This window comes from Pipistrellus hanaki, assembly GCF_964339955.1.
Source record: "Pipistrellus hanaki genome assembly, chromosome: 1".
Lineage (NCBI taxonomy): Eukaryota > Metazoa > Chordata > Mammalia > Chiroptera > Vespertilionidae > Pipistrellus > Pipistrellus hanaki.
Genome location: NC_140503.1, coordinates 186605661 through 186749839, shown reverse-complemented (window position 1 = coordinate 186749839; position 144179 = coordinate 186605661). Strand labels below are relative to the sequence as shown.

General features: G+C 40.3%; 2 protein-coding genes and 1 long non-coding RNA gene across 5 annotated transcripts; 2 read left to right on the top strand and 1 right to left on the bottom strand.

Annotated features, from left to right (window-relative positions):
* Positions 1–45884: 45884 nt before the first annotated feature.
* TMEM33 (transmembrane protein 33) lies at positions 45885–64284 on the top strand. 2 transcript variants are annotated; one of them, XM_084901292.1, is made up of 9 exons: positions 45885–46020; positions 46205–46278; positions 50643–50737; positions 51397–51584; positions 52284–52351; positions 53830–53963; positions 55707–55790; positions 58258–58378; positions 59236–64284. In XM_084901292.1, exons 2-9 carry the CDS (start codon positions 46234–46236, stop codon positions 59239–59241), a joined length of 741 nt encoding a protein of 246 aa, XP_084757418.1. In that variant the 5' UTR covers positions 45885–46020; positions 46205–46233; the 3' UTR covers positions 59242–64284. The 2 variants fall into 2 exon arrangements, with proteins under 2 accessions (XP_084757418.1, XP_084757417.1); XM_084901291.1 differs by having other exon boundaries at positions 45891–46020; positions 58258–64284.
* An 11384-nt stretch (positions 64285–75668) lies between these two features.
* Positions 75669–77982, bottom strand: LOC311631231. Its single transcript, XR_014796521.1, has 3 exons — positions 77947–77982; positions 77171–77334; positions 75669–75758 (listed from the first exon to the last, which is right to left on the bottom strand). It is a non-coding gene; the product is annotated as an uncharacterized lncRNA (long non-coding RNA).
* A 109-nt stretch (positions 77983–78091) lies between these two features.
* Positions 78092–133869, top strand: SLC30A9 (solute carrier family 30 member 9). Of its 2 annotated transcripts, none has more exons than XM_084900954.1 (18): positions 78092–78339; positions 89499–89666; positions 100036–100080; positions 102591–102690; positions 104409–104501; positions 104907–104989; positions 105694–105752; positions 106511–106578; positions 108090–108192; positions 113585–113640; positions 115303–115438; positions 119057–119096; positions 120106–120177; positions 120695–120802; positions 123538–123703; positions 129025–129154; positions 131199–131312; positions 132867–133869. In XM_084900954.1, exons 1-18 carry the CDS (start codon positions 78228–78230, stop codon positions 132909–132911), a joined length of 1698 nt encoding a protein of 565 aa, XP_084757080.1. In that variant the 5' UTR covers positions 78092–78227; the 3' UTR covers positions 132912–133869. The 2 variants fall into 2 exon arrangements, with proteins under 2 accessions (XP_084757080.1, XP_084757079.1); XM_084900953.1 differs by having other exon boundaries at positions 100033–100080.
* Positions 133870–144179: the final 10310 nt, after the last annotated feature.

Below are 144179 nucleotides of genomic sequence, written 5' to 3'. Positions count from 1 at the left end.
ACCCTCCCCACTTCCTCTGCAGCCCTCCTCTGCTCTCTGTGGCTGGTGGCTGAGTGCATGAACTGATTAGGTAACAACAGAGCACCTTCCCTCCCTGTTTCCTCTCAATGCATTTGGGCCACAGCTTTTGAAGGAGCCCAGCCCTGCCCCTGTCCTGCCTTTATCACGGGCTGTATGGGGCTTTATCTGCAAACGCCTGGGCTTTGCCCCTGGCGTCATCAATCATTTGGACCAGTTCACATCCCCTTCACGGTGTTCCGCCTCATTAAACCCATCAAGGGCGCTGCAGAGGCAGCGGGGCCAGGGGATGCCTCAGCACTGCTTCCCACTGCCCCATCTCAGGGAGGGGAAAGGGCCCACAGACCTTGGGGCGGGGTGCACGGGCCCACTTCCGCGGCCATCAGATCCTCCGGCTTCACCTCTTTGGCCGCTCAGGGAACTTTCCTATCGCTGCCCGTGGGAAATGAAACGATCAGCCCAGGATGACAAGCTTGCATTGCTCGGTCTTCTTCAGGAACTCATTTATTTGCTGGTGGAAATGGAGCCCACAGCTTCACAGAAAGTGGAGTGAGATGCAAAAGCTAGTTTGTGTTGGTTTTTTAAATATATTTTTATTCTCTTCAGAGAGGAAGGGAGACACAGAAACATCAATGATGAGAGAGAATCATGGAACCACTGTCTCCTGCACGCCCCCTATTGGGGACCCAGCATGCACCCGGGGCCTGTGCCCTTGAATGGAATTCAACCGGAGACCCTTCAGTGGGCAGACACGCTCTATCCACTGAGCAAAACCGGCTAGAGCGCAAATGCTGGTTTTAAGGAAAGTCTGGAGGACCTAAAGTCAGGAAAGAAGCCTGACACTGAAGTTAAGGCCTTCAGAGGCAAAATGAGTCATGAATTGCCATGCAGGTAATCCAACCAACACCCACTCCTATATTCAGGGAAAGGAGGCTTCTACAATTTTCCAAAGTCCTAATGACTCCGATTTCTATTCTTAGGTTTTCATAATGATCACTTTATTTTTATGTATAAACACAGTAAGGGACTTGGGGGTGGCACACGTGACTTCAAAACAGCCTTTGGGGGAAGTGCAACAGAGAGTTTTTTTTCAATGTCATTTCAAAAGTGAAAAAGCCAACGCTGAGAGATTGAATCTCACCAAGATCACCAGCCGTTTCCTGACAGAACTCTGCTGACATGGCGAAGAGGAGCACAGGGAGGATCTATTTGTGTATGTTTTTGTCACAGTGTCTGTGGTTGACATCGGACACCTACATACAGATGTACTTCCATGAAGGTCTTTCCCAGCCTTCCTGGAGAAAAAGGGGAGGAATTAAAAAGAAAAGAAAAAAGAAAAAGAAAAAAAAGACTTTCCTCCGGTAACATCAGTCTCTTAGGACCAACTGGGAATGGAGAAGGATACACATTTAACTTATAGGAGAGAAGTTTTGGGGGCAGTGGACAGAGGCGGGATGGGAGGAGGGAAGCCATCACTTTAGAATGGCCTCTTGGTTAGATTCCAGTCTACATTACAGAGAACTGCCAAGTTGTCCAACTTCATTGTCTTACAGCCCCAGAACAATAATAGCCTCTGGACCACCTCATGGTCCGGGCCAGGCAACTGCATGCCCTGTGCTGTTACCTGTAAACCTTGTTGGGAATCTACGGTGGGGGAGTGCCAGCTTCTGGTCAGCGCTGGCCCCTCCCACCAGCATGCCACCACCAGGTACCAGTCAGCTTCAGCTCCCAGGCCGCCTGTCCCTGGGCGACCTCTGCAGGAATCCTGGATTAGGGATGGGATCAGAAACCCGAAACCACTGTGGCCGCCAGCGGGTTCCCTGGGGCCTGGCCTGGGCCTGCCTTTCCAGCCCTCACCAGGGCTTTTGCAGGGGATGGAGATGGCCGGGTGTGGTGGGGGCTAATTTGCATCTGCAACAAACACGCACTGGGCAGTGTTTTGTTAATACTCATAAAAACCGGGCTGTTACAAAACAGAGAAAGTGCTAAATGTCAGAAAACTAGGGCACGGTTTTTAAAAAGGCAACGCACCGCGAGTCCACGTCTGTACTTTAACTTTTTTAATAACGATTTTTTTTTTATCCTGGGCTGGAAGCTCGCACCGAATCCTGGAGGAATTGCTAAATCAGATTAAGGTTATATTTTGCAACAGACTGGATGGAGCAATAAAGGAGAGCGCGCGGAAATGGGACTTCACCCATCAATTAGATCTCTATTAGCAGCCCGTGCTGGCTTCACCGCAGGAAACGGCGCGTCCCAGCCCAAGCCGGGCCTTTTGGGGGGAGGCGGGTCCCCCACTCCCACCATCCCCCAGCTCTCACCTCCCCTCTCCCCGAGAGTTAAACTCAGACCCACAAGTCGGAGCCAAACAAATCCCTTAGCTTGGGAGAGCGTTTTTGTTTTGCTTTGCTTTTTATTTTCTCCCCGGCCTTGTGCTGGAGCCCGCCCGGCGCCACCTGCCTCCCAGCCACCAGCGCCGCTCACCCCGGGCCGCCCGCCCGGCGGCTGCACAGGTTGCGCGGGCACCTGCGCTGTCTGCGGGGCCGCTCGAACCCGGGACCCCGGACCACGGTGCGGGGACCGGGGCGCTGGGCCTTATTCATATGAAAAGTGATTAACACGACAATGGGCAGGGATATGAATGGCGAGATCACTCATCTGCTGTGATAGATCATACTCGCCCCTTGGGGGGCGGGGGCAGCGTGCAAATTCCCCCAGGACCCTGGGGAGTCCGAGGGGATCTTGGGGTGACCTGGAAGGAGACCCTCCTGCGGGGCCCACCCGGATCTCGCTTTGTCTGGGATGAGGCTGCAGGTGTTGGCTCCCTCATTGGAATCCAAGATGTGCACGGTCCCTGCCCGGACACCAGAGCGGGGGAAACGGGGGAGGGGTGCCTGCACCCGTATTCCTGGGCCTCCGGGTGCTCACCTTCGTCCCCCTCCCCTCGCCCCTACCACCACCACTCCAGAGGCGGGCTGGAGCCCGGGCTCTGATGGGGAATACAGGAGAGATGGCTACCCCAGCTTGGCGCGCAGGCCAGCGGAGAGGGCACGATCCCCCGAACCCACTCCCTCCCGGCCTCCGGCCAAGGAACCAGCCCTTGACCCCCGATCCTCCGGCCCCCAGCAGAACAGAAACCTCCCCGGGGCCCCAGAAAGCCCTCATCTATCATCCTCCTGGGGGCCCGAGTGACAACGCTCCTTGTCCTCGCCCGGCTGTGCATCGGGGCTCCCCTCCCCCCACTTCTGCTTCCTTGTCCTCCCGGGACCCCTCCCGCCCCACACCCTCGCCATCCATCCGGAGACAAGGTGCCAGGCCCGGGAATGGGCGAGCGGGATGGGATAAAGGAGGCCCTGTGGCCATTGCCGCCGCCGCCGCCCCCATTCAGGGCCCGAATTCAAATGGATATTTCCCCCCCTCGGCCCAGCTGAGCGGCGCTCAATGCCTCAGAGGTGCAGAGCTGCCTGCGTGGACATGCTCCGCGGCTGATATTATAATTTTCATAATGCGCCTTTATGTCGCTCCAGACACCTCCGGTGGGCAGCCCGCAGAGCCGCTGAAAGGGGCTTTGAGAGGCCGGGGGCGCGGCTGCGGCGGGCGGCGCGCCCCCCGCGGGCCTGAGTGGCACCGCGTGCCCCGGCCGGGGCGCGGCTCATCAGCATGCACCCGAGTGTGCCCGCCGCCCCCGACGCCCGCGGGCCTCCCCGCGCCCTCCGGGTCTCTGCCATCCCAGCCTGGCCCCCCCGCCCAGACCCCAACGCCAGGGCAGCCGGTCTGCGGCCACCTGGCCCGGAGAAGGTCAAGGTGTGGCGGTGGGGTGTGAGCGGAGCCCGGGGCAGTCAGGGCAGGACAGTCTGGGGGCCTGGTGCAGGCTGCTTTCCCAGGGAAGCAGGGGTTGCTGGGGAAGGCGGGGGTGGGTGGGGGAGGGGGTTGAATGGAAGCCTCTTCACTGGAACCGGTGAGATGTTCTATTTGATGCTAAGCACTCAGCAAGTATGCACCATGGGGCCCTGGTGAGCCACCCGAGGAGGAAGCTGAAAGGTGAAGTGGTGTGTCCAAGGTCGCAGCAGCAGCGCTGGTGAAGTGGGAGGCCCCCATGCCAACCAGAGTCCTTGCTTTGAACTGAGTTAAGGGCTACTTTCCTGATGGTTGCTGTGTGCTAGGCTACAGCAGTCAGTCCACACGCAAACCCACTTGCCAGATCGGCAACAGGCAATACAGATCAATTACAGATTAATCAAAACTCCTGGTTCTCACCTGTACTCATTAGAAATCATTATTGGATAATAGCTGATTATTTCCTTTTTGCTCTTCTTTTCAGACTCACCTAGACATCTGCATTAAACACTGAGGGCCTCTGAGAATCTAAGCCAGACAAATGTTTTACCTGAGTCACTAATAAACACATTAAAAGTTAGTAAATTTTATCATGGCAAAACTATTTTAAAAAATGGAAGAAAAAAGAGTAAAAATGAAGGCAAAATTAAATAAATAAATAAATAAATAAATAACCAACACAACCCTAGATTCTAAAAGAACTTTCCAATAAATTCACCATTGGTATTGGCCCTGGGTGGAGAATTTAAAAATATAACTGTAACAACCTTAATATATATATTACAGGAGACCCCATCATAGCAGACTTGGGGCTATCGTTCTTACTTCCACCAAATTTGAGAACTGTTCACAAGAAATAGCAGGTAAAAGTTGCAAGACTGTATGCCCAGGACCAGAGACACAAAAAGGTTCTCAACGGCTCTGTAAAGAAGGGAGTCTACTACTAAGGTCACCAAAGACCAACTTAATTCATTTTAAAAGGTCCAACCTAAATGTTGGACAATGAGAGGGATAGCAATCAGTATATGTCCCCACTCCCCACCACCACCACCGCTAATTCATATTTGTTCAAAAGGCAGACATGGCTAGGGAAATGAATATAGTTACAAACCCTGAATTCCTAAAACTTGCTTTAAATAGGAGCAAGATCAACAAGGCATTCACAGCTAGATCTACCTGCTATAAGAATGTCTGTCCCAAAAGCAATGCCCCATAAGCTCTCAGGGTCATATCATAGCCCAATTGTCCATCTGCTTTTTCTTGGAATGGTTAGAGGGATATGGCATTGTCGATGCCTACCATGCACTGGGGGACAAAAATTAGCCCCATGTGTCCATCTGCAATAAGACCACAAGGTCAGTCAAGAATCAATGCCAGATTGGGTTTTTATTTATCTACACAAAGGCCTTTAGGACTTAATCCAAACTCGAAAAACACATTTTTATGACCTAGAAACTAAGCAATAGGCCTGAGTTGTTATGATGTCTCATTTCCTTCCTTAAACTAGTCTCCTTGTTCTTGTTTACGAATCTACTGGTATAGCCCTGCCTATCCAATGGCATGATCCCAAATTACAGCCAAAAATCTGTTCTTCTTCCTGATTTGTTGCACTGCAATGAAAGATAACTACATCTGAAATTGGGAGACAGCAGCTGCTCATACATTTCTTCATTAAATAAACACCAGGGTACCTGCTGATTGAAACCATTTTGGGGTTTTGATGTGAATGGCTCTTTAAAACCCTTCCCATATGTTAGCCTCTATTAAATTCAACAACTTTGCTCTAGCTGCCTTTAAATCAGGTTATTTAGGCCTTCTTAAAATTTGAAAATGTTCTCAAGTAAAATTGTGTTGCATGCTTGCAAAGAAGTGATAAAGTGCCACTTTAACAGTTCTTCTCAATAATATATATGGTAGCTGGGTTCAGAAGGTCAAATCACTCAGAAAATTCATGACACCCACCTAGATGGTTTTTATTTAAATTACCCAACTAAATGAGAAGAGGAGATAGATTTGGTTTAAATTGTTTACTTGGTATTGCCTTTGTAAATCCCCCAAAATTCTTAGTAAACCACATCATTTTCAGATGTTGTAAGATTTAACAATAACTATCAGAATAATTACCCTCATAGAGGAGGTGGTGATAGCAAGTTAATGAATGTCATTATTGAAAATAAGAAAAGTGTCATCCCTCCTTCTTGCACATGTTAACAACAGCTTTAAGAGAATTTTGAAAAGCATAATTGATAATTGTCAAATTATAGCTTTCTGTCAAATAGTGAATTTAAAATGTTGTATTGGGGAAAGAAATAAATTCTATATGGATTGCTGAGGATGTAGTGGTAGTTATCTAGAGAAGTGACAGGTGAATGAATTATACAACAAATTTGAGACTTATCTGCCTGCAAACTGTCTAATCATAGCTTAAAATCCCTTCTTTTTCACTCACCTGGGAGTATTTCTCTTCTTTATATATACAGGCACAACCCTTTTTACTTTCCTTATTTTTCTTTTTTACCCTGTATGAAGAATTTTTATATACTTCATTTATTGCAAGTAGGGAAACAGAAATGGGACCACTGAAGAAACTATCCAGGTAATTCTCAAGAACAGAAATCTTCAGTGAAAGGAGATTTTCTGTAGCCCAGCTCTTCAAATGGGCTGTTGGCGTTGATTTAACCATACTTTGATGGTGAAACTTCCAGAATGTGCCAGAAGACACAGCAAAGTAATTTTGATTCATGATGACGCACCATCACATACTTCAAAACCAGTTAAAGACACATTAAAAGATCTTGCCTGGGAAGTATTAACCCACCTGCTGTATTCACCAGACCCTTGCTCCTTCAGATTACCACTTGTTTCGATCAATGGCACACGCCCTTTCTGAGCAGCACTTTAAAACATACGAAGAAGTGAAAACTGGGTATCTGAATGGTTTGCCTCAAAACAAGAAAAGTTCTATTGGGATGGTATCCACAAATTACCTGGAAGATGGGGGAAATGTGTAGCTAGCGATGGACATTACTTTGAATAAGGCAACTTTTGATGTTTCTCTTGAAATTATCGTGTTTTCGTTGGATCACAAAATCCACATCATTAACTGCTTAATAATTAATCCAGATTATTAACCGGTTAACAACTAATCCACGTTATTAACCAGTAGCCACATTAGTAACCAGTTAATAATTAACCGCTGCTGGCTTGGCTCAGTGGTTGAAGGTCCATCTATGAACCAGGAGGTCATGGTTGGGTTCCCAGTCAGGGCACATGCCCAGTAGGGGACATGCAGGAGGTGGCTGACTGAAGATTCTCTCTCATCATTGATGTTTCTCTCTCCCTCTCTTCCTCTCTGAAATCAATAAAAACATATATTTTTAAAGATGATTAAAGATGATAGATTTTATGTTACATGCATTTTACCACAATTAAGAATATTTAGAATGGGGTGGCTTGAAACGGCACCATCCCCTCTCTCACTGTTCAGTGTGGTTTTTTAATAGCCATGAAGCCCTTTGTATCACGTTGCAGTTGAAAGGGAATCCCAGCCGAAACCCATTTGGCTCAGTGGATAGAACGTCAGCCTGTGGACTGAAGGGTCCCAGGTTCAATTCCGGTCAAGGGCATGTACCTTGGTTGCGGGCACATCCCTGGTGGGGGGTGTGCAGGAGGCAGCTGGTCGATGTCTCTCTCTCATCGATGTTTCTAGCTCTCTATCCCTCTCCCTTCCTCTCTGTAAAAAATCAATAAAATATATTTAAAAAGAAAGAAAGAAAGAAAGAAAGAAAGAAAGAAAGAAAGAAAGGGAAGGGAATCCCAGCTCCTAAAGCAGGAGAGAGCAAGCTGACGTAGGGGGTGGGACCCCAGGCCACCCTGCCCAGCCCATGCACCTCACCAGCACTGCCCTAGGAGACATGTAAGGAATTTTTAAATTTTATATGGTAAGAGTGTGTCCAAAAATTGCAAATTATTTTAGTTAATAAAGAGTGCTTAAATAACTGTAGCCACAGCTATGTGCTTCATTCAAAACTAATAAAGCCAGTAAGTTAATAACAGTAATTAACTCCCACTGTACCGGTCTCCCTTCCATGGATGCTGTGTAGCATGCATTTGAGATTTAGCTAACAAGTATAGAACAGCAAAGCACGGCAGGGAGATGATGCTCACGTGATGGATATAGGAAAATATTCTTAGGTCAAGAAATATAAATGGATTTTCTGCGTCACTGTGGATGCCCTCACAGAATCTCTGAGCTCATGAGAACACACCAGACAATTAGCTCATGAACAGCCAAGCATGGCCAACATGGCTGCTCCTCAGAGCTATCCAAAGGAAAGCATTTTGAGGGGAAAGATCAAGAGGATTTCAAAGAAAGGGGAATTAAACTGAGGTGAGCAATAAATAGGGAGTGGCATGGAATCATCCTGAATAAACAGATTGCCTTTTTTAATAACAAAGAGGGGAAAAATATAAAATGTTGTTTATATTAAAAATATAAAATGCACTTAAAAACTATATCGGCTATCATCTTGAAAGGTCTCTAGAGGGAATGAGTTAAATACCTCGGGGGAGTGCTCTTTCTGCTATTTCTTTTAGGGTTTCCTTTCATTCACTTTATACAAAGGACCATTTGTCAAATTCAAGAATAGGAAGGACACACTGCCAGTGGATGCTTGTTGTTGTTGAGGCGTTAGGAAAACAGCTGACATCCCAGCAAGGTGTCCAAATAGTGTCTAAAGTGCCTCAGGAGCAACCATTGAGCAAATGGAATTTTCACACCAACTCCTAAGCTTCGGCAACCAGTCTATTGGTGAAGAATTCTCTAGATCAGACCCATAGCCTATTGATTTGAGCAATAAAAGTGGGGGGGACGGGGACTTTTCTTGTGTGTTTTGGGGAAACACACACAGACACACACACACACAGTAAGGGAGGGGGCACACCCAAGGCAACACACTTAACAACTCAGTAGGGAAAAGGTCAGGCTGCTGCTGCCCAGGATGTGAAGGCACCTCCTATAAGCCATGGGAAAACGTGTATAAATCGTTTGGATGCACTGCATTCAGAGCCCATGGAAGTGAATTACAAAACTGCACTTTGGCATTGTGGGCCTGAAAGGATATCTATTTATCATCTTATAAGACAGCTCGAGTGATCTTTATCTGCTTTGGCCACTTTCTGACCCAAATTCAGGGTTTTTATGGAAAATTGCAGTCAGTTTGATTGATGAAATCCAAAGATGTCTAACACGGCACCAAAGATCTCCAACTGTGCAGACTCCAACCGAGGCCCTTCAATGTTGGCATTGTTCCTGAAGGAATCAAAAAAAAAAAAAAAAAGAAAGAAAGAAAGAAAGAAAAAAGAAGAAGTTGAGAAAAACAGGCAAAAAAAGTTCGGGGGATTTCTGCTTTAAAACTTGAAATTTCCATGAAGATCCCCCGAAAGCCATTATCCCTGTTCACACGTGCGAACCGGACGGACATCAAAGTATTTCCCACACTTCGCCACAAAACCGGGGTCCTGGCGAACCAGCCAACCTTCTTTGTCACCCGCTGAAAGGCTGTATCTGCGGAGGGAGCAGGTCTCAGAAAGGGAAGCCAGAGGGCCGGCGCTCCTGCGGGGGCGCAGGAAGGAGCAATGGGTTTACACAGCCGCCCCGCCAAGGGCCTTGGGGGGGCTTTACAGTACCCTAAGGCAGTGTTTCCCAACCTTTTGACATATGTGTACCCCTTCTATAATTTTCCTAATGCTGAGTACCCCTCGTACTCATGAGAACATAGAATTAGGCTCAGCTAAGCACGGTGCAGTGCATATCCCCACCGAACTCCGGTGCAACGCGTACCCCCACCAAACTCTTCCGGTACCCCTGGGGGGACGCATACCACACTTTGGGAAACACTGCCTAAGGAGACGCCCAGGAAAGCATCCGGGCATTTTCCAGGGCAGGGTAACCAAAGCGCACACCCCTCTCCCTTCTCGGCGCCCCCTGCTGCAGGCGCCACTGTTAATCCAGAGCCAGACTAAGGCTGGGGCACCCGGCTGGCCGCCGAGGCCCACGGACACAGCAGACAGCCTGATAGTCCGGTTTGGGAGTGGGCGATGCATGCAAGTGGGATATTGTCACCTGCCTAATTGTCCTAATTGGCCTCCTCCCCTCCCCCCTTGGCAATAATGGCTGGAGCCGGCCTCCTCCTCCTCCTCGGTCACCAGGCCCCAGAGCTGATGAATGAAGCCCCTCGTAGGGGAAAATCTTGGGAGCTGTCTCCTGTCGGATTACCCAAGGGGGCTGGCTATAAATCTTCCTTCATTTTAACCACATTTACCCTCATCCTCCTCGGGGCTAGGGGAGGCTGCGTTAAGATTGCACTGATGTGCCAACGCTCCGGACCAGCTGCTCCTAACTACAGACAGGTCCTTGTCAATTAAGGCTTTGAGAAGCAGGTCCTCCGGGCCCCGGGGGCACTGGAGCAGCCAGCAGCGTGCAGCCCCCACAATTAGTATCCATTTGGAAGGGACCTTCAGGGCACAAATGCACAGGCAAAGGAAGAATCAAAACACCAGGCAACTTCAATTCTGGAAATTGGTCGTGCAAAGTGTTGTGAAGCTGAACAGACGGCCCCCAAGAAGGGAGCTAAGATTTCTGGTGCAAGATGGGCCTCTCCTGCCTCCTCCCCCCCCCCCCCCCATTCCCAACATTTCCCCTTTGTCTCATCTACAGCCAGGCAGCGGACTGAGTTTGTGGATGAGCTTGGGGGGGGGGGGGGGAAGAGAAAAGATAAATGAATACATTCATTTGCCTGCTTCAAGCTGAAGTTGTCTTTTGGCGTCTTTTGTGGTCACCTCAAGCAGCTGGTCAATCCTGCCCGCACCCTGGCCTTTGGCCCGGGGAAGGCCGGACAAGGCGGGCGCTCCAAGGAGAAGAGCTGGGATGTAGCAGGTCAGCGAGGCCAAGCTGCCGGTGGGCCAGGCAGAACATTAGCCGCTCCGCGAAACAAAACCCAAATGGCTCCTGGGGCCTGGGGCGCCAGGAGGGAAGGTGTTTGTTTAAGTGATTAGGAGCAGTTGGTCGTTAGGGGCGGAGAAAAGGGCAGCGCCTGTGACACCAGGGCAACTTAGCTGGACAGCGCGGGTGGACATGCAGAGGACATCGCTGTTTAAAAGACCGTGTGACCCCACCAAGTTCAAGAACAGAGCAAACAGCCCAGGCCATTAGGGACAGCCGTCAAATGGATGACAACTAAACTAAGAGGGGCATTGAGAGAGAGAGAGAAAAAAAATGTTTCAATATGAAATATGGAAAAGTATCGGGGACCAGGGGCAGGGGGTCAATGAAAGTCAACAAGAGTTTAGGTCTAAGGAGAGAAAGAGTTTGATATCAAAAATGCATAAATCTGCTCATGAGCCAGCCCCATCAGAGAGATAAAAGAACCGGTTCAGTCAACATTCTGTGATAATGGCATCATAATAGATGGCATCGAGTTGTGAACATTTAACACAAAAGTTAAGAGAATGAAAGGAGAAGACAGCTCCCTTAATTGAGAACCTGCTGGAAGGTTTCCACATGCCACAAGGGATGAATGTGTTGCTAACTAGCTGCTTTATCAACATGCTGACCATCGGGGAAAGGTGGGCCTGCTCCTTTTAGGGGTCCCCCCCCCAAGGTTTTCTTCTCAGAGTTAAAGTCCTTTCTCTCAGCAGCCCTAGAGATGTCCTACTTCCCATTTCAGCAAAGAGATGACGTTTCTTTTAAAATTTACTTCCCCTCTCTGAGTGAGCTAACCAAGTTCTTAGCAAGGAGCATATTATGAAGGGGAAAAAAATCGGTGTTTGGGCTTTGTTTTATTTTTTTCCTGCTAAGAATAAAAACATGTATTCCTTCAGAAGGGAGGGTCAGTTAAAAAGCTTCAAAAGAATTTCTCACTTCCTCACTTTTTTTTCAATCAATAATAAATCTTACTTTCAAGGAAACTTCCAGCAGCAGAGTCCTTCAAATTCAGCGAAGCTTGCTGAAGCAAGTGTTTCTGTCCTATGCACTGGATCTCAGGGACGTTGCCTCCGCAGGAAAAGGACCTTCTCTTCCATAGTCACAGGTTTGTGCTAAAAATCAAGAAGAGACCATCCTATCCTAACAACTACACAGCAAGTGGTGAGTCATTCCAGTTGACAGACAGTGGCTGCCCAAGACTCAGCATGCTCCCAGCCTGCAGGGCCAGAAGACAGAGTCCGCCCTCCAGCCAGCCATCCTGGATGGAGTGCCTTCTACACAGTGGAGCCATGGCTCCCTGGTCTATGTCTTTCAACACTGCGATGCTTGTTAGTTTTCAAAACACATGTACATGCATTATTAGAGCGGATCCTTCCAACTACTTTGTCTAGTGAATAGAGCAGACATTATGATTCCCACGGTATAGGTGAGGAAACAGACTTAGATTAAATAAGTCAGTTCATTTTACGCAGACAGGGACAGCCAGACTCCTCCTCTGGTGTGTGTTCCGCCCCTTCCCTGTACTTGGTCCTTCACAATTTAGAATGCAAAACTTCAGAGGTCCGGTGAGAAACACTCTTTTCCTGCAGCCTATACAGCCTATTCAAATCTGGCTGTGAATATTAATTATGTGCTTTAGAACACCTGAAGGATTTAGGGGACTTTCAGAACATGTGCCCAGACACCTTCATTTCACACATGAGAAAACGGAGGCTTGGGGATAGTCAGTATCCAGTGTAGGTCTCAGAATCAGAAAGTGGCAAATCTAGTGTCAACCTGAGCACTAAGTTACACTACCCTGATTTTCCTCCCCAGGACACTGCAAGTTCCTTAGGTCCCTCTTTTTTTTTTTTTTTTTTCCTTTCTCTTGTGTCTCATTTGGATCCATCTCTTCAGAAGGCATTTGTGGAAGTAATTGAAGAATGACTAATAGCTATTAAGTGAATAGATAGGCTAGGAACCCTAATCAAAGAGATACTAATTTGGGTCTACCTCCAGTGACATTGACAGTGACAATGTAAAAACCATACTCCAGATATTTAGACATTTAAACAATCCTTTTTAAAGACTATATATATACATATATGAAGACTCTCTCTCTCTCTCTCTCTCTGCATATATATATATATATATATATATATATTTAAAAAACTGGCTCACACACATATCTGTATATATATATATATATATATATATTTAAAAAACTGGCTCCAAAGTTTTGGAATCAAGATATTACTGTGTGTTGTTTTGTAATAACAGCTGCTAAGTCAATGTCTTGTTCCTGCAATTGCCACTCCTCGTTGCTCTTGAGTTCGAGGAGCCAAGGCCATGGGATCCAAGCTCAACAGAGTTCACTCTGGCAAAGTCCAATCTCAGCTGCTCAGGGATCCTCTGCAGGTGGGGTCATCGGTAAAGGTCAGGAGGCCACACCGGATGGTGAGTGGATGAGACCTGCTTACACCTTCAAGCTCAGAGGTCACTCCCGCCATTAGACCTCTAAGAACCCTCCCACCTGTCAAGTTCTGAGATGCTGTCCTGATCCTCTGACTCACCGTCAGCTGGGCCTAACCAGGCCAGAGATGACTCTCAGTTAGGACCACATGGCACCCGCCCCTCACCCCCACCCACAGGAAGCCTGGGAGAGCTAGGCTGGCTCTGGCATCAGCAGGCCAGCTCCTCCTGGGGATCTACACTGGTCACAGGCCTGGCAAGACGTTTCCCTGATCTTCAGAATCATTCTCCTCCCCTCCCCTCCCCTCCCCACCCTCGGCTCCTTGTTGTCTTGGCGCCTGCCAGGGCAGCCCCGTGGCGCCAGCACAGGCACTTCCGGTGGACCTGCCCCCCACCCTTGGTACATCATCAGGTCAATGGCAGCGCAGGCTGGGCGCCTGGCTGCTCTGGCCCGAAGGCCTGGACCCCTGGCTGAGTCCTCAGACAGCTCCGGACCAAGCAGGGGGTCGGCACCCTAAGGGCTGCTTTCCCCTCTGCCCCCTCCGAGGAGCTGCCTGGAGCTCCAGGTGCATTTAAGTCATCTTGCAAAGCGAGGGCTACTACCCAGCTATGCTCCAGACATACACAGGCAGGGAGGAGCCAGCCTTCGCAGAACGTTTTGTCTTGCAAGAAGGTTAACTCCAAGACCCAACAGAACCGAGCGAGCTAGCTAGCGGTAGGCAAGGCAGGAGGCTGGAAGTGGCCGTTTTTAACGCATTCTTCCAAAGAAAGATGTAATTAGGCTAAACGCAGCAAAGGTTTTTCGCGGGTTCAGGAGGTCAAGCAGATGTAGACAAGCGCGAGGGAGTTATTTATGTCAAGTCGGGTTATTGTGACGGCGGGAGAGCAATGGCCATAGCGGCTCAGGCAGCCAGGGTGGCGGGCAGCGTGTCCATCCTGGCGGGACAGTAATTGCCCCCGGGTCTGACAAGATGCAAGAGGGTGGGGGGAGGACAGGACTCAGGGGCGCCTCCATCCATCTCCATCCAGTTAGCAAAGCGCCCCCCAACCGGGCGGGAGGCCGGGCTTGGTTGAGCCTTAGCTCTGAATAATAGGAACAATTGTCTCCGAGCCTGGCACCGCCTGGCACTGCTCTGGGTCCGCTGCCCCATCTCCTCTCCCTGGGCCCAGCTGTCCCCCACCTTGGCGATGGGTCGGGTGGGAGGTCAACTGGAGTCAGGTGCACCCTGAGCACAGAGCTGGGTGCAGCCAGGGTGCCTGGGGGAGAACTCCCACTCCCTCCACTCCACCTCCTTCTGCCACGAACCGGCTTCCTCCACCCACCTGCCGGGCTAACGGGCAGGCCGGGCCCCTCTCTTCCCACCCGAGGCCCCTTCGGCCCTGCCTCTAGAATTTTCCATCAGCGCCAAGAGTCTCCTCCAGGGACAATGGAATAGCTCCAAGTCCTCATCTGCCTGACACTGGCCATCCATCTCCTCCCGGGGGAGTGGGGAGCGAGGCCGGCCTCCCGCTGCAGGCCTCTCCCTCCCTCCCCAGCGCCTTCTATTTCGGGACCGGCCTCCCCACAATGGCGTCCTTATGAGCCATAATGGCGATGTTTATGAAGGCCGCCATCCCGGGGTATGAAGACAATTTTATGCCTAATTAGAAAATGATGTAACCCGAGAGAGAAGACAAAGAGGAGCTGTCCCCCCTCCCGCGCCTCTCTCTTCAATCACACCCCAAATTTCCCCGGGCCAGTGTCTTGGCGAGGGCTCCAGGCTCCTGGCCTCTGTTTTGACAGCAGCTCGGCTCCCCACGCTGCTCCACGGCCTGCAGATCCCGGGCTGGGGTGAAGGCTGGGGGCGGGGGGGGGGGGGGGGGTGCAGAGGCGGGCGCAGACGCCTAAAGAGATTTGGACGCTCGCTCCTGCACTTTCCCTTCTCCCCACGCGCCCCCATCCGAGGGGACGTCACCCCTGGGAAGACTCCAATAAATGCAAACCCGGCGCCACTCGATTCCGGGGATAATTTTTAATATATATGCAATAAATGTTCACTTTGTTAGATTGAATGACAGACAATAATATCGGCAAATCTTCATATCCATCCATTACCGGCAAACGAGCCGCACAAAGGACAGATTTGCTTTTGATTAATTTATTTGCAGACTCGGGTTGATAAAGCAATAACTATTTGGTTAAACTTGACATTTGGGTCTTCGGGGGGTTATCAGACAAATCCCTACCGTTCGGGAGAGATAATAAAGCTGTTTAAAGGGGGATTAATTATTAATTGGCTGCAATTAATTTCTCCCCCCCCCCCTCTTTCCTGGCTGCTGCCACAATGCGCATCCTTCGCCCACAAACAAAGGACACGGGTTTGCCCCACCACCACCCACACTGATTTGGGGCAAAGAGGGGCTCCCCAAAACCCCAAGCAGAGCTGTGGCCTTTTGCATCCGAGTTAAACCTCTTGTGCAGACTATTTTAATGAACCACCGTGTCTTGCGAAATCTGTTCGTTTGTCTGGCCACGAACTCTGTCTCGAATCGCTTTTCTGGAATCCGGGGTCCTATTGAACTTCCTTTTGAGGATCGTGGCTCCTAACCGGATTCCTCCGTTAGATATTTTCAGGGGTAGCAACACAACTCATAACCGTTATTCTATCCAGGCCTACTGCCCGCCCCCCACCCCCATTTGTCTCCCAGTGGCGGCGGCTTGAGGGTTGAGCTGGACGCGGGGCGTGGGAGAATGGAGAGACCGACCGAGCTGCTCACTGCGCGGGGAGGATTCCTTCACCGGGCGCCCCTGGTGCTGAAACCCTTCCTGTGGCCTCAGAGCCTGGACCTCGTCTCTGGAGGCCACCGGGTGCAGGTGCGGGGAGGCCAAGGCCAGACCCCATCCCGCGCCCAGGCCGCAGGGTGCGCTCAGGCCAGCGCGCCGGGTCCGGCCGGGTCAGAGGCTGGCTGCAGCATGCTTGGCCCGGGGAGCGCGGCTCACCTTCGTGCCCCCGCGTGCCCTTCCTTCCTAATAACCTGTCACAGTCGTACAGGACAGGTGCGGAGACAAAAGCCGCGCCCCGGCTGTGCCGTGACCTCTCTGGCATCTAACTTCTCTGCCCACGTCCGTGCCCTTCTCCGGAGCGCGCGCTGGGGCAGGGCCGGGCAGGGCGGGTGGCTCTGTGGCAGCCGGTCCCCTGAGTCTGTACCGCTAACCCGTAGGTCCCTGGCTCCGAGGACGGTCTTTGACCCTACATCGGCCTTTACTTCCCTCCTGGCTCTGAGCAAAGAACAAGCTCGGGCCCGGAAGGAAGGGATTCCCGCGCGCAAGGAACCGGAGCAGGAGAGGTGGTTATAGGAGCGAAGGAGCGCTCTCCAAACCGTGGCTTGGTTTGCCCATCCATCCTGTGCGTTCTTGGCGGGCAGAGAAGCCAAGGAAACAACACCACGGGGCCTGGTTGGAGCAAAGATCATCTTTGGAGCCTGTGGGACGGGGGACATGGACGGGGATAGCGGGGTCGGGGGTTCACACAGCCGGCCTGATGGAGAGCCTGGGCCTGGCGCTTCGCCCTGCATCCCCTTCTTTCCCTTTGTGTACATTTTACGTTGGGGGGAAAAAAAAAATGGGATTAGCCAAAACCGGTTTGGCTCAGTGGATAGAGCATCAGCCTGCGGACTGAAAGGTCCCAGGTTCGATTCCGGTCAAGGGCATGTACCTTGGTTGTGGGCACATCCCCAGTGGGGGGTGTGCAGGAGGCAGCTGATTGATGATTCTCTCTCGTTGATGTTTCTAACTCTATCCCTCTCTCTTCCTCTGTGTAAAAAAATCAATCAATAAAAAATTATTTAAAAAGTATCCTGTAAATATAAATAAAAATAAAAAAAACTGGATTACCCATAAAAAGGTAACCTTTCCTGGGGAAACCGCCACGGCGGCGCGGGGACTGGCAAGGTCCGGCCTCGGCCCGCAACAGCGCCGAGGAAGTTGTCACTCGGCTTTGAAAGCCCAAGAAAACGCATTCATGAGATTGTTTCTTTGTTTTTCCCTTTCTCTCCCCCCCCCCCCTTCCGCATTCTTTTACTTATTTGCTTTCGGGGGGGATGGGGGTGCTTTTCAGCTGTGTTGCGGCCAAGGAAAAAAAAAAAACGGGTTCTTTTCTCCCGCGTTTGGATCCGTGGTCCTCGTTGGGGCGCCTTTTGATGTCCCCATTTAGCGCCTTTGACGGGTCGGCTGAATGGGGCCGCCCGCCTTTGTCCCCTGCCACCAGTCCCTTCAGAGAAAACGCTCTCCAGCGCCCGGTGCCCGCTGACGGATCCGTTTTCTAACGGCGCGGGGACTGGCAGCGCCGGGGGCCGCGTCTCCTTAGTAATCGCGCGGGCCGGGCCGGCGAGGGGTCGGGGCAGGGGTCGCGCTCGCCGGCCCGGGGTTCGGGCGCGGAGGGCGGGAGGGGGAAGGAGCCCACACTTTTGTCTCCCGCGCCTCCCGGCTTCTGAGCCTCCCGGGGCTCCAGGGCGCTTCTCCGCGGAGTCCGCCTCCCCGGCGCAGCAGCCGGGCTGCCCTTGCAACCTCCGCACTCGTACCCGTTCCGTTTCCCCGCTCCCAAACCAATGCATCCTTCAAGGCGGGCGGGGTGCAGAGATGCAAGAGCTACGGGCTCCCCGGAGACCCCCCGCGGTGCCCGGCGCCACCGTTCCCCCCCCCCCAACCCTGGGCACCCCGCTTGGATGGTTTTCCTTTTTATAGACCCCAGGGCGGCCAGAATGTTCCAGAACTGTCCCACCGCGCTCCCGCCCCTCCGGGGCTTCCAGGCCGAGCCCGGAGCCGCCAGGATGCAGGCGGGCCGCAGGGCAGCGGGCGCTTGGCTGGGGCCTCGCCAGCCCGCTCTCCTCTCCCTCCTCTGCCCTCGGTTTCCCCGTTCGTCGGCTGGTTACCCCGCCCCCATCCCCAGCAGGAACTGATTTCGCTTATTGGCGTGCTGGGCAGGGGTGCAGGGTGCACCCCGAGTGGACCTGGCCCGAGGCCCTGCCTGCAATCCTCGCCTGGGCCCCGAGCCAGCCTGCAACCCTGTCCTCCCCCTGCAAGGCGGGAGCCCCCGAACCCGATCGGCCGGAGAGCGATCCCGCCTGAAAACCCAAACCAAAAAAAAAAAGCCCAAGGCCTTTCGTAGGGAACCTGCCTGGGAGGTGCCCGGCCTGAGGCGCCCCCCTGCTCGGTTGGGGCTCGAACCCTCGAACCCGGAGCTGCCGCCCCGGCTACTTACATTGGAGCACGGTGCGCGCATTCCGGGCGGCTCTGACCTGCCTCCGCCGCCGCTCTCGATTATTTCATACATTTCTCGGAGATGCACTTATAAACAAGTGGAAATGTTGCACCCTACCGCACCATTTTATACATGATGAGCCGTCAGTAATAGGATTATTAAACAAAAACCGTCTCAGGCGCTGGCGTTAACCTTTTTTTAAAACGGCTAATTAGGTTTTGCACAGAAAAAATTAGATTTCACATTGCTTACATTGCCTACATTTTCAGTGGATGCTCCGGTAATTTCGGGTAGGCCGGGCTTGCCGCCATACAAAGAGATAATAAAAAAAATTAACTATTTTAACATATATTACAGATCCCTATATCGAAATAAGGCAAAGGATATTTTCATGATCAAATATCATATACATAAAACTAATTATCTTGTTTCGGCTGCCTCCATCAATTACTCGGGAGGAAGGGGGTGCAGAGCGCCCTCTGGTGGAACGAATCGGGAGCAGCAGGCTCGGCGCTTGCCCTTCTGATGAAATGGGAAAGGGCACCATCTCTCGCCCTCCTCTTCTTTCTCCTCCTCTTGACTTTTAGGGAGTTTCGATGGCTCCTGTTTATTTCCTGCTCCAGACTTACAAAGAGGAGGAGCTCGTGGCAGCCGCAAGCATCTAGATAGAATAAGGTGCCTACTCAAATGGAATGCTTCCCTGTGGGCGATTTGGGGGATAACATGAAAAGTCAGGTTTCAAGCCACTGGAACCAGCCCGGATTGGGGTCCAAAGAAAAGTACCCATCGCCGAGTTTATGAGGGCATTCTATTTGCACAGACTTCAGTGCAGCACCGAATGTGTTTAAGCACACACACACATCCGGTAGGCTTGATATAATGGTGACATCCCCACCTTGTCTCCGGATTAATATAAAGGAAACCCCAATATGGGATTGAGACCTTTGCTGGGCACAGAAGAATGGAGTCACATTTTCCAATTAGTGCTGCTTAGAGCAAAATTCAGTAGCTCGCTCCTGCTCTCCTCCTGGAGGTGAACTGCGCGTGCTGTGGAGGCCAGATGTTCCCCGGGAATCTGGACTCCTGCTTGCTTTAGGGCCAGAGTCCTTGCCTGTCAGAAGGGTTGGCGGTGCAGAATGGTGTCCGCTCATCAGAAGCAAACAGCTGTGGGGAGAGGGAGGAACAGCAATGAAGGAAGAGACTATTTATAAAGTTAACTTTTTAAAGGGACAAAACAGAGAGTAAGAGACCCAAAAGAGACTGGGATGGCAAAATACATACATACATACTATATATATTATTGATATTTTACAGAGAGGAAGGGAGAGGGATAGAGAGTTAGAAACATTGATCAGCTGCCTCCTGCACACCCCCTACTGAGGATGTGCCCGCAACCAAGATACATGCCCCTGACCAGAATCGAACCTGGGACTCTTCAGTCTGCAGGCCGATGCTCTATCCACTGAGCCAAACCGGTTAGGGCTCAAAATATTTTTTTAAAGAAGAGGCAAGCAAAGCTACCTGTGATAAAGGTTAGTTGACTAGATCACGGACACCTGTCCTGTGTTTGTATCTAACACTGCTTCTGTTACAAAGCACAGCAGCGGGACGAAGGACACGTTCAGGCCTTGTATTCAATTGACCCAGTTTCATTATTGTCATTTATCATTCTTGAAATCCTTCAAGTCTTACAACTAAGCACTAAAAACAAACAAACAGCCCTGAAATGCTTTATTAGTTTGACTCGTCCCAAGGCTACATAGCAGATGAAAGTGAGAGACCATGGAATCCATGAAATATTCGAGTTTCCTCCTGGCTGGTCCACATGGTTACAGAAGTTCACAGGGACTGGTGAGGTGGCTTTGGCGATACTTTGGTTTTCACGAGCTTAACTGTAAACCTCCACAAGAAACAGTATTTAGCAGCCGCCAGCAAATCCTTCAGGGAGTTGGGTTTGCTGGTCAGTCTTATTTTTTCAGGAAGGTCCGGCCTCAGCGACAGGCGCACTCTATAAAACAGGTGTGACTGGCCTACTCTTTTTAAATAAATAAATGACATTAAAGAGGCTGGCAGTTCTGGGAGGCAGGGTTTCATGAGCTAACCACACCCCCCTGGGGGGGGGATTCGGCTGTGTGTGTAGTATGTAGTCTCACCCTAGGGGTGTGATTCCGCAGTGGTAACCACACCCACCCGTCATGCTTTATTTCTCAGCTAATAAATCACTACAAATGATGTGCTCTGCACGGCGACAGCCCTCGGACCTCTCCAGGCACACGCACACAGCCCCCTCCGGAGACACCAGCAGGGAGAAGCCAGGCTCGCCAGGTCTCTATTTGCCATCTCGCCCTTTTAAAGCAAGAGTGTGTTTTAGGGATTTTCCTCTTCTTCTATTATTCGGGCTCTTTTAAAAGGTGGCTAATGAAGTGAGATTTTATTCTTTCATTTTATTTGTATTTATTTTATCCCCCCGCCCTACGCTCTCTTCAACTTCCCCCTCCCCTGAAATCACCATACTGTTGTCCATATCCCTGTGTTCTTTCTCTCCCCCCCCCCTTTTTTTGCTCAGTCCCTCCTTCCCCCGCCACCTTCATCCCCTGCCAGCACCAGAGCTGTCTGCCAGCTCCCTAGGTCTATGGATCTGTCTCTGTTTTGCCTGTTAGTTCAGTTGGTTCGTTGAATCCCACATATGAGCGAGATCACATGGCACTTGTCTTTTTCTGACTGGCTTCTTTCACTTAGCATGATGTCCTCCAGGTCCATCCCTGCTGTCGCAAAGGGTAAAATTTTCTTTCTTCTTTTTTAATATATTTTATTAATTTTTTACAGAGAGGAAGGGAGAGGGATAGAGAGTTAGAAACATCAATGAGAGAGAAACATCTACCAGCTGCCTCTTGCACACCCCCTACTGGGTATGTGCCCGCAACCAAGGTACATGCCTTTGACCAGAATCAACCTGGGACCCTTCAGTCTGCAGGCCTATGCTCTATCCACTGAGCCAAACCAGCCAGGGCGGCGGCTGCTTCTTCTTCTTCTTCTTCTTCTTCTTCTTCTTCTTCTTCTTCATCTTCTTCTTCTTCTTCTTCTTATTCATGGGCGAGTTGTATTCCATTGTGTGAATGTAGTACCACAGCTGCTCTACCCACTCATCTGACTGCTGGACACGTGAACTGCTTCCAAATCTTGGCTCACGTAAATAACACTGTATTATTCGACCATTTAAATCAGTCATTGACACTTTTTTGGGGGCCACTTGAGATCCTATTAGCTCAGGAAACCCCTTTGATTGCTCCGGAAGAGCACCCAATCGGGGTTCCTATCAGAATGAAGTAAGAGATTTCCCTCAGAATTCCGGTGATTTGCGATCCTGGGTGAGCAGGCCAGGCTTTGTGTCCTTGCTCTCATTCAAGGCTCTGCTCAGATCTGCGCTCTGCTTCCAGAGGTCTCTCAGCACAATCGGTGTCACTCCCATTGTACGCGCACCCCTCCAGCCTCGTCCCTCTCCCTCTCCGCGGTCCATCTTCCTCAGCAAAGCTTTCTTTCGCTTTAGCTTCACCTAGTCTCATTGACAGGATCCATTGTTGTCTGCCTCACACTTTTGTGCCTCTTGTCTCTCCCCCCACCCCACCGCCTCCCGAAGTGGGGAATGCTGTGCCCATCTTCTTTTCTTTCTTTCTTTCTTTCTTTTTCTTTCTTTCTTTCTTTTTTTTTTCTCTTTCTTTCTTTCTTTCTTTCTTTCTTTCTTTCTTTCTTTCTTTCTTTCTTTCTTTCAAGATTTCTGGGCTGATTCTATACAGGGCAGCCTTCTACATGAAAGGCAATGGTTAACCCAAAACAGAGAAACTTACATGCTGGAGCTGGTTGTCAACCAGAAAAAGGGGGCCCCTCCCTCCGCGGTCGGGCAAGGGTCAAGAAAACAAACACGAGTTTACAGAGTGGCGCTCTCTTCTTGGGGTTTTGCAAAGCTCAAGAAAGAAATACAGTTAAACAGGAGCAGAACGTGTCCTCTACCTACTTGAGACAAATGTGAGAACTTGCTACCAAATCTGGAGGAATTCCATTGGGGAAAGAGATTCCGCCTCCAATGGAAGCCCTGAGGGGAGGCGATAGTCATGCAGGCATCAGGGGCCAGGACAGCTGGGAGACTTGCCTGTGATAGCCACAGTGGCCTTGGCCATTGACCTGGGCTTCCTCGTACGGGATCTCCAGGCAGTGGTTCCGACCCCACTACCCACGAGCCACAGGGCCTGTTGTGTTTGGGTGGGAGGGATGAGGAGAGGGTTTGGCGAATGATCCCTGGAAGATATTGAAAAGGGGCCTCCACTGTGTATTGATTAGCTAGAGAATCTGATCTCCACTTCTCAGAGTGCTTCCCATTAGGGACACATCACTTTCTCACAGGTGAATCTGGAGCTCAGGGGATATCCGTTAGCTTGGCTAGTACTGTAAAATGTTTGGTTAATGGGTTCTACTTTATTCTAATTTAGATGTATTCTCTGTTCCATATTACACTCTTGCTAAGTACAAAAAAATTTACCAGCCCGTTCTCGGCCTCAGAGGCACACATCTCTGTCCAACAGTGATTATCCTCAAGGAAGGCTTACCTGGGAGCTGCCTGCCAGGCTGATTAATTCCACTCCTCAGCTTCCACAGATACAGTGCAGTCAAGCTGTGTGTCTCTGTAGGGACCAGCTATTCTTCGATATCTAGTCTAGGGGGTGCCTTACGCTGCCATCTTTCTCCCCGTGTCTGGAAAAGTGAACCATTACATGCACATGGATTCTGTCTCTCTAGCTTGACTCCTCCTCAACTTGTCTCCTCAACTTTACATTTTCTTGTTAATCCACCTCTTTGACCTCCTCCATCTTTTTTTCATTTTTTGTAGCTTGTGCCCGGTTGAAACTGTGGCCTCCCTTCTGTAGACTGCGAGGATGGACACGTGGCAGCAGAAAGAGCACTGTATCTGGAGTCGGAGGAACTGGCTTTGGGTTCCAGCTTCGCACATTCCCACCGAGGATGGAGTAGAAGAGGAATAACTCTCTTACAGAGCATTCTCCTTTAATTAGACTGGTATGGAATCTGAGCCTTAGTACTTTCTACAACTCACCAGGGAATTCTTATGCAAATGAAAGGTTAAGAACTTTTGCTCACACCTTAAACTTACACTACATTATATGTTGATGATATCTCAATGGAGCTGGAGAAAAAGAAAAAACTCTCCATACTCTTGGACAGAGATGTGGGCCTCTGAGGCTGAGAATGGTTTGGTAAACCTTTCTGTACTTCATAAGAGTGTAATATGGAACAGGGGATCCATCTAAGTTAGAATATCTAGTAGAATCCACTAACCAAAACATTTTACCAATAAAATTAATGGATTTGACTTTCCCTTTAGCTCAAATGCATTGGCACAGCACTTAGGGTTCATGAATTTCAAGGCCAGAAGGCTGGGAAAGCCAATGGTGGGGCATCTGACTTGGACTCTCTCTTTGTTCTATGCTTTAATGGGGGAAAACCACTACGATATGTTCATGTCCATTGTGAATAGTGTCTAGGAACATTCACTGAAAGGGAAGAGCATGCATGAGCCCAAGTTCAGCCTCTGGGACCTTGGACACACCACTTATTTCTCCTGGACCCCAGTTTTTCAAAATCTGGCCATATGGAGATGGCAATCCCTGGTGCACAGGATTGTCATTAGATGGAATTGTAACAACAGCTGCGACTTGTTGCACCTCTGATGCTCAGGCACCCTCCACGGGCTTCATGGGAATGATCTCTTTGCCCTCTTGCAAGATCCCATCTGAGGAAGGTCTATGGGGAGGCAGGGCATTGAAAAGTGCCTTGTGATTGGGAACACTTTGTGAATATATAATATGATCATGCTCCACATGGTAGAAAAACATACAGATCTGACTTGACTCTTTTTAATGCCTTCAATTGTAGCCCTTCATAGTTTCCCAAAATTCTCTTACATTCCTATGCCCAAGTCTAACTGAAAAATAAAGACACTAGGATTTCCATTTGGCTCGTTCAACACTGAGATCAATGCTATTTCCACTATACTTGACTGGTTCCTGGTTCATTGCAAACTGTAGTATCTTTGAACCCAACTGTCCCTTAGTTTCTTGCTATACAAATGGTGATCCTTCAAGTTGCAGCATTGGCTTCACCAAAATCCAGAGAAGGTTTAAAGTTTAAAATGTTTAGTTTCACCCTAGCCAATTTGGCTCAGTGGATAGAGCATCAGCCTGCGGACTGAATGGTCCCAAGTTCACTTCCCATCAAGGGCACATGCCTATGTTGCAGGCTTGATCCCCAATAGGGGGTGTGCAGGAGGCAATCAATCAATAATTCTCTCTCATCATTGATGTTTCTCTCTCTCCCTTTTTCTTCCTCTCTGGAATCAATAAACATACGTGTGTGTGTGTGTGTGTGTGTGTGTGTGTGTGTGTGTTGTTGTTTTTTAAAGATTAAATAAAATGTTTAGTTTCACTCTGACATTAAGTATGGCTTTTATTTTATGGTAGTGAGGCACATCTATCTCAGGCCTAAATGTCAATTCTGGGCAAATAGAATATAGTCATTTCTTTGGATGCGAAGTCCTTCAGGTTTGTCAAAATGTGTACCAGTTAAGGATGGATGTCCTAACTGAGATGCCCATCATTGCTCTGCTTTTACAGATATTGTTTTTCTCACCACATTTTGGGGGAGGTAGGAGACATAAAATCGTCCCTTGGTGAGCATGTCTCTACTATAAGCCTGGATTGTCCTTCTAGCTGTCACTAGTTCTTTTCCATTTAAATCCTATTTATTACAGTGAATGTAGCCTTGGTCAATTTCACGTCCCAGAGTACACCTTGGCCCCTCATTCATCCACCTGGTTTTGGGACTGGGTTGCATTTCAGTACCACCTCTTGTTTTCTCCTGACACTTGACCGTCTATCTGCCAGGGAATATGAACAGAGACCAGTTCTGCTATGTGCTTGTAGCTCTAGTAAAAGGTTTATGGAAATAGGCACTAATTTTAAATGTTGTTTTTTTAAAAAAATTATGGATTTTATTTATTGTCATTTCTGTCCTTGGTTTTAATGAGTGGACTGCCCCCTGGTGGACAAGAACTGTAAGCTCACATGAAAACTACTATTTTTGCTACTTGAGCTAATAATCTGAATTATTTCCTTTCAGTTAATATAGATTCTAGTCACCTGAGCAGTAAGAATTGAATCGATAATATCCCAAACTCAATAAAACACAGAAATCTAATATTCCTTCAGATAGTCTTTGAACATCCTGTAGCACAAGGGCAGGGTCTTTCGTAATCTTTGCAAGTAAATTTCCAGTTTTCTGGAGCGTTTGGGGAGTTGTGAGTTCCAATTAGTAGGTTATCCCAAGTCACTGATGTAGCTTACATAAAATAATCATCTTCAAAAAGAAAATTAGTATACAGTTAATAACTGAATACATGGACTCCTAAATATCAATTTCAGTAGTATTTGATAATAGCTAATACTTATATAACTCACACTGCTTGAACATTTAATTCTTTAATTTCCCCTTTCCTAGGAGATAGGTGTGGCTGCTACCTTATGCAGGCGAGGAAACTGAGACCCGCCACACAGCTAGGAAGTGACAGGGCTGGGATTTAAAACCTTCGTAACTAGGCTCCAGAGAGCATCTCCTTCTTCATATATATATATATATATAATATTATTTGGTGACATATCATGTGCCAGGCATTGTGCTATTGGCTCCTCCTGGCCGCCAGTTGCGGTGGGGACAGGTGCTGCCCTGTGTTACAGATGAGACTCTGAAGCACAGAGAGGCGACGTTCCTTGCCAAGGTCACACAGCCTCCTCAGGGGGAACAGGGCTTAGGGTGAGTCTGATTCCAGAGCCAGCCCTTAATCACACACTCTGATGCCTGTGTCATAGTTCCTCTGCAGCCAAGAGAGAATGTCAGTGCTGCCTACAGAGATCAGAACTGTAGAAAGCGAATGTGCTGATAATGGAACTCTGAGTGTTAAGAGGCAAGGAGAGCTGATGCTCTGGGTACATCCTCCCGGCATTGCCCCGGGCAATTGCTGGGGAAAGATTGTGCCGTGGGGACCAGAGAGCATCTTCTTAGCCCTCTCATCCCCACAGCTCACTGCAGGATGCCACAGGCCTCTGCCCTGAGCGTTGCTGCCCATCATGCCAGGCTATCAGTAGACATTGTAGGAGATTAGAATGAACCTACATCAGACCTGCCTGCACTTTCCACTGCCCTCACCACTGTGACACCTGCAGAGGCATATGTCAGAGGTGCAGCAAATTTCTCTTATCAGTGAGCTTAGATTATTCAAAGTGCTGTGTTTGTTGTTGTTGTGTGTGTTTTAAAATATATTTTATTGATTTTTTTACAGAGAGGAAGGGAGAGGGATAAAAAGTTAGAAACATCGATCAGCTGCCTCCTGCACACCCCCCACTGGGGATGTGCCCACAACCAAGGTATATTCCCTTGACTGGAATTGAACCTGGGACCCTTCAGCCTGCAGGATGACGCTCTAATCACTGAGCCAAACCAGTTAGGGCTGTTTGTTTGTTTGTTTGTTTGTTTGTTTTGTTTTGTTTTTAAATCTCAGCTTTCAGTGTGCCATTCACTTCTACTTCACAAAAATATGGTGGGTTCTATATAACCCAAATCTGGTAATTTGACTATTTAATCAAAGATAAAAGGTTCTTCCCACACTTTGGAATCCCATGTGGCACATCCAGGCCAAAGCAGGCCTTACCCAATCTGCCAAAGGAGGTTTCATCCTTTCGGAGCAATTTTTCTTGTTCAAATCAGATAAACCAGGTCCACACTTCCACACACACCAACTTAAAGTGGGTCTCTGACACCAGACTTCATCAAGGTCGTCACGGGTTTATTGAAAATCTCTGAACTCCAGAATGAGATCTGTACAGAAAACTCTAATATTCTGTTCACTCCCCCAAGGGGGGCTGGGAGCATGCTAGTCCTGAATGCCATTCTGGGTGAGCTTTTTGGGGTAGCCCATGTTATTTCTGTTGGAATATTTGCTTCTGGTTTCAGGCTTTCGTGGACTTGCTCTCTGTCTTTCCCTCCCGACTGCTTTGTGGCCTTGATCTTCGAAGGGGTTTGATCTCTCTCTTGGTAACAAGGGCCATGTCCTATTCAGAAAACCAATGACTTCTTCCATTACACAGAAATGTGGACTCTCGGCATTTTCCAAGCCACATTGCTTAATCCCTTCGTGTCTAACTCAGCATGGATACCCCTGCACACCACTCAGTGTCAATAGCATTCGGAAACAATGTTGGCCTTCATACATCAATGGGAGCACCCCACAAAACAATTTTGTTTTTATACAACCATTTTCCTCGGAATCAATGAGGCTCTTGGAAACAATCATATACTTCAAAGATAGTTTTGAAGATACTAAGCGGAGGACTCTCTCCCTGTGGCCTAAGAAGAAGAACATGGCTTCAGAATACTTCACAAAGCCATGGTGGGTCCTATAGAACTCAAATCTGGTAATATTTCTAGTAGCACAGGCGTGTCACCTTGCCTTTATTTTTTTAATATATTTTATTGATTTTTTTACAGAGAGGAAGCAAGAAGGATAGAGAGTTAGAAACATCAATGAGAGAGAAACATCGATCAGCTGCCTCCTGCACACCCCCTACTGGGGATGTCCCCTCAACCAAGGTACATGCCCTTGACTGGAATCGAACCTGGGACCTTTCAGTCCACAGGCCAACGCTCTATCCACTGAGCCAAACCGGTTAGGGCTCAACTTGTCTTTAAATTAAATATGAAGGGACCCAGAAATCCTCCTGTTTGTCCCTGCTTCTAATAAAGCTTATGTTATATGGTATTTTGTTGGGTTTTAGTAAGTCTAAAAAACAAAAACCACTTCAGTTAATGATGCAACTTTAACACATTACATTTTCACACGTACAAAAAATGAAATTCTAATACTTCTCAAGCCTGAAGTATTAACATAATTAATAAGGACTTTAATTAAGTTTCCTTTTTTTTTCTCCCTTAAAGAAAAAAAAATACTTAGCATCTGCATTCACCCAGAAGCACATTCATGGTTGAAATCAGACAGTCTGGGTGTAGCGGACACAAAAGAAACCTTTGACAACTCTGATCTGAGCATATGAGTGTCAAGAACCCTCACCACAGAGCCAGTCCCAACCCTGCTGCAGTGTTCCCATTCAGAGAGCATCAATGTGTCTCTTTAAGGGTTTTTCAGAATCCCAGGAAATTGAGATTACATGGCATGAGCTTTCATTTTCTAAAGAATGGATGAAAAAAGCATGAAAGTCCCCTAAACAATTTGAAGAAAAGTATTTTTGGTTCTGTAAGCTTCTGCTGGTCTCCGATAAACCTACACAGAAAAACGCCTTTGAGATGCCACATAATGATACAGACAATTGTAGCTCAGTCGTGTGGGTGCTGGGGAAACTACAGCCTTCTACAGCCTGAAAGGAAAACAAAAAACAAACAAACAAACAAAAACCCAAATGGCTATTGTTCTCCCTGAACTCTCACTTAGTCAAGGGTGGTATTCACTCTAGTGATATTAAGAATTTAATTTCCCGGCTGGGAACGGTTTGGCTCAGTGGATAGAGCGTCAGCCTGCAGGTTCGATTCCGGACAAGGGCATGTACCTTGGTTGCAGGCACATCCCCGGTGAAGGGTGTGCAAGAGGCAGCTGATCGATGATTCTCTCTCATCGATGTTTCTCTCTCATCAATGTTTCTAACTCTCTTTCCCTCTCTCTTCCTCTCTGTGAAAAATCAATAAAATATATATTTTTTAAAAGAATTTAATTTCCCCTGTTAGATGTACTTATTTTTCCATGGAATTTGAGGAGGAAATATTTCCAAGGAAATCACTGTAGGTTTTGGTAGAAATTTATTTCATCTACCAGACTCTACATTTGCTATATAGAGGAGGAGAGTATTCAATACCCTGTGATGGGAAATTGTGGAGATAACATTGACCTGGCTGTATTAGATATGTCCTAGTAGTTTTTATTGAATGTCAACAAAAGAGCACCAAGACTGGGACCAGATCATCAGTGACTTCTAAGGACATTTACATGAACCCAAAGATTCCTTCAAGGTTGAGATGAGAAGCCACAGTCTAAATCTCAGGATATTTTAGGACAAGATAAGGATTGGGCCTACCACCACTCACACCATTATCAACTCAATGTACTGTTATCATCAAACGATACAAAGTCTTATCGGAGACCTCAAAGGCTCTAAATCCATGCTCTTTGAATTATTTTTTTGTTGTTGTTAACCTTCACCCGATGATAGAGAGAAAGACATACGTTGATGTGAGAGAGACACATTGGTTGGTTGCCTTACGCACATGCCTTGACCGGAGCCAGGATTGAACCTGCAACCCAGGGAAATGAACCCACCATCTTTGGGTGCAATGGCCTACACTCCAATCACTGAGCTACACTGGCCAGGAATAGGCGTTTCCTTATTAAAAATGCATATTCTTAGACCCCCCCCCCAGAAAAAAAAAAAAGATTCTGACTCACTACATCTGGGGTAGAACTCAGGCTCCAGATCTGAACCAACATGCGAGGTGATTCTGATGCAGTGGTCAGTGGTGGACTCTTGAAGAAATAAAGAAGTTTCCTTAACCCCCTTTTTACCCACTTTTCATATTCCCCTCCTCTGAGCCTTCAGATTACTCCCACCTGCCAACGTGCTTTTACTTAGCTTGTTGAGATTAAGCTGTTTCACAGTTTGGATATGGAGTTTTTGTTTCCCCTCCACATAGTCATATAGTCAGAAATGGCCATTTCGTTGTCACGCAGAAGGGGAGGCTAAGGGACATACTTGGTGCAGGAGTTTCTACCACAAACCACACATATCTTGGAACAATCCTGTTAGAATGGGCTTTCCTAGACCTGCACCTCTGTTACTTTGCAGTGATCTGGGGGAAAGTTAGGTGCATTTTTCCCTTGTCATATAATCTTGCTATTAAAAGTGCAGGCCAGCCGAGACCGGTTTGGCTCAGTGAATAGAGCGTCGGCCTGCGGACTGAAAGGTCCCAGGGTCGATTCCAGTCAAGGACATGTATCTTGGTTGCGGGCACGTCCCCGGTGGGGGGTGTGCAAGAGGCAGCTGATGGATGATTCTCTGTCATCGATGTTTCTAACTCTCTACCCCTCTCTCTTCCTCTCTGTAAAAAATCAATCAAATATATTTTTTTTAAAAAGTGCAGGCTGTGGACCACCATCAGCAGCAGCTGGAAGTTTATAGAAATACAGAACCCCATGCCCCATCCAGACCCACTGCGTCAGACTCTGCCTTGGACCAAGATCCTATAGGTGAGCCCAGTGCTTGTGAAAGATGCATATGATAAACAACAGCCATTTTCAGAAAGGAATAAATGGTGAGAATAAATTTCTTGGCAGCAAAATCAAGCATGCCCCAAGTGTTATCACATCAAAATGTCCTGCCCAGCCGACGTGGCTCAGTGGTCCAGTGGTTCAGTGTAAATCTATAAACCAGGGCGTCACTGTTCAATTCCCAGTCAGAGCACAATAGTTTCTCTCATTTTTTTAATGGTCAAATAAGTTCTATGGATTGAGGTGGACACCGTTTTCCTTCCAAGATCACTTATTTGACATATTGCAAATGGTCAGTCTGACCTCCACCCCGCCCCCAATTTTTTGCCCCTGAAGTCCAGAGAAAGCCCTGGCATACATTGCCTCCAGTTTCCTATGGATGGGACAGGATTTCACCACATTTATGTGCTATCTGCCTCCTCCAGCCTCGGCCCAGACGCCAAATCTCACTTCAGCAGACCGGGCCAGCCCCTCCGATGAGCAAGGCCCCGGCAGAGGGGCTGGGCAGAGGGGAGTGCAAAGAGAACCAGGCAGGTCTCTGCCCCCTGGAAGACTGTGCTAATGATAACCCACCTGGGGCTCAGGGATGCTGGGCCTCCTTGTCAGCTCCTGACAAGTATTAACACAGCTAGTCTCCACCACAACCTGAGGAGCACGTGAGCCATCACTGGCCTAACACCACCCAACCTGGAAGGCCCACGTATCTGGGCAGGAGCAGAGGGCCGGCTGCGCTGCCTGGGCTCTCAGCCCCGCAGAAGAGCTGAAGGTCACTGATGGGGGAAAGGAGCCACATTGCACTCCCTCAAAACCTCCTTCATGATGAGATTCACGACGTCTGATCTCATGTGAAGTCCCCCAAGCTCCCAGCGCTACCCAGACTCCTGCACTAAATATTCCTGGAGGAGGTTCTGGGATTTGCACTGAACATTGGGTGTGTTTGCAAACTCCATCACTGCAAGGTGGGCAAGTGCCCTGGAGATAAAGCTGAGCATTGTGCAAGCCCAGGGAGTCGTAGTTCCCGTGAGGGAATTGGGCCTTAAGGAATCTCCCTTGCCAATTAATTTCCAGGCTTCCTGGAGGAAGCGGCATTTGAGTCAAGCCTGTGGGTGCTCAGGTGCTAAGGGACAGGTGCCTTCTGGGCAGTGGGCACGGCATGGGTCTGGCATGGGACTGGACATCTCTAAGCTCCAACTGATGTAAGGAGCTGTGTTTAGGGGCTTGGAGGGACAGGTGAGGAGGAAGCACAGCCACCCTCTCCTCAGAGCCAGCTCGTGTTGCCGTGTGAGGTAATGAAGAGAATAGAAGTCTCAGACCCACGTGCTTGTTCGCCAAAGCCAGGTGACTCCATTTCCAGGTTAGCCAGTGGGGAGATGGGAACTCCACTATCACTGCAGGGGAACCCCATTCCTTGGTCAGAAGCACTTTGTGCCTTTTGGGAGAAAGCTCACCTTGGAATCTGACAATGTCCATTCTGGAATTTGCACTGCTCCCCTTACTTGTCCCTCTGAGCCCCTATACACAAGTCAGTTTCCCAGCCTCCCTCAAAGCTCGGGCCAGGCGTGCAGTGACATCACTGTCAGAAGAAAATGCTGAGCGGAAACCAGTTTGGCTCAGTGGATAGAGCGTAGGTAGGCCTGTGGACTGAGGGGTCCTAGCTTTGATTCCGGTCAAGGGCACATACGTTGGTTGTGGGCACATCCCCGGTAGGGAACGTACAGGAGGCAGCTGACTCTCTCTCTCTCCCTTCTTCTGTGTAAAAAATCAATAAAATATATATATTTGAAGAAGAAGAAGAAGAAGAAGAAGAAGAAGAAGAAGAAGAAGAAGAAGAAGCTGAAAGAAGAAGAAGTAGCTGAAAGAAGAAGAAGCAGCTGAAAGAAGAAGAAGCTGAAAGAAGTGGAATCTGGGGAGAATTTGTGCTGGAGAGAGTGGCAGCAGAGATGGCAGATACACACAGTGTGAAGAGCTGTCGGTGTCTGTGGTTTTAGGGTGAGTGTTTCTTGTTCTGTGGGTGGTGGAGGTGGTTCAAGTGGGGGTGTCTGAGTCCAGGATGGCGGCAGTGGTGGCCAACCCCAGAGCATGATCTGGGCGTTGCTCTAGCTGTGCTCTTCAGGTGGGCTGTTGAGTCTCCTTTCATAAATTTCTTTTCTCCTTAAAACAGCCAGATTTGATTTCTCTTGATTGCAACTAAGCAACCCTGTCACTTTCGGGATGTTGGAAAATGGAGGGTATGCCTGTAAGAATTTCAGAATCGAGATCTGTGATCTTGCACAGATGTTTGAAAAGTCAGTCACTGTGTTGATTTCCCAAATCACTTGATGACAATGTTTGTGGAGAGCTGGGGCTGGCGCTTGGGAGCCTGTCAGCCGACTGTCAGGAGAAATGTAAAGAAAATGAGGAGACCCGTGCATGAAATGGCTCAAATCCAGGCTGTTCTCTTTCATGGGCCTTTCATGGAACCGTAGGAGGAAGACAAAGGGCTCAGACTCTTTGCTTCTGTGGTGGAAAAACGTATTGTGCAACTTATATTCATTTAGTACTTTTTTGGACCCCAAGATTCATCTATTCTCCACTAGCAGAATGGTATGGAGTGGTGTAAGCAAGGGAAGCCCTGCACGAAAAGCAGACCTTTACACTTGCTGTAGGTGGTGAGCATGTCAGTGTGACCAAAAGAATTCTCAAGAACATCCGGTTCTTTTAGGTTAAGCTGCCAACTGAACTGCATGAGCAGTAAATGCCACCCATTGCTGCCATAATCGCCCCAGAAGACAGAGACTTTAAACCATGGCTCTAAATGTACAAATTTGATGAAACCATCAAATTCACTTTCTCATATGATGCAATTCATAATTTTAGTTGCAAAGTTTAAGTCCTTAAGCAATTTGATAGAACATATAAAAGAGCAATTTACATGGTTTATCATCTCTAGTACAACGCCAGCTCCGTAAAAATAGGGCCTTTGGTTGTTTGTTTCAATGCACATATATTCCAGCACATAGTAGGTGCTAGATCAAACTGTTTTAGCAAGAAGAAGTCATACAAATCCTTTAGAATTTGTGAAGAAGAGACTCTGCGTGTGTGTTATATATCACTTACTATCCTGACCATATCTTGGCAGCAAACTCTTATCAATGAATACTCTTACAGAATAAAGCATGTTATTTTATCACCTCCATTTCCCTCCATTTTCAGGAAAAGGGTTGCTAACCAGCAAGTCAGACCTCAGTTAAGTCTTGCTTATTCTGCACACCACTTCTCTCTTTAGGATTTTGTGCTTTCGGTATTGAACACAGAGGTTAGTTATACCAAAAGGAACTTGACTTGGCATTCTTGGGTTTTTCCATATATGTCAATATGTTCTGCTTTATGATGGGATGAAAGAATTATTTTAACTTCAGAAACGATTCTGGTGAAGTGTGAGGCTGTAGAAAGTTCTATGAATCTCCAATATTCTCCTTGTATTTGAAGCAAGGAGTCCTTCAAAGACACCTCTTAGACTTTTCAGTGAGTAACTCCTAAATTGGCAGTTTATTTGTGAATCTGATAGCCTCCTTATACTTTGCATAATAAATATTGTAAATAATACTAAGAATGTTCTTTGATATTAGAGTTGGGAATGAAAATTTCATTTTAAATGTATTCCACAAATAACTTGATAGTTGATTCTGTAAGTGTCATTTTTAACGTACTTACAACTGCTTTCCCAACAACTGCTCTGGCAAGAAACCATACTATGCAGCGAATGCTCTTTATTTTCTTGGATTAAATAACACAAGTAGTTACCTTTATCTTCATTTGGTTTTTACTTGGTGGGACTCATTTTGCCAGCTCTGAACATTAAAAATAAAAAGTTATTGTATCACCTTTTGTTTTCTTTCCATATTTGAAAAAGAAAGGATATGTACATAATCAAAATAAGAATATAAAATGCCTCTAACTATTCTATTGCAATCCAATTGCAGAAGACAGATAACGTATTCATTCTGCAGGGCTCCCATAACAAAGTACTACATGTAAGGTGGCTTAAAACAACCGAAATGTTTTGCCTCATAGTTCTGGAACCTAGTGAACCCAACAGCCAGCCACCCTCCCTCAGAAACCCATAGTAGAACCTTCTTTGCTTACACCTAGCTTCTGGTGGCTTGTCAGACTCTTCGGCATTTCTTGGCTTATAGATGCATCACTCTGAAAGGGTTCAGGATTCTGGAGAAAGGGACTGCATATAAATGATTAAAGAGTCCAGAGATGAAAGATAATTTTGGAAGGCATTGGGGGTCAGAGGATCTTCAGCTGAAGGAGCTAAAGACTCTTTCCTTGACCAAGGACCCGTGCTTTTATTCAACACAATTTGTCATAAGGTAAGATGGAGATAATACGCTTCAAAAGGTTGGGTTTACAGATGCATTGTCAGCTTGGGGAATAGCCTACAGTTGTTCAGGTGTCTGGCCAACAGGAGGCAATATAATGCCCTGAGCTGTCTGGCAGCTAACAATCCTATTCAGGTTTGGGGGAAGTGCCGTTTAGCCATTTCTAACAGGTAAATTACATAATGTGGCTCACCCTTTTGATGAAACTCTTGTAATTATTACATACTGGAATTGGTTCCTGGAATCACTCCCGTCTTCTGTGTTCACATTCACTTCTTGGCATTCTCCCTGAGTTTCTACCTTCACTCAGTCATCTTCTTATAAGGACACCAGTCACATTAGATTGGCCCTAAACCTCCACCCAGGTTAACCTTACTTAACTAAGTACATATGCACCCATCCTACTTTCAAATAAGATCACATTCTGAAATACTAGAGGTTAGGAATTCAACATATCTTTTTTTCTTTTCTTTTTTTTCTTTTTTTTGGGGGGAGGGGGGGTAGAGGAGAAGGCCACAATTCAACTTGTAACAGTATTTATTTTGCTATTATAAATCAACAATCATTTGTATAGTTCTGTTCCCACCAATTATATTATTAAAAGTATTTCTGAATCAGAAGAAAAATTTGGTGTAGCAATTTGAGAGGAATGCTTGAATGTGAGTCAGCAAAACCCCAAGAAGAGATAGTATCATGCTAATCAAGATACATGAAGAAGAGCTGAGGCTTAGGGGGCAGGTGAACATATTCCTCTCCTCTCTGTTCACGACCATGTCATCAGCTACAAGTATTTGGAAGAAAGTAAAATCTAGTACATGTGGGTTGATTGGTTGCTGTGGACTGAATAGTGTTGCCCCCAAATTCATGTAGAAGACCTGACTCCCATGAGACAGTATTTGAAGGTGGGGCCTTAGGAAGGTGATTGGGTTTAGATGAGGTCCTGAGACTTCTGAATCACTCTGCTATGCTGCTGCATGGAAACGTCCCAAAATCAAAAATCAAGCCACTAATCGCTAAGCAATAATAAGATACTTTTTCTCAGTAACATGGTTCTTTCGGGTAATACTACAAATATTCTGGTATGTACTACCTAAAAGATTGTGTGTAATTTGTATTATTACTCAAAAGAAGCATGTTACTGAGAACATGAACAGAACTACACAAATATAGTTTGTATATTTGGGTCAGGTGCTGGGTGCCCTCGAAGAGCCTGCCCCGCACCTGTGCAGCATCTTCCTGGTGAGCTGCGCCACAGCCACCGGGACCGCAGGGGCCAGTTGGGCTCTCGGACTCTCCGTGGGTTTGCACAGGAGCCTATGAGGAGAGAACATGCTGCCCACCGGCTTCTGTGCGGTGCCACTGGGTGGCTCAGAGGCCCGTGGCATCTGGCCGGGCTGACCGCATCTCCACGTGGGGACTCAGGCGCCGTGACTCAGGCAGAGGAGGGTACGCAGGGGCCCAGGTGCTGCCCAGGGCCCAGAGGTCAGCTGGGACCTGGCCTTTCGGCCAGGCGCTTGCGCTTCGATCACTGACAGACCTAGGGGCCGCACCCATGCACAAATTTTGAATGCATACTGTAAATAAGTGGAATAACTAATCAGTATTTCTCTTTGTCTTCTGCTCTCTTTAAAAAAAAATCAATTAATAAATTTAAATAATCAATAGAATGCTAGGTAACTGGTGAGTGAAGAATAAAAGTAGAAAAGGGGCATTTGGAATTCCAACTATGTTTTAAGAATGTGTCCCTCTTGACAGTATGGGTGGACCTAGAGGGTATTATGCCAATTGAAATAAGTCAGTCAGAGAAAGACAAAAACCATATGATTTCACTTACATATGGAATCTAAAGGACAATATAAACAAATAAAACAGAAACACACTTATATATATATATATACAGAGAACAGACTAATGGTTACCAGACAGGAGGAGGTTGGGGAAGGGTTTGAGAAATACAGACTGATAGTTTAAAAATATAAAAAAAAAAAAAAGGAGTCCAGTGGAGATTACTATTCCATTCCTGTCATTGTGGGTTCCATCCCCAGAAGGAGGTATGTAGGAGGCAGCCCATCAGTGATTCTCTCCCATTGATGTTTCTGTCCCTCTCAAACTTCTCTCTGAAACCCATAAAAATATGTTCTTTTTTTTTTTTTTTTTTTTAAGAATGTGTCCCCTCATGGAGTCAGGGAGCGCTGTTGGTTGGAAGGTGGAAGGACATGCTTGACAGTGAGCTATGACTGTCAGATCACTTTGTGAGACTGAAGTCTTGACTCCTTACTTCTCTGGGCTGAAGCTGTCCCATTTGTAAAAGGTGATATTTGAGGACTCTTTTATCTCTAACATGCTATGAATTTTCAGCATTATTAACTATTGATACTTTTCATGACAGCAAGTAGATGAATCCTAACTGCATTTTCTTTTCTGTGTTAGTGTGTTTCAACCTTCTGAGATTTTGTATTAGATAAGGAATATATTGGACTCTCTTCTTCCTGACATGAGGGAATGCAGCTGGCGGAGTAATTTGTGTCCCTTTTGGGGACTTACATCAACTATTTCACATTGTCAGGCTGCTTCTGGAGACATCAGGCGTCTGGAAGGAATAGCACTAAAGCCACTGTGGGGTAAAGACTAGGCTTAGAGAGACATCCTTTGAATCTGCAAACTAGAACACACAGTATTTTAGTGTTTAAGATGTTTAAATTCACTATATTGGCTATGAGTGGGGGTTTTCTTATTATCATATGGTATCTATTTTGAAGTTTAGGATTCCTGAGAGACCTTCAAAGTCAACCCAGCATTCAGTGTGAATGTCTCCAGGATTCTTGCCATTCTGTTAAGAGTTCTCTGCCCAATGTCAACTCCCCTGCCTTCGCCCCTGACACACACAACCCATGCTTTCAGATTGCTAACTTTTAAAAGTATATATGTATATTTTTATTGATTTCAGAGAGGAAGGGAGAAGGGATAGATAGATAGATACATCAATGATTAGACAGAATCACTGATCGGCTGCCTCCTACACACTCCCTACTAGCCCTTAACCCAGGCATGTGCCTTTGACCAGAATCGAACCTGGGACCCTTCAGTCCACAGGTGGACACTCTATCCATTGAACCAAACCAGCAAGGACCCAGATGGCTAACTTTAATTCAATTCAGCAATATTTATGGACTGCACATTGGGTGCCCAGAACTGTGGTAGATGTTAGGGATACATACAGATCTAAAATAGCGACCTACCAATATTAACCACAAAGCACTTATCTAAGTTAAATGAACAAAATGAACTTCTGTGGAGCTTCATTTAACATTGAACTCTTAAAAATTAAATCAGATATTTAATTTAAATATTTTATTTTAAACTGTAGGCCCAGTGCACAATATTTGTACATGGGAGAGGGGAGTCCCTCAGCCCAGCATGCATCCTCTCACAACCCAGGACCCTTCAGGGGATATCCGACTACCGGTTTAGGCCCAATCCCTCCAGCCTAAACCAGCAGTTGGACATCCCTCTTGCAATCCAGGACCACTAGCTCCTAACCACTTGCCTGCCTGCCTGATTACCCATAACTGTTCACCTGCCTGCCTCATCACCCCTAACCACCTCTGCCTCAGCCCCTGCTGTGACAGCTTTGTCCAGAAGGACATCCAGAATGATGTCCAGAAGGTCATTTGGCTATCTGGTCTAATTAGCATATTATGCCTTTATTATTATAGATTTTTATTTTGCTAATATTATTTTTTGCTTTCTTTTTTTCACAGGTAATGATGATCCCTTCACCTTGCTGATACTACAATAGAAACTTTGTCTTGTATTGCCATGGTTGATTCATGACAACAGAATAGCATCAGCGTCTTCAAGAGAGAAGGTAAATATTTCTATCCTTTCATCCAAAAGTGATACCAAACTATTAACATACATTTGAACGAAGTGGTACTCAAGACACATTGTTTATAATCACATTTAAAACAATGTGCTCTGTCAAGAAGCCATTCCTACCCATCCTATTTCTGTAGATGGTATTAGAAGGTCGAGTCGACAGAAATATTAATACCAGAAATCCAAGTAAAGTTCACCCACTCTTGGTCCAGCTGGCTCCAGCTCACCAAATCGTAAGTGGTGAAAGGTGAATAAAAGTTGGGGAGAAGTTTTAATTTGCTTTGCTACATTTCCTTATGAGGTGAAAGAGGATACAGCTAAGTACTCAATAGTAAAATAATTAAACTAAAGTCTACTTACTTCTCCTGAAAAGTATTGAAACTGCATTTTACAAAGAAGAATGTTGACCTCTAGTTTTAAGAATCTATCTAGCAAATAATCAGTCTGTTTCTATGAGAATATTTAGATTGTCTACACATGCACAGTCTCATACAATAGTCATTAGCTGCATGTAGTTAGTGAGCACTTAAAATATGAGTAAGTAGTACAAACTAAGAGGTACTCTAAGTGTGCTTTAACACACTGCATTTTGAAGACTATATAAAAAAAGAGTTTAAAATATCTGATCAATATGTTGTTATATAGGTTACATGAAAAAAGATAATCTCTTAAACATACTGGTTAAATAAATATATTAAAATTAATTTCATGTATTATTTTACTTTAATTAAATATATTTTTATTGATTTCAGAGAGGAAGGGAGAGGGAAAGATGAAAACATTGATGACGAGAGGTAATCACTAAGCAGCTGCCTCCTGCACACCCCCCACTAGGGATTGAGCCCACAACCAGTGCCCTTGACTGGAATTGCACCCAGGACTCTTCAGTCCACAGGCTGAACAAAACCAGCTAGGGCTCATGTGGTACTTTTTACTTTAACAAGATATTTTAAATCACATGCCTGGCTTGCATTATTTTTCTATTGACAACTCTGATCTATAACCTTCTTTAAAGCAGTAAGGACAATGTTATCACATATCACATGTCAAAGACTTTTATGCAATTCATGAAATAATGAGAACTGGGGAATTTGTTTAAAACAATTCAAAGAACTACAAATTCATATGGAGTAAAGGAATGTTGAAATAAATTTACAAAAAAAAGAGAAGTTGAATTTTTCTCACAGGAGTGAGTGGGTGATTAGAGAAGTCAATTCAACCTCCACCAGGTAGAATTTACCTGTGTGTGTCTATAGATATGAAAGACAGAACGATGCCTCCCTTCCTGCACCTCCAAGATGCCCACATGGTAATCCTCAGACCCTGTGGGTATGTTAGGTTACATGTTAAAGGGAATGGAGGTTGCAGGGGAGATTAAGGTTGCCAATCAGCCTAACCGGTTTGGCTCAGTGGATAGAGCGTCGGCCTGCGGACTGAAAGGTTCCGGGATTGATTCCGGTCAAGGGCATGTACGTTGGTTGCAGGCACAACTCCAGTGGGGGGTGTGCAGGAGGCATCTGATCAATGTTTCTCGCTCATCGATGTTTCTAACTCTCTGTCCCTTTCCCTTCCTCTCTGTAAAGAATCAATAATATATATATATATATATATATATATTTAAAAAAAAAAAAAAAAAAAGATTGCCAATCAGCTGACTTGATCATAGAGAGATTATCCTGGATTATCCATCTGGGCCCAATGTAATTACAAGGGCCTTGAAAATGGAAGAGAGTAAGCAGAAGAGAGTTAAAGGGAGCTGTGACTACTGAAGGAAGGTCAGAAAGATGCAAGGTTGCTGGCTTTGAAGATGGAAAAAGAGGTCCAAGAATCCAGGATGTTGTGGCTGGAAAAGGCAAGAAATGAATTTTTCCCAACAATTTCCAGAAAAAAAAAAGTGGAGCTTTGCAGATACCTTGATCTTGGTCTAGAGAGACCTATGTGGGACTTCTGGCTTCCAAACCTATAAGACAGTAAAGTTGTGTTAAATTTCTAAAGGAGCAGTAGGAAATTAACATATAGATAAGAATTAGTTACATTGCTATCAGTTATCTACGATTTATAGAGTTTAAAAATAGCCTAGTCAGAGTTTAAAAATAGCCTAGTCAGAATTTAAAAATAGCCTAGTGAAAAACAAAAGTGCTTGGGGGGGGGGGGGTGAGAGCACGCGCGCACACACACACACACACACACACACACACACACAATTAAGACTACATACTTAAGCTACATCAGCAGAGCTTATGGAGCTTACTTTTCAGGCAGCAAATAGAAGTTGGAATGTGCTCCTAATGAGATGAATGACTCAGCACTTAGCAATTACAAAGATGCCCTATCCAACCACAGGATCATTAATCACTGATGGAAGCAGAAATGAGCAAATTGATGACTTGATGGTTCAGTAGATCTCCCTTGAAAACTGGGGAGAGCCAAATCATCAATAACTCTGGAATCAATTCTTGCTCCCTCAGCCAATTTTTAGCCAAAAGGAGTAATAGCCTCTTGGTACTCAACTGCTTTAGCTTCAAGGTTTATGTTACAGGAAAATTTTCTTTCCCTCAATTAAAATACTTATGACTGGAATCTTATCCTATGGAAATTCTTATCAAGTAGAAATTGATTGACAAACACCGAAAACACACACACACACACACACACACACACACACACACACATGTATGTGTGTGTGTATATATATATATATATATATATATATATATATATATATATATATCTCACCAGATAAAAAAATGAAGTTTAATGCAGAATTATATGACTTTTGCTTTCCTGGCATCTATATCTCATTCTTTTCATAACAACACTTAAGAGTTTCAGAGGAAACTGATCTCATACATATTCCTCTTACCACTCCATTCAGACAAGGGTGGGTGAATGACCCAAACCTGGCCCATCTGTGTCAATAATAGGTTTAAGGATTTATGAGCCTGGCCAGTGTGGCTCAGTGGTTGAGCATCAACCTATAAACCAGGGTCAGAGTATATGCCTGGGTTTTGGGCTTGGAAACCCAGTATGGGGTGTGCAAGAGGCATCTGATCAATGATTTTCAACATTGATGTTTCCCTCTCTCTACCCCTCTCCCTTCCTCTCTGAAATGAATACAAATATATTTTTAAAAATTTTTAAAAAGAACTTATGGGATCAAATTTGACACACTAAGAATCAAGCCTGGATCATTATTTGAAAAGTAACAGGCAAGAGGTACTTTCTATGGTCTAGTCTTGCTAACGTGGTAGAATATGGACTTGAGTTGAGGGAAAATCAGCTTGACAATGAAGTAAACTCAGAGGGAAGCAGAAAGGAAAACACAGAGTCATTTGATATCATTCATACTCTGGAGTAGTTTTTTTTTTAATGTTTTTATTGATTTGAGAGAGATAAATGAAGGGAGAATGATAGAGAGATAGAAACATAAATAGGCTGCCTTGCACACCCCCTACTGAGGATTGAGCCCCAAACACAGGCATGTGCCCTTACTGGGAATTGAACAAGGGACTACAGGATTCATGGGTCCATGTTCAACCACTGAGACACACTAGCCAGGCTCATTTGTATCTTAATTCCAGTCATGTCTTTTACAAAATTATCTATCTCTGGTCTTTCCAATGTAATCAATTATTTTGTCCCTTTTCCCTCATAAGTCTGTTTGGGCTTAATTTCTGTTACTTGCCATCAGGAGAGTACTGACTAAGACAACTATGTACACTGAGTGGCCAGATTATTATAACCTCTGAATTATAATAATAATCTGGCCACTCAGTGTGTGTGTGTGTGTGTGTGTGTGTGTGTGTATGTGTTTTGGGCTCAATCCCCAGTGTGTGTGTGTGTGTGTGTGTGTGTGTGTGTGTGTGTGTTTTAGAGGCCCGGCGTATGAATTTGTGCATGGGTGGGGTCTGGCCAGCCTGGCCAGGGGGAGGGGACATGGGCAGTTGGCCAGCCTGCCTGCTGGTCAAACACCAAGTCAAGGGGACAATTCGAATATTAGCCTTTAGTATATAGGATATACACTGAGTGGCCAGATTATTATGAGTTCAGAGATCATAATAATCTGGCCACTCATTGTATATTTGATAAGTTATCTCATTACTGTTAAAAGATAAACCGAGGCATATTAAAAATTTTAAGTTTATTTTAGCAAAAATTAATTCAAATCAGGTAGTGCCAAATCAAAAGTGGTTAAAAGCACTCCACTGACAGGAGCTAGAGGAAAGACTTTTCTAGGGAAATGGCAGAAGCAAAGCAATGGAATTATTTGATAGGCTATCCTTTAAATATTTGCCTTATATGAAAAAGGTTGGTTGTCCTTAAGTTTTGCCTTCTTCACCTTGAGGCATGTATAGGCTTGTGTTTTTGGATGCTAAAGTTTTAGAACTACCTTGGTCTAATGGCTTCCATATTTAATTAATTTAACATTACCAAACAGACTGATAAAGGAAGAAAGTGGAAAAATAAATACACTTGGGGGGTGAAGAAGACAAATTTCAACTGTTAAAAATTTTAAAAAGGACCAAATATCATCTATTCATTATACTTCTTGATAATCACTGCATTCAACAGTTAACACCAACCACTAAAAGCTCTTACAGAAATCAATGTCTTGGCAAAGTGACTTCAACTTATACTATAATCACAATGTATTTTATACTGTTCCCAAATCGCCTGAAACACTGTCTTGGAATCCATATCAGCATCTAAAACCTGGGGGAATGATACAGAAATGGAGAAAATATAGCCTGCCTGTTATATACTTATGCTTTAGAGAGAGATAACAGAAGAAAATCTAGCTGTTACTAAAAATGAGTGCTATTTGTAAGAATAACTATAGCACAATTTGATAAATTGTTATCCCTTATTTTCATCCATTAAAAACAAATTATTGTACAATAGGGAGGTGGGGGCATGAGTGAGGAAGGGTGAGGGATTGGAATGGGGGGATAAAGACAAATATGTGATACCTTAATCAATAATGAAATTTTAAAAGAACAAATTATTTCTCCTTTGAAACCTTTCTAGAACCTCCATTGTAGGCCTATATCTGTGGTGCTTTTTAGTCTATCTTGAGCACATCTGAGAATGCAGAAGCAGCAAAGAGATGAAATCAAAATAACTCAGTTATTAGAATAATATGATAAAGGTGATTCACTCAGCAAAAATGAAGTCAAACTATTAAAAAGAGTTTTAATGAGGAGTATCATCTTTCATAAATCAAGAAAGCAAACCATGAACCATTTGGAAAGCCACCTGGTTTGTGTCCCCTTTTCATTTATCTTAATTTAGCAGCTTCACGGAGCATGGCCTGGCAGTTCAGTGTGAGGTCTAAGGTTGTGGAACAGAGTGTTCCTCCACCTTTCCCTCATATATAAACTTAGGCTGTCCCCGTCATCCCCCAGCTTTGAAAGGGAAAGGAAAATTTTCAACTCATAACAAAAGACTAGCATCAAAACATAATTTTAACATTTAAGTATACATTTTTAAAGTTCTAACAAACCAATAATAATGGAGAGTAATAAAAGGCAAATCTTGGCTGGCCTCTTCAAGTCATCTTTCGTCTTCTCTTCCCCCACAACATTGTCTCCATTTGGAATTCATCACTTCTCTCCTGTATGTATGTAATGGCCCCTCAATTGATCTCTGGGCTTTTAGTTTGCCCTACTGATCATCTTCTATCCGGTTGCCAGAATGACTTAAATCTCACGCTGTCACATTTCTGCTTAAAATTGTACCTGGATTTCAAGGTTAAATTCAGATCGTCTCCTTAGCACAGCTGCATGACTCTATAGCTCAAGCCTTTCATAATCTCCCTCACTGGCACCTTCATTCTGGCCATACTGAGCTAATCACCTGACTCCTGTTTGTTGCTTCATGCACTTTGCTTGCTGTCTGGAATCCCCTCCCCCATTTAGCCAACTTCGCCTGCCCTTCAAAACTTAGGGCCAGTATTACCTTTTTCCCCCAGGAAACCTTTCCAGATTCCTTCGGACCCAGGATCCCCTCCTAAGTGCTCCCTGTGATTAACTAGGCTTCTGCACAGCACTGTGTGTGATTTCGGTTTACTTGTCTGTCTCCCCTGCCGTCTACAATTCTCATCTTTTCTATCTTCTGTGCCAAGCTTCGGGCCTGTCAGCTAGCAGCCGCCTTAAGTACCCCTTGAGAGAATTCATTTCAGAAATAGAACCAGCCGAAACCGGTTTGGCTCAGTGGTAGAGCATCGGTCTGCAGACTGAAAGGTCCCAGGTTCGATTCCAGTCAAGGGCATGTACATTGGTTGCGGGCACATCCCCAGTAGGGACTGTGCAGGAAGCAGCTGGTCGGTGTTTCTCTCTCATCAACGTTTCTAGCTCTCTATCCCTTTCCCTTCCTCTCTGTAAAAAAAAAAAAAAAAAAATCAATTGGAAAAAAAAAGTAGTAGAACCATAGGGCTGAATGAGCCCCCTGGAGGAAAACAGCAAAGACGACGTCGCTGAGCCTTCTATGTTATGGAGTAAAGAGATCTCGTGGTCTGGCAATGGCAGGGGCTATGGAGCATCTGTGAGCTGGAGAAGAGAAAGAAAAGTTGTTTCACCGGCCTTGATTTTTAGCTTACTGGGCCAAAAGGGCAGCGTGCAGGGGAGGTGTAGCCAAAACAAGAACTACATTTCCCATTATGCCCCGGGGCACCGCTCTGGGCTTCCCCCTCTTCAGCACCGCCTCTTCCTCCAGGAAGTGAAAGGAGCACTTCCGATCCCGGCCATAACCCCGCGCCGGCGGCGTTAGGTCAGCCCGGTGGGGCCTTGCTCCGAAGCTCCGCCTTCGCTCAGGTCTTTCTAGAAACCCAGCTTTGCTCTCGGCGGTGCCGGACAGGTATCTCCCGGCCGCTGCGGTGTCCCCGGGCAGTCGGCCGCACTGGTGCTGGGGAGAACTTGTCTCCGGAGGGGGTTGGAGTTCTCGCGGGGGGCTCCCGGCGTGTGGCACCGGCGGAAAAGCCGGTTACGGGGACCGGGGACCGGGGCTCCGCGCTGACATTTGCTGCTTTGCCTGTTTGCAGCGTCCCGGACGCCCGTGTTTGTGCCCTCCATGGCGGATACGACCCCGAACGGCCCCCAAGGGGCGGGCGCGGTGGTAAGTGAGCCGGCCAGGTGGTCTGACTTGATGTGCGAGAGTTAGGGAGGAGCGGGAAGTGCTGCCGGCAGGGTCCGGGGCGCCCCGAAGCTTTGGCTGTCAGGACTGGGGTTAGTGATTGGGGTAGGGTGGAGGGTGGGGCCGAGTGAGATCGTGAGCGAAGATGCAAGGCACCTACACGTCTCTTTTCCAGGCCCGACATCAGGCTTGCTGTCGGGCCATCCCGGAGCAGGTGGCCCACACCTGTATGCCGGGGAAGTTGGGCCTTCTTGCCTCTCCCACTCCCCGGTCTCTATCCTAGGTCCCAAGGTTGAAGGTGCCACGTGAGATCGTGCCAGGACTCGCCTCATTCTGCACATGCGTGCTGGCAGAGACTGTTTCTGCTCAGTTTATGCCATTATCTATATACTCTTTTTTCTTTATTTTGCAGACCTTTTTCAGGGTTAATTGCATACATCATGATGGCTAACCCATAAATAGTTTAGTATTCTACATGACTACAATGCAATCATCACTGCAGTGTCTGCAGTTACATTTTGGAAATTTAACATGGATTCATGTGATAACCCAATATTCAGTCCATATCCAGACCCGTTGTTCTGCAGAATACTCTTCACATTGGTTGTCTGATAAGTGGTACTCTGTCCTTTTCAGAACATTATACATATCAGGACGCATTTTATCTCGATTTATCCCACCATCTGAGATAGTACTAAGTTTTATTATCTGGTTAGGGTGGTATCCACCAGATTTTCCATTGTAAAGATTTTTTTAAATTTTTTTGCCTTTGTAATTAAAAAGTAGTCTATGAGCCCTGGCCTGGGTGGCTCGGTTGATTGGGCATCATCTATGGCACATGTGTCAAACACAAGGCCCGCGGGCCAAATCCAGCCCGCCAGGCCTTGCAATGTGGCCCGCACCGCGCTGTCATCACTGCACTCCGCTGTCAGTTTATGACATTGTCAGTTTATGACTGTTCAGTAAACCATTCGGCCCGCGATTTAGGCTGGATTTTAGATTTTGGCCCCTTCTCTGATTGAGTTCGACACCCCTAATCTATGGGTTCATCGTCAATTTCCAGTCTGGGCACTTATCCGAGTTATGGGCTCCATCCCTGGTAGGGGTCATACAAGGTAGTCAATTGATGTTACACTCTCACATCAGTGTTTCTTTCCCTCTCCTGTCCTCTTCCTCTAAAAATCAATGAAAAAAATATATATTTTTTAAAAGTCTATGACATAGTAGTTTGACACTGTGAATAGTTTTTCACCTTAATAGTTTTTCACTCAAAGATCCATTGACATTTTTTGCCTGAATTATTTATATCATGATTGGGCAGTTCATTTTTTTTTTTTTTTTAATACATTTTAGTGATTTTTTACAGAGAGGAAGAGAGAGAGATCCCTCTTTCAATGAGAGAAAAACATTGATGAGAGAAAAATATCGATCAGCTGCCTCTTGCACACCCCACACTGGGGATGTGCCCACAACCAAGGTATATGCCCTTGACCGGAATTGAACCTGGGACCTTTCAGTCTGCAGGCTGATGCTCTATCCACTGAGCCAAACCAGTTTCGGCAGGCAGTTCACTCTTAAAATTTAGACCAATATACACGTTTTAAAATCTTTTTTGTTGTGTAATAAAGTTACACACACATAAAAATGTACAAAATGAAATGCATAGCTCAATGATATATCACAAAGTGAACATCCTAAACACAAATAAGTTTTACGAAAATGTCCTAAAATTAGAACATTTGTAGAATCTGTATAGAAACAGCATAGTGATCTAGATTCATGCTTTCACTTGGCTACTGATGATCATTTAAATTTAAAGGTGTCAACAATATATCGATAGTTGGATAGAATAAACTAGAGGCATATTTCCAAAGTTATCAGCATACTGTTAAAAAGACATGCAATAAAACACACTTGAATTTAAAAATGTACTTGCATTTTTTTCCAAAAGTTTTTTACTATATCTTCTTGCAAAAAAAAAAAAAAAAGATAATTATATTAGACTAGAGGCCTGATTCATGAATTTGTGCACCAGTGGGGTCCCTCAGCCTGGCCTGTGGGATCCGGCTGAAACCAGTTCTCTGACATCACCTGATGAGTCCCAGATTGTAAGAGAGCAAAGGCCAGGCTGAGGGACCCCACTGGTGCTCAGTCAGGGATAGGGAGAGACCCAGGAGGTTGGCTAGCCAGGGAGGGACAGCAGGAGGCCTCCAGGGTGTGTTGAGCCAGTCTCACTCAGCTCAGATCCGCAGAACCTCAGCAGCAAGCTAACCTACCAGTCTGAGGTCTGCCCCCTGGTGGTCAGTGCACCTCATAGTGAGCAATTGAGCATCTTTAGCATATTATTAGCATATTACGCTTTGATTGGTTGAATCAGTGGTCGGTAAACTGCGATAGGGGCTTAATCACAAGGAACAACAGCAGCCTGTAATTATTAGAATGGAGAGTCTAGGTCAGAGGTTGGCAAACTCATTAGTCAACAGAGCAGCAAACCACAGCTCGAAAGCCGCATGTGGCTCGCAAGCCGCAGTTTGCCGACCACTGGGTTGAATGAACGACTGGACACAGCATATTAGGCTCTTATTGTATAGGGTTGCTTAGACTAGTGTTTCAGACTCCAGGTTAAGATGCATTTGTGAGTTTTGAAATCAGTTTAGTGGGAACACTTAAGTCTTTTTTTATTTTATGTTTTTATTGATTTCAAAGAGTAAGGAAGGGGAAATGGAAACATTGATAGAGAATCATTGATCGGCTGCCTCCTGCACACCCCCAAGCTAAATGGGGATTTAGCTTGCAATCAGGCATGTACCCTGACTGGGAATCGAACCATGACCTCCCTGTTCATAGGTTGACATGCAACCACTGAGCCACACCAATTGGGCAACACTTAATTTTTAAAACATTAACTAGAAAGCAAAATGCCAAAATCTATCGCACATAGTATGGGTAAGTATTGTTTTTTGAAACTTTTGTTTATATATTCACACATTTGTGTTGGATCTTGATGTAAAAATTATGTAGGTCCTATCAAAAATTTGAAAGCCACTTTAGAATTTGAATATAAGTTGGTTTTTTTAAACTTTTTTAAAAAATATATATTTTATTGATTTTGTACAGAGAGGAAGGGAGAGAGATAGAGAGTTAGAAACATCGATGAGAGAGTCATCGATCAGCTGCCTCTTGCACACCCCCTACTGGGGATATGCCCGCAACCAAGGTACATGCCCTTGACCGGAATCGAACCCAGGACCTTTCTGTCCCCAAGCCGACGCTCTATCCATTGAGCCAAACCGGTTTCGGCATAAGTTGGTTTTTTTAATGTAAAAAGATATTTTAAGTTATTGGTGATGTACACATCTATTGGCAAAAACCAGTAAAGGAACAGAGAATGAGAAGAAAATGGTCTACAGAAGTTTAATCTAGGGCCACTGAAACCAGGGTAAGAGTTGTCGGGGAGCTTCCTGGGGATGAGCAAGTTTTAAAATGGAAGAGGCAGATGCTATTTAACGCCAGGCAGCCATGTTCTGAGCACCTAGACTCTAGGTCCTAGAGTATGTCATGCCCTTGTGTGTAACATGGGCAAATCACCCTCCGTCTGAGTTCAGTAGTGAGTTACTGGTAGCATGGTTTTACATTTCTACTTTGTAAGGTTTACTTAATCCAAACTGGCTTTGTATACTACCTTTTTATTCAGATCTGAGACCTACCTATTTCAGTTTGAGATTTTTGTAAGAATAGGCATTCTGGTTCTCTTAAGAGCAGTTCTTATTTAACAGTCTTAAAAATAGATGAAGTCAGTTTTACAAGTATAGAAGGAATACAGACAACTGTAATTAAATCTCTGAACAAATTTCTCTTTCCTGATTAGTCTTTTTAAAATCAATTTGAGAGAGAGGAAGAGGGAGAGAGAAACATTGATGGGAGAGCGAGAAATCAATTGGCTGCCTACTATGTACCCCCCCTATTGAAGATTGAGCCCACAACCAGGGCACGTGCCCTGACCACAGGGAATCGAACCAAACACCTATTTGCATGGATCAATGCTCAGCCACTGAGCCACACTGATGGGGCTCCTGATTAGACTCTTTATTTTTTTTTTTATATATATCTACTGGTATTTTCCTATTTAAGTACTTCCTGTGCTTTCCATATCAAAACAGTAGGGTGTTCAGACTTGTTAGGTGAAGTGATTGCTTTTTAAGAGTTTTTACCTAATGATCTTAAAAAAAAAAATGTATTACAGAAATGTTCAAACATTTTGGATAGGAATAAAACTACATAATTTTCATCTTTAAAAACATTTTGCAGCCTTAGCTTACTACAGTATCTTTTTTTTTTTAATTCAGCAATTCATGATGACCAATAAACTGGACACAGCAATGTGGCTTTCTCGCCTGTTCACAGTGTACTGTTCTGCTTTGTTTGTTCTGCCTCTTCTTGGGTATGTATTATATCTATTTCTGCCTTTGTTATTCAGTTGTTTAGTCAGGTTTTATGGATTATCTTTTGAGTGCAAGATTTGCTAAACTGCAAGGGATTCAGGGACAAATAAAAGACAAGTCTCTAAGGCACTAATAACCTAATGTTACTAACAGGAAGAATATATTATGTGCTATGTGGAAACTGACATCACATTGAAATCTGAGAGAAAATAGATGTGTGGAAATGAGTTTATATTTTTTTGCATTTTTTACTTAACAGGAAAAATGGCTGCTTTGTAAAATTCAATTGGATATATATATGAAATGATGCTTCTAATGATTCTATTAAATTCTAAAAAGATATTTTTATTGATTTCAGAGAGGGAGAGAGAGATAGAAACATCAATGATGAGAGAGAATCATCAATCTGCTGCCTCCTGCACACACCCCTTGGGGATTGAGTCTGAAACCCGGGCACGTGCCCTGATGGGGACTTGAACCGTAACCTCTTGGTTCATAGGTCTATACTGAACCACCAAGCCACACCAGTGTAATTTTCTTCTGCTTATAATTAAGTAATAGATTTAGGTGTTGTGCAATTATGATGCAATTCACAAAGGAGGAAGAGGCATGGTAGTTGTTTATGTCTCCTGATAACCTCTCCTCTGGTAATTTGCAGGTTGCATGAAGCAGCAAGCTTTTATCAACGCGCTTTGCTGGCAAATGCTCTTACCAGTGCTCTGAGGCTGCACCAAAGATTACCGCACTTCCAGTTAAGCAGAGCATTCCTGGCCCAAGCTTTGCTAGAGGACAGCTGCCACTACCTGCTGTATTCACTCATCTTTGTCAATTCCTACCCTGTTACAAGTATCCTTTGTACCTTTTGACAGTGAAATTGTCTATTGCTATGGCCAGAGTAGAAAATAAAGTCACGGGATAATCAATCTCTAGAGCTAATGAAAATGAAAGAACTCATTTGTAATTTGTATGTTTACACATTTCAAAAGTGTTGTGGGATGATAATAAGTATTCTAAAAAATGGGAAAGGGATAAAGGGGTGTACTGTTTAGTCTGGAAAGAACTTGGTTAACCCATAGGTTTCTTTACTATAAGACCTTTGAAATGCTAATGTACTTTGTGAGACTAAAAGTTACTAGTGTTTCCTAAACTTAATTGTTTTAATTGTTATTTTCCTCCTGTGGATCATCTCTCAGGAAAGTGACTTGTGCTTTGAGAAGTGAGAAGTGCTGCTCTTAAAGAGTTTTTGAATAATTTATACAACTATACATAATGGAGGCACAATAAAATAAATCTTTTAAGGCTAAATACCACCTTTTTAGGTAATAAGTCTTAAAGGGAATAGGAGGAAAGTGAAATTATTTGAGCATCTATTTTGCCTATATATGAATTTGACATATTTAATCCTTGCAAGACTGAAAAAAATTGTCATTGAATTCATTTTAGCAGATGTCATTTCAGATGTGAATATTTGGATATAATATTGTACATAGCCTATTTTGCAAAGTACTTGATAAATTTAAAATGTTTCCTTAATTTTTCCTTCAGTGAGTATTTTCCCAGTCTTGTTATTCTCTTTGCTTCATGCTGCCACATACACAAAAAAGGTTCTTGATGTAAGTAAAACTATTCAGGTTTGCTTTTTGTTTGTTTGTTCGTTTGTTTTGTTTTCTTTTTTACTCCTGACAAGAATTTGAGCTAGTTGTCATGAATTTGTGCCGGGAACCAATTCCAGCATGTAATAATTACAAGAGTTTTACCAAAAGGTTGGTGAAACTTGGGCAGGTCAACAAGGGTGAGCCACATATAGAGTTTACCTGTTGGAAATGGCTAAACGGCACTTCCCCCAAACCTGAATAGGATAATTGTTAACTGCCAGACAGCTCAGGGCATTTTATTGCCTCCTGTTGGCCAAACACCTGAACAGCTGTAGGCTATTCCCCAAACAGACAATGCTTCTGTACCCTACCCTTTGAAGTGTATGTGTCTACCTTGCCTTAGGACAAATTGTGTTTAATAAATACCATGGGTTCCTTAGACTAGAGTCTTTAGCTCCTTCAGCTGAAGTTCCTCTGACCCCCAATGCCTTTCAAAATTATCTTTCCTCTCAGGACTCTTTAATCATCTACATGCAGCCCCTTTCTCCAGATTGCTGAACCCTTCGGAAGGCTGGGACAAGAACCCCGGCATTATGGTGCCTGAACAGGGATCACCCTTTCTGATTTTTTAAAATTAAACAATGTGAACACTAAGACATTTTGGCTTTTGTCACAAAAAGCTCCTCTAATCCTTACAAACTTGTCCTAAATTATTTAATGATTTGAAAGTTTTAAGTTTGGAATATTTTATTTACATTTCATAATACAGTATATTTTGTAGATAAAATAGTGCATTTAAAATTATCCCTCAGTTCCCAGAGGAATTTCTGAAGTTGAAATAGATCTCTTCATTTTTTAAAGAAACTGAATCTTTTAGGTTTGATAAGTTATGAGAGAGCTGTTCTGTCAGTATTAAATTCTAACGTATCAGTCCAGTAGAGTGTACTGAATTTCTTTTATTCTAATGTTCTGATGTGCTACTTTACTAAAATTTCTTATCCTTGGGTTGGTACATTAAACCTAACATAAGTGTGCTAGGCAGATTGACTCATATGCACTGAAGTTTGAATTAAAATATCAAAATTTGCCTTGTGTTGGCCTTTTTCTTTATCCCTATTGTTCTTTGGTCACAGCAATAATTGGACTTGGTGATTTCTATCTTTAGTTAGCTAAGGAGTCAGATAATTTAAATGTATTACTGGATAGTCAGGTTTTGTTATGGTTGCAGAGAAATAACTGCCATTTTTTCTAATCTTAAGAAATAAAGGACTTGTATTAAAGTTGTTTTTATTTTTAAATTTTCAAGTACATAAAAAATATAATAAAGCAAGTAAATACACTAACTTTTGTCCTTAAGTAGTTTCTTATTTTATGTCATCATTTCCAAATATTTGTCTTTTGCTTGTTTGGCCTGTTGAATATGCTATTTATCTAAAGAAAGAAAATAGAGTGATCAGAAATGCTTTGTTTTTTCTAATGTTTGTTTTCTGTTTTAGGCAAAGGGTTCAAATAGTATACCTCTGCTGAGATCCCTCTTGGACAAATTAAGCGCCAATCAACAGAATATTCTGAAATTCATTGCTTGTAATGAAATACTCTTGATGCCTGCTACAGTTTTTATGCTTTTTAGGTAAGAATGAAAATACATTTGTTTTAGGAGGTTGATGACTAAGTGACTATAATAAATATATTAACTTGAATTTTATCCTGCTTCAGTCTGTTAAATAGATCCTGATATGTAGAGCTAGAAGGATCTTAGCAATTACCTTTTCACTTCATAGTGGAGAACCTGAGACAAAGTAAACCTGGGAACATATCTTATTTATCATTCTTTGTCACATCATTTAACATTTGGAAAGTTAATTTCAGAGTAACTACATTTGAAAGAATCTTGGGAAGTCTAGTACATTCTATTATTAAGATGAGTTTTCTTTATGCTAGAGAAAAATCTGGAATTGTTATCTATTTTTCTAATTAATTATGGTCTAGAATTAATTTTTGCTTACACCACCTCAATAGTGTGTATCTTAATTGCAGAAGTGAGGCAAGGGAGAGAGGGAGAGAGAGAGAGAGAAATAATACATGACTAAATAAAGTCCTCCTTTTAAATTTTAAGAAAAATAGAGTATTGATTACTCCATCGATATTCTTGCGTTTAAGTTTTAAAACTACATTTCTGTCAGGATTATTGCTTTTTCAATTTTTACTTTCACAAGTATTGGGACACTCCGTTTGACTATGAATCCTAGTAGCAATTCTGCCCTCTCCTTCCCAAGTATATGGAGTTTGATATTGTACATGTATGTTGTCTTTAAAAAAACTTACGCAGGGGGGTACAAAATGTATATTATTATATTGTGGATGAAGGGTTTTGTTTGTTTAGTTTTTATATTACATCAAAAGTATCAGAATGCATCAGTTGTCTGCATTTTGCCTTCTTCACTCATACAGTGTATTTTTGTGACCTATTTATGTTGACATACAGAGTTCTTATTTGTGGCTATGTAGTGTTCCATCATGTTAGCATGGAACATTTTATTATGCATTCCCTTATTTATAGACATTTGTTTCCAACTATTTACTTTTCCAAATAAATAAGCAGACAAATAAAAACAAACAAATGTTTTTCTTTGTCTGCTTATACTTTTCTCTCATTGTTATCTCTAACATAGATACCTGAATTGATTTTGCTGAGTCTAAGCTGGGTGCATTTTATATTTACTAGACCATGGTTTATGAAGTATTTTAATGTTCATTGCCTATGGTTTTTATGTACCTGACAGTTATTCCTTTCTTTAACACTCTCTTTTCAAGGTAGTAAGAGTTTTATTAATTTCTTTCATAAAGGCATCTGTTCCATTCTTTTAATTTATGTTTTCCCCTGAAAAACAAAAAACAGATTCACCACATATTGCTTAAGTTGTTGGGTCCTAAATAGATGATTTAACCTAAATAAAGTTCTGGAACGATATAATGGATTTAGATATGATAGGTATTACTGTGTATATATATATATATATATATAAAAAAGCCTAAGCAGCCATCTGACCATTTGCCTGGTATCCATGACACACAATGACCACCAGGGGGCAGACACTCCAACCAGTAGAGAAGGGAGCCTGAATCCTTTTGGAATTAGCCATGGGTTAGGTTGCTGCTGAGGCACTGTTGGCCCCAAATCTGCTTCATCCACACCCTGGATTGTGAGAGGGTGCAGGCCAGGCTGAGGGACTCACCGGTGCATAAATCCATGCACTGGGCCGCTAGTTTGATTAATAAAGACACATCCTCCAATTAAATTGCCTTTAAGTTTTAAGAGTATGTATATGAATTAATGATGTATACTTACTACCTCTGTATTTGTTTCTTTTAGCGGTCAAGGAAGTTTGCTCCAGCCTTTTATATACTATAGATTTCTTACTCTCCGATATTCTTCTCGAAGAAATCCATATTGTCGGTAAGCTGGGGATTAGTTCAAATCTATTTATTTGTTAAGAGTATTGTGAAATACAGTATTTGTACATTTAAGTTATTTTGCGCATATATATATATATATATATATATATATATATATATTTTTTTTTTTAATTGATTTCAGAGAGGGAAAGATAGAAACATCAATGATGAGAGAGAATCATTGTTTCACTGCCTCTTGCACATCCCCTACTGGGGACTAAGCCCAAAACCTGGGCATGTACCCCGACCAGGAATTGACCATGTTATCCTGATTCATTATAGGTCAAAGCTCAACCACTGAGTCATGCCAGCCAGGCTAAGTTAGTTCAATTTTATGATAGAATTTAGAAGCAAACAATGTTTTTGTACATTTAGGCTTTAGAACTGTCTAGGGTTGGTGAGAAGGTGGTTATATTTCCTTTTTAAAAAAATATATACTTTTATTGATTTCAGAGAGGAAGGGAGAGTGAAAGACAGAAACATCAAACATCAGTGAGAGAGCATCATTGATTGGCTGCCTCCTGCGCACCCCACAGGGGCCCGACCCCACAACCCAGCATGTGCCCTGACTGGTAATCCAGCTATGATCTCCTGGTTCATAGGTTTGATGTTCAATCACTGAGCCACACTGGCCGGGTGGTGGTTGTATTTCTTTTCGAAAACTGAGATTGGCCCTAGCTGGTGGAGCTCAGTTATTGGGCATTGTCCCACGCACCAAAAGGTTTCTGGTTCCATTCTAGGTCAGGGCAAGGCCTGTGTTGTGGGCTCCATCTTTGTTAGGGGGCATGCTGGAGGCAGCCGATTGGTGTTTCGCTCACACATGGATATTTCCAAATTTCCTTCATGTCTTTGTGCAAGGACATATTACACCTCCATACCCCCCCCCCTTTTTTTTTAAAATCTTTATTAATTTCAGAGAGGAAGGGAGAGGGAAAAAGGGATAGAAACATCAATGATGTGAAAGAATCATTGATTGGCTGCCTCCTGCACATCCTCCAATGGGGATCAAGCCCGCAACCCAGGCACGTGTCCTTGACCGGAATTGAACCCAGGATCCCTCAGTCCGCAGCTGAAGCTCTATTCACTGAGCCAAACCAGCTAGGCGCGCATCCCCCCCACCCCCCCTTTTTTTTTTTAAATCCTCACCTGAGGATATGTTTTCATTGATTTGTTTGTTTGTTTTTTGAGAGAGAGAAGAGAAACATCAATCAGTTGTCTCCCATATGTACCATGACCAGGATTGAACCCACAACCTTTTGGTGTATGGGACAATGCTCTTAAGTAGCTGAGCCACCTGGCCAGAGCTCCTTTTAAAAAATATATATATATATTTTATTAACTTTTTACATAGAGGAAGGGAGAGGGCTAGAGAGTTAGAAACATCAATAAGAGAGAAACATCGATCAGCTGCCTCGTGCACGCATCCTACTGGGGATGTGCCCCCCTGCAACCAAGGTACATGCCCTTGACCAGAATGGAACCTGGGACCTTTCAGTCCGAAGGCCGATGCTCTATCCACTGAGACAAACTGGTTAGGCCAGGGCTCCTTTTTTATTTGTTTGTTTAAGCAGTACATTATTGCTTTTTCCTAACTATAAAAATAACATGGAAGATACAGAAAAGTAGAGCAGGAGTTGTCTTTATACAGAATGAGTCAGCACATAAGGTGAAAATGATTACCTTTGATTATTAATTACAAGATCCATGATACTGTGTCTGCTAGCCTGTACTATATATGTGTGATGTGTACCGTGTGTAATAAAGAGTACTTTGTAGGCAAGGAGCACAACTAAGGTAAAGTCAAGTCTTCAACCAGCTTTCGGCACAAACATGCAAGATAACTGGAACATGGGAGTCGGGGCAGAGAGTGGCAGGAAATGAAGAAAATTGATTGAGACCAGATTCTGGAGGGCATTAGATGTTAAGGAGTTGGGCTTTAGTCTGAAGGAAGACAGTGCCAGTTTGGTCAGTGTAATGATCCAGCTGTGATGTAATACCCATTGAGCATCTCCTTCACTACTTCACAACTCCACTAAGCCTATTCCTATTTTTCAGATGAAAGCTCTAGGAAACAGTATGTTTCTTTAAGGAAATGGTAGGTGGGATTGCCCGTGTTATATAATTTTCACTTTCTTGTTCTTTTTTTTAGAACTAGTTGGATTTGCCTAAGTTAAATGTGAAAATGATATGATTCCACTGTAAAGATAGAAAACATCCCTAGTGTCAGCCCTCAGAGGTAGCCATTTATTAAATGCTTTTGTTAAATGAACTTTTCTCCCCCGAAGGACAGGTGTTGATTTGAGAATTTTATTTTGTGATTTCCAGGAAAAACTGTTGGCAATGCATTCTAGTTATTTCTTTTACTTCTTCACATTCTTAATGGTTGTGGGAAATTCCATCATCAGCATTTGCCTTGCATTGTGTTGCTTTTTCCCTGTGTTTCTGAACAAAATCTATTTATTTTGCAGGACTTTGTTTAATGAATTGAGGATTATTGTTGAACATCTAATAATGAAACCCGCTTGCCCTCTGTTTGTGAGAAGACTTTGTCTCCAGAGCATCGCCTTTATAAGCAGATTGGCACCAACAGTTGCGTAGTTTAATGTCCAGCTAAGTTATATATGATATAAATAAGCATTATTAGCAACTGGTACTTCTGCCAGGGGTTGTGAATTCCAGGTGTGAAACTGACCTCAATCCAACTTACATAATTTACATAAATGTATCTTAACGGAAAAATATTTCCCTGGCATGTTAAATCAAGCCTTTATAAAACAAAAAGTTTCCAAGAAAATTCTGTGTTGTGTTGTTAATGGTTAAGGAAGTTTGTATTTTGTAATAAATGTATCTCTTTTTTTTAGATGCTACTGTGCCTTTATCATGTACATTTATTTCTCTTGTAAAAATAGTTCTAAAATTTATTTCAATCTAATTGGTGATCTGAATTTATTTATATCTGGCATTAGTTCTTTATGGTAAATTTACATATGTGAATTCAGTATATTTTGAGACAGTATTCTTTTGCCATTATGAATTTTGGTTGATGATTTTAACTGAAGCATTTCCCACTGTATTTGGTTTCAAATTGTTATTAAATTGATTTTGTGCTGCTTTGCTAAGACAGATTTATTTTGGATGTGCCATTATAAGAGGAGTTCTGTATGTGTCTTACACTATGACCTTCTAAAATTTTATTTCCATAATTCTGTGGATTTGAATATTTTTTAAAAGGCTCAACTATAAGCTTACTAGCCAATTAAATAAATATTTGGAATTACTCAACCATTTTACACCAGAGAGCAGTAGTCCTACAACTTTCCATTCTTACCCATTGAGTAATATTTCTCAGACAGGAAATCCTTCTTTTACAGTATGGACACATTATTAGTATAGTTTTAGAATTGCCTAGATCAGATTCTTGACTACCAACTTTCTCTGTTTCTTAGGCTTGAATTTTCATGGACAGTTGCAGCAGTGCAGGTACCTTTTGAAAAGAATATAACTGAAGATCATATGACTGATACTTAGTGTCTGTTCTGAAATGATAATGAAGACTATCCTATAGATTATATACCCAGCAAATCTTATTGAAAGGTTAAATGGAAAGGTTTATAGGTAAGGCGATTGATTGGGAATGCTGCCTGAGGAGGCATTTTGGGAGAATAGTGTACATTTCAGTTTCATGCTGGATAAATAAAATTGGGGGAATTGGATGTATTATGCAACTGTGATTTGAGTTGTGTAATATGTTAAATCCTACTTGTTGAACTTCTATCAACTCTATAAAATTTATTTTGATCTTTGTTGTTACATGATTGGAAATGTCTAAAATGTTGCAAAAATTTTAGTACAGAATAATGTAATGGTTTTTATAACCAGTTTTCTTCTGTCTGCATGTAATATGGATTCTTCAAATACATTCATTGGTAACTTATTAGTAACATCAGGTTTTTTGTTCAACTTTCAGATCTATAGGAATGTGATATCTACTTGATAGCTCAACCATAACCAGCTCTTTTTGTAATATTTTTCTACTAAGTTTGAGAAGCAGCCTCATAATATACAGTTGATTTTGTGTGTGTACGTGTTTGTGGCTCATTATCACTATATATATATATAATCTGATGATTTCAAGAACTAAATTTTCTAGAGCAATAAAGTGACTATAATGTTAAGTGAACAATATATTATTGATTTCTAATGGGTTTTTAAAAATTATGTCTTGAATTAAATCAAGAAATTTTGGCAGTGAATGCATATTTATTTTTAAGTTTATGTTTTTTATGTTTTGTTTTTTGCAATTTTTTAAATCTTGAGATAATTTTAGATTTATAGAAGAGTTGCAAAAATAATAGAGTTCCTATATATCCTTTACTTACCCTTATGTTAACATCTTATTTAACTATACAACATTTATCAAAATTGTGACATTAACCCTGGATAATATTGTTAACTAAACAATAGAACCTATTCAGGTTTCACCAGTTTTTACATTTATTAATATTCTTTTTGCTCTGTTTTTACCATGATTATTATGGTTTACTTTTATTGCCCTTTAAGTGTGTCTCTGCTTTGAGTTTTATTTTTATTGTTGAGGGTACTACAGATGCTCCCCATTTTGTCCTCTGTTGCCCCCAACTTTTTTTTTGAAAATTATTGTTGGTCAAAAAGATTTTCTAAGGAAAAGAATTGATGTTGATTTTAACAAAAAGAATGTGAACATTTAGACCTTAAAGGCTTTCTATCAAAAATGGGATTGTATATTTGACATGCTCATGTTTGACTTAAAGCAAGGCTTGATTTATAAATAAAACATTTCTATACTCATGCCAAAGTAAATTTTACAATTTGAACATTACCAGATTTTCAGTTTGCATGAATTTTTAGTCAAATTCTATGGTATAAAAATGTACAACCAGCTAATAATGGCATCTGAAATTATAGTGCAATGTATACCTATTGAATAAAAATTAAGGAAACACAAGAGCAGTATATAGAATGAATACAGTAGGAAAAATAGCAGCATAGCTGAACTTATTTCTACTAACAGGATTTTAAAAAGTTGATTTAACATCCAAAATATTGAATTCTTTAAGAAGTACGTAGTACACTCTTAAGGTGTACTTTTAGATATCATACTCTCTCAGACAGGTGGAAGCATCTTACAAAACCTGCTTTATTTAGCAGCAAGTCTACATTCCTTTTCTCTACTTGATTCCTCATAAATTTCAACTCTATTTAACATCATTCCAAAGAGAAATTTCTTAAATAACAAATTGTATATAAAGTTACTTGGAATAAAGTTACCAAGGTAGATGCTCCTGGAAGTAAGCAAGAATAAAAGCTAGCTTTTTAAAAATTTAGATATTTAAGAACCTCCCTTACAGGGAAAATCAAGATATGCTAATATTAGACCAGAAGTTATTACAGATTCATGAGGTCTTGTATAACTAAGAATTATAAAGCTGTCAGAATACTTCCTTTCCTCCTAAAAGTCAGGATCACAAATTCAGATTAGGTTTGTAAGTTTAGGACATAAATGTTATTCATCTGGAAAAATAAAATGAGTATATATGTAATAAGACAAGTAAAACTGATTTCGTTTTTTAAAGTTTGTTATCAGACTGAATTATATTAATTTTGAGAGGTTATGGGACTTTTTATTAATATAGTTATTCTAAAGAAACCGGTTTGTCTCAGTGGATAGAGCATCAGCCTGGGGACTGAAAGGTCCCAGGTTCTATTTCGGTCAAGAGCATGTACCTTGGTTGTGGGCACATCTCCAGTAGAGGATGTGCAAGAGACAGCTCATTGGTGATTCTCTCTCATCAATGTTTCTAACTCTATCCCTCTCCCTTCCTCTCTGTAAAAAAATCAATAAAATATATTTTAAAAATAAATTTAAAAAATAAATAAAGCCTTTTCCCTGCCCAAATCCCCTTAAGATCTGCTAGCATAAATGCTATTATCCAGATTTACATTAACTTCTCTACCTATTTTGTCCAAAACCTCAAGGGAGAAAATAATTATAGACAGGTAATTACAGATCAGTAGGTATCACTTTCAAGTAGCGTCCCAGTTTCACATGCCCTGTTGGAAAGTTAAAAGCCACTAAAAGGGCTGAGACAGCCATAAAACTAAGAATCTTAATTCCACGACCTTTTAAAATACATAATTACTCAATATTCAACCTGTATTTAGCAAGCATTTATTCTGAATACATTTTTAGAATATTGAAATGTTCAAAAGCTGAAAGAAGTATCCTGTTAATACCTGCTTTCTAGGTGAACAGTAAAATAGACTATAATTATGAGAGTTATTATTCAGATCATGGTCTTTTTTTTCTTTTTTATTGTAAGTTTCTACATCACCTAAACACATCAATTATAAAATTGTTTTTTCCTCCTTCATTTTCAGGTATGTAGAATAAATAAAATTTCATGGTCATTTTGTAAGTACACAAGGTATAGGCAGTTCAATCTCTTAAAATTTAAGCTTTCATAGAAATACAAATGCATATTGAAATTTTTGAATATTGTATTAGGAATGATACCTAGCCCTAGATGATTTGGCTCTGGGTAGAGCGTGGACCTTCGGACTGAAGGGTCCCGGGTTTGATTCCAGTCAAGAACACATGCGTGGGTTTTAGACTTGATCCCCAGTGGGGAGCATGCAGAAGGCAGCAAATCAATATTCTCTCTCATCATTGATGTTTTTATCTCTCCCTCTTCCTTCCTCTGTGAAATCAATAAAAATATATTTTAAAAAAATTTTTAAAGAAAAGGAATATTACCTAGACTTGTAAATTCTGTTTGAGTTTCAGAGACAATTAGTTTTTAACACCTCATTGGAATTTCTCTAGGATTAAGAGAATTCTACAGAGGCTTAATGATAGTGTAGCTCAACAGATAATATATAAAAATATGTTTATATATCCAGGGGTTATTTTCAGAGATTGTTTTAATGAGCATTCCTCTTATAATATTCCAGCTGGGAAGTTATTATGGGATCTGAAATTAAGGATAAGAAAAGAGCTGCTAAAATTTTGGGAGGTGACTTGGGAGTGAACGCAATACAATATATAGATGATATGTTATAGAATTGTACACCTGAAACCTATATAATTTTATTAACCAGTGTCACTAGAATAAACTCAACTTTGGGCGGGGAGGTTTCCTGATAGTAGTATTTATTCTAGGACATGTTTACCTCCCAAGGTGACATTCAAGTGGGTTCTTAAGAGAAACACATTCCTGTGTGAGGGATTAACTCAAAGTAGTCTTTCTCTATTTGTGTAGTGCAAATAGGAAAAGTGACCTGCATTGACTTGTAGATGATGTGAGAAGAGAGTAAAGTACAGTATTTTTTAAAATCTGAAGTAGATTATTTTTCTTAGAAAGTGATGGTAAAAAATTACTGATGGATATCTTTGCTGGAATCTAAAAATTAGCTCCTATTTCAGGAAAAAGGGGCCCTAAAATCATTTCACTTTTTCCTTCCTAGCCTCCTGAAGCTGCTTTTTTGATGTGTTCAGTATTTTTTAAACATTTTTTTCTTGTTTCATGACAGTTTAGCTCCAAACTTGGACTGTGTTTTTATAACTTTAAAATAAAACAATTGCTTTTGACATGAATGTTTGCAAACATACATGAGTTAAGACCAAATGGGCAAAGTCTCGGGCAGGTAACATTTGTGATGTGTTATATTGGAAGAAATGTTAAAGGGTCGCAAAGATTATAGAGAAAAAAAAAAAAACCTGCTTGATTTATAAATGCATTACTTCTGGTGCTCTATATAATGGGATATATTGAACTAAAAATTTGTATAAATGATATGTCAGCATTTCTTAGTAACTTCTCAAATCCATTTTTAATATCTAATATTGTACAGGTTGGGGAGTTATACTTTTCAGGCCAATACTATTCAGACTATATAAATTTATAAAATAAATTGAAAAATTCATCATTCCCTGGTATTCAAGACCAAAGCACATAAATGCTAATGTAGGGCTCAGAGGGGAAATATATTTCTCCTGAATATTTGAGAAAATGTGAAGTCCCTTCAGGAAAATCTAATAAACATAATAATCATAGCCTGCTGACACTGAGGAAAAAGGACCTCATTTGCTCTTTCTTTTATTCAGCGATTTACTGGTCCCTACTGATTTCCAAATTGGATCACGTAGTAAATTATCTGTGCTGGTACCTGGGAAAGGAAGCCCTGGGATCCACCTTTGTTTTGTGTTCTGCTTAAATCAGCAAGAATGATACATTTGGCGGGGTGGAACTGAAAGTGTGCAGGGCTTTCTCTGGTGATTGAGCAAAATAATGTCTCCACGTGTAATTTATTGTGCCCCTTTCTCACTGTATGTTCTTTGTATATCTAATATTTATTTCAGTACAAATTAAATTGTTGTTCCTTCATCTGTATTGTTATATCTAAGATTTTATTGATGTAAAAATCAAATTGTATAATAAAAACCTCTCTGGATTTAAGCAGGTTTGAAAATGTTATGTTGCAGAAAACATTTACAGTTAGAATTCAGCTTTCCATTGTACTTCATTGCCTTATTGTTAGGATAAGGTGAATTTGAACACTTCTGTTGTCCTCAGTTCATCACAAGTAATAGAAATGATATAATTTTGTGGTCTAATATGAAACTGGAAAAAAAATTACAGTGGATCTGTCAGTGGCTTGCCTGCTTCCTTCTGTACTTTTGTTAGTGAAATTTACAGCCTACTGTAAAAGTTTTTTATAACCATAAAATGATTGACAATATATAATACATCCAAAGTCATAAGTCAATACAGGATGACACGAATATATTTTCCTTCTAGGTGTTTATAGTTGGCAGATACATATTTTCTGTGTAAGTTTTTAACATGTACTAAGCAAAACACACTACAAGCAAGCTAAATCTTTGTCCATTTAGAGATCATAATGTAAGAGGCATTATGGAAATCTGTTGTGTAAAGACCATTCTGATAGTTGAGTAAATACTAAATTAGTACATGAATTATCCACATAAGGGGAAAAGATTATTAGGAAAATGGATTTCCTAAAGATTTAATGGTGAAGAGTCTTCCCTAAGAGTCTTACATATTGTTAATTCATATGTTCTTCCCTTTATTGTGTGGTAACACATGGAGCTGTTTTATAACATAATTCTGTGCTTTGAGAAGGAAAGGGCCATCTCATTCCTCAAGGCTGGCTGATAAGAAAGACTTCGCAAAGAAGTGGCCCACTGCGATCCTTGGGACTAAGCATCAGTCTAAGCAGGTGATTTGTCAACAAAGTGCTTTGTAAAATTTATTATGGTGAGTTATGAACTTACGTAAAAATAGAATGTGTAATGAACCTCCCTTCTATTGCCCAGCCTTCACCAGTCCTGCAGCCCTGCCTTATCCTCACTTTCCCTTCTGATTTAAGTCATTTCACACCACTTAGTAAAATTTTCATCATGTGCTTCAAAAATCCCTTTTAGTATCAATATAAAAAAATAACACGTGTTTTCTTAGATTGGATGACTGGAGTGACTAAGAATAATGCCCTGATGTGAAAAAGGCTTCCACAATTTTATAACGAGCATGAGATGAAGGGAGAGGGAAATTCTGCTAGTTTTCAGAAAAAGACTTTTCTCCCTATATTTGTGCCCTCTTGGCAAGATGATAGATTTTTGCCTTCCCACACCATACTATCCTCCCCTAAAGGAGGTAGTTGAAAACATGGAAGTGTGGGATTCTGGTGGTCTTACCAGAAATAGTGGGGCAGGTTAAGTTCTTCAAAGAAAGGGAGTGCTGCTAACCATAGGAGGGGGTAGGTAACTTGGCGCTGTGACACTAGATTAAGAAGAATTTCAGGTGGGAAAAGGCATAGAGGGGATAAATGGTGATGGGGAAAAAAAAATTTAAAGGATTAAAATATTAGAACCATTGTTCTTGTTGAGTTTCCTTGTAAACAGTTCCAAGTAATTAAATTGTGAGATTTAGTCAATTTATTTCCAATTTTATTTTTAAATTTATATCCTTTAAAAAAATACCCAGTAGTTTGTGTGTTTTTTTTTGTGTGTGTTTTTTTGTTTTGTTTTGTTTTTTTCCATTACATTCTTCAACTTTGGAGCTCTACAAACATTATTACTTACAGTCCCAAAAGTAATAGGACAATTCATTTAAGTAACAAATCAAAATCCCTGAAGACAAAAGAATGAAATTTGCAGTGATCTAGAATAAAGTGGATATATCTTTTTTTCAACTCATAAGATACAGTTACATAAACAGGCTTCTCCAATCTGAAGTAACAAGCTTTGACACTGAATTATCAGGTTCATGTTTCATAGTTCAATTTAGTAAAGGCATAATCTTATTAAATGTTTAGAAATTACATTTTTGTTCCTTTACCTAAGAGGCTAAACTTCATTTTTGGATTGTACTATTGGGCTTATTCTGAACTAGTGTTTTGTTTTTGTTTTTTTAAATTTCTTTATTAAGGTATTACATATGTGTCCTCATCCCTCCATTTCCCCACCAACCCATGCCCCTCCCCCCCACACACACACTCTCATGTCCTCACCCTAGTGTGGTGTTTTAAGATCAACTTTATTTTTATTTATCATCATTGGAGGATATGTTTTCATCGATTTTTAACAAAAAGGGGAAAGAGAGAGAAAAGTATCAGGTGGTTGCCTGCCGAGCAACCTATGTATGTGCCCTAATCAGGAATCAAACCTGCAACCTTTTAGTGTATAGAATGACATTCCAACAAACTGAGCAACCCAGGCAAGGCTTGAATTAGTTTATTTATTTATTATTGATTTTTTACAGAGAGGAAGGAAGAGTTAGAAACATTGATGAGAAACATCAATCAGCTGCCTCCTGCACAATCCCTACTGGAGATGTGCCTGCAACCAAGGTACACGCCCTTGACCGGAATCTGAATTAGTGTGTTTTTTTTTATATGAACTTTATAGTAGTTCCCTTAACTAAGGACAATACTCAATTTCAAAATAAAAACAGGATATATATATATATATATATATATATATATATTTTATTGATTTCAGAGAGGGAGAGAGAGAGAGAAACATCAATAATGAGAGAGAACTATTGATCAGCTGCCTCCTGCACACCCCCTACTGGGGACCGAGCCCACAACCAGGCATGTGCCCCCAACAGGAATCGAACCTGGGACCCATCAGTCCACAGGCTGACGCTCTATCCACTGAGCCAAACCAGCTAGGGCAGAACATTTCTTACAAAAATATTGGAACAATGTTTAGAAAAATATTTTAATTTGGGCCCTTTTATATTTTCAGTTATATGGATATATTTCTGGGAATAAAATATATTTTAAAGTGAACAGTAATTAAACACCCTAATAAAACTACCAGAGGGATCTTTTTTTTTTTTTTTTTTTGCCTTTTTAATATTGTGGTAAAGTCAAAGGATATGCAAGGCTTATTACAACTTTATGTTCATTATGCTCAAAAGGTTTTGTGGAAGTTACAGTTAACTATACATATTTATATAGTACTAATGTGCTTTCAAGAGTATCATAATCTTTTAACCCTTTGACATTAAAATGTACAACTAACCTTGAAGCAGGTTTATAAAGTCTTTGTCTATTTTCTATACACTATTATCATATTCTCAGATTTTAAGACAGAATTTTATATATATATATATATATATATATATATATATATGCCTATGTGTCATACCATAAACAAACTGATGAACAAAAATAGATCCAGAGATATCAAAAAAGCTTAGAACAGACCATCAAAGGGAAGGCAGGGGAGGATGGGTGGAGAGAGGGGGTAAGAGATCAACCAAAGGACTTGTATGCATGCATGTAAGCATAACCAGTGAACACAGACAGTTGGGGGGTGAGGACACGTGCGGGGGATAGGGGGAGTGGCCGGGGAGAGGTCAATGGGGGCAAAGGAGAAATATGTAATACTTTAAACAATAAAGAATTTAAATTAAAAAAAAAAAAGTGTGGTAGGCAGATAGACATGAGCAGAGCAAGGACAATGGACCAGGTACCAAAGGTCATCAGGATGGAAAGCCCCAGGTGCCCAGCAAAGAACAATTGTAGCTGGAACCTTGCCCCCAGGGTGTCCTTTTCTCCCCTAGCATATCTTGGTCATGTAGTTTTGAGAAGGCTAAAAAGGCCAATTCCAACATAACCCTGATATTTGGGGGGCAAGCGATCTGAATCTGTGCCAGCAAGCCAAGTGTACATTCTTGATAACCTATAATGAAGTCACTGCCTCTTTCCCAGAAGCTGGCCCTGTAAAACCTATTGCTTAAATACAGAGGCCATAAATTCTGAACAACGCACAGCCCCGGAGGGCGGGGGTTATTAGTGCTGGTGCCAGGCCAGACCATCAGATATGGTGCCAAGACCCCCAACACCTGGGGCCTTTTTGCAAAGCCCACAAAGGGACTGGAAGCATAATCCCTATTTGAGGGACAAAGACCCCAGAAAGTTATAAAAAGAGAAGCCCCCTGCATGTTACTTTACTCAGATTTGGGAAGTTATCCCGCTGAGTCTGCCGGCGTAATAACTCCTTTTCTCTAAAGCGTTGCTTGATTTTTCTCTGGTCTTCTGAAACAGTGTGTGCCCCCTGACCTTTCCTCCTTAGAGAGAACATTGAGACCTCAGTTGTATTTCAGCTCTAGGCCCAGAAAAGCAACAAAACTGAACCGAGTCCAGCACAGCCAGGGGCGAACCTGAGGAGGGGCGGTAAAGGATTAAAGAAGACAGCCAGGTAGGATCACTGCTCCATCCATTGAGCCAAACGGGCTAGAGCAAAGATACAGTTTCTTCCTGCAGTTTCTATTGGAGATAGTCATCATTATTGTGGGGACACTCTCCTGGACTTCTGCCCCTATTACCTCTGAAAACTGGATATATCTGTGCCTTACAATTCTTCCCTGGCTAGGATCTATTCCATGAGGTGCCTTGCTTTTCCCATTTTTTCTTTCAGTTTGAAGCCTTTTTAATGCTTAGTTAGAGCCTCTGTCACATCTGTGGGCCCTAGCTGCAAAGGATCCTGGGAAAGAAAATTCCAAACACCTACCTTGGGGAGGAAAACCCACACGTTAAATTTCTGAGCAAAAGAGAAACGTTTGACCTGTTAAGAGAATTTTTTTTCTCCCTTTTTCTGCAGTAAAGTACACAGTATTGGAAGTACGTTCAAAATATGCTGGGCAGCCACAAAATTTAAATGTCCTTCACTGGCACAGAGTTCTATCCTTTAAGGAAAAGTTCCAGCACTGGCCAATTGGTTGGGCATCATCCCACCCACTGAAAGATTGCCAGGCAGGAGGCAGCTGATCGATTGCTGTTTCTCTCTTATATCAATGTTTCTCTCCATCTCCCTTCTCTCTATCACAAATCATTTAAAAATATTTTAAATAAGTAAATAATAAATACCGGTAAGTAGATTCCAGATAAGGATATCTGAATTTAGTAAAAAAACTTTGTTCAATCCAGAATTTGTCTTCAATAGCAACTGTTGTACAAACTGTCTGCTTTCAAATTTGTATGTCTTCCTTTCTGACCTTGGTTCTAAGCTTTCGCAGTTGCATATTTTCTCTTTTGACATCCTCATAAATAGCCAAAACCCATTGTTTGGAGTAGTTTCCATCACAGATTGTATTTCTTGGCTGGGGCTGCAGGGACTAAATAATTAGATGCTTTCTTTACTTATGGAAAAGAAACAAGAGAACAAGCCCATTATTAGGGAAAAAATAGCGGGGTGTAAAATATTGAACCATCTAAGAACTGCTCACTTGTTGCCATAAAAACCACTGTCTTCAACAGCTGGGTCAGTGAGCAGCTGCTGGCCAGTTTGAATGTATACAGTATTAGATTCTATGACTAGTCGTGATACTATTTAACCACTTTTTCAATTAAAAAAATTGTTTTCAGCCGAGACCGGTTTGGCTCAATGGATAGAGCGTCAGCTTGGGGACTGAAGGGACCCGGGTTCGATTCCTGTCAAGGGCATGTACCTTGGTTGCGGGCATATCCCCGGTAGGGGGTGTGCAAGAGGCAGCTGATCGATGACTCTCTCTCATCGATGTTTCTAGCTCTCTATCTCTCTCCCTTCCTCTCTGTACAAAATCAATAAAATATATTTTTAAAAAAAATTGTTTTCAAGCATGGAACAGGAATGACTGCTAAATTATTACTTAAGTTTAGAATTCTGTCATTACTGTGCAATTCAGTTGCTGAAATAACATGTAGCAGATGCTACAGTGCAAGTTAATGAGTAATTATGTTTTTGTACTCTGGCCTTCCATTTGTCACAGCCATGTGGGTTAAGTAATTGTTCTTTTGCTGCTTATTTTAAGATTTTCTTTTGTGTTTCATTCTTTTTTATTTGTTAAATTCTTCCATTTACCCCAAATTCTTTGGAAAGTCTTATGGCTCTTAATAGCCTACTTCTGTTTAAGTAAAAAGAGAAATTTGAAATTCTTCAATTGATTTACTCATTATTGTAAATAAGCCAAAACCACAGTCAAGCTTGTTTACTATTTCATGGGTGTCGTGCTGGCCTCAGCTTTCAAGGGCATATATTCAGCTTGTTACAAACGATGCTTTGGCATCCCTTCTCCAAAGCTGACTCTTTCTGAATTGAAAACAAGGCAGGGATAGGCTTCTTCCCTCTCTTCCTACTCACCCCCATGTCTCAATTTCTCTGTAGCTGATTGGGTCCAGAAGTAAATATAGCCAAAATTAATATCAGAATCAATTCAATTTAACCTATTTTTTACTATTTTAAAGATATATTTTATTGATTTTTTTACAGAGAGAAAGGGAGATAAAGAGCTAGAAAACATCCATAAGAGAGAAACATCGACCAGCTGCCTCCTGCACGCCCCCCACTGAGGATGTGCCCCCCAACCAAGGTACATGCCCCTAACCGGAATCGGACCTGGGATCTCTCAGTCCACAGGCCGACGCTCTATCCACTGAGCCAAACCGGTTAGGGCCAACCTATTTTTTAATTTAAAAAAAATCAAGCTATAAAATAAAGGCCTGGATTTTTGGTGTAAACTTTTCACAGAAATTTGATACATGTCAGATGAAAGTTTTCTAGCAAACTACCCAACGACAAGGAATGTTAGAGGTGTCAGGAGAAAGTGCACTACAGTTAGGGGGAACAATGAAACTCTAAGGAAGATGTCCATGCTGTGGAAGTATTTGGAAGATGGGTTGAAAATAAAATAGAGCAAGAATCTAGGCCTGTCCTATCCCACTTGTATAGATATTTGAGGCAAAAAGAAGAGGAACTCCTGGCCAGTGTGTCTCAGTTAGTTGACTGTTACCAGTTCAATCCTTAGGTCACCAGTTCAACCCTTAGTCAGGGGTGTGGGAGGCAGTCAATCAATGTTTCTCTCTAAAATCAATAAAAACTTTTTTTTTTTTTTTTTAGGATGATGGATATTACCATCTATTTCTCTCTCCTTGATTCCCAGCAGTGATTCTGAACTGGGGAACTGGCTTTAGACATGGACAGAGCTGGTGGATGGGAAAAACTGTTAGCATTAAGATGCATGTGTAAAGATTTAGGAATTTAAAAAATATATAAATACATACACTGTCTGGCCAGCATGGCTCAGTGGTTGAGCATCAACCTATGAACCAGGAGGTCATGGTTGGATTCCTGGTAAAGGCACATGCCCGGGTTGCAGGCTCAATCTCCAGTAGGGGGCGTGCAGGAGGCAGCCAATCAATGATTCTCTCACATCATTGATGTTTCTGTCTCTCCCTCTCCCTTCCTGTCTGAAATCAATTAATATATATGTAATACATGTGCATTTGCATACATATATGTGTGAGTGTGTGTATTTTTACATATATATGTATGTATGTGTATAAATACTAGCGACACAGTATATGAAATCCATGCACAGGTAAGGTACCTAGCAGCTGCTAGCTGCCAGCCATGGCCTCCCTTCATTTTACACTGCCCCCTGGTGGTTAACACATGTCATAGCGAGCGATTCAACTCCCAGTTGGTTGAACTTCTGAGGGGACACTTTGCATATTAGGCTTTTATATCCTATCTAATAAAGAGGGGAATATGCTAATTGACCCTCACACCATCACAAAGGTGATGGTGCCCACAGCCAATAAGGAGGGAATAAGCTAATTGACTGCCCCGCCCTCAAAGATGGTGGCACCCAGTCCCCACAGCCCCGCGGGGGCAGTAGGTGCATGGCAAGGCCGGGCCCATGTGCTTACCTCTGAAGTCCACCAGGCACTCAGCCTTCCCAGCTGCCGCCCAGGGCTGGCCTGAGGTTCAGGCAAGCCTCGGATGGCAGCTGCCTGGCTTCCAAGAGCCCCCTGAGGCTTGTGTTGCTGGCAGTGGCAGCAGCAGAGGTGTAATGGGGCGTCACCTTCCCCTGACCTCCAGATCGCCTCCCGCCACTGAGGCTCCTGGACTGAGGAAAGGGAGGGCAGGGCTGAGGAGCCCCTGCTCCAGTACATGAATTTTCATGCACCAGGCCTCTAGTATATATATAGAATACACACATATTTGGTAGAAGCTGGTGGACATTGCCTTTATTTTTTAAATATACTTTTGATTTCTTGCAGGCATTCTGGTGTATGGTATTAATCAACTGACAATTCACCTCTCTCCTACTTCTATTTTCATCTATCTGACTTAATAGTTACCTATATTTAGGCATCTATTTATATTACAAATCCTCACAAAATGAACATAATTTAATATGTTGATCACACATAAATGGTATAAAAAAATCTGGGGAAATGCTCTTTTTTTATCTATATTTTAGAAAACAATGAAAGACCACATTGCCATTCACATCTTTTGAAAGACCTCTTATTTTCTTTCAAAGGACAAAACCCACTGACTTAGAAGCATAGTGGTAAAGGGCAAGATCTTTTTGCCTTTCTTCATCTATAACTTGCTAAAGTGTCAAGAATGAGATAATAGAGGATGTGGCAATTAATAAATGATCAATACTATTACTATGAATATCATTATTTAAGAATGATCTACATGTTTATTGTAAAATTTTGTCTCTTCCAATAGAAAATAAGCCTCATGATGCTGGAATCTTACCTGTATATACATTTAGGCAACTGCCAAATGTGTCTCAAGTGGAGCATTTAAAGCAGTCTCTTGGTAAGGATGGGACTTTTCAAAGAATTTAGGGTCAAAGGAAATCCCTCTAACGAACTCTAAAACTGAAATTGCCTCAATTTTCAGCACTAGGGGAAATTTTGAAGACTGCCCAGCAGAACAAAGCATATGATGACAATATAAGTATAAGCACAAAAACAACTGCAGAAGTATTTTAATCCTAGTCTATGGATACCTTATTATGTGATATAGCATTGCGAGGGTTAAACAAGATAAAAAAGCAAAATCCATTTTATTCTGCAAACTTATTTGTCAACTCAAGGTTTCTGGGGGTTTATAAAAATTAATACAGTGTTTAAGTCAAGTTATAGCCCAACTATATCTGGGGAAAGGAAGGTAAGAAATAAAGGAGGGTAAAAATGTACTGTGCACCAACATTTTACATATCATGCAGCTGTATTATTTTAACAACCCCGTAAAAAATATGTCACAGAAGGGATGAATATTCCTCTAAAACACATGTCAAACACAAGGCCCGCGGGCCAAATCCAGCCCGCCAGGCCTTGCAATGTGGCCTGCACCGCGCTGTCATCACTGCACTCCGCTGTCAGTTTATGACATTGTCAGTTTATGACTGTTCAGTAAACCATTCGGCCCGCGATTTAGGCTGGATTTTAGATTTTGGCCCCTTCTCTGATTGAGTTCGACACCCCTACTCTAAAAGAATGACCAGAAAATGTATATAAACAAAAATTAAAATTCGCCTAGACCGGTTTGGCTCAGTGGATAGAGCCTCAGCCTGTGGACTGAAAGGTCCTGGGTTCGATTCAGGTCAAGGGCATGTATCTTGGGTGTGGGCACATTCCCAGTGCGGGGTGCGCAGGAGGTAGCTGATCGATGTTTCTCTCTCATCGATGTTTCTGTCTATCCCTCTTTCTTTCTCTCTGTAAAAAATCAATAAAAGATATATCAAAAAAATTAAAATTCTATAGTACACAATAGACTCTTTTATCAGTTTGATGAAAATGATAGTTTAAACCAGGGGCTATTTTTAAGAATTTAAAACATTTAAATAGCATTATAGCAAAGGTTAGTGATATTTACATAGTTGCCATAAAATTAAGAATTAAGCCCTTATGTATTTTATATAATAAAGTTGAATTTCTGTTAAAGTCTATCTTAATAGTAATATTCAGATATTTGAGATTATGAATATGGAACAGCATTTTTTTTATATGTAATAAAGGTTAACTTTTATTTTTATTAGTATTAGTAGTAAAAGAAAATAACAAAGGCTAGTGATAATGTCTATTAATTTGCTTGGCTTACCATAACAAAAATACCAACAGACTGGGTGTTTTCAACAGCAGAAAATGTATTTTCTTACAGTTCTGGAGGCTGAAAGTCCAAGATCAAGGTGTGGCAAATTTGGTTCTGATGAGGCCTCTCTCCTGGACTTGTATTAGGTCTAGTAATAATTAATGTCGTTTTCTAATACTTTTTTTAAATCGAATTTATTTAAACAATACAACAAAATTTAATCAACAATATAGTTGCCGTTGTTTTCTACTACTTGTGCCCAATGCTCAGGAAGCATTTTAATCCCTCTGTTGTAAAATTCTTGTGATTTTGATGCAAAAAATTCGGTCAATGCATTTTTGAGGCATTCTTCATTATTAAATTTTTTTCCAAGAAGAAAGTTTTGCAAAGAACGAAACAAATGGTAATCGGAAGGGGCAATATCAGGAGAATATGCAGGTTGAGGGAGAACTTTCCATTCCAACTGGCGCAGTTTTTCAGCAGTGATTCTTGCAGTATGTGGTCGTGCATTATCGTGGTGAAGAATTACGCCCTTCCGATTAATCAGTGCGGGTTCTTTTTCTCTTAAAGCTTGGGCTAACCTTTCCAATTGGGCACTATACACTGCACTTGTAATGGTTTGGTTAGATGGTAAAAGTTTATAATGAAGAATTCCTTTAAAATTCCACCAAACACACAACATCACTTTTTTCGCATGCAAGTCAGGTTTTGGCGTGGGCTGCGGAGCCTCATTTTTGTCCAACCATTGAGGCCGCCTTTTCAAATTAACATACAGCACCCATTCTTCATCTCCGGTAACAATTTGCTCTAAAAACGGCAAACGGTTTTGACGAGAGAGGAGCGAACTGCGAATTGTGACTCTTTGATTACGGTTGTTGTCGGTCAACTCATGAGGAACCCATTTTCCAAACTTTTGGACTTTGCCAAGTGCACGCAATTGATTGGAAATTGTTTTTTGTGAACAGTTTAAAGTTGTCGCAAGCTCTTGTTGGATAATTTGAGGATTTTGCACCAAAAGAGCTTGAAGAGCTTCTTGATCAAAATTGGACACACGGCCTCGACCACTCTTGTCATTTAACGAAAAATTTCCCTCACGAAATTTCTCAAACCAATGCTGGCATTTTCTGGCGCTAACTGCATCTTGACCAAGAGCACTACAGATGTTTTTTGCAGCCTCACTTGCTTTTCTTCCTACAATAATTGGAACTCGTAAAGCATGCAGTGCCGAATATGCTCTTCATCCGCCATCTTCTTAGCCCTAGTTTTGCAACAAAACCAAACCAAACACAAACTTTTTCAAGCAAAACTTGTTAATTGCACTTCACACGTTCTGTAGATACCACGTGTTTGAAGGTTATGTCAATACAAGTCAACGCCAAGCAAGATTTTAAACGAATGTTTAAAAACGACATTAATTATTACTAGACCCGATAGATGGATGCCCTCTCTCTGTGCCTTTACAAAGTCTTCCCGCTGTGTGGGCACATCCCTGGTGTTTCTTTGTATGTCCAAATTCCTCTGCTGCTAAGGATACCAGTCCAATTTGATTAGGACTCACTCTAATGACCTCATTTTAACATAATCACCACTTAAAAGCCCTCATCTCCAAATACAGTCACATTCTGACGTGATTGGCAGTTCAGACTTCAACATAAGAAGTGGGGGCCTAGCACATTTCATCTCACAACAGAAGCCAGTCTCAGGGCCAGGATCTCTGAGGGTCAAACAGAGAAGGCCCTCCTCGGGAGCCAGAAATAAAAGTGGGACCCAAGCATGTCTGGGGGAGCAGTGGGCCACACTGTGGCTGCCCAGGCAACTCATCCAACTGGACCTTGCCATGGTGCTAAGAGCAGTGCATCTCGTTTTATAGCCCAGTGGGTCTGCCTGACCCAGCCTGACAGGTGTGGTGAGACCAGCTCAATGGGTAACAAGAGGAAGTGAGTATGGGAGATCCCGAAAGGAAAGAACATGTGGTGGTGAACAGCGTTTTTAAATGTTTGACCACATAATGTTTAAACTATGTTTGCCTTAGGAAATTAAATTTGCTTACCCATCTTGTGGTAATTTAATCACTATGACTTCATGAATTTGGCTTTACTTAGTCTGCGTAAGACGGTTGATTCTTTTAAAATTAGGAATATGCTCATTTATTTCCCCTAGAAATACCTATTGTGTAGTAATATAAAGTGGCTGAGATTAATTTGAAAACAAACTACTGTGCTTTCCATGCCACCAATTTATTTGTGCCACACATTATTTGTGCCCCTGGGAAACGGCCATGTACAAAACACAAGATTCCAGCATTCACGACACTTTATTTTCTATTTTGAGGCAAAAAAATTAAAAATAGATACTTTCTGCCGATACCGGTTTGGCTCAGTGGATAGAGCGTCGGCTTGGGGACTGAAGGGACCCGGGTTCGATTCCTGTCAAGGGCATGTACCTTGGTTGCAGGCATATCCCCAGTAGGGGGTGTGCAAGAGGCAGCTGATCGATGACTCTCTCTCATCGATGTTTCTGACTCTCTATCTCTCTCCCTTCCTCTCTGTACAAAATCAATAAAATATATATTTTAAAAATAGATACTTTCACATAGGGATAAGTGTCTTGAAATGTATACAGGGCAACAAGGCAGTGCATAACCAGGCCTAATCAGCAGGGGTGGGTGGTCAAGGAAGGCCTCTCTTGAGTTTGCGCTAAGACCTGAAGCAGCACGTCAGAGATAAACGCAGTTCACGCCGCGGCGAATGCAGGTGCGGACTCCTTCAGGGACCAGACTGATTCTTGGTGTTGATATCTGCACATCTCGATTATGCAGACAAACCTCAATTTCTAAAATGCTTATTCTACTGTATTCCAGACGAGAATCTGCGGGTCAAAGGTTAGGGGGGGGGGGGGGGGGCCAAGCCACTGATTCCGAAGTTGGTACTTGCCTTCGTGGTGCTGGGGACAAAAAGGTATCGCAGGCGAGGAACGCTGCGCTCCGGTAACGGTGCGGGCAGCACTGAAGACGTGTTGGCCTCCTTTTGGCCTCATCCGGGAAGGCACCGAGAGGGAATCAGAAGACCAGCGTCCTTCCTTCCCACGTTTCTTCCCACTAACAACACATGGCCCGGGTTTCGAGTTCGGGAGGGCGGGAGGGTGGGGGTGGGAGGGTGGGGGGCTGAAGTAAGAAAGCAAGCAAAAGCCTCCAAGGCTGTTTTTTTTTTTTTTTTTTAATTTTTTTAATTTTTTTTTTTTATACGCAGTGTAGTTTCCCCATGTGATGTTTATGTCTTTTTAAAAAATATCTTTTTATTGATTTTTCACAGAGAGGAAGAGAGAGGGACAGAGAGCCAGAAACATCAATTAAAGAGAACCATCGATCAGCCAGCTGTCTCCTGCACACTCCCCACCAGGGATGTGCCCATAACCACGGTACATGCCCCTGACCGGAATCGAACTCGGGACCTTTCAGTCTGCAGACCGAAGTTCTATCCACTGAGCCAGACCGGTTTCAGTTCTCAAGGCTATCTTGACTGTTAAGATGCAAACAAATACACGATGATTTCAAGGCAAGGAGTAAACGTGCAGGTGCGGAGGAAGACAACAAGAATACACCCCAGGGGGGGCGGGTCTAGGGTGGAGGGGATCACTGGGTAAAAAAAGGGGACATCTGTAATACTTTCAACAATAAGGTCCATTTACAAAAAAAAAAAAGAATACACACCAGAATTCACCTGCAGCCACGCCCTCCCCACACCGGCCCAGCCTAAGTCCCGGGACTCAGAATCTCTGGATTCGCGCTCCGCGGGCGTCACTTCCGGTGCTTCCGCGCCGGCGCCCATAAATGACGTCCATGAACTTCCGGGTCACCGAGGCCGCCAGTGGCGGCGCAGGCGTCGTCGCTCGCTGGTACCTCGCAGGTACCCGGTCTATGGAGTCCGTTGGTGCCGGCGGTGGCGCGGAGGCAGGAGACGCGGTCCGAGTAGGGGCCTGTGCCCCGCCAGGATGTTGCCGGGCTTGGCCGCCGCCGCTGCGGCCCACGGACGGGGCTGGTCCTCCCTGTGCCGGCTCCGTCTGCGCTGCGGGGCGGCGGCCCGCGGCTCCGGCGAGCTCCACGGTGAGTGTGGCGGCCCGCCGGCCGCCGGTCCCGCGGGGCCGGGCTGCAGGGCCAGGCCGAGCTGGGCGGGCTCGGCGCCTCTCCGCGGGCAGTGCGCCCGCGAGCCCCCTCCTCCGGCCCCGAATCCTTTCGGGGCTCCGCCTTTGCAGCTTGGCCTGCGGCCCCCTCCGCCCCCCCCCCCGCCCCGTCCCCCCGCCGCCGCCAGGGGGGCTCCGGACAGGCCGTGGTGACCCTGCTGTCACCTACGATCCCAGACAGGGCAGGTCTCGCAGGAGCTGGCGGACAGGGTCACCACCTTGAAGCCGCCCCCTTGGTACATAACAGACATGAAGTGCACATCGCCGGGTCCGGAGGTGACCACCCTCTCTTCTCCCCCCGCCTAGGCAGTGGGGAATGGCTGATTCCTCCAAGTCCCAGGTCTTTTACACACACACACACACACACACACATACATATACTTTATTGACTTTTTACAGAGAGGAAGAGAGAGGGATAGAGAGTCAGAAACATCGATGATAGAAAAACATCGACCAGCTGCCTCCTGCACTCCCCCCCCCCCCCCCCAACCGGGGATGTGCCCGCAACCAAGGCACATGCCCTTGACCGGGATCGAACCTGGGACCCCCAGTCCACAGACCGATGCTCTATCCACTGAGCCAAACCGGCCTCGGCAGTCCCAGGTCTTTTGAGCTAACGACTCACCTTCAGTGCAGCTGAGTAGATTTTCTTGCCCTGCTCCTATTCCCAACTTGTTTTCTTACATTTCCTAAAAGGATAAAGGCGCGCGGGGGCGGGTGTGTGTGTGTGTGTGTGTGTGTGTGTGTGTTGCTATTTGACATTTATAAGTCATTCTGAATTATGAGGGTATGGCCATCTCACAGGCATTGAATGGAGCCCAATATTTTGGCTGAAAAAAACAAAAGAACCATCTTTTATTTTTCCATTGAACAACCTTTTTGGTGGAAAAGTATCTACCGAGGCTGTAATTTTTTAATTTTTTAATTCTTTTTTTTATCCCTCTACTTCAACATTCTTTTCTAATTCAAATTGTACGAAAGCTTCCAAAATAGTTTTGGGCCTGTAAGTTTTAATCAGGCTTGCCTGCCTTCTGGCCCTAGATTGGCCTGCCACAGCGTGACACTGGAAAATTGTGATGGAAACAGTGAGGGGGGAGACTGATCCAAACCCATCCTTAGTCCTCCAGCCTCTTGAGGATACAAAGAGTATTTGCAGGGACATTTTTCAAAAATTCATGTTTGAAACACTTGTAGGATGCTTGTGACCTCGCAATAGAAGTTGTAGTCAAGTTATTCAAATGTATACTGTAAGCTCTGGCAATGCCTATGTTGTACAAATAATACATTTGTATTTTTTATTTGCAATAAAGGGAAAAACAGGCTCTTAAATTTTCAGAAATGTTCTTGAGGCTTTTTGGTGGTGATGGGATAGTATAATTGTTGATTTTTTTTTATATTGGTAATATGCCTGATTCTCTTATGACCAGAATGAATCATTTGGTTATACTCACTTTAAAATACCCAAGTAAGGCCCTAACTGGTTTGGCTCAGTGGATAGAGTGTCGGTCTGCGGACCGAAAGGTCCCAGGTTCGATTTCAGTCAAGGGCATGTACCTTAGTTGCGGGCACATCCCAAGTGGGGGGTTTGCAAGAGGCAGCTGATCAATGTTTCTCTCACATTGATGTTTCTAACTCTCTATCCCTTCCCCTTTCTCTCTGTTAAAAAAAAAAAAAAATCAATAAAATATATATTTTTTAAAAATACCCAAATAAGCCCCCAGCAAGTTTGGCTCAGTGGATAGAATGTTGGCCCACAGACTGAGGTGTCCAGGGTTGGATTACAGTCAAGGGTACATACCTCAGTTGCAGGCTCAGTCCCACCAGGCTTCTGCAGGAGGCAACCAGTCCATGTGTCTTTCTTACACTGATGTTTCTCTTTCTGTCTCTCTCCCTCCCTTCCACTTTCTAAAAGTTCATGGAAAAATATCCCCGGATGAGGATTAACAACAAAAAATACCCAAGTAAACTTTATAGCATTGCCGCTATTGACCACATAATTTTTGCACTTTGCATTTAAATTAGTTATAGTGGCTGTTGAATTTAGGCAAAACTACCCTTCATATATTGGTTAAAAAGCAGTTGAAATAGTGTAACATGTAATCCTATTCTCTGTAACTGTCATGTCAAAAATTATGTTCTCTTATCATCTGGGAAACATGAATAATAATTTCCTATCTCACCAGTCAGAATGACTTGGCAGAGTTCTTTGGTATGTTCATTACTAAAAAATTAAAATATGTTTCATACTTAAAAACACTTAGTGGGTTTTTAAAATAACCTTGTTTCTGAAAATTTAGTTTCAGTCATACTGAAACTGTTTTAAAAGGGCTACTATAATTATGGTAAAACTTAAAAATCATTGAGAAAAAGTACTGTTTAAGTGTAAGAAGAAAATATTTGAAGAACTTTTGGGAAAAAATTCTAAAAACATACTTTTTTGTCAAGAAATAAAGTTTAGTCTATGCTTATAAAATTCCTGTGTGGGAGAATAGGGGATTGGGAAGAATTTATGAAGGGTAAAGAGAGGAGGAAACCTTGAGGGAAACAATTGCTTCATTTGCATACTTAAAATGAGAAATATCTGTCAAACTTAACATGGAAAATATTTAAAGGCGAAAGGGAAACAATATACGAGATCTGTACTGTCCAAAAGAAATAAGTGAGCCATGTATATATTTTTCAGTTATCTGATAGCCATATTTTAAAAAATAGAAATGAAATTAACTTTAATATATTTTATCCAGTATATTAAAAATATTTCAACATGTAATCAATATAAAAATTATTGACATATTTTACATTATCTTTTAAAAAATATTTTTATTGATTTTCAGAGAGGAAGAGAGAGGAAGAGAGAAATGGCAACATCAATGATGAGAAGGAATCATTGATTGGGCCGCCTTCTGCACGCCTCCCTACTGGGGATCGAGCTCACAACACAGGCATGTGCCGTTGACCAGAATCTAACCTAGAACCTTCAGTCTGCAGGCCGACGCTATATCCACTGAACCAAACCTGCTAGGTCTAATTTCTCTTTTCGTACTAAATTTTTGAAGTCCAGTGTGTATCTTACACTTACAGCACATCTTAGTTTAGAGCAGGGGTCTTCAAACTACGGCCCGCGGGCCACATGCAGCCCCCAGGGGAGTCTGATCCTGCCCGCCAGGTTTTTTGGGCAGTGAGCGCAGCCAAGGTGTTACAGTAGGAATTAGTAGTTCATATAGTCCGGCCCTCCAGCTCTCTGAGGGACTGTGATCTGGCCCCCACTTTAAAAAGTTTGAGGAACCCTGGTTTAGAGTAACCACATTTCAAGTGTTCAATGAACAGTGACTCCTTTATTGGATGCAGTTAGAGTTAATATCCCTAATTTAAAAAGAATTTTTATAAACCAATGTACATTTCAGTGGAAAAGTGGGCAAAGGAAGTGAATAAAGAGTTCAAGTGGCCAATAAAAATGCAAAGAATGTTTTATACTCACTAATACACATAGAAATATAAGTTTAAAGGGTTTACTCCTCATTGCCTGTCTATGTTGGCTAAGTTTTTCATAATGATGCCTCATATTGAGAGTCCAGGAAAGCAGGAACTCTCTTACTACTGATTGGGACATAAGTTGACCAGTGTTTTATAGGTCAGTTATTCTTTGTATAAAAATAACTTTAAAGATTACAAACTTTTATAATAACTTCTGACCCAGTAATTCTACTTAAAGGGATTTACTTTAATGGAATAATCAGGCATATATTAAAATGTGTGCATAAGTTCATTATTCATAGTAATAAATAGGCAACATAATTATAAGTAATTAAAAACTGAAATATAACAAATTTATTATGGGCTGATGATATATGCAACCCTTTTTAAAAATATATATATATTTTATTGATTTTCCACAGGGAGGAAGGGAGAGGGATAGAGAGCTAGAAATGTTGATGAGAGAGAATCATCAACCAGCTGCCTCCTGCACACCCCCTATTGGGAATGTGCCCACAACCAATGTACATGTCCTTTACTGGAATCGAACCTGGGACCTTTCAGTCTGCAGACCGACGGATTTCTCTATCCACTGAGCGAAACCAGTTTTGGCTATGCAACCCTTTTTTAGAGAGAGAGATGCAACCCTTTTTTAAAGTAATAATTTAGAATACTTAGTGACATGGAAAAATGCTTTTGTACTTTCAGGTAAAATTAGAAAAAAAAATAGTAAGAAAATATACTGTGATATTAACTGAGTTTCTCTAGGAAAAATATTTAGCTTTGTGTTTTTCAAATGATCTACAATAAACATACTTTTAAATAATAAAATGTTACTTAATTTTTATAGTGAATATATATATATATATATATATATATATATATATATATTTTAAATATATATTTTATTGATTTTTCACAGAGAGGAAGAGAGAGGGATAGAGAGTTAGAAACATCGATGAGAGAGAATCATCGATCAGCTGCCTCTTGCACACCCCCCACTGGGGATGCGCCCGCAATCAAGGTACATGCCCTTGACTGGAATCGAACCCGGGATCTTTCAGTCCGCAGGCCGATGCTCTATCCACTGAGCCAAACCGGTCCCGGCAGTGAATATATCTTTTTTGTTTTAAATTTCTTTGGCTTTCCATAAAACACTTAACTTTTTCTTTTTTTAAAAATATATCTATTGATTTCAAAGAGGAAGGGAAAGGGAAAGAGATGGAAACATCAATGATGAGAGAGAATCATTGATTGGCTGCCTCTTGCAAGTCCCCTACTGGGGATCAAGCCCACAACCCAGGCATGTGCCCTTGACCAGAATCAAACCTGGGACTCTTTAGTCCACAGGTTGACGCTCTGTCCACTGAGACAAACTAGCTAGGGCTTGTTTTTTTTAAATATTTATAAAAATATTGACTAAAATTTGAGGTCAGAGGATGCTCCTTTAAGTATTTACCGCATATCAAATGTACAGACACATGCTTTTGTTTAAATTTGAGATTCATGTAAGTTTTTAAATAAAAATATAGAAATTAAAGCTTTGTATTTTATTCCTAAAATTGCTCATATTTACTACCATAAAAAAAGTAGAGTAGGGATTTTAACAATTTAACTTTTGTTCCAGAACTCCCTCCCTTAAATAACGAATAGGAACATTGACAATTATAAGAGACCGTTTTGGCAGACAGCATGATTCTGTGTAGTTCAAGTTAATGATCGGATTTATAACTGTAAAATGAGGGTAACCTTAGTACGTTCTTCGTAGAGTTTTTGTGAGTAAGGATTATTCAATAAAGAGGTGCTAGACATTGTAGTTCCTATGGTGTAATGCTGAACAAGAGACACAGTTTTCACCTTTATTGGGCAGACTCTAGGAATGAGAAAACGTAAGTGTTGTGCGAGAAATACGAGAAATACGCAGGGTGCTGGGCTAGAAAGTAGCCAGCATGGACTGTTTCATTACATATGCTAGCCTGGGACTCTAGCTTTCCTGTTACTGTTTTTACTTTTTTTAAAGCAAGTATTACCAAGAATTAAGAAAGGCAGTTGAGATGCATGCCAAGAAGCAATGCGAGAAGTTGCCAGCATCTCATATTCTTGACTTAAAAAAATAAAAGATTTCCTATTACTTACTCTGTTCTAGAGAAAAACCACATCAGCACTAGTCTTTTAGGTTTGAGCTACCCGGTCAAGGCTCCTTGCCCAGGCTGCCCCACGCCCCAAGGGAACCCCCAACCTGATCCAGGACACCCTGCAGGGCAAACCAGCTCGCCCCCACCCGTGCACCAGGCCTCTATCCTAAATAATAAAATAATAATATGCAGATTGACCATCACTCCAACACTCAAGATGGCTGCCCCCATGTGGTCAAAGATCCTGCCCGCATGTGGATACAAGATGGCCAGCAGGGGGAGGGCAAGTTGGGAGGCACCAGGCCTGCAAGGGAGGGCAGTTGAAAGGGACCAGACCTGCAAGAAAGGGCAGTTGGAGGTGATCAATCCTTCAGGGGAGGGCAGTTAGGGGTGACCAGGCAGGCAGAGGAGGGTAGTTGGGGGCAAACAGACTGGCAGGGGAGCAGTTAGACATCAGTCAGGCTGGCATGGGAGTGGTTAGGTGGTGATCAGGCTGGCAGGCAGAAGCGATTAGGGGCAATCAGGAAGGCAGGCAGGTAAGCAGTTGGGAGCCAGCAGTCCTGGATTGTAAGAGACGTCCGACTGCCCATTGAGACCTGATCCCAGTGGGTTGGGCAGTTGAACATCCCTTGAGGAGTCCCATATTGGAGAGGGTGCAGGTTGGGCTGAGGGACTCACCCCACCCCGTGCACGAATTTTGTGCACAGGGCCTCTAGTTACTAGTATATTTGCTTTATTGACTCAAATGTGGTCCTTCGTATTTTTTAGAATATAAAATGTTAAAGGTAGTAATGCATTCTGTAAGTTTTGTGTAATTTTTTAATATTGTAAAATTTTACTGCCAAAATTTTTTAATTTATTGATGAGAGAGAGAAAAACATCGATTGGATGTCTCCTGTATGCATCCCAACCAGGAATCAAACCCACAACCTGGATATGTGCCCTGACCCGGAATTGAACCAGTGGCTTTTCAGTGCATGGAACAGTGCTCAACCAACCGAGCCACAGAAGCCAGGGTCCAAAGTGCTGGTACCTGAAGTTTTCCTGAAGTTAAAAATTAAGGACTTTTCAAAATAGCTGGCAAGGCAGCTCTCAAAGATTACTAGGATAGTGCCAAAAGGACACAGGTGTCAATTTGAAGAGAGTACTAGCCAAAAATGGGACAGTCTGAGCATTAATCAGGATAATGACTAAAATGGATTGAAATACATAAAATAATGTCTATATCTATGAAATCATAACAGTACATGCTCACACACAAGTTAATCGTCACTACTGTAGGATGGTAATGAACTCATTATTTTGAGAACTAAAAAATAAGGGAAAGAGTTAAGTATTTAGCCTGATTTTCCTATATGAACTATACTGCTGAATAACCAAATAAATGAAGGGAATGTTCTCTTTGTAGAAGTATTTGATGAATAATAAAGAAGTGACAAAATTAAATTTTCACTATTTTGTAACCATCTAATGAATTAATGGTTCTAGGCTTTGAACAACAGCATACACTGTCACAGATAGACAATCAAATATGTGGCTTTTGATGAAAGAACTCATCACTACCTAAACAACTAGTGTTGTAATAAAAAGAACCAGAATTTGGATAAAGCCTTTATTTTTTATCTTTTATTGATCATTAGAGAGGTAGAGGAAGATGGATTTGTTTTCCATTAATTTATGCATTTATTGGTTGATTCCTGTATGTGCCCTGACGGGGATCAAATCAGCAATCTTGGTGTATTAGGATGATCTTTAACCAACTGAGATACCAGGGCTGGATAAAGCCTTTAGTTCCATCAATTTATAGAACATGATAAACTATACAGGGAATTAAATCAACAAAATTTAGATTGGAAAACTACCAGGACAAAAATTTAGGACAAATAACTTGGTCTCTTCAATATAAAAACTGCTCTTAAAAAAAAAAAAAAGACACCTTGTAGCTTAAAAGAGACTTAAAAGGTATCTGTCAGTCACAGTATGTATACCTTGTTAGGATCTGTTCACACACACAAAAATTGTAATACCTATAACAACTGGAATTTGGAAATTGATGATATTAAGAAATTGTTATTAGTTTTTACTGTTAAAAGTTCTTATTTCTAAGAATTCATCCTGAAATGTTTATGAATGAAACTAGAGACCCAATGCATGAAATTTGTGCAAGGGGCTTGGCTTCTGCTGCTGCATAGGTGGCCACCTCTGCCTCCCCCCACTCCCCACCTGCCGCCGAGACCACTGCTGCGGCTTCCTCCAGAAGGATGCCTGGCCTAATTAGCATAGTATGCTTTTATTATAGGTTTTTTTAATATCTGAGTTTTGCATCAATTAATGTGGAGGTGAAGAGATACTAATATAGAGATGAGACAAGGTTGACTATGAGTTGATACTTATTGAAAGTAGGCATTAAGTATGTGGATGTTTATTGTTCAGCTTTTTATACCTTTGCATATGTTTGAAAATTTCTATAATAAAATGTTTTAAAGTCTATAATAAAATGTTTTAAAATCTAAGGAGGAAAAAAAAAAACCCCAAGGACCAAGTCATGGAAACATTGTCATCTCCTAAAGAAGGATTTTTAAACTGTGGAGTAATCCCTCTTTCAACATCTTTAGTTCAGTCTCTATAAAATCATTTTATCAGTGGGTGCGGGGTGTGTGTGTGTGTGTGTGTGTGTGTGTGTGTGTGTGTGTTGTGGCATATTGTCTTTGTTATGTAATAATCACAAGAGATACTTCAAATAGGGCTGACAAGGCAACACTATTGGCCTGCTGTGAAGGTGCTTTCCTGGAGGATGGGTTTCTTGGGAGAGTTTGCTTTAGCCTTTGCTTCACTAATTTTCCTGTAGCCTACATATTTTAATGTGCAAGAAGATACACTGTTATATTTGCTTTTCTCAGCCTTTAAGAAATAGAGGCAAGTGACCAAAGCTATACTGGGCCTTCAACAGTTATTTGCCAAATGAAAAAGTACATTGACATCAAGAAGTTTTTAAAGCAAATAAGTTCCAAACCTGAAACAAATGAATACTTATGCTGCCTCTGCCCCTTATGCTTTTAAATTTATCTTCAACATTTACAGTACTTTATGTTCCTGATGAATTTTCTGAGCCATTAAGAAAATACTTATTTTCATTTCAGAAGGCATATATCTGCCTTCTGATCTTACATTTTGTAAGATGATTATTATGCATTTAGATAAGTTCTTTTTTTTAATCATTGGATTTTTAAAATATATTTTATTGATTTTTTACAGAGAGGAAGGGAGAGGGATAGAGAGTTAGAAACATCTATGAGAGAGAGTCATCGATCAGCTGCCTCTTGCACACTGGGAATGTGCCCGCAACCAAGGTACATGCCCTTGACCGGAATCGAACCCGGGACCTTTCAGTCCGCAGACTGACGCTCTACCACTGAGCCAAACTGGTTTCAGCAATTTAGATAAGTCTTAACTCTTAAATACTTAACCAGCTACTTTTGGAAAAACAATTATCTCATGATATAATTTAATTAATACATCTAAACCTTTAGAAAATACAGGATGTCCCCCCCAAAAAAATGTATACACACTTTAACAACTGATAGCTCAATTTTGAAAATGAAATGTATTGTAATAAACACTGTGTTTATAATTATTCAGAGTGGCCCTAGGTAGTTTTGGCTCAGTGTATAAAGCATCAGCCTGCAGACCAAAAGGTCCCAGGTTCAATTCCAGTCAAAGGCATGTACCTCTGTTGCAGGTTCCTAGGCTCTCCCAGGCCCTGGTTGCCTTCCAGGTCAGGGCTTGTGTTGGAGGCAACCAGTTGGTAGGTTTCTCTCAGAACAATGTTTCTCTGTCTTTCCTTCTCTCCTACTCACCCTAAAAATCATGGAACAAATATCCTCGCGTGAGGATTAACAAAAGTTATTTAAAGTGTGTGTGTACATTTTCTAGGGACACCTTATATATGTTATTGCTGGACGTTGGGCACCATTTATGGCCAGTGGGTCTTGATCTGGCATATAGAAGGGTTCTGGAATCTGGAGAAGGGGCTGTGCATAAATGAATAAAGAGTCCAGTAACGAAATGTAATTTTGAAAGGCATTTAGGGGGTGGGAGCAGAGGAACTTGGCTGAAGAAACCAAGTTCTCCTTGTCTAAGGACCCCTTGCTTTTTATTAAAACAATTTGTCCTAAGGCAAGGTGGAGATATACACATCAAAAGTCAGGGTTTGCCAAAACTGGTTTGGCTCAGTGGTAGAGCGTGGGTCTGCGGACTGAAAGATCCTAGGTTCGATTCTGGTCAAGGGCCTGTACATTGCAGGGGGTGTGCAAGAGGCAGCTGGTCGATGTTTCTCTCTCATCGACGTTTCTAGCTGTCTATCCCTCTCTTCTCTCTGTAAAAAAAATTAAATAAATAAATAAATAAAAATAAATAAATAAAAAAGAAACTATTAAAAAAAAAAAAAAAGTCAAGGTTAGTCTACAGAGTCCATTGTCAGACTGGGAAATTGCCTGCGGCTGTTCAGGTGTTTGGCCAACAGGAGGCAATAACATGTAGATTAAGATGCTGTGAGGTGTCTGGCAGCAAACAATTTATGTATCCCTTTTCAGGTTTGGGGAAATGCCTTTAGCCATTCCAAACAGATGATAACATATTTGACTCAGCCCTTGTTAAGTCCTCAAGTTCCATCAACCTTTTGATGAAACTCTTGAAATTATGACATGCTGGAATTGGCTTCCGGCATGTTATAACTAGACAAGGTTTGAATTCTTTTAGGAAGAATTTTAAGTAGTCGTATAAATAAAAGAGAAGGGTCACATGAGCCTAGAGATAGACAGATTTGCTTTCTACCACTTATGGCAAGTGTGGAATCTTTGTTCCTTTTGTATTTCAGCCTTCTAAAGCCCATAACCAACCCAGATGCAGCAGCTGAAGTGCTTCATAATTAATATTCCATTCCCTCAATTAAAATTCCCATAACTCACTCATTGATTATGAAATGAAAGGGATAAATATGCAGCTAGTAGAAAGGAACACTAATTTTGAGTAGTTTGGCATATGGGCATTTTAAGTAGGAAGCCCTCCTGACCTCCTCTGACCTCAAGATTTCTATATCTTGAAAAGTACATGCCTTTTTTTTTTTTTTTAACATGTAACTAGCATATAAAATGAGTATTTCAGTATAGCTGAATAATATGAATTTTTAAAATATATTTTAAAGGTTTCCATGTGGTTAAGTTTACAAATGAGAGAAAAATGGGAGTATTATCCTTTACCTTTTTCTTTACAAAATGATATGCCTGCATATCTAGTTGTCAGTGAAACACCACCAGTGGAGAGAGTGGTTTGGCACTGTACATTTGGGTATCTTGAATATGAAAGTTTTACTGTTATTCTATAAAACTGTTCTTCTAATTATAGTAGGCATGTTTTATTGGGTATAAAAATTCTTGTGTTTGTTTGAAATTAAAAATTTTTTTTTTCCCTTTAGAATGGCAGAATTTGGTGACATTTGGAAGCTTTTCAAACTTGGTTCCCTGTAGTCACTCATACTTTTTTACACTGAGTCAAGTAAAGTTGTACTCTACGAACGTTCAGAAAGAAGGGCAGGGATCAAAAACTCCTCAAGTGGAAAAAATACCAACATTTGATGAAGCAGGTATGTATAAATCTTTTAAAGTCATTCTATATACTGGAATGGTTTGTTTGAGAATATTTGTTTCTTGAATATTTGATAGAACTTAACTATAAAAAAATCTTACTGATGTTTTTATACAGTTCTGGAATTCTATAATTCTCTGTCACTGTCCCTTCAAATGTTGTCTCTTTCCATTTCTCTTACCTCCTTTTGGAACTCTCATTAGAAATATGTTACATCTTGCTTTACTTTCCATGTCTCTAAGTCTGCCATATTTTCTATTCTGAATTTTATATTTTTATTTTTGTCATTTTTATATTTCTATTCTGAATTATTTTTTTTAGGTCTGCCTAATTCACTAATTACCTCTTAAGTTACCTCTATTCTGTTAATTAATACATTTTTTTTTTCTCTGTTTCTTGCTTTCACTCATACCATTTTTGTGTTTTTTAACCAAGAGTTGTTCATTTTCTGTGCAGTTCTGTATCTTGGAATTATTTGATGTCTCTGGATTGAAGATGTGGTCCTGTATTGAGAGTTTGTTTCTGCCTTTTAGCTACTGAGAATTCAACTTGGGACCATATTAAATTCTCTGCTTTACATTTTTAGACCACATTGGTAGCATGAATTCTGAGTGCAGATTTGCATGAGGGCTGGTTTATTGTTAGGGTTTTCAGGGGAGTTTTCCCTTGCTGTGTAACAAGAAAGTAAAGGCAGGCATGTTTCCCCATTGTTCCCTTCTATATGTATTATTTTTAGTTTACCGTTATACAGGTGTGTGGCTTTTCCCCTGAGTGTTTTCTGTTAGCAGACACTTTTTTCTGAGTGTCTCCATCTTGAGCAGAAATAGTCGTCTTCTCTGGTCTCGCATGCCCCTTGTAGCCATGAAGTTCTGTAGAAGCTCAAAAGTATAAGTTCAACAGGAATCACTAAGGCAAAAACTGGCTTTGGTGTGCTCACTTGCTCTCTAGAGGCCCAGTTTTTCCTTCGCTTTGCCCTCTTAAGAAAACTTTTTGCTACTTTAGCAATGCATTTGAAAAGATTTTGTTCAGGCTGTCTAATTAGCTGTGCAGCATTAAAAAGAAACCCTATATTCACGTATTTATTATTTTATTCAAGAAGTTTTTCTTGCTGAGACCGGTTTGGCTCAATGGATAGAGCGTCGGCTTGGGGACTGAAGGGTCCCGGGTTAGGTTCCGGTCAAGGGCATGTACCTTGGTTGCGGGCATATCCCCAGTAGGGGGTGTGCAAGAGGCAGCTGATCGATGACTCTCTCTCATCGATGTTTCTCTATCTCTCTCCCTTTCTCTCTGTACAAAATCAATAAAATATATTTAAAAAAAAAAAAAAAGAAGTTTTTCTTGAGTACTTTTCATATGGCAGCAAGTGAGCACCACTCTTTGAGTTTATAGTCTATTGCTAAAACAGAAATTTAAGCAAAGAAATATAATACTGTATAGTAAGTCCTTTGATAGGGGAAATACTGTGTGCTGCAGGAACATACTGGGAAGGGCCCCTGAGCTCAAGTGGTTAGAAAAGGTTTCCAAAGGAAATGATACCTAATTGGGGAACTGAAGGATATCTAATTAGGTATTGGTGTGATGAGTGGTGGAAAAGAAGGTAACAAGTACAAGTAATATAGTGTGATTGAAGTTGTGAGTAGAGGATCCTGGTGTTGGGTTGGTAGTTTTGAAAAGTCCAAGGAATGAAACTCAACAGGTAAACAGAGTAATCAGATCAGGGTTTTGTTCTGGAGTTTGGACTTCGTAGGCTCAAAATATTGGTGTATTTTAAAAATATATATATTTTATTGATTTTTTTACAGAGAGGAAGGGGGAGAGATAGAAAGTTAGAAACATCAATGAGATCAGCCGCCTCCTGCATACCTCCCACTGGGGATGTGCACGCAACCAAGGTACATGCCCTTGACTGGAATCATACCTGGGACCTTTCAGTCTGCAGGCCCGATGCTCTGTCCATTGAGCCAAACCAGTTAGGGCTGGTGTATTTTTAGTAGAGGAAATACTTGACCAGATTTAAAGTTTTAGAATGATAACTAGTTGCAGACTGGAAAACATATTGCAAAGGAGGCAGTAATACAAATAAGGGTCTAGACCAGGCTAATACAATGATTCTTTTAAAGGAGTAGATAAACTCAGGAGATTTAGGAGTTGAATAATTGGGGCTTGGTGATTAAATTTTGGGGAATGAAGGAAGGGGTCAAGTAAAAGTCAGTACCTGGTTACTGCATTGGGCAATTGTGTAGTGATTTCATTAGTTTCTAAAATTAGCAATACCAAAGCTAGATGGAGTATATTTTGAGAAGATGATTTAATTTTGGACATCTAAATTGCAGGTGCCCTTGAGACATCTTAATAGATATCTAGTAGGCAGTTGGGTATACTACAGACAATCCTCAGAAATATTGTGGGGTCAGTCCAAACCACTGCAGTAAAGCAATTACAGTAAAGTGAGTTATAAACTTGTTGGTTTCCCAGTGCATATAAAAGATGTGTGTACACTATATGTAGTCTATTAAGTGTACAATGGTATTATGCCTAAAAAAGGTCTGCACCTTAATTAAAAAATACTTTATTGCTAAAAAATGTTAAGCATCATCCAAGCCTGCAGTGACTTATAATCTTTTTGTTCATGTTGATGAGAACTCATTATCTGTGAAGTGCAATAAAGCAAAGCACAATAAAACTAGCTGTACCTGTACTAGTCCACTGTGAGACATCATCATCTCTTGACCGGATTACTGCAATAACCATTTCCCTGGGCTCCCTGCTTCCACTCTTACTTGCTCATTATGTTTCAGCCAAACCATCTCTTTCTGGTTCTCAGAAAACCAAGCTTTTTCCTCATTTATAGGGCCTTTGCTCTAGTTGCTTTTTCTTTCCAAGGTATATTTCACATGGCTGACCTCTGCTGGTCATTACATTCTAGTTAAAACGGCATCTCTGCACATCATTCTTTAATCACTCAGTCTAAAGCAGCCACCAACCAGTCTTTAATGTTATTTTAATTTTAATTCTCTTTTAAATTGTAAATTATTACTGACTGATATTTTCATTATTTATTTACTTATTTCTCACTTTCCACTTGTTTGCAAGCCCAATGACAGCAGGAACCTAGAGCCTAGAGCAGTGGTTTGCACATAGGAATGTAATAAATATTTGTAAATAAATGAATGTGTTTGAATTCTAGCATGGAGATACAGATTTAGAAGATGTTAGCTATATCTAGGTGGTTACTGAAGTCATAGTTATATTTGAGGTAGTGCAGGGAGTGTTTGAAATGAAGAGATAAAATCTCTTAGTACAAAACCCCCAATGAGTAGAGACAAATGGAAGAAGAGGAGCTTGCAAAGAATACTTTAGGAGGAGCAGCCTGGAGAGGTAGGAGAAAATCCAAGGAGGGTACAGTGTCAGGAGAAAAGAATGTTTGAAGAATAAACCTTTCAAAAATCTTTCCCTTTTGAATGTCTTTCACAAGGGAAGGTTTTACAGATTCTTTGAGAAACATGTATTCATGTAATAATGTCTTTTTTTCCCTTCCTTTTCCCTAAGGGTCACACCCCCTTTGGGCTTACTGTGCAATTTTATTTTATTTTTATTTTTAGATTTTTCATTTTTAATGAAGTATTTCTTCCTTATTTCTTCTTTTTTAATAAATCTTTATTGTTCAGATTATTACAGTTGTTCCTCTTTTTCCCCCACCCATTGCTCCCCTCCACCCAGTTCCCACCCCATCCTCTGCCCTAACCCTGCCCCCTCCACTGTCCTCATCCATAGGTGTACGATTTTTGTCCAGTCTTTTCCCACCCCCCAAGAATTGTCAGTCCATTCTCTTTCTATGCCCCTGATTCTATTATATTCATCAGTTTATTCTGTTCATCAGATTTTTTATTCACTTGAGTTTTAGATTCACTTTGTTGTTGTTCATAATTGTTATCTTTATCTTTTTCTTCTTCCTCCTCTTCTTAGAGAATACCTTTCAGCATTTCATATAATACTGGTTTGGTGGTGATGAACTCCTTTAGCTTTTTCTTATCTGTGAATCCCTTTATCTGACCTTCAATTCTGAATGATAGATTTGCTGGGTAGAGTAATCTTGGTTGTAGGTTCTTGCTGTTCATCTCTTTGAATATTTTTAGCCACTCCCGTCTGGCCTGCATAGTTTCTGTTGAGAAATCAAGCTGACAATCTTATGGGTGCTCCCTTGTAGGTAACTAACTGCTTTTCTCTTGCTGCTTTTAATATTCTCTCTTTGTATTTTGCCCTTGGTATTTTAATTATGATGTGTCTTGGTGTGGTCCTCTTTGGATTCCTCTTGTTTGGGGTTCTGTGCGCTTCCTGGACTTGTAAGTCTATTTCTTTCACCAAGTAGGGAAAGTTTTCTGTCATTATTCCTTTAAATAGGTTTTCAATATCTTGCTCTCTCTCTTCTTCTGGCATCCCCATAATTCGGATGTTGGTATGCTTGAGGTTGTTCCAGAGGCTCCTTACGCTGGGAGGAGGATTTTTCATATTTTTGGATTTTTTTTCTTTTTGCTTTTCTGGTTGGGTGTTTTTTGCTTCTTTGTATTTCACATCTTTGAATTGATTCTTGCTATCTTCTAGTCTGCTATTAGATCTCTATATATTATTCTTTATTTCAGTCAGTCTATGCTTAATTTCTAGTTGGTCCTTTTTTTTTTTTTTCTTTTTTTCTTTTTTAACATTTTATTGATTTTTTACAGAGAGGAAGGGAGAGAGGTAGAGAGCTAGAAACGTCGATGAGAGAGAAACATCGACCAGTTGCCTCTTGCACACCCCCTACCGGGGATGTGCCCGCCCGCAACCAAGGTACATGCCCTTGACCAGAATCGAACCTGGGACCTTTCAATCTGCAGACCGACGCTCTACTGCTGAGCCAAACCGGTTTCAGCTAGTTGGTCCTTTTTCATATCCTCGAGGGTCTCACTAAATTTATCGGCAGTTTCTAGAAAATTTTTGCAAAACCTTATAACTATGGTTTTGAACATTATATTCAGTAGTTTGCTTCCCACCATTTCTGTCATTTGTAACCTGTTTCTTTGTCGCCTCATTTTGACTGCTTCCCTGTGTTGATAGAGTGGCTTTGTGTGCTAAGGTGTCCTATAGGGCTCAGTGGCTCAGCCTCCCTAATTACTTGAGGTGGACACTCTTGGTGCACTCCTTTGTGGACTGTGTGTACAGCCTTGTTGTAGTTAAGCCTTAATTGTTGGTCTCACTGGGATGAATTGACCTCCAGGCCAATTGACTGCGAGGATCAGCTGTGTCTTCAATGGGAGAACTTCTGTGCTGGAGACACCCTTATGAGGCAAGACTCAGTGGGGCTTTGGCACTCACTGAGTCTGCCCCCTGAGTGTGCCCCTTATGGATCTGAGGAGTTGTAATCTTAATGGTCCCATTCTGACCACTGGGTACACTGGCTCTTGGATCTCTAAGGAGGTGCTAATTTAACTTTTGCCTGAGGCCACCCAGCAGGAGCTACAGAGAGATCTACAGATTCCTTTTCTTTGTTTGGGTTTTGGAGGTGCCCAGCTGAGGCCCAGCTGTGAAGCAATGTAAGCTGCTGTGGGGCCTTAGGCCTTCTTTTGGAAGGTCAGGGGCTCTGACTCAGATGCAATTTGTTAGGTAATTTTAGATTGCAAAGGACCAGGCCATTCATATGCAAAAGCCTCTGTGCACAGCTGGGATGGGGTTGTAAATTGGATGGGGTGGGGTCTCAGGGAATCATCAGGGTGGAGCAAACAGCTATGGCTGATCCTCAGCCCTGCACTAAGAGGCTCCCAGGCCTCAGTGTCCCTCGGTAATCTCTGCAAGCACCTCTGAGAGAAAGGTACCCTCGAGTTCTGCCCGAAGCCAGACAGTCCAGTTTCTCCCTGTATGAGTCTGGGTCTCCAGAGTTTTGCCCAGAACTGGCATTCAGCACAGTCAGGAGCTTCTTTCTCCCTCCCAATTGAAAAAGACAACCGCATCTTCAGTTGCCAGCTCTTTCCACTAGCGTGCCTCTGTACCTCCGCACTTTATTTCCACACCTCCTCTGAGTCTCAGTGTACTTTTCTCTTTTTTTCTAGTTGTAGAATTTCCACTCAGCCAGCCTTCCTGTAGTTCTGGATGATGTCCGTTTTGTCTTTTACTTGTAGTTTTGAAGTGGTTGTGCAAGACAGCAATTTCAGGTGTTTACCTATGCCACCATTATGGTTTCTACTCTTACTGTGCAATTTTAGTAATTTCTTTTTCTGTGGTGATGGAAAACTGCTGGGGTAAATATTGATTGAGAATTTTGATATTAAAGGATGAAGGAATAGAGAGTGTACTGAGTTCTTAAGTTCCAGAAAACCTATTTATTAGATCATCAGAATGGGAGAAGAAACAAGGGATAAAATAATATATAATTAAAGGTAGATTATGTTATAATGCTCTTCTAAGGGGAACTTAGACTCAGGCAAAAAATACTTAATGTTGGTCCCGCTATACACAATTCTTGAAATTGAAATCTATGAGTAGTTTCTTCTATGCTGACTGGAATAAAAATGTTAGTTTATTTTCTTATATTAGAAATATATTTGTGATGGATTTATTTTGGGCTCAATATTTCAGAATTAGCTCAGGCCAGATTAGATCTTGTTAGCCATCAGGTAGACAGCAAGTAATTGCTTGATTGAAAGATAATTTGTATATTTAAGAGTTTGAGATTGACTTGAATAATTCAAATCGCTTGATACAGTCAGGCATAGTTCATTAAGAGGCAGAGATTTGCTAAGGAATCCTTAAGTTTTTAAGGAGCATTCAGATGTTTTAAATTTTAGTAAAATTAGTTTTAATTTTGCTAATGACAGCAGATGTGTGGCAGGCAGCCAGGACTTGAGTTTAAAACAAAATGTCTAGAGATATTCATGTATAAAATGTCTGGTTACTTATGAAATCATAAAGATTCTACTCCAGTGATACATGTAAGTTTATTAAGATGGCAGTGTGCAAAATAGGTATCAGTATCTATTTTTGAGCCATTTGTTAGCATTTCTCGTTTGTAATTCTTAACTCTACATAATTAATGACACTAGTAGTGAGAATAATATCCAGAAATTCTTAGAGGACCTCATTTTCTTGTTTAGTTCAGTGACTTTGATTATTGTGGAAAGGAGGGCTATTGGAATGCTTGACAGTAGATTTCAGTTCAGATATTAGGTGAGTGTTGGAAGCTCATTATTCCACCACCCCATTCACTTTTCTCTGCCCTATTCTTTGTTCAGCAAAGCAAAAATTTAAGAAATTGATATATAGAATCTATAAAGATGCTTTGGAATTTGCTTGTTGCAAAGGTAGATAATAATCAAGTCATAATAATCATTTAACTTAAATGTTAAATGTTATAAGCTATAATTATTAAATAGAAGTGTTTTGAAGTCTATTTTAATTTATCAATGTGCTATTATAACCTACTTAGGATTCGGTGAATAGTTAAAAAAAAAAAAAAAAAAAAGCCTTTAGGATGCCCTAGCTGGTGTTGCTCAGTTGTTAGAGCATTGGCTTGTGGACTGAAGGGTCCCAGGTTTGATTCTGGTCAAGGGCACATGCCCAGATTGTAGGCTTAATCCCAAATATGGGGTGTGCAGAAGGCAGCCAATTAATGATTCTCTCTCATCATTGATGTTTGTATCTCTCTTTCCCTCTCCTTCCTCTCTGAAATCAATAAAAATATATTTTTTAAAAGTCTTATGGAATTTTCTATAAAGTTTTGGTTATCAAAACATAATAATAGACCAGTGTTTTTCAACCTTTTTTGGGCAAAGGCACACTTGTTTCATGAAAAAAATCACGAGGCACACCACCATTAGAAAATGTTAAAAAATTTAACTCTGTGCCTATATTGACTATATATAAAGTAATTCTCTTGAATAGGAATCAAATAAACACAAAAAAAGTATTTTATAATTACTTTATTATGAAATATTAAGTAAACAAAATAGTGAAAAATTATAAAATTCTTGTCTTGTCTGCACCTACGGCACACCAGGCAACATAGTGTGCCGCGGAACAGCGGTTGAAAAACGCTGAAATAAACTATGTTAAGTCATTTGATCAATGACGTTCACTGAAAAATAATCAAGACATAGACTGAAAGTTACATAAAATATTTTTTGCTTTTATTTCAAAGGGAGTTTTTACCTTTGCTAGTGTCTAGTCTATAGACATTTAATCCTAATATATAAAAAGCCAGGGGCCATCACGACCTAAATAAGTGAATGGAAGACTGAGCAGGAGGCTGTGGAGTGACCAAGCCAGCAGGGGGGCAGTAAGGGATGACCATATGACTGGGCCCTGGACCCTGGGCCATGTTGTGACGGCAGAAGGGAGCTCTGTGCCCTGGCCAGGGCATGTCAGAACTCTGGGTCTCCTGTGATGGAGGGCATGGCCAGCCTTCAAAAATGGTGCCAAGAGCTCCCTGTCACTGCAACGCCCCAGCCAGGGCTCAGAGCTCCCTTCTGCCACCATGCCTTGGCAGGGGGAGTGGTGAGGGGTGACAAGGCGGTGTGGAGGGGGCAATTAGGGGTGTCCAGGCTGGCAGAGGGGGCAGTGAGGGGAGATCAGGCCAGAAGGGGGGGGGAGTTGGGGGCAACCATGCTGGAAGGGGGAACAGTAAGGGATGACCAGGCAAGTTGAGGGGGGAAGCAGTAAGGGGCAATCAAGCTGGCAGGCAGGTGAGCAATTAGGAGCCAGTGGTCCAGGATTGTGAGAGGGATGTCAGACAGCTGGTTTAGGCCTGATCTTCAGGGTCCTGGATTGGAGAGTGTGTAGGCTGGACTTAGAGGACTCCCCTCATGTACGGATTTCATGCACCAAGCTTCTAGTTTATCCATAAAAGCCATGAAAGAAGATAAATTAGAAATTCTGATCAAGATGGCATTGTAAACAGATGCTTTAGTACCTGTTTCACTTCTCACTCATTGGAATCATAGATAAAATGTAAAAAGAACATTGAAGGAACAATTTGATTTAAAAAAAAAAAAAGACATGCTTATGTCCAAGAAATGGAACAGAAAATTCCAGACTCTGGGGCAATACGAGTAAATAGGCACTTGCAGCCAGGAGTTTGGCTTGTTTGGGGTAATGGATTTGCAGGTGCTACATTCATAGTGAGGTCCTGGAGGCAGACTCACTGTTTGAACTTTTACACCTACTCTTATGCAGGAGGCTGAAAATAGTCTCTTCCACCTGTTACCTGAGGCTGTGTCTTGCAGGAGGCTGTAGTAGGGCAGGGTGGTAAGAGGGAACAGGGAACTGAAACCTGCCATTTGCTGGTTTGGAGACTTGATTGAGTGGTAGGAATTGTAACGGCCAGACTGAGATCTGGTTCAGAACAGACATGAGTTCTGAGCCCTGGAGCATGAGGAGGAGAGGGAAAGAATATAGCCTATTCAGAATAACATTGCAAATTCCAAAATTAAAAAAATATAGGAAGGATCATATTGCAATATATAAATGCTTTTCTGTGCAATTTTGTTCTTGTCTTCTGCCTTTTATTTCTAATGAGTTGTGTTTAATTGATCTGGAGGAATTCTTAAATATTCTTGATACTTATTCTTTGTTGATTCGAATTGTTGGAAATATCTTCTCAGTCTGAGACTTTTCTTTCTTTTATAAATGGGATCTTTTGATGAGCAGATATTCTGAATTTTTTTAAATTTATGTTTTTAGATGTTCTGAATTTTAATTTAGCAGAATTTGTCCATTTTTCCTTGTATTTATATCTTATTAAGAAAGCTAACTCTACCATAAAAATAGGCTATATTATTTTGTTAGACATGTAAATGTTATAACATTAAAGTCATTAATCTACCTGGAATTGGTTGTTGATGATGTGATGTGGATTCCAACTTCCTTTTTTTATTTTTATTTTTTTGGGGGGATGGGATTATACAGTAGATTCAGTAATTACTTCATTCTTCTTTGAATAGTATCCCCAGGACATTTTTAAGTAGAAGAATCAACAGTGTGTTTGTCCTTGTGTTGTTCCTTATTTTAAAGGAATCCTTCTAAAGTTTCACATTGAATACAATGTTTAGGTTTGTTTTACCCTTTAAGGAAATTTCTTTTTGTCCTAAGTTTCAAAAAGGGTTTGAAACTTGCATGGGTGTTGAATTTTATTAAATGCTTTTTCTTTATCTCCTGAAATGATTCTATAGTTTTTCTCTTTTAATCTGTTAACGTTTAACTACTCCTAACATTTTTAGGATAAATCCAGCTTGTCTTTGATATATTATCTTTTTAACACATTGCCAGATTGTTAGCTCATAAGTTTATAGGTTTGTATGCAAGCCACTGCTTAATGTAAATTTTTTGAAACTTTACAGCAGAACTCAAAGGTCCACTTACTAAGCAAGAACCTCTCCAAGTAAGAGGTAAATATATTTTTATCCTATTTTTTGTGATGATGTTTTGAATTAAATATATAAAATTAATTTATATAGAGGTCTTTATAGTTATATTATCACTAGAGGCCTGGTGCACCGGTGGGGTCCCTTGGCCTGGCCTGCACCCTCTTGCAATCCAGGACCCCTCGGGGGATGTCAGATTGCCAGTTTCAGCCCAATGCCTGAAGGCCAGGCTGAGGGACCCTACTAGTGCATGAATCTGTGCACCGGGCCTCTAGAATACATATAAGGTCTTTGGTTAATCTCTTCCCATCCTCCTCACTTCCCCCTTCCTTCTGAGATTTATCGGTGTGTTCCATGTTTCTGTGTCTGTGCATTGAGCATCTGCCCCCTGGTGTCAGTGTGCGTAATAGCTACTGGTTGAAAGGTTGCTTAGGCTTTTATATATATCTCTCTCTCTCACACACACACATACATACATAATACATACTTATATATATATATGTACACACACACACACACACACACACACAAACACACACACACACGGCTAATGTGTCCTCTCAGGAGTTTGACCGGGAGATTGGGAGTTTGCTTGCTCACTCTGATGTGCACTGACCACCAGGGGGGTGGCGCAGAATGAAGGGAGGCCCCAGCCGCAGCCGGGAAAGGGAAGCCCTGGTCGGCAGCTGGAAGGCCCTGATCCACCCTGATCGCCGGCCAGGCCTAAGGACTCTACCTGTGCATGAATTTTGTACATCGGGCCTCTATTATATAAATAAGGGCTAGGGTTAGGGTTATTGACCTTAAGGATTTAATATCTGATTTATAAGCTAATTATCTACTGAAGTTTACTTTGCATTTTGGTCACAAATTTTGTGGTAATGGTTTTTTTCAAAAGCCCAAGGAAAAGAGTTATGGCAAATAAAAATTATCAATTACTTTATCATTTTAGAAAAGTAATGTGATTAAAGAACAAAACAAGAGGTCAACACCTTTGAGCTTCAACTTTTTCAAATCCAGGTAGAGATTGGACATTCTTGTCTGACTCTCTTTTCTAGGAATAATTGCAGCTGTTCTTTATAATGAGCTATGACTCCCATTTCCAAATCAGCATGTTTCACTGAGGCAGTAACTCTGTGATGGGAAGCACTGTGGCTTTGGAATCAGACAAAACTGGATTCCGTTTGTGGCCGTAGCATGTACCAACTGTATGGCTTTGGGCAGTGTACTTGATTTCTCTAAGCCATAGTTTTCTCCTCTGTAATATGGTGATAAAATGGAATTTCTTTTGTAGGATAATTTTGAAGATGATATATAGTAGTAGTGTGCAGTCACAATTAAGAATAATTAATACTATGATAGCAGTCATTATCATTAGTAATCTGGGCCAGGACTGGCCAACAGGGATTTCTAGCTACTTTGAACAAATTTTATAAAAGTAATTAAAAAACAACAGCTAATCTTTTAAAAGAGAGATGTAATTCCCCCCTCTGCTCCAGAGGACCTCACTTGGATTTTGAGTTTGAAGGTTATTGGAGAAAGGCAGTTCAGAGACTTGAACTCACGTAAAAAGAAACTTGAAGTTTTTTATATATTGCTTTTTTTTCAAATAAGTTTTTGATTTTTATATTGAACTTTATTTTTTAAATGTTCTTAAGTGTTTTTTTATACATTTTATTTTAATAGTTTATGTGTTAAGAGTCTTTTTACCTACTGCAGTGATAAATAGTTTTAGTCTAAATTTGCTCTTTGAACTTGAAAGTAGAATAAAAAATTTATGAATTAATAGATATGACTAGAATGTGAAGTGACTAGGTGACAATTTGTAACAGAACAATGCAAGTTTCTTCTGTTGTTTTTCTCTTGATCTTCAGATATTTGCTTATGTTATTTATGTCGTGACCATAAGTCAACTTTATAATATGACTTACAATGGTATTGATGTATCTGGCTTTTTTATGAACATTTGATCCTTGTAGTAGGTAATTTAATAGAAGATAGTATTTTACTTAAAATCTGTTATAAACTTCCTATAGTTTTTAACTGATAAAAATGCTCCTTTTGTTTACTCAGCTTTGCTGCATTATGTGAAACAGTCAAGTGGCTTTCAAACAGAAATTATTTAACTGTAACAAAAGTGTTCACAAAAAGTATTTGTTCTTAATTTTATGCAGTACTCTGATTACTTCTTATTTTCACTTTTTATAAAATGCTGCTTTTACTCCACAGTTTTAAAAACACTGAACTAGCCTGTAATTTTTAACTGAAGCTGAAATTTGTCTAATGGACACCTTGTATTTAATACAAGGTGTCCATTAGACAAAGGGTTGGGCATTTTCTCATCAGTTACAGATGAACTATGGAAATAAAAGCTAGGTGACTACAAATATTCCGTTCTATTCTGCACTTGGAGAATTTTTTTCTGATGTCATTCAGTGCATCAGGAAAAAGGTTGATATTTTATGGAATTCATTAGTAAAGCCTCTGACTTTTGTTGTGTATACTTTTGTTTTCCTATGTTTTTTTGGTTTTAGTCAAAGCAGTCCTTAAGAAGAGGGAGTATGGACCAAAGTATACTCAGAATAATTTCATCACTGGAGTCAGAGCAATAAATGAGTTCTGCCTTAAAGCCAGGTACAGTTATTTTTTTAAAGGGTAGTTTTATCTATCTAGCGTAAATAACCATTTATTTCTTAGAATGTGTTTCCTGCTATCTTCCATTCATGTGGAAGTTTCCCATAGCTTCTTCCTAAATTAAAGAAATATGTTTATTTGGTTAAAAAATGTTAAAATTATTTGTTTGCAACATTGAATTCTGCTCCAGCATAAGCAATTTCAGTCTTTCTGGGCTTCTTAAATTCAAAAAGGCAAGTTATTAAAAATCTCTGTGTCATACAAGATCATAGGAATTTTATTGTTACATTCACATAGGTCAGAATTATTAATAATAAGATAAGATTATTTACTAATTTTCTTGCCGTCATAGAGATTTATGGAAATTATACTCATCACATATTTCTAAATTTTCCCTTCCTTTATGTGTTTACCTAGAAAAGTCATATTTATATGGAAGATTTCTTGATTTTTTTAGAGATATCAGGTGTGATCTATTTCCCCCCCTCTTTCTCAGGATTATTCTCTATGATTTACTATCAAGAATTAAGGAATTCAACAATCTGCTTTATAACTTATATAAATAATAAACTAACAATCAATTATAACATTGTAATAAAATATATTATGTTTCACGTAGAGTATTTCATTTAGTTCTCACAAAAATTTTGGTTAAGTATTGCTGTCTCCACATTATAGGCCACTTGACGTAATAAGGATGTTACTGATGATCCAGCTTATTTAGTGAGTCAGTGACAGAGAGGAAACTAGAATAATCTTTTGGTAGCTGGTCCAAACTGTCTTCCCTATGTGTGATAGTTGGTTGTTGATATTTTTAAACTCCAGGTTTAGTTTCTTTAACTTAGTAATAGTCTATCATTACCACATTTTAATCGATAGGTCTTTTCATTGCCGTTACAGAATTTTCTAAGGAACACCAATGATCAAATACAGAATGACTATTTAATTGTGACTTGATGAATATATAATCTTTCTAGAATATAAGAGAAGGGACAATTATAAATAGCATGGAATTGCATTAAACCTTTATGGCTTGATAACTTTGAATGCTACTAACACTTAGTATTAATCTGGATGTAAACAAATAGGGCTGTAAATTTTAAATTCTCAAATAGAGGGATGATACTCTAATCCATGTTCTTTCTACTTTTTGCATTTTTTTATGATGCATGAGACATCACAGTTGCAAACAGAGCAGATAAAATATAAGCACTTAGGAAGGAACTTAGTCTATACATGTTTTGTTACAGTATCTGTATTGAACAACAGTAATATTTCCCTTTCTTTATCCCTCCTTCCCCTCTCCCCTCCCTTCCTTCCATACCCAAGGATGTGTTTACTGGAGGGGGTAGAAAAGGAAGGGAGGGAGGGAGGGACACATCAATTGGTTGCCTCCTAATTGTGCCCTTACTGGGGTCAAACCCACAACCTAGGTATGTGCCCTGGCCGGGAATTAAGCCTGAAACCTTTGGGTGCACAGAATGACGCGCCAACCGAGTTACCCAGCCAGGGCAAGAATAATTGTTTCTTCACTGTCTCTAAACCAGTTTTTGTGTACAAAGTGCAATCTGTATAAACTGATCTTTAAGTGCTATGCCGATTATAGTCTTTTAAGATGAGGATCAATGTGGTGGTTTTTATCTGTTCCTAATAATTTCTTTAAGTACATAAACTCTATGAAGATTGTCTGAATAAATTTAACATATTTCTTTCTTTAGTGATCTGGAACAACTTCGAAAAATCAGACAACGAAGTCCCCATGAAGATACTGAATCCTTTACTGTATACTTGAGATCAGATGTGGAGGCAAAGTAAGAATATAGTTCTTTTAGAATAAAAGTACAAGCTGAAATTGGGATTAAGAAAAACACAACTTAGATTCAGAATTTTTTAAAGAATATATTTTATTTTTTTAAAGGTAGATTATTTTTACATTTGTAAATTTTGGGGGGAATTACTGTTATATACTACTTAACTAAAAATATGTCCTAATTTATCAGAAAATTTCCTGACTTTACTGTTTTGTTTAGATGTAGTTTAGAAAAGTTTCTTAAGTGCTTTATATATATATTTCTAAGGACCTTATATACTGCTGTAAGATCCTCATATAGTTATTCAGATGGTTCATCTAGATTTAAAGATAATTACAATAAAGTCATTAATTGTAATTATCATTACAATTAATTGTTCATTGTTGGTCATGTGTTCATGCGTAGATCTTTGGAAGTCTGGGGAAGCCCTGAAGCTCTTGCCAGGGAGAGAAAACTGCGTAAAAAAGCAGAAAGAGAATACAGAGAAAGTAAGTATATTCAGTTTAAAGCTATTGCAGGTTCATTTCCAAACCACACAGTATTTTTGCTGGTGGTGGTGGGGCGAGGGGTTGCCTTATGTACATAAGGTTTTCAGTTTCTCCACATCTTCACCAATGTGTTATTTTCTGTTTTTATTTTTTAAGGATAGTAGCATTCTGAAGGGTGTGAGGTGATACTTCATTGTGGTTTTGATTTGCATTTATCTGATGACTAATGATATGAGCATCTTTTTATGTGCTTGTTGGCCATTTGCATATTATCTATGGAAAAGTCTTCAAATCCTTTGCACATTTAAAAATATATATATTTTATTGATTTTTTTACAGAGAGGAAGAGAGAGGGATAGAGAGTTAGAAATATCAATGAGAGAGAATCATCGATCAGCTGCCTCTAGCACACCCCCTACTGGGGATGTGCCTGCAACCAAGGTACATGCCCTTGACCAAAATCGAACCTGGGACCCTTCAGTCCACAGGCTGACGCTCTTATCTACTGAGCCAAACCGGTTTCGGCTGCACATTTTTTAATTGGGTTGCAAATCCAGATTTTTTATAATAACCTGATGTTTTTGCTGGTAGCTAATGGAGCATATGTAACATAGTAGTCGTAAAGAGAATACTTGTGTTAATCTAAAATGTGATTGATAAGAATATATATGAGCTAAATGTGTTTTGTAATTCTTTTCTTGTAGGGTTATTTAGAAACCAAAGCATATTAAGAGAATATAGCGACTTCCTTGGAAATACCAAGGTAAGGATATTTTTCTGATAATGATATGTAGGTGTTGCACAGTGAAATTCTAGTGTTAGTTCATTGTGAAATACTAGCACGTACTAAGTCCTGTGCCAGCCTAATTCAAGATTTTCTTGAGTACATTGTAATTTACAATCTATTTTTGCTCTTGTCTGCTTTATTGAAATTTTAAAAATCGGGACATAAGTTCTCTTTAAATTCCAGACTGTGTTGTAAGCCTAACATATAGGTAAGAGAGAAAACTATTTTCTCAGGTTTTAGCAAGATTAAGCTCTCTGATAGCCACTTTTAATTTTCTTTTTTAAAAATATATTTTTATTGATTTCAGAGAGAGAAGGAAACATTAATGATGGAAATCATTGATCAGCTACTTCCTGCACGTCCCCTATGGAGATCGTGCCCAAACCGGGGCATGTGCCCTGAACTGAAATCAAACTGTGACCTCCTGGTTCATAGGGAGATGCTCCGCAAACGGAGCCACATCGGCCAGGGTCCTTCTGGAAGTAGCAGGAAATCAGTTACAAGGAAACAGAATGAATGATTAAGATTCTGGAATAGGACCTAGGTGTCCTTTAGATTTCCATTTTCCCACTTTTTATAGAGGAAATTATGGAGAAACAAATAAGTAAACCTAGTTGTTAGAGGTATTGATAGAGGAGATATTTTCTGGTGTGTCAGAATCACTTATAAGCATTAAAATGCTTCTAGAAATTTTTGAGATTTTTAAAACATTGTGTGTTTTTTTTTTTTTATAGCCACGTTCCAGAATGACATCAGTTTTTCTTAAGGGGCCAGGAAAGGTGGTGATGGTTGCCATTTGCATGTAAGTACTGAAAAATACGGCTTTTAAAATAGACTTATGTTATTTTATGTAAATATTCTTTTTGTTGTTCTTGTTTTTCCTACTGATTTCAGAGAGTAAGGGAGAGGGAGAGAGAGATGGGCTACCTCCTGCATTAGTCCTACTGGGGATGGAGCCAGCAACTCAGAATATGCCCAGCTCTCTGTGGCTATAGCCATCTTGGTTGGGTTTATTTGCATACTCACTCTGATTGGCTGGTGGGCATGGCTTGTGAGTATAACAGCGTGATGGTTAATTTGCATATTACTCTTTTATTAGGTAGGATAGGTAATAATTAAAGCCATAGAAGAATGTGTATAGTGTCAGGAAGAAAAAGCCCTCAGGAAAAAACTTGATGAATGCTTAGGTAGAATAAAGAGCCTGCTGAAGAAGAATAAGGAGCAAGGTAGGAAGAAAACCAAAAGCTTCATGGAAGCCAAGGAAGACAGTGATTTAAGAAAATAGTGGCAACCCAGGCCAGTGTGCTCTAGTTGGTTGGAGCACAGTCCCATACACTGAAGCGTGGTGGGTTTGGTTCCTGATTAGGGCACAAGTCCAGGTTGAGGGTTTGATTCCCCTTTGTGGGGAGGGAAAGCACATGCAGGAGGTGTTTCTCTCTCTCCCTCTCTCTTCCCCTCTCTAAAATCGTTGAAAAACATATCCTAGCGTGAAGATTAAATAAAAGAAGAAGAAAATGGTAGCAGTTGCTTCTCTGAGATTAAGAAAAATACTAAAATGTTTCTAAGAACTTTATAGCAAGAAATGGAGGTATTGGAGGCAGAAACCATTATTTAGTGCACTGAAGACTGTACAAAGTGGGGAGAATGGAGAGACAGGAGCAGATATGCTTCTTTCAAGACATTATTTGAAGTGGAGCAAGGGGATATACAGTTTTCTCATTTATGAAATGAGGATGATAATATTTGTATAATAGAATTATAATAAAAATGATAAATGACTAGTATAGTGCCTCAGATAAGTCATGCTAGTCATTACTGTTGGAATCTGAGCAGCTGGCTTGCTCAGAGCTAACCATATTTATTTTAACATCTATGGTCTAATATGACTCAGACTGCTTGGTTTACATTTGTCTTCATCTATTTAAGTAAGCAGACTTTCACCAAAGTCTTGCCTTTGACACTGTTCTACTGGACAATATTGATGCAGATCTTTTACCTACTTGACACATAATTGCCTTTCTAATTTTGTTTTGTCCAAATGTAGAACATCCTCTTATCAGTTAATTTGCACTTAAATGCACTTAATCTGCTTACACATGTCATGCCTCTTCATTTGAATATTTAATACCAAATCTGTATTTTTGAGATTTGTACTCTTGTTACCAGAAACATAGCAAGTTTTTGAAGGCTAGAGATTCTTTTTAATTTCCTTTGACACAATCTAGTATAGAGGTATATATGGTCAATTAAATAAGCTTTAGGTGAAAATTTTTGTCTGAACCAATGGTAAATTGCTTTCTCTTTCTCTCCTAGCAATGGATTAAATTGCTTCTTTAAATTTCTTGCTTGGATTTATACGGGTTCAGCAAGTATGTTCTCCGAAGCTATACATTCTTTATCTGATACTTGTAATCAGGTGAGGGATAAAAGCTTTACTCTTACTAATTTTAAAGTATTTTTTTTACTGATTTAATCTAAAAGTTGGCCTGTTTTAAAAACTGAATAAGTCTTGTAGTTGGCATATGGAAGAAAAAGAAAATTGTTTTACTTTTGAACAATAAAATACATAGAAATATGAGCATGCTATTTTAAAGCAGGTTTTTAGGTTTAAGGACTTCCAACAATGGAATATGAAGTGTAAGATTATCATTCACTAAGTGTTTGGGCAGAAGTTTTTGTAGAAGAGATTATTACTTTAGGTGGAAATTTATATCTGAACATAGGTTCTTATGGTCAATGAGTTTAAGAGCTAGTGAATTTAAGTTTTTTGAATAACTATGTAAATTAGTCCCATGTGATTGATAAATTAAAATTTCATATTAGACTTGCACTTTGAATTCCTTTTCTGAATTTGCAAATGAAGAAAGATTTTTATAAAATTAAAGTACCTTCTTTAACCCAAATTTTGAAAACTGTAAATTTAAGCCTTTTTAAAGAACACAACAAAATTTTCTACTTGTGTTATTATTTCACATTTAAACAATGTGTTGTTTTAAGAGAATGCCTTTTCAGTATTCATTTATTTATACCACTGTTAATAACTAATTTGGGAGAACTTACAATAAAAGACAGCATATTCAATAAGAATATTTAAGACAAAGTTAAAAATAATAGGTAGGGAGTAGGGAGAGCCATCCTAACTAAAAATTAAACCCGAGAACTTGCTTAACTCACTGTCAAATGGATTAAAAGCTTTTGCAAAAGTAAGGAAAGAAGTAAAAAATTTGCTGTCAGTACTTAGAAATCTTTCCCTTGAATTAAATTTTTGTGCAGTAAATATTTAAAAACTTGTATCAATATAATATTTTCCCAGTCGGTTGTGGAGTGGAGAGAGAGGTGAGTGGTTGGGGAGAGATACATATCATATAATCTCTATTTTTTTAAAAACTTACTTGGACTTTAGAAAATTGAAATGCAAAAATATTTGTACATATGGGTCAGAAGTTACGTACAGATGATTAGTTTCATTCTTACATGTTATTATTAAAACATTGAAGATAGTCTTTCAGTGTCCATGCTCGGAATGACTCTTCAAGGGTTTAAAAAATGTGGTAATTATAGTTATATACTATTCTGAAATGATAACATGATAAATTAAGAAAGTAAATAAATAAAATTGTAAACCATTATGTAAAGAACCTTTGCTTCCCGCCATGATGAACTAATGGGAACTGAATTTAGTCTTTTTCTGTTAACACCTATAAAACTACATAAAATATATGAAACAATATTTTTAAACTTTGGACAATAGTCCATGATCCTGGACAAGACCATCATCCTGGAGAGAAAGAAAACAAATTAATTGAACTCTATGATCTCTGGCTTTTGTTTGGAGGCACATGTGGGATGATGTAGTATAGTGGGAGATAACAGTCTCATTAAGCTGAGAAGGCAGAAATTTATCAAGTCAGAGGAGGCTAGCAGTTACAAGGCAGTGTTCCACAGAGAGTCAGAGCTCTAAAGGAACAGAGCTATAACTTAATTACGTGCCAGAACAGAGCCCCCACACTCTTAAGACAATAAAATCCAGAAACTTAGTAATATAACATTCCTGGTATTTAGCATTTAATAAAAAATTAAAAAAAAGAATTTGGCATCCAAGAAGCAGAACATTAGACTTATGAGGAGAAAAATCAGTCAATAGAAACAGAGTCAATTGACTAATAAGGATGTTAAATAGCTATTACAACTACATTCATGTATTGAAAGGAAAACATGTATATTGACAAGAGAAATGGAAGATATAAAGAACAAAATGGAGCTTTTAGAGCTGAAAAATATGTCTGATGGGAAAAATTGTGTAGAATTAAAAGCAGACACTATAGAAAAAACAATCAATGAACTTAAATATATGGCAGTAGAAAACATTCATACTGAGGGGAAAAGATTGAAAAAAATGAAGGGAGCTTCAGTGACCTGTGAGACAAAGAGAACACTATCAAACATTTAAGGAATAAGTAATACCAATAGTACAGGCTTTCAAATATAGAGGAGGAAATGCTTTTCAACTCCTCTAATAAGGCCGGCATAATCCTGGTACCAAAACCTTACAAAGATGTTACAAGAAAGAAAAATGCAGCCGGGACGGGTTTGGCTCAGTGGATAGACCGTCAGTCTGCGGACTGAAACGTCCCGGGTTCGATTCCAGTTGAGGACATGTACCTTGGTTGCGGGCACATCCCCGGTAGGGGGTGTGCTAGAGGCAGCTGATCGATGATTCTCTCTTATAGATGTTTCTAACTCTCTATCCCTCTCTCTTCCTCTCTGTGAAAAATCAATAAAATATATTAAAAAGAAAAAAAAGAAAAATGCAGACTAATATCCCTCAAGGACATAGATGCAAATATCCTTAAAATATAATCAAATTGAATCTAGCAATACATAAAAATGATAATATATATAATTAAGTGAGTATTATCCTAGGAATATAAAGTTAATTTAACATTCAAAATCAATGTTAGGAATAGAAGGTTAACATGCAAAAATCATTTATATTTCTACTATCAGCAAACAAATGGCAAATTAAAACTGTAATAAATTTTATTTAAAATCATATCAAATAATATTAAATACTTACGAGTAAATTTAATGAAAAATGTGCAAAACTTTTATAGTGACAATTTAAAATGTGTTTGGGAGAAATTAAAGGAGACCTAAAGAAATGGAGAGATATAGACCATGTTCATGAATTGGATAACATGATGTAATATGTCAACTCTCCTTAAATTGATCTGTAGATTTAATATAACTGCAATCAGCCCAGAAGACTTTTTTTTTATTGAAATTGAAAAACTAAATAAAGCCTAGAACTTGGAATGGAAATGCAAAGAGCTCAGAATATTCAAAGCCTTTTTATAGAAGATAACTTGAAGGACTTCAAAATTTATAAAACTACAGTAATTAAAACAGGGAGATATTGGCCTAAGGAATGACAGATCAGTGTAACTTAATAGTAGAGAATCTAGCAACAGAATCACAGTTACATGTGGTCAATTGATTTTTGATAAAGGCACAAAAGCAATTGAATGAAGAAAGGGAAACTCTAACAAGTGGTGTTAGAAAGCTTTGGATAGCCTTATGGAAAAAAATCAAAGTACCTTGATCTCCACCACAGATCATATACAAAATTAAAGTAGGTCATAGGCCCAAACATAACAGCAAAAACTATGAGGATTTTCCTAGATATTAATTTATATGAATTTATTGCACACTTGAGTTTGCCATGTATTAAGTGTTTAGGAAAAGAACATAGTCCTTGCTCTGTCTTCTGTAAGCAGGTCATACACACAAAACAGCTACTAGTATAAAGATATTCTAAGACAACATTTAAACAGTTTCTTAATAATATGAGGAAAACCTTAAAAGGTAAAGATGATTACAGAAGGAGAAACATTAATAATGCTTCTTAACTACTAGGTGCTAATAATATTAATGCTATAAACCAAACAAATCCTATTTAATAAAAGAGGGAATATGCTAATTGACCCTCACACTGTCTCAAAGATGGCAGCACCCACAGCCAGTAAGGAGGAAATATGCTAATTGACTGCCCCACCCTCAAAGATGGTGGTGTCCAGTTGCCTCAGCCCCCCAACTGCTCAGGGCCAGCCTGAGGCACAGGCAAGCCTTGGATGGCAGCTGCCTAGCTACCTAGGGCAGCCGAGGCTTGCACTGCCGGCAGTGGCAACAGCAAAGGTGTGATGGGGTATCGCCTTCCCGTGATTGCCGGGTTGCCTCCCAACCCTGAGGGCTTCTGGACTGTGAGAGGAGGCAGGCCGTAATGAGGGACCACCCCACTCCAGTGCATGAGTTTTCATGCACTGGGCCTCTAGTGTAGGTTATATATTATATGTAGCATATGTATGCACATATATACATATTTTGTAAATGACCAGAGAAAGGTCAGGAAGGACATATCAGACATAACTGATGCAACTTTGCCTCTGGGGAAGGACAGGATTATAAGAAGAACTAATGTGGTTCAGATTCAGTTTATAGAATACTTGATATTTTTACACTCTATTGCAGAGTAAACCTTAATATTAAATAATAAAAGATTTTAAAATTAATTGAATCCCCATTGACTTTCATAAACAAATACACAGACATGTATACACAGTGAATTAATGAATATTTCAGTTTTAATGTACAGATTTAAAAATTATATGTTCTTTATTTTTATTTTCTTAGTTTAATTCATTGAAAAGCCATTTGTTTTTAGGTAGTTCCAACCCTCTTTCCCTTTGGAGTCCAGTAGGAATAAACAAACTGTAATAGTCTGTATAGTTAGGGTGGGATTTCCAGTATCAAAACTTAAAAATTCATGTCTTACTTTTGCCATATTTATGTTAGTTTTTTGTGTTTTTTTTTTTTTGTAAAGAAGTAAAGTCTTATTTATAATTAGTCCTCCATCTTTATTTCTACCTTCCACATCCCTGATAATCACTGCTCTGTATAATTGATATGTATAATTCCTGTTCATGGTTATGCAGTTTTACTAGTTATGTATGTGTCCATAGACAATATATACTGTTTTAAAATTTGACAACCTTTTATTTGTACAGTTAAACAAGTTAGTTATTCTTTATATATAAATAAAAGATATTACAGACACCACTAATCCTGCTTTTCTCCTTTTAAATATATAGTTCAACATGAATTTTTCTAGACAGGGGTGGGGAACCTTTTTTCTGCCAAGGGCCATTTGAATATTTGTAACATCATTTGCAGGCCACACAAAATTATTAACTTAAAAATTAGCCTGCTATATTTTGTCAAACATTTAATTAACTCACCCCTAATGCCTTGGCAGGGCCAGACCAACTGATTTTACAGGCTGAACTTTCCCCATCCCTGTTCTAGACCTTTCCTTATGCTATATATTGTATGTAGTTAAAAAAAACTACAAAACATTAGGTTCTGTACTGTAAATACTGTTTTTAAATTCGCTCCCCCCCTCCCCCCAAATGATATGTGTAGGAGCTTTTAGCATTCAGTACATAAAGCTCTATTCCAACTCCATTCTTTTAACTGTTGTAGAAGTAATTTATGGTTTTATTTATTTTGCCATTCCTCAGGGATGGATTTGAGGTTGCTTTCAGATTTTTAACCTTTATAAGCAATGGTGTTCTGAACCCCTTTGTGTTCATTTTTATTTCTCTTGCGTAAGTATTAGAAACCAGATAACTTAGCTATTGAACATTAGTATTTGTGTTGGTCATTTTCAGATTGCATCCTCCAGATTGGTTTTACCATGTTATATTCCTCATTTGCTAGTGATTATTTATCTTTTTGCTTCTTCTCCATAGGGTTTACTGGCACTGGGCATCAGTAAGTCTATTCAAACACCAGATCCTAGTCATCCGTAAGGACAATGCCTTTATCTTTTTTGTTTGTTTTGGTGGGAAGTCATTGAAATAAAAGCAACTTAATTTTAGAAGCCTGCTGTTTCTGCACCTGCAGTTTGTATTAAAAATTTGGTTATTTCTTCCACTGAAGTGTAGTCACTACTGTGTCAAAGTAAATTTAAGATATAATTTGAAAATAGAGTTTAACCTATTTATATGCTTTATAATATGGCATAGAGACCTTATACTTTTTACATTTGATAATTTAAAGCAAAGTTCATATTTTGATCTTAGAGTTCTGTTTTATTTGGGCAAAAGAAACATATATTTCATACTGAGACTAATAGACCACTCACTCTAAAATCTTAGCTATAGCCCTAGCCGATTTAGCTAAGTTAACAGCTTTGTTCACCAAAATTTTAAAACAAGCTAAAAATTTTAAATTGTAGGTTATAAAAATTTCTTAAGATATTTTCAATAACCTATGTTATTGCTGCCCAGTAGAATATTCTACAAAATCTGTTCATTATGATAGTCACTAGCTACATGTGGCTATGGAGCACCTGAAATGTGGCTAGTGCAATTGAACAACTGCATTTAAAATTTTACTTAGTTTTAATTAAATAGCCTTATGTGGCTAATGGTTTATTTTGAACAGTGCAGATCTACTGAATTAAAAATTTCAATAAGAACCTACAGATTTCTTGAAAATAAGTAATGAAAGTAATGCTATTTAATTTAGGTCTTCATTTACTTTAACTTTATATTTATCTCCAATATTATTTTGGTGGGGGAAACTTTTAGAAGCAAGTAAATTTTTTAAATTAAGCTTGAGGAACATTATCACATCTATAAACTAAGAATTCCCTATGTCAGGATTATACACTTACAAAAATAATTTAAAAATCTGTTTTTAGTAAGAATTCTAGTTTAAATTTTCATCTGCCAAAAGGGTGCCATAGCATTTGGATTTGGGAGTAAATTTCCTAGGAAATATTTTTATTATTGAGTGATTGTTTTCCTTTTATACTATATCATATTTTTTAACTTAATGGTCAGTACTTTATTGGTACATATAGAAATAGAAAAGAATGCACATAAATACCAAAGATGCTTGGAAAAATAATTTGGATTTTAAAATTTGTCTTTAGAAACATTGAGAAAACTGAAGCTCTTAGTCCTAATAATAGTGGTCAGTTGCTCTCTGCTAAACTATATAGAACCAGAAGCAAGTTCTCAGCACCAAATATGGGTAATATAAATCACCCATTGGCTGTACAAAAAGACAAAAATAATCCAATTAGAAGCTGCATTACAAGGAAATTTAAATGTTATCCTGCTCATAAACATCTGATTGCATTTTTTAAAAAAGATTAACTTTACCAGCATTTGTTGTGGTACATGATAGTAAAGTTCTGAATCAAAACAGTCTATATGGAAAAGAAATTAGCAGATATTTATACTAAATTGTATTTATGTATTTTTTAATATAAGTTTTAAATTTTGTCCACTTTACATGTTGATTTTCTGATTGATTTGAGTTTGGCACTTAAACTTTACTTAAATATAAAATCATAACAACTTAATATTGTAATAATTTTCTCATTTTTATTGCAATATATTTTAAAAGGAAACCATTTGTAGTTCTTGTAAACTATATTGCCATTTTTATTTTTCAGGTATGGATTTTCAAATATGCGCTATATTGCTTCACTAATTAGTGGTGTTGGTATTTTCATGATGGGTGCAGGATTATCTTGGTACCATGGAATTATGGGATTGCTTCATCCTCAACCAATGGAATCCCTGCTTTGGGTAATTATCCCCCCCCCGCTCCCCCCCCGCCGCTCATTAAATACTATGTCATATACCGTATTTTTCGGACCATAAGACGCACTTTTTTCCCCCCAGAAGTCGGGGGGAAAAGTCCCTGCGTCTTATGGTCCAAATATAGCCTACACATATACTGTAAAAAAAAAGTTTTTTTACTTGCCCGGCTCTGTGTGGTCTCTGTGTGCTTGCCCGGCTCTAAAATGGTTCTAAATGCTGCTGTTTACTTTACAGGGTTGATTACATGTGTTTATGACTGTGATGTTGGGTTTTAATGCACATAAAATATTTTAGGACACTATTTGTTTCAGAATCCTTTTTTCTTCATTTCCCTTCTCTAAAAACTGGTGCATCTTATGGTCCGGTGCGTCTTATGGTCCGAAAAATACGGTATATGACATAGTATTTAATTTTAGTGGAAAACTTAGTGTTCTTGATGTTGAAGAAAAGGACTAACATACCTTCTTGACTGTGTTTTGTAGTATTATGTATCTGTAGTTGTATTTTTTAGAATATGATTGAGCATGACTTCTAAATACATGATTCAATGATGTCGAACAATATCATCTTTATAGGTATAGGTGTAGTTATAATATTGAGCAGTCCCATTAATTTTTCTAGTTTCTGTTGAAAATAAGAAGAAAGACTTCTGTTCACTTTTAGTCCCAAGAACAATCACCTATCAGTGATTAAAATATCCAGTCCCATGTAATAGTCATATGTTGAAATTGTTATAAAGTTAAAGCTTCTCATTTCCCTCATCCTGGTAAGCCTTCCTGGAGAAATGAGAGGACGGGAGCATAGTCACTGTATGTATTCTCACACCCCTAGTCTGGCAGCATTGAAAATAGGGATAGGGAACAAGAAAATACTACTTGTTGGCATCAATATCATTTTGCATCAGTTTCCTTTGTAGAGATTTAAAGCTGTTTCTTGGGTTTTGTTTTCTTCTGTCATGGGCACTTCCAGGAAATTACCCTACTTGGCAGCTCCCTTGATAAGCACAGTTGTGTTTATGCTAGCTATGGGTTTGGAGCTAAGAGTTGTAAAAGCAGGCATGGGCCACCTATGCAAGGCTTGAATAGGTGGTATAGCGCCTCATTTTGGAATGTGGGGGGCTTGGAACCTATTTTGTTCTCAACTGGAGTACATCTCATTTTAATACCTTGTTACACCCTTTAAACTAGGCTTTTTCTATAGTTCTTACTGATTAGTTTCTTACTATAATACATTTCAGATAATTAAAATGAAGAAGGGTATTTCCTCCATTCTGCAGGGGTTTGACCGTGTTACAGTTATCTCATTGTTTTATCATTCATTTAATTAGTACAACATTATTTTATAGTGGCAAAGAGGTTAATTGCACTGGAGTTAGGGATTGATTAATTAAATTTTAAATTGTGTATATGTTTTAAAGCTTCTAGAAGTTCTTCTATCTTTTAGTAACTAAATGGGGTTCCTTTTAATTAGGACTATGACTGTTTGTTATAAAAAGTAGATTCAGCACACCATAAACCAGCTTATATTTATTAAAAATCTTGGTGGATATATGGTATCTCCTCTTATGAAATTCTTTCTGGAAAGATAGAAGGATTAAAAACAATTATAAGAAAGTTTCGTTACTGTGTTTCAGATTGGCAGCATGATTGAGTGTAAAGAACCTAGAATTGAAACGGAAAAGTCTGTGTTCTAATTCTTTGTGTGTGTGTGTGTGTGTGTGTGTGTGTGTGTGTTCTAATTCTTATTAAGTAAATCACATAGCCTTTGGAAATCTCAGTTTCCTTAACAGAATTATGAAAGTGTTGGACAGGGTTCAAAATTTTCAACCTCTATTTTAGAGAAGCTTAGGGGTCCAAAATAATGTCAAAAATTCTATAGATGATTGATTTAAATTTCATTTAAAAATTTTAAAAGTTTGTGTTGCTAGTTTAATTCTTTCTATATGCCTTGGATTGCTTATAGTTATCTTTTGGAATCAGAATTCAGAAAGGATTCTCTTTATACTTGGTATCCAAACAAATCTATAAGTTATTTGAGCATGGGAGTGGACCTTATTGCCTCTGGTATTCACAACCCCAGATTTCAAATAATTTGTGTTAATTTTGAACTTCAAAAATTTTATATTAATTAAATAATACTTTTACCTTTTATATCATTAATTGAGCTTAGGTCATGGTATACATTCTGTAATAGTATAGCACCTCATTTTTTTAATGTGGGATACTTATAACCTAGGACTATATTATATATAGGGGTGGGCATGTATGGAAAATTATATGATAATAAATGATACAGAAATAAACTGTTTAATGTACTCACAAATGTAAACTTCTTTTGCCCACCCATGTATACATTTATATATAGATATAGATATAGATATAGGTATAGATATAGATATAGATATAGATATATGCCTAAGGGACTGCTATAACTAAACAACCAGAGTGAATGGTCTGCCAGTTGCTATGACATGCACTGACCATGGGCAGACACTCAACACAGGAGCTGCCCCCTGGTGGTCAGTGTGCTCCCACAGCCAACATTCTGTGGCCCTTCCCCTTCGCAGCTCTTTCTCTCACCTCCTCCAGCTGGCTGGCCAACTTCCTGCAGCCCCTGCCTCCTCCTCTCCTCCCCTACCCCCCCCCCCGCCAGGCCAGCCCGCCATTGGCCCTGATTGGGCCGGCCAACTTCCTGGGGTCCCTACCCCCTACCAGCCAGCACCCCAATAGCGCCAGGCTGGGGGAATCCCACCCATGCATGAATCCATGCACTGAGCCTCTAGTCCTATATAATAAAAACCTAATATGCAAATTGACTGAACAGCAGAACAACAGTTGGAACAACTGATCACTATGATGTGCATTGACCACCAGGAGGCAGATGCCCAATGCAGAAGCTACCCCCAGCCCACAGGCCCTAGGCCAGCCAAGGCGAGTGCCAGCGGGGGCCCCCCTAATCATCCCACCGGTTGCCCCACAGAGGGAGTGAACTGGCAGCGGGGGGGCAGGGCTGGCAAGCGGGTTGGCGCTGCCCCCAGATCACCCCACCAGTCACCTCCTGCAGAGGGAGGTGATCCACAGAGGGATGTGGCCTGGCGCTGCAGTGGGAGGCGAGTGGTGGCAGTCGTGGGAGCGGAGCTGGCAATTGCCCCACCAGTTGCCCTGCCAGTTGCCCCATAGATTGGCCCTGATCGCTGGCCAGGCCTAGGGACCCTACACATGCATGAATTTCATGTATCAGGCGCCTAGTAATATACACACACACACACACACACACATATATGTATATATACACACATACATTCATATATATACATATATGTGTGTGTTATGTGTATATGTATATATACATATATGTGTATATATATTTATTACTCTTCTAATTATTATGAAATGAGGTGATACTTTTAACATTTTTAAGCTTTTATCTGTTTTCTCATATGAAGATACCACCTATCTAATTTTCTCATTTGCCATCAAGATCCTTATCTGGCTTGAATTCAAATTCATGTTTCCATTTTAAATATTATAAACTTTATTTATGAACAATTGTGATTTTTAGTGAAATATTCATTTATGCTTTATTTTAATATTTATTTTTCAGGCATATTGTATTTTAGCAGGATCATTGTTATCTGAAGGAGGTATGTACTGTCATACTATTTCTTTATTTTTAATTTAGTAATATATATTTAGTAGTTAATTAAAAGAATTGGGAATAGGAATCTAAGTTTTGTCTACTTTTAAGAGTAAACTATATGATGTACTGTGGTTGTTTCTGTAAAGGATGGGGGCAAGGGAAAAGCTATTTCTTCTAGAGTATCTTATGTAATAAAAGGCTAATATGCAAATCGACCGAACGGCAGAACAACTGGTCACTATGACGTGCAGTGACCACCAGGGGACAGACGCTCAATGCAGGAGCTGTGCCCTGGTGGTTCAGTGTGCTCCCACACCCGCGGCAGTGCTAAGGATTTCCGACAGCCAATCCCTGCAGGCCGCATCCCCACCAGTGCACAAATCCATGCAGTGGGCCTCTAATCAGATCATAAAACTCAGAACATTTGAAATGAAGTATAAAAATATAACTATATATGGAGTTCTAAAAAGAGGTTTTAGTATGTTAATCAAAGAAGGCTGTCTTTTTTTGTAATAGAAGTTTGTCCAAGTTTCTGAAAGTTTCAGCTATAGCAGTATTATGACAGAGAAGTGCTACTATCATATATGAAACTGCCTCATTCACTGCTTTACTCATAGTATGTTTACTTCTGAAACACTGTCACTTTCTATGCATACTATTTCATTCATCTTTGTCCATACAATGGTGATAATGCTACTTGCCTCAAAAGGTTGGGAGGATCAAGAGTGACTATGCTTATTTAGTGTGGTGCCTGCCAAATAGTAACTGTCCAAAAAAATTAAAGCTGCTGTTGTGGTAATGATATTTAAATTACTGTGGTTTTGAAATATGGGGTTCATTACATTGTGATGATTAATTGGGACCTTGATAATGACTAGTTAATACAGAACTTTTCCTTAATTCCAACCATGGCATTAAAGTGTTACACATATTTATTTATCTTTTGAGATACCATCTTTAAAGTTTGGAGGCATGAAGTTTCTTCCTTGCTGATATGAATGCTTTTCTTTCAGCAACACTTCTTGTTGCTGTAAATGAACTTCGTAGGAGCGCTGCGGCCAAAGAAATGTCATTTTACAAGTATGGTATGTGCTTTAGAAACCATGTGTATTATTTTATCTCCTTTATTTGCTTAAAATTGCCTAGTACTATTGCTTTGTTCCTTATAAGTATGTACAAAATATCTTCCCTATGTGTGGCTCATATATATATATATATATATCAGTTCATTTTTTTAAATTGAATTTTTTTCTTTATTGATTAAGGTATCACATATGTGTCCTTTATCACCCCATTGTCCCCCCACTGTATCAGTTCATTTAAAAAGAGAAGTATAATGTGATTTGAACATGAATACTTTATATTTGCATTTAACTTAAGTAAACTACAGTATTTATGTATATGCTTATATAACTTAAAAAGCAATTTGAACATGTAAACCAAGAAATTGTTTGCACTGAGCAGTGTTTTCAAAATCAGGATATCACACATTTTTAATCTTCATTTAAATCTTAATTTTAAATGGATACTTATTAAAATGTTATCTGAGAGTATCAAGTTAAGATTTCAGAAAGTTTCTTTTTTCTCTCCCCAATGATTAAGTAATGGAAAGTCGTGATCCTAGTACAAATGTTATTTTATTGGAGGATACTGCAGCAGTCTTGGGAGTGACAATAGCAGCCACTTGTATGGGCCTTACTTCCATAACAGGTAAATATTCCTTATGTTACAGGTGATTTATTTGTACTACGTAAATAATCCTATGTGGAAATTTTCTTTTACATCATTGAATAATTTTAAATCTATAGATTGTTAGATGCTAATTTTATACTAACCTAACTTATTAACTTATTTGAATAAAACATTTGGTCAGTAAAAGTATAAAATTTCTCTTGAGTTAAGAATTTCTCTTAGAAATAAGGAAGTCTGTAATAGAGCATTTCGGTAATACACTAAACCTTTCTAACTGTGACTTAATGAATTATGCAATTATTCTTTACCATAAGTTACACAATTATTCTTTATGTGCAGAAGTATTGATATTTGTCCTAGTGACCTCACAGGTTTATTAAGATAAATGCAAAGAGAACTTTAATAAATTCTACAGTGCTAAATAAATACATATTGTGGCTCTTGTTAATTTGTCTTTTGCATTATTAGTCCCAATAATAAGTGCTATTGCTTTCCTATTTCCTTGACTCAAGTTGGTTCCACCCTCATTTTGGTAGCTAGTTAAGTGTTTTAAAGGCCAGTATATTACAGATGAATTAGAAGTCAAAATGTAAAACAGAATCATTTAGTATGCGAAGACTCAAATCTCTGAGGTTGGAATAATATTGAATGGAACTCCTTCCATTTTAAACCATTTGTACTTGCATATTTAAATAATTGGAGGTGATAAGTTCTTATAGTTCTACAGTGTTTTTTTTAAAATACTCTAAAATATAAACAGGTCTTTTTCATTTTGAATATACATTTTAACTCTTAACCAGAATTCTTTGATGTTTTATTGTTTTTCTGGCTAACTTTAGCATTTTAGACATAAATCATTATTAGCAAAATTTCAGGCTTAAGAAAAGTGTGACTTGACAAGTAAACTTTTAATAGATTATTTTCTTTTATATTATAATGTTAGTCAAACATAAAATTTTTGTTTTAAGCATATTCACATGAATTAAGTTTTATTTAGTTAAATTAATTAATTTAAATTTAATTTAATTAACATGCCAATAAATAAATATGTTTTTAGCTAATATTCCTGTGATTTCTGTAGGATTATTTATATACATATATTTTTAAATAAAAATGATGAAATTTGGATTTCTAAAGTGCAATACAATATATTTTATTTTAATCTCTATAATTATATGCCTCCTAGTATAATACATTATACTGTATTCACAAGTGGATCATTTTTAAGACTAATTCAGAAAAGTCAGTTTACTTTTCAGTGTTATATTTCTTACTAAATATTAATAAAACTAGTATGTAAATTGAGTTTTTTAGTAAATTATGGTTTATCAAGCATAAAGAGACTTAAATTTAATATTGACATTTTATCTTTAGAATAAACAGATTTCTCTAATAATAAAAGCCATGTGTTGTAATATTTAATTGATGTCTGTTATATAAATATTAGATAACCCGGTACACAAATTTGTACAAGGGTAGGGTCCCTTGGCCCAGCCAGTATTTGGGGCCAATTGGTGCTGTCTTGTCCAGCCCCAATCAGGGCCACCTACCTGGGGGGAGGGACCACAGGAGATTGGCTGGCCGCAGGAGGTTGGCTGTGGGAGTGCACTGACCACCAGGAGGGGGCAGCTCCTGCATTGAGCATCTGCCTTCTGGTGGTCAGTGCGCATCATAGCAACCGTTCGTAACAGTCACTTAGGCTTTTATATTGATATATATAGATTAATGTACACATTTATAAAGCATCTCATTGGTTTTGGAAGAGAATTAAGCCCTAATAATCAAAGACAAATTTTAGAATCAGAATTGCCTGGAGGTTGGGAAGACACAGAATCCGGACCCCACCTCCAGAGTTTTTGATTTGGAAGATGTAGGGTAAGGCCTGAGAATTTGCATTTCTACTAAGTTCTCATGTGATGCTGATGCTGATGGTCAAAGGATCAAAATATTACTTTGAGAACCACTGCTCAAAGGTACCTAGAGCAGCAGTGAATGAACTTTCTTTTTAGTATCCAGTATCTTTATCTTTCAATCAAGAGTGATTACATAGCTAATACTATAATAGCTAAGAATAGTATTAGCTATGTAATCACTCTTGATTGAAAGATAAAGGAATGAACCATATATGTTTTTATATGGGTTGTATAATTTTCTCATAAAACTTTGGTAGGAATAAGATACAAAAATTGTTATTTCTTTCAGTTTTTGTTCTTATAATTGTTTTGTCAACCTGGGATAAGAAAAGTGCTTCTGTTACTGCTAACAGAAATGGACTCTTTATTATGTTGTTAATCTATCATAATAAAAATGTAATATGCTAATTAGACCGGACATGCTTCCTGACGTCCTTCCTTCTGGACAAAGCCTCATCAGGTGGGGGCCGCAGCAAAGGTGGCAGAGGCCCCCGACTGTAATGGTGGCGGGGCTGGGGCCAAGGCCCTTGCATGAATTTCGTGGATCAGGCCTCTAATATGTACATGAATTCTCTAATCTGAAAATGCTCTGAAGCTTCACCCATATAATGGCCAGATGCAAAAAACAGATCTTAAATAATTAAGCGCCATAATATTCCCATGTAATATGAAGCAAGTTGTATCATTTCCATTTTGTAGTAAGGTAACTAAATCTGTTAGGAGAAAGTCATTAAAGGAATCAGAATGAATTTGAAGTCCTTTGATTTATTGATTATGTTTTAAAGCTCAATGAAGTAATAGAAAATGTTAACTTACTGACTTCTTATGTGCTTTTTTTAGGCAATCCACTGTACGACAGCCTGGGTTCTTTGGGTGTGGGCACCTTATTAGGTGTTGTCTCAGCATTCCTCATTTACACTAACACCGAAGCACTGCTAGGGCGATCCATTCAGCCGGAACAAGTACAGCGGCTTACTGAACTCCTGGAGAATGACCCATCAGTAAGGTCAGTTTGTTCCTATGCTGCTGCTAAGGTTTATAGGATCATTAAGAAATAGGTATGTTTGGTTGTAAATACTTTCAGAAGAGGTTTTAGATTCCTAGACTTGAGAACTTTTTAATCTATTACTTTTCAGAGTTGCAAACTTACAACAATTAGCAAATGAAAGCGTTTAGGAAACTCCTTAAGTATTCTTTTAAATTTTGTGTATCTTTAATTTTTAGAATAAGGAACAGAAATTTGCAAAGTAATTGTCTTCTTAATGTGAAACCACTTGGATGGATCTTTCATATTTATATTTGCCTTATATTTGAATATACTAAATTTAAGATTTTTATCATGGGGAATGATTACCAAATTTAATATAATTTATATTCCCTTCAAAAATAAATTTATTGTTTTAACTTATTTTAAGTTTTTCCTTATAATCTTTATCTTTTAAGTTGTCCTATATAATAAAATGCTAATATGCAAATTGCTCCCTGGACCGAGAGTTCAACCAGAAGTTTGACCAGGGGGCAGGGCCTGCCAACCGCCCACCGCCTACCCCCCTGGCTGGCCTGGCCCTATCAACCCTGAATGGAGCAGGCCAGCCAGACCCCACCCGTGCATGAATTCATGCACAGGGCCTCTAGTCCTATATAATAAAGAGGTAATATGCAAATTGACCATAATACCCTCTCATAAGATGGCCACCCCAATGTGGTCAAAAAATGACCACCATAAGAAGGCCAGCAGAGGAGGGTAGTGGGGGCGATTGGGCTGGCAGGGGAGGGCAGTTGGAGCAATCGAGTCAGCATGGGAGTAGTTGGGCGTTGATCAGGCTAGCAGGGGAATGGTTAGGGGTTGATTAGGCAGGTAGGCAAGTGAGTGGTTGGGAGTCAGCAATTCCGGATTGAGAGAAGGATCCCAAATTGGAGAAGGTACAGGCTGAGCTGAGGGACACCCCTCCCCACAGTGCACGAATTTTGTGCACCAGGCCTCTAGTATAAGAATAAAGAATAGAAGACTTAGGAGAGAATCAGATACAGAGTCCTATTTTTAAAAATATGTATATATTTTTATTGATTTTAGAGAAGAACGGAGAGGGAGAGAGAGAGAGAAATATCAATGATGAGAGAGAATCATTGATCAGCTGCCTCCTGCATGCCCCCTACTGGGGATCGAGTCAACAACCCAGGCATATGCCCTTGACTGGAATCTATCCACTGAGCCAAACTATCTAGGGCAAGATATAGAGTTCTGATAGTATTTTTTCAGTGAAATTCAGCAGCAGTGTAGTTTCGAATGAAGTGGAAGGAACAATCCTTTAAAATTCCAATTTTAAACTTTAAAATAAGAGTGTATTTTTCTTCTGGAATATAATTAAACTCTTTGAGTTAAATCTTTTAAGAATGGCCTATATGTCTGAATTGGTAAAACAAATGAGTGATTAAGCCCTGTATGTTTAATCTTGAAAAATAATTACCTAGATGGATCAAGATTAGAAATTGAGCATTCTTTTTGTTGTTAATCCTCACCTGAGCTATTTTTTTAAAATTGACTTTTAGAGAAAGTGGAAGGGAGGAGACAGAAAGAGAGAGAAACATCAATGTGTGAGTGACACTCTATTGGTTGCGTCCTGCATGAATCCAAAGTCAAATCTCATCATTGATGTTTCAGTATCTCTCTCCTTCTCCCTTTCTCTCTGAAATCAATTAAAAAAATATATATTTTTTTTTAAAAAAAAGTTGAGCATTCTTTCTTTTCTTTTTTTTTAATATATTTTATTGATTTTTTACAGAGAGGAAGGGAGAGAGATAGAGAGTTAGAAATGTCGATGAGAGAGAAACATCGACTAGCTGCCTCTTGCACACCCCCTACTGGGGATGTGCCCGTAACCAATGTACATGCCCTTGACTGGAATCGAACCTGGGACCTTTCAGTCCACAGACCGATGCTCTACTGCTGAGCCAAACCGGTTTCAGCGAAGTTGAGCATTCTTAAAATAAGTATTAAGCTTAGTAACTTAATGTAAAAAAATCCATATTAATGTCTTTTCCTTGTAATATCTTTGATTTTGGTATCAAGGTAATACCTTATAGAAAAGTTGGGGAATGTTTCCTTTTCTTCTATTCTTTGGAAGAGTTTGTGAAGATTGGTAGTGTTTCTAAATGTTTGGTAGAATTCAGCAGTGATGCCATCTGGGCATGGCCTTTTCTGTGTGACTAGTTTTTTGTGTTTTTTTTTTTATTGCTAATTCTATCTCCATTAGTTATACATCTGTTCAGATTGTCTTTTTCTCTTTGAGTCAGTTCCGGTACTTTGTGTCTAAGAATTTGTCCACTACTTCTGAGTTATCTAAAAACAGTACATAGTACTTCTTTGTAGTTCTTTTTATTTCTTTAGTTTAGTAGTGTTTTTTCTCTCAATGTTGATTCTAGTAATTTGAATCTCCTCTTGTTTTTCTTGGTTGGTCTAACTAAAGGTTTGTCAATTTTGTTGATCTTTTTAGAAAACCATCTTTTGGTTGAATTCATTTTCTGTTATTTTTTTTATTTTCTATTTCATAAATTTTTGCTCTAATCTATATTATTTTCTTTTTTCTGCTTTAGGTTTAGTTTGCTCTTTTTCCAGTTTCTCTTAAGATAGTAGGTTAAGTTTTGATTTGCTATCCTTAAACTTAATATAAGTTTTTACAGTTATAAATTTCCCTCCAAGCTCTACTTTTGCTGCTTCCTATAAATTTTGGTATTTTGTGGCTTCATTCTCATTCATTTCAAATAATTTTCTCACTTTAAAATATATATATATATATTTTATTGATTTTTTTACAGAGAGGAAGGGAGAAGGATAGAGAGCTGGAAACATCGACCAGCTGCCCCCTGCACACTTCCTACCAGGGATGTGCTGGCAACCAAGGTACATGCCCCTGACCGGAATCGAACCTGGGACCTTTCAGTCCGCAGACCGACGTTCTACCACTGAGCCAAACTGGTTTCGGCTATACAGCTTTTTAGATACTGTACTAGTTATCTTTTGCTATGTCACAAAATACCCCAAAATTCAGTGACTTAAAACATTTATTACCTCACAGTTCTGTGGGTCAGGAATCTGGCCATGATTTATGTAGGTCCTCCACTTCAGGATTTCTCACAGACTGTCATAAAGGTGTTAGTTGGGACGAAAGTCATCTTTTGGGGATGGATCTGATTTTGAGCTTACTCAGTTATTGATAAGATTGTTTTTGCCACATGTCCTCTCCAACATGGCAGCTTGCTTAAAGTATGCAAGCTGAGAAGGCAATAGAGATTGAGGGTAAACAAGATAAAAGGTGGTGAAATGATTCTTTCTTATCATTGATGTTTCTGTCTCTCCGTCAGTGGATAGAGTGTCGGCCTGCGGACTCAAGGGTCCCAAGTTCGATTCTGGTCAAGGGCATGTACCTTGGTTGCAGGCACATACCCAGTAGGGAGTGTGCAGGAGGCAGCTGATTGATGTTTCTCTCTCATTGATGTTTCTTACTCTCTATCCCTCTCCCTTCCTTTCTGTAAAAAAATCAATAAAATATTGTATATGTGTTTAAAAAGAGATTAAATGACATCTCATCACTTTGCCATACTCTGTTGGATAGGAGCAAGTCACCAGGTCTAGCTCACATTCAAGAAGAGAGGCTTGTACAAGGGCTTTAAAAACAGGAGGCAGGGATCATATGGAACCATGACAAATACTACCTGTGATAGCTTAGTTTTGTATAAGAACACAAAGAAAGTGTACATTAGGATATTTTCATTACCTGCTACTCATCTATTAGCCAACTAATCAAATTTAGTAGTATTTTGTAAGGACTGAGGTAGATATATGAAAAAAAAATTGTATAACCTCTTGACAATCTGAACAAGTTTTATTTCAACTTGGACACACATAACTTTATCAATATTAATTCCTTTTTTAAAAGAATAATTTACTGATTTTTAGAAAGGGAGGAAGGGAGCAGGAAAGAGAAATATCAATATGAGAATGAAATATCAATTGGCTGCCTCCTGCATACCCCCTACCAGGGATTGAGCCAGAAACCCAGGCGTATGCCCTTGACTGGGAATTGAACAGGTAACCTTTCGATGCATGGGATGACACCCAGCAAACTGAACCACAACAGCCAAGACAATGTTAATTATCCTTATTTTTATCCTCGATAGTTAATGAATATGTTTCTTTGTGTAGATAAGACTTTCAGACTCAGTATTTAGTAACTTGCTCAAGATCACTCAGAAATTAGAGTCAAATGTTTTAAGAATACTTGGAGTCTCATTTAGACTTGTTTTCCCTATAGCTCTCTATGTCCCTAGGATTCACAATGTTTTCTTATTCTCGTATATGTCCTATTAAGATGTTATAGTGATTATCATAGAAGGAAAATAATTTCTCAATAGTTTTTTGGGAGAAGATTGATTCCAGAGGGTATGGGCAGAAAGGATGAAACAGTTATGCTTGAGCTTCCCTTTCTGAGAGGCAAAATGGTATAATGGAAAGAGAAGATCTGGGTGAGTCCAGGCTCTGCTCTTGACTAGTTGAATTGCCTTGGACACGTCACTAGTGCCCCTGTGGGGCTGTTTTATCATCTATAAAGTAAAGATATCATCGTATCTACTTTGTAAAAGCCATTCAATACTGGTTGGTAAATGTCTGCCATGGAATTGGTAACTTTAAGCATTTTATATATGTGTTGACTCAATTTATTACATTTGTTTCATTAGGTAGTTATTACTAAGCTATTCTAGTAGAGTACGTTAGAGCGTTGTTTGAAAACTTTTAAAAGAAGCTATTTAGCCCAGCTGGTGGGCTCAGAGCATCGGCCTATGGACTGACGGTCCCAGGTTCAAATCCTGTCAAGGGCACGTGCCTGGGTTGCGGGATTGATTCCCCAGTAGGAGCCATGCAGGAGGCAGCCAGTCTATGATTCTTTCTTATCATTTCTATCTCTCCCTCTCCCTTCATCTCTGAAATAAATAAAAATATATTAAAAAAAAGAAAAAAGGGACCATGAGATAGAATGACCAGATTATTGAGAAGTAATTTAGAGTTGATTTTTTTAAAATCTATTAACTTTATAGTTTATGTATATACAGATTACCATAAAATAATGTTTATTAAGTTTACACCTTTGGCATTATGTAAAAATAGCTAAATGGACATTTGTTTGGAAAATGATAGATGGCACTTAATGGTAAACGCTCTGAAAACCATTTTAGTCCATGTTCATCACTGGTGGAAAAAATAATTCTAGACTGTGTGCCATTAAAGCATATATATATGTAACCATTTGCAACCATCGTTATTGATTGCAGGGCAATTCATGATGTTAAAGCCACAGATTTGGGGCTAGGTAAAGTAAGATTTAAGGCAGAAGTAGATTTTGATGGACGAGTTGTTACAAGATCATATTTGGAAAAACAAGATTTTGACCAATTGCTACAGGTAAGTGTATGTATTTATTGTTTTTTTATAAAAGCAGTGGTTTAAAAAGTTACTTTTTAAATAAATGAAATAAATATTTTTAAAAATATTTTTTTGAGAGAGAAAAAAAGAGAGGGCGGGAAAGACAGAGAAACGCTGATGTGAGAGCTGATGGGCTGCCTCCTGCACACCTCCTCTGGGGATTGTGCCTGCAGCCTGGGCATGTGCCCTGACCGGGAATCAAACCAGCAGCCTTTCAAGGCGCGGATGACGCCCAATAAACTGAGCCACCCTGACCAGGGCTAAAATAAAACTTTTTTTTTTTTTTATAGTTCATAAAGTCACTTTAGCCTTTAACTTCTTAGGGTTCCAAAATTTGACAAAGATCCTTTTATTTACTGTAGAGTGGACTAGAGGAGAGAGAAGTGCAAACGTATAAAGTGCTGGCCAGACATTTTATATATATTACCTAATGCACTTTTAACAACCTTGGTGAGGTAAAGGAATTATATATATAAAATATATATATATATAAAATATCTTTTATTGATTTTTCACAGAGAGAAAGGCAGAGGGATAGAGAGCTAGAAACATCGATGAGAGAGAAACGTTAACTAGCTGCCTCCTGCACACCCCCTACCAGGGATGTGCCCGCAACCAATGTACATGCCCTTGACCGGAATCAATCCAGTCCGAAGACAGATGCTCTATCCACTGAGCCAAACTGGTTTCGGCAAGAAATATTTTTGTCCTGGCTGGTAAGGCTCAGTGATTGCAGTGTCAGCCCATGCACCAAATTTCTCGGGTTCGATATCCCATCAAGGGCATGTACCTGGGTTGCAGGTTTTATCCCCTAGCCCCATTGGTCAGGTATGTGCAGGAGGCAACCCATTGAAGTGTCTCTCTCACATCGATGTTCTCTCCCACCCAACCCCCATTCTTCCACTCTCTCTAAAAATTAACAGAAAAAAATATCCTTAGGTGAGGATTACAAAAAATAAATAATCCATATATTTTTAAAAAATCTTCAAAGGAAGCTTAAATCACACATAAGTGGTTGGAAATGCCAGAAGAAGTGGCCACATAGTAGAGGCAGTTATGTTTTTTTGGTTTTTTTTTTTATTGTTTTTTAAAAATATTTTATTGATCTTTTTTCACAGAGAGGAAGGGAGAGGAACAGAGAGCTAGTACTATTTACTGAATATTGCTTTTGTTTTTGTTTTTGCTTTTTACCACTAATTTCTATGCTACCTTAATGTGGTATTTTACTCAATTTTTCTTGAATATAAGTTTTTCAGAAATAGATTGTTTATTGCCTGTGGCTTGAAAGTTGTCTATTTATTTATTTACTTTAAAGTATATTTTATTGATTTTTTTACAGAGAGGAAGGGAGAGGGATAGAGAGTTAGAAACATCAATCAACTGCCTCCTGCACACCCCCTAATGGGGGGTGTGCTCGAAACCAAAGTACATGCCCTTGTTCAGAATCAAACTTGGGATCTCTGCAGGCTGACGCTCTTTCCACTGAACCAAACCGTTTAGGGCATCTTTTTATTTTTTTAATCCTCACCTGAGGACATGCTTATTGATTTTTAGAGAGAGAGGGGAGAAGGGAGAAAGACGAGAGAGAGAGAGAGAGAGAGAGAGAGAGAGAGAGAGAGAGAGAGAGAGAGAGAGAGGGAGGGAGGGAGGGAGGGAGGGAGGGAGGGAGGGAGGGAGGGAGGGGGGAGGGAGGGAGGGAGAGGGGAGGGAGGGAGGGAGGGAGGGGGGGAGGGAGGGAGGGGGGGAGGGAGGGAGGGGAAGACATTAATCAGAGAGAGAAACATTGATATGATAAACATCAATAGTTGGTTGCTTTCTCGTAAGCTCCCTGACTGGGGATGGAAACCACAACCTTTTGGTGTATGTGACGTCATTCCAACCAACTGAGCAGGGTCAGCTTAAAAAAGTTTTTCATTTTTCATTAAACTTAATGGTGTCGCAACTTTTTAAAAGAAATCATCAACATATTATTGTGATTTTATAAAATTTTAATTTTGTTTTTCTGCTATCATTCTCTTTATAGGAAATTCAACAAGTAAAAACTCCTGAAGAACTAGAGACATTTATGCTTAAACATGGAGAAAATATTATTGATACTTTGGGAGCTGAAGTAGATAGACTTGAGAAGGAACTAAAAGTAAGATATATTCATTATAATAATATAACAAAGTAATAATGTATTTTTTGAGTACTTACTGTATGTCAGACACTATGCTAATTGCATCTTATATATATTATCTCAATAACCCATGATGTATTGGTTGCCTTGGGTGAGAAATGATTGGGTTGGAAAAATTATTTTGTAAAACTCAAAATAATTTGTTCAAGAAAGTAGGGTAATTGGGATTTGAACCTATGTAGCTCAACTTTAATTTCTTTACGTCTATCACTATTCTATATGCTTGCATAGTATTTAAAATAGTCAAATATGTTTGTTAAGTTAGGGAAAAAATGGTGTGTGACAAACACATGTATCTTGCTTTTTTAGTCTATCTGATGTTATATTTTCTGTTTGTTTTGTTCAGTTGGAGATCATAACAACCTATTGGTTACTTTACTGAAAAATTTTAAAAATTCTCAGTGTTCTTAGATTGTCATTTATTGACATTTGAGTTCTATTTGTTTGCAGTAAGTAAAACTTGAAAATGATCTTTAACATAGCTTTTTAAAGGCCATACATTTTTTTCCAGTTAATGTTGACCATTTTTTTTTTAAATATAGTTTTAATTGATTTCTGAGAAGAAAGGAGAGGGAGAGATAAGAAACATCAATGATGAGGGAGAATCATTGATCGACTGCTTCCTACACACCCCCTACTGGGGATTGAGCCCGCAATCCAGGCATGTGCCCCTGACTGGAATCAAACCCAGGACCCCCCGCAGTCCGCAGGCCAACGCTCTATCCACTGAGCCAAACTGGTTAGGGCGACCATTCTTTAATTTTGTTAAAAATTGAAGGAAAACAAAAGCAAAAATTGAGGGGAAGCATATCACTACTTATTCTCTTTTCTTTTATAATCCAGATCTGATCACATTAATAGAAGTACTTCAATTAAGATTATTTTATTAATGTTAATATTATAGTTCAAAAACTTTGTCAGGCAATATTTTTGAAGTTTGTACATGAGCAATTTTCACATATTTTACATTCTTAAACATTATTGAGGACCCAAAGAGCTTTTGTTTGTTTATAGTTGTTGATATTTACCAAATCATAAATTAAAACTGAGAAATTGAAAAATATTTTATTTAAAAGCATAAATTGATTACATGTTAATGTAAATAACATTTTAACAAAATTAAGTTTTCTAAAATGAAAAAAATTAGTGAGAACAGTGGTATTGTTTCACAGTTTTGTAAAACTCAAAAACAGCTAGATTCCTATGTCTGTTTCTACATCCATATATTCTTTTGGTTGAATAATATGAAGAAAGGAAGGAGCATAAGCATATTCATACACTTTTTTAAATGATTGTGTTATTCTCTTTTGATATACCAAAGCCTGACAACTGATAACCTCTTTAAAAAAAAATCCTATATAACAGAAGCCTGATATGCAAATTGGCCAAACAGTATGCTACAGTGAAATAGTTTGATCAAATGTTTTCAGTGGTTTTAGTGACCAAAAGGAATACAAGAAAGAGAAGATTCTGTTTTGCTCTGAATAACATGGTGGTGATTTTTCCTTTCAGAAACGAAATCCTGAAGTTCGACATGTCGATTTGGAGATATTATAGATTGGATGGAATGACTCACTTCAGAGGGACCTTGGAAACAAGTTTGTTGAGCCTTCTTTCCCACATTGAAGGAGTCAACGCCATTCAGAAGCCACTCTTTTTTAAGATGAAGGAAATATTTTATGTAAAAGGGCAATTCAACAATCTACAGAACTAAAACTACTTCTTCTAAGAGACACATTACAAATTGAACCAGTTTGGAAATCAAGTTTTTATGTTTTAGTAGGAAGCAGTTAACTTAAATTGATCACAATTTCTCATTTTGGCCTGTCAGAGTATATTGTACCTTACAATCATGTTTTCTTTCTTCATATTGGTAAAAATAAGCAGCATCTATAGGGTTATTAATTTTATTTCCACTGAAGACTTCACTCCATCAAAACCTGCCAATACTGAACGTGCTGGCTAAATCTTGGTTTGTGGTTTTTAAAGTCACACCGCTTCAGTCTGCCGTTATAGAATATGAAAATTATTTTTACATACCTTATGATTTTGCCCTGAGCACTAAGAGGGGCACTCTCCTAACCTGGTTATCTATAAATGTTCATTCCAGAATGGGCTTGGTTACTGAATTGAAGGAAGGCATTTTAATACAGCCTTTGAGGTCATAGTAGTTGCCATTTTGTAAAATTTATTACTTCTCCTTTGCTTTCTTACTTGGTTTAATTTTTGTGATGGCTAAAGAAAAAAATAACCCTATATGTTTCCATGGGCCAGTGTAATGACTGGCTTTTTGTTTTTTAACTGGCTTCAGTGCCATCATGTGTATTTATTAGGACATAATGCATTTATAAGTATTTTGACATTCTGTATAATGGGCTAGAAATATTTATAATTTTATAGATAAGGTAACATTTTACTTTTAATTTATTTAAAAAGGCACTACTTATGTAAACCTGAACTGTGGGATATTTCTTGCTTTAAGAGAAAGGGATAGAAGTAAATCTCTTACGCAGAACTTGTGTCCTTGATTTTTTATAACACCATAGTCTGTAGCATGTCTGTAACCTGAGTTCCTCACAGTTACAAATGGGTATTTAGCATAAATATGGCTATAAGATTAGGTAAGTAGCTTTCTAATGATCATAAGGTATCAAGGTGAAAAGAAATATAATTGAGTAATTAAAAATCTAGTGCAAAACTACAGCTCTGTCCTCTTTCTCAAAATGGCTCAGGTATCACTGAGCATTGTCCACACAAATGATGGCTGAGGGATCTCTCTGCTGGGTAAATGAGTGCTTGACATAAGGACCTAACTACCTATATGAGGTCAGTGTCTAAAACTTACTTAGATCAAAGTTAATGAATTACAGCAAATTGCAATGCTGAAACAAACAAAAATAACATTTGATTAAAGGTCATAATGATAATTTTGACCCATAAATGTAATCTACTGGAAAATTGTGAAAGTACATTGTGGTACATTTATTTTTACCATTACAGAGCATTTTGCATGCTGTACATTTTAAAGGAAATTACATTCCAGTTTTATTTTTTAAGATAAAAAAAAATTATTGTATATATATACATATATATAATTTGATTCTCTGTTCTTATGGTTTCAAATTCTTCACTCATTTTTTTTTTGAAACTGGTTTTCCCCCATTATAATTCACTCTATACACTGTGTTCTTCCTCTCTCCCCTTTTCCACCTGCCATCTTTTTTTTTTCCATGTCACTGCCAATGTGGGAAAGTACCAAATTCTATCCAATTCTCTCCTTGTAAAATTACTCTAAAAAATTTCATGTAGTTAGACAATAATAACTTAACTCCTTAAAATATCTCAAATTTGGTTTTCTAATCTGATTTGATTGAGGTCATAACTATTCTTAAATAACTGAAGGCTTATGTTTGTCTCATTTTCAGTGCTGTTGTGCACCGGTATTTTACAGTTTAAGCAAAATTGGATATGAGGAAGCATAGTGCATATAAAGTAAATTGATTGTTTCTGTGGGATCAGGAAATGTAAGACATCTCTGGACCTTTTTTCTTTTAAACTAGAGTCAAATTTGAATTTGAAAACCAGGGTTTGGGTCTCTCTTTTAAAATAAGGTATCTCATTCAGGTTTCTTTGTGTGTGTGTGTGTGTGTGTGTGTGTGTGTGTGTGTGTGTGTTTCCAAATTAATACTTCTTTTAAGTCTTATCCTATTCCATAGCATTTGAATATTTAAACATATAAATCTTAATATTTTAAAGGAAAATAGCTCCTGTAGTAGAATAGTAATAAGACTAATGTTGGACAGAAGAGGACTGTCAAGGGCCCATGACTAAGCTGAAATCTGGAAACTATCGGAGGTCAAGTGTGCTTGTTTTCAGCTTTGGCTGAGAATGGATCTCTAATCAGATCCCGAACTAGGTAAGGTGGCACATTTTTTTTTTGAGACCATGGCAGAGGAAGGGAGGGTGAGGGATGGAAACCTATTTATAAGTGGATCATATTAGTGGCCAATAAGTATCCAATTCCAAAGAGGAAGATTTCTGAACATAGAGAGGAAACTGAGCTAGGACCAGATTGGAAATCCACCTTGCCACTCCCCTGCCCCCAGAAAAGTTAATCTCTGCATACATCATCCTACATACACCCCACATAACCCAGAATAACAAAAGGCATAATAACACTTGAATTTGGGGTATATGACTTTAGTGCCACCTTAATTATCCTAGAATTTGGATAATGCTTTTTGTTAAAATTGTACCATCTAAATAAAGGAAATTACTTATGTCTTAAATTTGGTAACTTTTTTAGGTAGAATTCTAGGACCTACAGAAAATCGTACAGGCATTTGAGATTTATTCTGTCTTTCTCAAATTGTATTTGTCAAGTTTTGGCATTTAAAAATAAATGCTGACCTCCAATTCGCCAAACTGTCAGAAGTCAGTGAAGCAAAGAATTGAATGTAAAAGGTGGATTCAGAGATTGTCTCTCCTAACTCTCTCATTCCTGTTTCTGAAATGGGACTTTGGAAGGATTTATATAGAAAATTGGTCTTGCAGTCTTTACATTTGCATTTAAGTTTACTAGCATTCCTAGACTTGGTTTTATGGAAGAAGAGAAATGCCATTTCTATTACATTGTGTTTCAGTTGTTTGATTTCATTGGCAGATTAAGATGGTCCTGGTCCCTCAGGATGCTTTTTTTCTTTTCTTAATAAATGTCTTATGTAAATAAGAGCAGTTCACTTATTAGTTTGGGATTTCCCCCCCCGTGATAAATAAATGTGGTTCTTTTTGTAACATAAATTCTTCTTTACCTCGTGTATTAAAAACTAAGCTGTGTCATTGGATACATTTTACCTTAAAAATCATGCTTATGTTTTTTAACAGAATTTATTATTCATTGAATATGTTTGTTAGATTATAGTTTCCTGGTTTCACAAAAGTAACAAATTTATTTTTTTAAATCCTCACCCAATGATACTTTTTCATTGATTTTTAGAGCGAGAAATATTGAAGTGAGAAAAACACATTAATTGGTTGCCTCCTGCATGAGTCCCAACCAGGGCCCGGGCCAGGGAGTAACCTGCAACTGAGGCACATGCTCTTGACTGGAATCGAACCCGGGACCCTTCAGTCTGCAGGCCGACACTCTGTACGCTGAGCCAAACTGGCTAGGGCTTCAACAATTCTTAATTCTAAAGTCAGTTTTCAGTATAAAGAGAAGTTTGTTATTAGGATGTCATGTGTTTGCTAACGCACAAATCGTAAGAAAGTATATCCTTTAACGATAGATAATATTACATTTTGATAAACTAGAGCAAAATTCCTGGATTTTTCATAAACATGCTGTTATTTCTGCCATCTTAGAAAAACAGACTAAAACAATAACACACTAAAAACTCCTCAGCTACTTCCCTAACAGTGAAACAGGAATTGTCTATACTTGTAATTCTTCCATTTTCTCAGAAGCCCACTCCAATCAGGCTTTTGTCAGTATCTCCGTTCACCCTGTCCTTGACCTCCATACTATTCTGTACAGTGGCCAATCTTTTATATATATACACGATAGCCCCGATGCACAAAAATTAGTGCAAGAGTAGGCCTTCCTTACCCTGCCTGCCAGCTCCGGCTTTCTTCTGGCACCTGGGACCCTTACTGGCTTCCCACAGGTCGCCCACAGGCACCCAGGACCCTAGCCAGCTTCCCTTCGGCCCCAGCTTTGTCAGGAAGGACATTCAGAAGGTTGTTCAGTTGTCCAGTCTAATTACCATATTATCCTTTTATTATTATGGATTTTTAAAAAATTGATTTTAGAGAAGGGAGAGGGAGAGAGAGAGAAACATCAATGAGTGAGAAACATCAACATTGATTGGTTGCCTCCTATACCAGTACACCTGCTAAGGATTGAGCCCACAATTCAGGCACATGCCCTGACTGGGAACCTAACTGGTGACCTCTTGCTGCATGAGTCCATGCTCAACCCCTGAGCCACACCAGCCAGGCACAATGATCAATCTTAAATTCTCATCTTACTTGACCTCTTAGCAGCATTTGACACTGAATTCTTTGGCTTCCAGAATTCCACTCTGAGCTGTCCACCTACCCAACTGGCCACACTTCAGTGCTTTTTGGAAGTTCCTCCTCATTTCTCTTACCTCCAAGCACTGGAGGGTCCCTGGGCTACACGTTTCAGTCCACATTCATTTAGTAAGTCAATCCCATTACTTCAGAAACTATTGTTGAAACCTGAACCTTGAACCCTAGACTCAAATCTAGTTGCCTTCTTGGCATCTCCACTTGGCTGATGTGATAGATTATATGGTTGTTCCCAATTATTCACTGCCCTTATGTAAGAGGACTATACATCCCAGTTGAATAATCATCTCATTGCCATATGACTTGCAGTACCTCCCACTGACAGTAGACTACGCCATGAAACAGGCTTTAGCCAATAAAATGTGAGCATAAGTGGCATATGCCATGTTTGAGCAGGTATTTTATGAGCTATCGCACTATTCCACCATAGTTGTTTTCCCTCTTTCCTGAGAATGGTATATTTCAGATAGGGGCTGTTTTTTTCATTGTCAAAAAAAATTTCTTGCAGTCTTTTTATCGATAAATGGTATTTTCATAATTTCAATTGCCTGAAACCTTGGACTCATGCCTAACTCTTTTCCATTTCTTTTACAATGGACATTCAACACTTGAGCAAGGTTCACTGATGTATATTTGGAATCCATTTATCATCATCTCAATTATTGTCTAATGTTGGCCATCATCCTATCTTGCTTGAATTTTCAAAAGAGCCTCTTAACTGGTTCCCCCGGCAATCCTAGCCCACACATTCTATTTCAGCACAGCAGCTTGTCATGTTTTGAAAATATGTCAGATCATGTAATTTCTTTTCTCAGAGCCCTCCTATGGCTTTTCATCTCACACAGAATAACAAAGTCCTGAAGAAGCTAACAAGTCCACCACTACCTGCACAGCATGCTGCTTCAAATATCTGCTCCAAAACCACCTTATCAATGAAGCCTTTCCTCACTTCCCCTTATAAAATGGAAAACCCTTTATTTCTCCCTGTCCTATAGGGCCCAGTGTCTCAGCCTCCCCAATTACCTGAGGTGGACACTCTTGGTGCACCCCTTTATGGGCTGTGTGCATAGTCTTGTGTAGTTAATCTTTGATTATTATTGGTATCACTGGGAGAAATTGACCTCCAGTCCAATTGGCTGTGAGGATCAGCTGTGTCTATGATGGGAGAAAGTCTGTGCTGGAGACACCCTTATGGGGCAAGACTTGCTTCAGTGGGGCTTTGGTGCTCACTGAATCTGTTCCCCTAAGTGTGTCCCTTATGGATCTGAGGAGGTGTAATTTGGGTTGTCCCATTCTTGACTACACTGGCTCTTGGATCTCCAAGGAGGTGTTAATCTAGCCTCTGCCTGAGGCCATCAAGCAGTAGCCACGGAGAGATCTGCAGATTCCTCTTCTTTGTTTGGGGTTTGGAGGTGCTCAGATGAGGCCCAGCTGTGAAGCAATGCAAGCTGCTGTGGGGCCTTAGGCCTTCTTTTGGAAGTTCAGTAGCTCTCTGATCCAGCTGCAGTTCGTTAGGTAATTTTACAATAGATTGCAAATGGCCAGGCCATTCATATGCAAGCACCTCTGAGAGAAAGTTGCCCTCAAATTCCACCTGATGCCAGACAGTCCAATTTCTCCCCGTATGAGTCTGGGTCCCCAGAGTCCCGCCCGGAACTGGAGTTCAGAGTAGTTGGGAGCTTGTGTCTCTCTCCCAACTGAAAAAGACAACCGTGTACTCAGTTGCCAGCCCTTTCCACACACTTGCGCCTCTGTACCTCTGCACTTTACTTCTGCATCTCTTGAGTCTCAGAGTGCTTTTCTCTTTCCTTCTAGTTGTAGAATTTCTATTCAGCCAGCCTTCCTGCGGTTCTAGATGATGTCCATTTTGTCTTTTAGTTGTAGTTTAGAAGTGTTTGTTCGAGGCAGCAATTTCAGGTGTTTACCTATGCCACCATCTTGGTTTCTCCTCTCTTGTTTTTAACTTGGTTTAAATTTAACATCATTAGATTTCAAAAGTTACCCATAAGGATTTCCACCCCCCAGTAATAGGGGCATATACTGTTGGAACTCAACATGGTGGTGTGCTTAACTTTATTTTATAGAATCGAACTACTCAGATCTCACTACTGGTCATTGTAAAACGATGCCTAAGAAGACTGAAAAATAAAATCTAAAAACTGAGCCTTTAATCATTACATTAACAAATATTTTTTGAGTGCTTTGTGTCATGAGGCTCTGTGCCACCCTGTAACTACCTGGGCAGTGTGGGTAGGAAAACCTCCTCCTGGAAGTGCCCTTCAAGGCCAGGCACACAGACAGTGGGGGTGGAGAGTATTCTAGACAAGAGGGACAGAATATGTGCAGAATATGCACATTGCTCTTCAATGGATAGTATGTCCAATCAGTCTAACCCAGTCTTATTCTAACTGGAATTTCAATGTGCATTTTCATTCCCTGAGTGTAGATACAGATGGTCTGTGGCCTTCAGTATTGAGTGCATTCCACGTGGCTACATTTCTGCAGGATCTGGAGAATCATAATGGATAAAAGTCTTGTGCCTGCTTTGAAATGGTATATATATATATATATATATATATATATATATATATATATATATATACACATACATACACACACACACACACACACACACACATACTGTCTCTTGTAGTTCTGTGTATCTAACATGTTTCCTCCTAAATATAGCTTCAAGGTATTGTTTCCTGCTGCAGTTATGAATTTTGGTTTACCTATTCTCAGTAGAAATATTAAATAAATCTGAGAAAACTCTGAAACCCATTTTTATTATAAATTTTCTTATTGAATTCTAGATATAGCCTTGATTTAGTAAGAGATGAAAGGAGAGGTGGCTGTTAAACTCAGATTGAAGCAATTTAAAATTTTATGGGCAGTGTATATTTGATATAGAAAATCTGTTTCTTCTAAATGTGAAAAAGTGCGGACCTCCAGAAGGAAAGAAATATATGTCACAGTTGTTTCCACCTCATCTGATCCATGGGACTTCTTTTCTGCCCAGCCTGGCATTCCTCCTGGGGGAGTGTCTCAGCTACTGTCACTTCTCTGAGGCCCAGGGCCTTGCTGTGTCCTGAAGACCACCCCTCAAAGCTTGGCAGTGTTTTCAGATTAAAGGAATTCAATTTTTCTTATTAGTTATTTACTTGATTTTTTTTTTTGAGGTATAATGGACACACAATATTATAATAGTTCAGGTGTGCAGCATAATGATTCAATATTTGTATATATTGCAAAATGATGACCACAATAAGTCTAGTTAAGTCTGTCACCATACTTAGTTACAAAATGTTCCTCTTGTGATGAGAACTTTTAAGATCTATTCTCTATAAATTTTTAAAAAAATTTATTTATTGATTTTTTTTTGAGAGAGAGAGAGAGAGAGAAACATCGATTTGTTGTTCCCCTTATTTGTGTTTAGGTCAACACTCAGTCACTGAGTCATACTGGCCAGGCATGGCTGCATTAAGACACGATAGGTAGTTATTGGGGTTGTAAAATTTAAAGAAAGATCACTATGAATTCTCTTATAAAATCTAATTTATTGGGGGAGGGGGGGTAGATTTGGAATTGTATCCAAAGAATGACCATAAAATAATGTCAATAATATTTTTAGTAAACATTAAAGTTCAACTAAGGATTCCTTTAAAGAAAAATCTCCTATGAGGCTATCTTATTCTAACAATGCTGCCATCTTCAGGATATGTTTGGAATGCCTGTTTAGGAGTTAACTAGAGTATACGTGACCCATTTGTGAAAATAGGTTTGACGGAATGTCACTATTTCATCTTTTGAGGATAAACTTGATTTTTAGGAAGCAGTCAAACCTAGTTAGACCCAAGGCTGATGAAGATGGTGAATGGGTAAGCTGGCTTATTGACTGAAAAAAAGGAACTCTATAACAAAATCTATTTTGTGTTTGTGAATCAATTCATTTTCTATGAGGAGACCTAACCATGCTATGAACATTGTTAAAATAAGTTCCTCTCCTTTTGTTGTAGACAAAAGGGACCTGGGATCAGCACCCTTGGTACTTGGGTTCTGACTAGGAAAGAATTCAGAGCCAAGATCCAAACTATAAGAGAACATCTATCCTATATAATAAAGAGGTAATATGCAAATTGACCCTCACACCCTCACAAAGATGGCTGCCTACAACCAGGCTGATCAGGGGGTTAGTGAGGGACAACCAAATGACTGAATAGCAGGTTGCATGGGGTGAACAGGCCAGAGGGGGAAGGGCAGTTATGGGTGACCAGGTTGGCGGTGGGGGGGGGGGCAGTTGAGGGTGATTAGGCTAGCAGGGGGCAGTGAAGGGGCAACTAGGCCAGTGGGGTGGCAGTTAGGGGAGATCAGGCTGGCAGAGGGGGGCAGTTAGGGGTGACTAGATCAACACGGGGAACAGTAAGGTGTGAGCAGGCCAGTGTGGGGGATAGTTAGGGGCAACCAGGCTGGCAGAGGGAGTTGGTGACCAGGTAAGCAGGGGGGCAGTAAGGTGTGGCCAGGCCAGCAGGGGGGGGGGAGTTAGGGGCAACCAGGCTGGCAGTGAGGGGTGATCAGGCCAGCAGTGGGGGTAGTTAGGGACAACCAGGCAGGCAGGCAGGGGAGCCATTAGGAGCCAGTGGTCTAGGATTGTGAGAGGGATGTCCTCCAAGGGGTCCCGGATTGCAGAGGGTTCAAGCTATGCTGAGGGGACCCCCTGTGCACAAATTTCATGCACCAGACCTCTAGTCTATTTATATATGCCTAAGCTACTGGACAACTGCTGGTAGCTATGATGCACACCGACTACCAGGGGGCAGACACTCAATGCAGGAGCTGCCTTCTAGTGGTCAGTGTGCTCCCATAGTAGGAGTGCCGTTCAGCTGACAGATGGTGCCAAACACTGGGCTCACAGCTGGTGGACACTCCCTCTGCATGCCCAAGTGTGGCAGGTGCAGTGGAGCTGGGATGAGCAGAAGCTCCGTGGCACCCAGCTGGGCTCAGGCTCCTTACCGGCTGCCTGCTGCTTCCCCCACCACCTCGTGCTATGTGGGATTGACATGGACAGCGGGCTGAGCCCAGTGACCTGGTGGATAAGCTGGGGCAATAGTCAACAACACTCTGGACTATGGCAGCATGGAGGTCCATTGCTCCCCTCAGGCCAGGCTGAGGGACCCCATTGGTGCAGAAACCCGTGCACCAGGCCTCTAAACCGGACAGCCGAATGACCTTCTGGACATCCTTCTAGACGTCCATCTGGACTTCCTTCTGGACAACCTTCCAGACTAAGCTGGGGCTGCGAGGGCCAAGCCCCTTGAACGAATTTTGTGCATTGGGCTTCTAGTTTATTTATAAAATTACCGAGGTAGGAAAAATAATTTCTAGGAGAAATGGGCTTAGGAAACAAGCTATAGAATTATCGGGAGGGCTCTAGTTGCTTGGGAGTGAGGAAGGTAATGGTAACCTGTCTTGGTGAGGGGAAGGAAAAGGGAGAGGACCCTGGAGGGAGAGAGTGCTGGGTACTCTGTCCTGATGGTTTTAAGGTGGAGTTTTTAGGAGAGGTCCCAGGAGAAGATCTAAATATTCAGCAGTTGTTGGTTTTTTTTTGTTTGTTTTTGTTTTTTTTTTTTTTAATATATTTTTATTGATTTTTCACAGAGAGAGAGAGAGAGAGAGAGAGAGAGAGAGAGAGAGAGAGAGAGAGAGTTAGAAACATCAATGAGAGAGAAACATCGATCAGCTGCCTCCTGCACACCCCCTACTGGGGATGTGCCCACAACCAAGGTACATGCCCTTGACCTGAATCGAACCTGGGACCTTTCAGTCCACTGAGCCAAACCAATTTTGGCAATATTCAGCAGTTTTCCAGGCATGTCCTTTCAGGGTGTGGTCTCCACCGATTGATTGACGACTGGCACCAGGGCTTTGAAGAAGTAAATGTAATATAGTCAAACCCTGCTGCAATTAAATATTTTACCCTTTGTTCTTCCTGTGTGATCTACAATAATAATCTGCTTCATGTTGATATTTACTGCTGTGTTTATGACAATTACCTGAAAGAAAAGTTGGGGTGCTTCAGTGGACTGGAAGAAGTTTAGCTAAATCAGAAAGCAGAACTAATTAAGCAAGTTTATTCTATATCTATAAAAGGCTAAGTTGATTCACACATACCCAATACATATAAAGCTCTCCTTGGCGCCAATTGCATGAGTGTGTTTCGATCATGAATTTGGTTGACACTTCTATTGTAGAGAAAGGGCGAATAGCAATATTAAAATATTTCTTCTAATTAATTCCCTTTCAATATGCATGAATTCGTGCACTGGGCCACTAGCACAAAATAATCCTGAATGAAAACTTTAATTCAAAAATAAAGTTAAAAAAAAAAAGGAAAGATATAAAAAGGTGAAAAAAATGGTCTCCTGATATCTCAGAGCTGTATCACAAGGCATACACATTTAATGACCATATTGTCATAGTGCTATGCAAGCAACAGAATACCGTGACAGATAACAGGAGGACCTACTGGGAGCAATTGGAGGAGAAACAGTGGGACAACCCGAGTCCCCTGAGAATTATTACCACGGCAATGTTGCTTGTTTTCCTTTCAGATTTCCAGGGTATTCCTGAGGCTATTTCCTGCCAACCACCATTCCAACGGGAAGAGCCATTTGCTTCCTTTGCCAAACATGTTGAAGACTGAAACTATCACAAAACCACCAAGCCCAAAGTTGA

Bases quoted from the DNA above. Each gene is read 5' to 3' on its own strand.
- TMEM33 (XM_084901291.1), top strand. From the start codon at position 46,234: ATGGCGGATACGACCCCGAACGGCCCCCAAGGGGCGGGCGCGGTG. The intron at 46,279-50,642 runs GTAAGTGAGCCG...TTTTTAATTCAG, and splicing joins CCCAAGGGGCGGGCGCGGTG to CAATTCATGATGACCAATAA. The intron at 52,352-53,829 runs GTAAGTAAAACT...TTTCTGTTTTAG, and splicing joins ACACAAAAAAGGTTCTTGAT to GCAAAGGGTTCAAATAGTAT.
- SLC30A9 (XM_084900953.1), top strand. From the start codon at position 78,228: ATGTTGCCGGGCTTGGCCGCCGCCGCTGCGGCCCACGGACGGGGCTGG. The intron at 102,691-104,408 runs GTACAGTTATTT...TTCTTTCTTTAG, and splicing joins GAGTTCTGCCTTAAAGCCAG to TGATCTGGAACAACTTCGAA. The intron at 115,439-119,056 runs GTAATTATCCCC...TTTATTTTTCAG, and splicing joins CAATGGAATCCCTGCTTTGG to GCATATTGTATTTTAGCAGG.